The 144,179-nt window shown below is 40.3% G+C and overlaps 1 protein-coding gene across 1 annotated transcript; it reads right to left on the reverse strand.

The window, feature by feature from the left end:
- Positions 1-17,350: 17,350 nt before the first annotated feature.
- Positions 17,351-115,669, reverse strand: nkd1 (NKD inhibitor of WNT signaling pathway 1). The gene is made up of 10 exons (XM_072279162.1): positions 115,478-115,669; positions 115,341-115,373; positions 115,063-115,187; positions 69,175-69,232; positions 38,050-38,153; positions 31,118-31,213; positions 26,304-26,451; positions 24,535-24,619; positions 22,185-22,315; positions 17,351-20,391 (listed from the first exon to the last, which is right to left on the reverse strand). Exons 1-10 carry the CDS (start codon positions 115,500-115,502, stop codon positions 19,802-19,804), a joined length of 1,395 nt encoding a protein of 464 aa, XP_072135263.1. The 5' UTR covers positions 115,503-115,669; the 3' UTR covers positions 17,351-19,801.
- Between the last annotated feature and the right edge of the window lie 28,510 nt (positions 115,670-144,179).

Consider the following 144,179-nt stretch of genomic DNA (forward strand, 5'->3'; position numbering starts at 1 on the left):
GGGGGTAGGACAGGAATCACAGACCGCCAGGGCCAGGACTTGACTCAGAACTGGGAAGCCGCCAGGGCCAGGACTTGACATGGTACTTAACGCCGCCGGAGCCAGGACTTGACTTGGAGCCTCCGGGTAGTGGCGAGCTCTTGACTCGGCCCGGGAACAGTAGACAGCGGTTCTTGATTCCCTCCGGTGGGTTAACTGACGGACCCACCTCGGTAAGGAAACTTTTCAGGCTCGCTTTGGCGAGGTAACTTGACAAGGTTGCTCCGGTGAGGAAGGGCGAATTACCGGCACTCACTTCGGGCGGAGACTAGGCTTGCTCCGGCCAGATGACATTGGCACGCCGTGACTTTGCAGACGCTCCCGCACCGAACGGCTGAAAGCCAGAGACTATAAACTACCTGTTCAGCCGAGTGTTAATTGCCTCTAATCACCAAAGTCGAGGGACACGGGAAAACAGAGAATCAACAGTCCGGATCGTAACATAAACAAGCTAAATTTAAAGGGACCCCAATCCGGACCATGACAGACCAGACCTATCGTTTTCCATAATTACCTTGAAACTAATGGCATTATGATCACCAGATACAAAATGTTCTCCAATGCAAACTTCTGTCACCTGCCCTGTATCATTCCCTAATTGGAGATCCAATATCACATTCTCTTATTGGGATTTCTATGCACTGATTAAGGAAACTTTCCAAATCACATTTGACAATCTCTTTCCTATCCAGCCCTTTTCTCGTATAGGAGTTCCAGTCAATATGTGGAAAGTTAAAATCACCTACTATTACAACTTTATGTTTCTTGTAGAAGTCTGCACTCTCTCTACACATTTGCTCCTCTAAATCCTGTGGACTGGCGTTCTATAATATAATCCCATTAACAGGGCCATAGATTTCTTGTTTCTCAGTTCCACTCATAAAGCTTCACTAGACGAGTTCTCCAGTCTGTCCAACTGAACACTGCTGTGACATTTCACTGACTAGTAATGCCACCCCTCCCCCTTTAATCCCTCCTGCTCCATCACATCTAAAACAATGGAACCCTGGAAAATTGAGCTGCCTGTACTGCCCCTTTTGCAAACAGGTCTCATTAATGATCACAATGTCATAATTCCACGTGTTAATCCATGCCCTAAACTCATCTGTCTTTCCTGCAATACTCCTTGCATTGAAATATACACAGCTCAGAACATTAGTCCCAGCATGCTTGATCTTTTGATTCCTGACTTTGTATTTAGCCTTGTAGACTTATCAACATCTTTCTCCACAACCACTCCAATATCTGTTCCGGCACTTTGGTTCTCATTTCCCAACCCCCTGCAACTCTATTTTAAGCCCCCCCCCTCCCCCCATGCAGTACTAGTAAACTTTCCCGCTAGGGTGTTAGTCCCTCTCCAGTTCAGGTGCAAACTATTTCTTCTGTACAGGCCCCACCTTCCTTGGAAGACAGCCCAATGATCCAAAGATCCGAAGCCCTCCCTCATGGACCATCTCCTTAGCTACATGTTAAACTATATGATCTTCCTATTTCTGGCCTCATGTGCACGTGGCATGGATAGCAATCCTGAGATCAGAAACCTAGGTGCCTTGTCCTTTAACTTAGCACCTGACTCCCTGAACTTACTTTGCAGGACCTCATGACCATTCCTACCCATGTCATGGACCGTGACCTCTGGGTATTTTCCCTTCAACTTAAGAATGCTGTAGACTCAGTCCAAGGTGTCCCTGACCCTGGCACCCGAGAGGCAACGTACCATCTAAGAATCTTGTTTTCATCCACAGAACCTCCTTTCTGTTCACCTAACCAACGAATCCCCTATCATTACAGCTCTCCTCTTCTCACCCATTCTCTCCTGAGCCATAGAGCCAGACTTAGTGCCAAAGACACGACAACTGTGACTTTACTCTGCTGGGTTATTCCACACCACCCCCCACGACAGTATCTAAAGCGATATAACTACTGTTGTTGGGAACAGCCACAAGGCTACTCTGCATTGGCTGCCTATTCTGCACCTCTCTGTCTATCAATCCCTCAGCCTCCCAAATGATCTGGAATTCATCCAGTTCCTTAACACCATCAGTTAGAAGCTGCAGCTGGATGCATTTCTTGCAGGCTTAGTCATCAGGGACACTGGAGGTCTCCCGTCCTTCTCACATCCCACGAGGAGCATTCCACTATCTAGCCTGGCATCCCCACTGCTCTAAATGTCTAATAAAAAAAGAAAGAATAAATAACTTTAATTCAAGTGATGGCATAGATTTGACATTGCCCCCCGTGCTCTTCCCACATCCACATTAACCTTGTATGGATGCCTGGGTCCAAACATCCTGAGCCTCCATGTTGAGACCTCAGTTGGTGTATGGCTGAGAATACTTTGACTGCCTTTGACAGCAGGTGAGGTAGAGAGCACATTCTCAACTCCTGTAAGTGACTATCAAGCTTTGTGACAGTTTTGCAAGGAATTTAATACCTGTTCAAGCTGTTTTAAACAATGTTTTAAAAAAAAACTTTTAATGAAACTTGGAGTGCATGTTAGAGAATTAATAAACAACTAAAACATTAAAAGAAAGGATGCCACGTGACAGTGAGTACAGGAATAGAATGAGGTGGAGGATAAATGCGTGGCTGAGGGATTGGAGCAGGGGGCAGGGATTTCTGGATCATTGGGACCTCTTCTGGGGCAGGTGTGACCTATACAAAAAGGACGGGTTGCATTTGAATCCAAGGGGGACCAATATCCTGGCGGGGAGGTTTGCCAAGGCTATTGGGGAGAGTTTAAACAAGAATTGCTGGGGGTTGGGAACTGAACTGAAGTGATGGAGGAAGGGGAGATTGGTTCACAAATAGAGAAAGCTTGGAGACAGTGTGAAAGGGAGGATAGGCAGGTGATAGAGAAGGGATGCAGTCAGTCCAATAGTTTGAGATGCGTCTATTTTAATGCGAGGAGTATTGTGAACAAAGCGGATGAGCTTTGCGTGTGGATCAGCACTTGGAGCTATGATGTTGTGGCCATTACAGAGACTTGGATGGTGCAGGGGCAGGAATGGCTACTTCAAGTGTCAGGCTTTAGATGTTTCGGAAAGGACAGGGAGGGAGGCAAAAGAAGTGGGGGCATGGTGATGCTGATCAGAGATAGTGTCATGGCTGCAGAAAAGGAGGAAGTCATGGAGGGGTTGTCAACGGAGTCCCTGTAGGTAGAAGTTAGGAATAGGAATGGGTCAATAACTATACTGGGTGTTTTTTATAGACCACTCAATAGTAACAGGGACATCACGGAGCAGATAGGGAGACAGAATCTGGAAAGGAGTAATAACAACAGGGTTGTTGTGGTGGGAGATTTTAATTTCCCAAATATTGATTGCCATCTCCCTGGAGTGAGCGGTTTAGATGGGGTGAAGTTTGTTCGATGTGTTCAGGAAGGTTTCTTGACACAATATGTAGATAAGCTGACAAGAAGAGAGGCTGTACTCCATCTGGTATTGGGAAATGAACCTGGTCAGTGTCAGGTCTCTCAGTGGGAGAGCATTTTGGAGATAGTGATCACAATTCTATCTCTTTTACCATAGCATTGGAGAGGGACAGGAACAGACAAGTTGGGAAAATGTTTAATTGGAGTAAGGGGAAATATAAGGCTATCAGCCAGGAACTTGGAAGCATAAACTGGAAACAGATGTTCTCAGGGGAACGTATGGAAGAAATGTGGCAAATGTTTAGGGGGTTTTTGTGTGGGGTTCTGAGTAGGTATGTTCCAATGAGACAGGGAAAGGATGGTATGGTACAGGAACTGTGGTGTACAAAGGCCGTTCTAAATCTAGTCAAGAAAAAAAGAAGGGCTTATGAAAGGTTCAAAAAACTAGGTAATGATGGGAATGTAGAAGATTATAAGGTTAGCAGGAAGGAGCTTAAGAATGAAATTAGGAGAGTCAGAAGTGACATGAGAAGGCCTTAGTGGACAGGATTAAGGAAGACCCCAAGGCATTCTACAAATATGAGAAGAGCAAGAGGATAAGATGTGAGAGAATAGGACTAATCAAGTGTGACAGCGGAAAAGTGTGTATGGAACCAGTGGAAATAGCAGAGGTACTTAATGGATATTTTGCTTCAGTATTCACTACAGAAAAGGATCTTGGCGATTATAGGGATGACTTGCTGTGGACTGAAAACCTTGAGCATGTAGATATTAAGGTAGAGGATGTGCTGGAGCTTTTGGAAAGCATCAAGTTGGATAAGTCACTGGGACCACATGGGATGTAACCCAGGCTACTGTGGGAGGCGAGGGAGAAGATTACTGAGCCTCTGGCAATGATCCTTACATCATCAATGAGGACCGGAGAGATTCCAGAGGATTGGAGGGTTGCGAATGTTGTTCTCTTATTCAAGAAAGGGAGTAGGGATAGCCCAGGAAATTATAAACCAGTGAGTCTTACTTCGGTGGTTGGTAAGTTGTTGGAGAAGATCTTGAGAGGCAGGACTTATGAACATTTGGAGAGGCATAATATGATTAGGACTAGTCAGCATGGCTTTGTCAAAGGCAGGTTGTGCCTTACGAACCTGATTGATTTTTTTGAGGATGTGACTAAAGGTAGAGCCGTAGATGTAATGTATATGGATTTTAGCAAGGCATTTGATAAGGTACCCCCTGCAAGGCTTATTGAGAAAGTAAGGAGGCATGGGATCCAAGGGGACATTGCTTTGTGGATCCAGAACTAGCTTGTCCACAGAAGACAAAGAGTGGTTGTAGACGGGTCATATTCTGCATGGAGGTCGGTGACCAGTGGTGTGCCTCAGGGATCTGTTCTGGGACCACTACTCTTCATGATTTTTATAAATGACCTGGATGAGGAAGTGGAGGGATGGGTTAGTAAGTTTGCTGATGACACAAAGGTTGGGGGTGTTATGGATAGTGTGGAGGGCTGTCAGAGGTAACAGCAGGACATTGATAGGATGCAAAACTGGGCTGAGAAGTGGCAGATAGAGCTCAACCCAGATAAGTATGAGGTGGTTCATTCTGGTAGGTGAAATATGATGGCAGAATATAGCACTAATGGCAAGACTCTTGGCAATGTGGAGGATCAGAGAGACCTTGGGCTCCAAGTCCAGAGGACACTCAAAGCAGCTGTACAGGTTGATTCTGTGGTTAAGAAGGCATACGGTACATTGGCCTTCATCAATCGTGGGATTGAGTTTAAGAGCCGAGAGTTAATGTTGCAACTATATAGAACCCTGGTCAGACCCCACTTGGAGTACTGTGCTCAATTCTGGTCACCTCACTACAGGAAGGACGTGGAAACCATTGAATGTGTACAGACGAGATTTACAAGGATGTTGCCTGGTTTGGAGAGCGTGCCTTATGAGAATAGGTTGAGTGAACTCGGCCTTTTCTCCTTGGAGTGACGGAGGATGAGTGGTGACCTGATAGAGGTGTACAAGATATTGAGAGGAATTGATCGTGCGGATAGTCGGAGGCTTTTTCCCAGGGCTGAAATGGTTAGCACGAGAGAACATAGTTTTAAGGTGCTTGGAAGTAGGTACAGAGGAGATGTCAAGGGTAAGTTTTTTATGCAAAGAGTGGTGACTGCATGGAATGGGCTGCCGGAGGCTGTAGTGGAGGTAGAAGCTATAGGGTCTTTTAAAAGACTCCTGGATAGCTACATGGAGCTTAGAAAAATAGAGGGCTATGGGTAAAGCCTAGGTAGTTCTAAGTTAGGGACATGTTCGGCACAGGTTTGTGGGCTGAAGGGCCTGTATTGTGCTGTTGGTTTTCTATGTTTCTATTAAAGTTAAATAAGTTCACTTTCTCTCATAATCTCAATTTGAATAATGAGATCTTTGGTATGAGAGGTGGCAAAACCTATCGCAGTCTAAACTTGGTGACACTCCTCTTTGCTTTGAAACTGGCTTTGCAAACATCCATCACCAAATGGAAAAGATGCGGAATCCTCCAGAGAAAGCTGTTGGATCTTTGTTTCTTTTCCTGATTTTTAGGGTTCTTCTGGGAGTCAAAAATGGCGAGCGGTCTTAATTCCAAGATTTTGCTTTATTTTAGAGTACAAACAAGCATACAAATATTAAGTAAACGAAATCAAGAGCTGAGAAACGATCCTGTGGGGAATTAATGCTAAAGGGTGCAAGACAACAGAATCAAAGATGGCACTTCAGAAAAACCTATTACTTTCTATGAAAGATAAAGTAATTTCTTAGATAGTGATAAATTAGTTAATAGGCTACATAACTAAAACAATTACATCACAATTAATGTGCTAATATTAGCGAATGAAAAATGATAAGGTTGATAAACCACAAACAATAAAAAACCTGCAGATGCCGAAAATCTGAACAACACACACAAGATGCTGGAGGAACTCAGCAGTACCCAAGGTTTTAGCCCAAAACGTTGACTGTACTTTTTTCCCATAGATGCTGCCTAGCCTGCTGAGTTCCTCCAGCATTTTGTGTGTTGTTTGAAGGTGGTAAACCTTTATTTTAGCTGCTATTTTACTTTCTGCCAGTGAGTGTGAAAAATACACAAGCTTGTTAAAAAGTACAAATCCTATAAAAAGTATTATTATAAAAAAACAGTGGTTTCCAACAAAGCCCATTGATCTGAACCAGATGAACTCACTATGGAAACTCCAAATATGCATTTTTGATTACAGTGCAAAGAGTCAATACTAGCATGTGTTCGTTGTTTCTCATTCTATTTCTGTACACTAACTTTTTTAGCTTGCCCCATCCACATTTCGCCTGCTGCTGCAACAGTCCTATAGTGGACACGCTGTCACTGGCTCTCCACTCTGTTTTGGAGCCCTTAGAAACTGCAAGACGTACATCAGACTAATGTTTATTGATTATTGTTTGATGCGCAGCATCATCATTCCCTCAGGACTAATAACCAAGCTTCAAAACTTAGGCTTCTCTACCTCCCTCTGCAATTGGATCCTTGACATTTTAAATGTTCTACAATCTCAGGTCTGAAAGCACGTAAGTAAAAAGGTTGTGTACACTGAAATCACACATTGATAATGTTCAAACCATTTTATCATTAATTCAATGCTCATCATACATGATTAAAGAATGCAGCTCACAACCACCCCTATCCTCATTTAATATTTCCATTTGATGCTGAAAAATTTCATATTAAAAGCATCTTGCTCTTTGAGGAGAAACTTAGCATTGTCATGAAACAACAATTCAGTTCAACAAAAGATACAATGAAGACAGCAACATAATTTCATCTTTGTTCCTCCGTATCTTATTTTGTTTGCTGTGTATAATTTTAGAAGATGGATAATGTTAGCAGTTGGCAACATATTATGGGGAGTTCTGAGTAACACTAAACTCAAAATTTTCTTGAGTTTCAAAATAGCTGATGAAAGTCACTTATGGATGAAAAATTTGGCCTCTCCCCTAATTTCAAAATAAAATTCAACCCTAGACTAGCTAAAAAGTTAATTCAATAACTCCCCTTGTGGAAGTCAGCTATAAGTAGCTCCACATCAACTTTAAACCTTGGGGAATGAAATTAATTTCAAATCACCCTAACACAAACTGAAAGTATCCTCACAAAGGGATTTGTTTTGATGGTCTCTTGGTTTTAAGTCAAAATAATGTAATTCTGGTGTGAAACCTTTACTGCAAATTTTTTCAATAGTTTTCTGAATTCAGTTAACCACAACCACCAATTGAAATCTGATGACAAAATTGCCTTTTGGCCTTTGGAGAAGAACAAGACACAATGATGTTCTACAGGTGCTGGAAGAGGTTGTGTTCCATTGAGCTGACCCCAACCACAATTCACAGTGAGACGACTGGAGTAAAGTGATAGACGATGGTCACCGATCGGATTAAGCAATAACAGTGACTCCAAATAGCTGGAAGACTGGTTGGAAATGTGCAAAAAATTTGATAGCGCAAAGACGTGGAGTACAATTCTGAGAAACTGATTCAGAAGAGTGGATGCAGAATATGATCCAATGAAAAGCATATGTGAGGCATAAGTAAAAATGCTAGGTTTGCCCCCACAGTTCTTTTGCCAATATGTGTTACCCTCAGATCGGACAGTGTGGATCAGACCATAACATTTCCTCCTCGCTGACAATCAACACTGGCACACCTCAAGGAAGCATATTTAGCCTACTACTTGACTCTTTCTACACCCACGATAGTGTGGCTAGGCACAGCTCAAGTGCCAACTATAAATTTGCAGATGACACAGCTGTTGTTGGCAGAAACTGCATAACACCAATGCCTCAAACACCTATGTCAGCATGCTGTTCATCGACTACAGCTCAGCATTTAACACCATCATTCCCACAATCCTGATTGAGAAGTTACAGAACCTGGGCCTCTGTACCTCCCTCTGCAATTGGATCCTCTATTTCCTAATCGAAAGACAACAATCTGTGCGGATTGGTGATAACATCTCTTCCTCGCTAATGATCAATACTGACGATCCTCAGGGGTATTTGTTTAGCCCTCTGCTCTACTCTCTATATACACATGACTGTGTGGCTAGGCATAGCTCAAATGCCATCTATAAATTTGCTGATGATACAACCATTGTTGGTAGAATCTCAGGGGATGACGAGAGAGCATACAGGAGTGAGATATGCCAAGATATACCAACCAGTGGAGTGGTGTTGCAGCAACAACCTGGCACTCAACGTCAGTAAGACGAAAGAGCTGCTTGTGGACTTCAGGAAGGGTAAGATGAAGGAACACGTACCAATCCTCATTGAGGGATTAGAAGTGGAGAGAGTGAGCAGTTTCTAGTTCCTGGGTGTCAAGATCTCTGAGGATCTAACCTGGTCCCAACATATCAATATAGTTATAAAGAAGGCAAGACAGCTGCTATACTTTATTAGGAGTTTGAAGAGATTTGGCATGTCAACAAATATACTCAAGATCTTCTATAGTTGTACCGTAGAGAGCATTCTGACAGGCTGCATCACTGTCTGGTATGGAGGGGCTACTGCACAGGACCGAAAGAAGCTGCAGAAGGTTGTAAAACTAGTCAGCTTCATCTTGGGTACCAGCTTAAAAAGTACCCAGGACATCTTTAGGTAGCAGAGTCTCAGAAAGGCAGTGTCTATTATTAAGGATCTCCAGCACCCAGAGCATGCCCTTTTCTCACCGTTACCATCAGGTAGGAGGTACAGAAGCCTGAAGGCACCCACTCTGTGATTCAGGTGCAGCTCCTTCCTCTCTGCTATCTGATTCCTAAATGGACATTGAACCCATGGACACTACCTCATTTTTTTAAATATACAGTATTTCTGATTTTTGCATGTTTTTAATTCGTTCAATATATCTATGCTGAAACTGATTTACCTATTTATTATTTTTTTTCTATTCTATATTACGTATTGCATTGAACTGCTCCTGCTAAGTTAGCAAATGTCACATGACCTGCCAGTGATAATAAACTTGATTCTGATTCTGATTTGTGGCCTTTATCTTGAAGCCAGCAAGGACAAGATTTGTCAGGCTTTGCTTGATTAGCGTAGCAAGATTACTCTATATGTTACATAATCTAACACCATTGTTTTGCATAAGACCACTGTGACATTAATGTTGCATCAAAGAATTACAATATACACCCTGAAGGATATGCTCAACAACTTCTGAATATGCAAGCATGGCCACGCTTCACTTGGGAATTCTGCTTTGCTACCATTATAAATAAAATGCCCTGTGGCCTATGAAAATTGGCAAGCAAGAAAACAGCAAGTATTCTATCACACAAGTGTGTTGTATGTTAATACAGCTTCTGAAAGTGTTTTGGAAACCCTTTCCTCACAATTCTTTTGCCAATATGTTAGCTTTGGATACTGATGCGGAGCTATGACCTAGCAGAGTCAGGTCACTGGCATTGAGTCTGGCTGCTCAGCTCAGAAGGGAAGAGGGGAGGAGGGGAGAGCTGTAGCCAGGGGAACAGAGAGGAGATTCTATGGATGGTATGTTGCCTTGCAGATGCCAGGCTCAGGGGCAACTTGGACCGAACCCACAACACTCTTACGTTGGGGTGGGGAATAAGCAGCCAGGGCCATGGTCTATGTCGGTACAAATGTCAAAATGGCATGGGTAGGAAGGGTGATGAGATCATGCAAAGTGAATTCAGGGACTAAGTTAAAGGAGACGACCTCCAAGGTTTCGCTCTCAGGATTGCTACTGGTGCCATGTGCTAGTGAGGTCAGAAATAGGAAGATCGTACAGTTTAAAATGTGCTTAAGGAGATGGTACAGAATGGTTGGCTTCAGATTTTTGCATCATTGGGCTCTCTTCCAGGGAAGGTGAGACCGATACAGAAGGAACGGTTTGCACCTGAACTGGAGGGAGACGAATATCCTTTTAGAAAGGTTTGTGAGTTCTGCATGGGGGTGGGGTTAAACTAGAATTGTAGGGGGGTGGGAAGCAGAGTGACAGAGCAGATAGTGGACTGGAAGTGGAGAAAGATATTGCTAAGCCTACATACAAAGTCGACAATCAAAAAGTTGAGCATGGTGCAACTAATATTCTGACTTGTGTATCCTTCAATGCAAGGAGTATTGTAAGAAAGGTGGATGAGCTAAGGGCATGGGTCAGTATGTGGATTAGTGAGTCTTGGTTTGAGGATGGGCAGGACTGGCAGTTCAATGTTCCAGGGTTCTGTTGTTTTAGAAGTGTCAGAGCGGGAGGAATTAAACAAAGAGGGGTGGCATTACTAGCTAAGCAAAATGTCATGGTAATGCGGAGACAGGACAGACTGCAGAACTTGTCTATTGAGGCTATATGGTAGGAGCTAAGGAATAAGAAAGGTATGACTACATTAATGGGGTTATATTATAGACCACCCAACAGTCTGCAGGATTTAGAGGAGCAAATTTGTAAAGAGATCGCAGACTGCTGCAAAAAGCATAAGGTTGGGATGTAGGTGATTTTAACTTTCCACAAATTAACTGGGACTCTCATACTCTAAGAAGGCTGGCTAGGATAGAGTTCAGTCAAGTTTCCTTAATCAGTACGTAGAAGTCCCAATTAGAGAGTGCAATACTAGATCTCCAAACAGGAATGACAGTGGGTAGGTGACAAAAGTTTGTGTAAGGGAACACATTGCATCTAGTGATCATAGTGCCATGATAGAGAAATAATTATAGACGAATGGAAGAGCTTTGATAATGGTATAAAAAAATTCCAGGTTTCTGAGCAAGTCACACTAATATCTCTTTTCCCATCTTAGCAACTATTGACTTTCCATGTGGTTAATAATTCAATAACAAACTTGCTCATCAATTAAATCACAAAGATGTCACCTGGCAGAACATCCACAAAATACAGATATGCATTGCATTTTAGTGTTGGAGATATAGGGAATGAATGCCATTTGAAGAAAAAAAATGGAGTTTGAGTCAAGTTAGGAAACTTACCTCCACCTTGATGGCAATGGTAACAACAGCAACAGTTTGAGACAGTCACTTCTGTTTATCTAATCTGCTAGTTACATCTTCAAAAAACTTTTATTAGATTTGTCAAATAGTTTTCCTCATATAGCACAATGTTGACCTTGGCTGATCACATTCTAATTTCAAAATCTTTAAAGAACTCATTATGTTGCTCTGAATTTCCAGCATCTGCAGAATATCTTGTGTTTCTAATTTTCAGTCTGCTTGGTTTCAAAACTCTAAGAAGAATTGAAGGTAAAGAAGAGAAGCAGAAATAAGGCAAAGTTAATTGACCCTCCCTGTCATTCAAAATGATCCTAGATGACTTGTATCTCAAATACACATTGCCACCCAAATTATTATCCTTTGATTCTGTGTGACTAAAAAAAATTGTTGGAATTCAGGATTTTGTCAATGTCAGACTAACATGTCTATAGTTTCCTTTCTTTGCTCTCCTCCTTTTCTAAAATAGAAGGGAAACCATATCTTCTTTCAAGTCGGTTGGAACTGTGCCATTTTGGAGGACATTTTGGAGGATCGTTATTAATATGTCTATTTTCTTGACAACAACTCTTGTTTTAGTCCCCTTAAATCTTCAAATATTTTCTTTTTGGTAACATTCATTACTATGATGAAATTATTTACTATTCAATGACATTCGTTACCACAGCGAAGTTACTTATTTTAAGTGCAGTCCCTTTCTTTCACTGTTACATTCATTGTATCCTCGGTAGTGGAAAAGGTATTTGTTGAATAACTCAGCCATTCCTTATTTCCCAATAATATCTCCTGTCATTGATTCTTCAACTCTCACATTTAAATTTGCTACTCATTTTTACACCATTATCAAAGCTCTTCCATTCATCTTATATACTTCTTGTTAATTTGCTTTCATATTCTGTCAATTCCTTTTTTTTCAACCTTTTAATTAATTTCTTACCACTTCCTAAATTTTTTCTAGTCACAAGACTGCTCCTCTTCTTTGGGAACGTTATATTTTTCTGTTATTAATTTGATACTTTTCTTAACTTCCTTCATTAGCTGTGCATGCATTTATATATTTTTTTCTCTCTCTGTTGATTGGGAATAAATATACATTGCATGGAGAATTATTGTTTTTAATCTATGAACAAACCTTTCCCAATCAGCATATAATTTACTCCTCATGATTAGCTATTTTTAGGTTCAAGACTTGTTTCCAATATAGCTTAGTCCTTTTCAAACTTAACGCATAGAGAATTCACATCGCCCTAGATTTATTAAGTGATCGCTAAATAATTCTGTCTGACTTCACGAAAGCTGGGAAGTGATTCCTTCATTTATAATCAGCAGACAAGGTCTTTGGCAAATGGCTTATTAGTGATAAAAGAAAGCAGATTTCCTTCTACTTATTGGAATCATCACAGAACTGAAGTGAAGGGATGGAGAGTCATTTGGGACCAATCTGTGATCTATCAAGGAGAAGCAATTCATTAAGTCCATGCTGACCATTAACAACCCATTAAGAGTTGGTGAGCCTCAGCCATTGCCAGAAAGTCCAGCAGTGAATATTCTTCCAGAACGCAAGTTCCTGTTTGCTCTTGAATCAGAATGAGGTTTACGATCACTGGTATATGATATGAAATTTATTGTTTTGCAGCAGCAGTTCAGTGAAAAGACAATCTATAAATTGCAGAAATAAATAAACTGTGCAACAAATAATAATGAGATAGTATTCATGGATTCATGGACCATACCAAAACATTCACTGAAGAGTCATACTGAGGAAAGATTTAGCCCTCAGCGTTCTCTGCCCTTCTCAGGTCCCCATCAAGAGCTTTAGAACATAAGGCTTATCAAATCTTTTAAAAAAATGCATTTAGCAGGAAAGTGCTCATTTCAACACTTCATAAATAGATTTACTGCATAAAATGGGAATTTTTGCAGGAGGAATAAGTGATGAAATTTGATTACCTTTTCTTATCTATGGAAGATAAGCAGTAGATCCAAATGCTACAAATCTTTAAATCACTGTTAATATAGATCTTCCATTTTATGGTGTTTAGGTTAAAGGCCACATCATTTTCAGACAAGCTGTAACTCTCAAAGGATTCTAGTGCTATGTACAGTAGGTAGACAAAACAAAATCTTCCACCTTCTCAGATTTTGTACTGTTTGTAAAGTCTCACTTCAAATGACTGTTAAGAGGAATTAACATGATTATTGTCTTAGTACAGGATGGCATTGAATCAAGCTATGCAGTGCAAATAGACCAGCTGGGTTTTGGTTCATCTTGTTGACAGACTATTCCCAAGCACAACAAATGTGAGTGTAGTTTGCTCAGATCTTTTAATATTTTCCAGTATATACCCAGACAATGATGAATCTTTGTAATTCTTTGTCAAAGGCTACTAAGGCTCAGCTTTTGTGCTTACTGAAGAGGAAAGACTGATATTTTGTAATGTTAAGAAAGTAACAGGATATGAGATCAATAAGATTACCTCTCATTCTTTTGAATTCTAAAGGCACAGTGTGATTAATTTTTCCTCTCATAACAACCCTGCCATTCACGAGATAAATCCATGAAAATGTCATTGTACACTCTCGATCACAAGCATATTCTTTCTTACTTAAAAGGACCATCCCTTCCACAATATGCCAAGCAGTTTGACTCAAGTCCTTGATAACACCCAAGTCCCTCTGAACATCAGCACTTTTTTCAAAAACATTGTTTTTCTATTTTTATTACCAGACCACCGAGCACAACTACAAGGAGCATCTGCCACAAGAAAGCAGCATCCAACACCAAAGACCTCTACCATCCAGACTATGCTCTATTCTTGCTGTTCCCTTTAGGAAGAGGCAGATTCACCCTTCAATCATCAGGCTCCTGAACTTGCAAGGATAGCTTCACTCCGCTCAACTCTGAACAGATTCCGTATCTTATGGACTCACTTTCAAAGACTCTACCATTCATGTTCTCACTACTATTTATTTACTTTTTTTTTGTGTATTTGTGCAGTTTGCCTTTTTTTGCATATTGGTTGTTAGTCTTCCTTGGTATGTACTTTGTCATTGATTCTATTGTACTTCTTTGTTCTACTGTGAATGCCTGCAAGAAAATCAATACTCAGGTACTATATGGGGGTATTCGCATCATTTGAAAACACATTTACTTAGAACTTTGAGAATAGGTTGAATCACAAATTTTCCACTCTATTTCATCTACCATGTCCTCACTCACTTAGTCAGCTGTTCTCACCTCCCCGAGCCTGTCTGCACCCTCCTCGACTCCACTCAGCCTCCAATCATACACAAAAGTGGATATAATGCATTTGAACCCCCAAGCAAATCCTTAACGTGGATTATGAACAATGGGTGTCCCAAAAATGTTTCCTGCAGCACCTCTACTAATTACAACCTTCAAACAAAAAAAGACCCATTTATTTCTGATACCTTTTGCCCATTTTATTATAATGTCCTCAAAGTCATAATCTCCAAAATGGTTAACAGTTTGTGTGGCATGTAATTAAATGCCTTCTAAAAGTCTAAAGCACATGTCCAAAGGTTTTCAAATCACAAACAAGAGAAAACCTGCAGGTGCTGGAAATCTGAGCAACACACACAAAATGCTGGAGGAACACAGCAGGCCAGGCAGCATCTATGGCTGAAGTTTTGGCCCGAAATGTCGACTATACTTTTTTCCATAGATGCTGCCTGGCCTCCTGAGCTCCTCCAGCATTTTTTGTGTGTTGTCCAAAGGTAATTTTCCTCATCTATTCTACTTGCTACTTAAAGCTCTGATGGATTTCTCAAACATGATTTTCCTTTCATTAATCCTTGTTGGCCTTTACCAAATTCCGTTATTATTTTATAGCTCACTGCAACCATTTGCTAAATAATGAAATTGCACTTTTTTCTCCTCAGTCACTAATGTTAGGCCATCTCATCTTCTCTTCCCATTTCTCCCTACTTTTTTTTAAATGGTGTGGATAAATGTGTTACTTTCCAAACTGTTTTAAAACTGTGGAATTTCGGTACAGGACAATCAACCATCATCTCCAAAGCCACCATATTTAAACTTGAGATAAGTCATCAGGTTCTGGGGATGTATTAGGTTTCAGCCCCCCTTTTTTAAAAAAAAGCTAAAGGGTAACAAGGTGAAGCTATAAATGACAAAAGGGGTTTTTTAACAAATGGCCCAGCCACCTATATTTATAATAGTTAAGTAAGTTGGATCCTACTTCATTTATTTACAAAACATAGCTCCATTTACACGTTTATCCAGTTATGTTATATGGCTCAGAAGGTTGGACAATATCTAGTAACATGAGGAAATGAATTGTAGCAGCAGAAATGTGGAGGATGCAAAGAATATCATGGACGAAATGAATATCTAACGAGGATGTCATGAACAGAGCAAACACAAAAAGAGAAATAATGTATAAGATCATGAAAAGGCAACGTAACTTCATTGGGCATGTGATTAGGAAAGAGGAGTTAGAGTACACAGTAATTATGGGAAAGATTGAAGGGAAGAAAACAAGAGGAAGGCAAAGACAAATGATGATGGAGACAGCAACCAGAGAACTGGAAATAAATACCAATGAATTGATCCACTTGACCCGAAACAGGAGTGTGTGGGCCATGGCAGTCAAAGCTCAAACTGGGCATGGCACCTGATGATGATGATAGTTCCATTATTATCCAGTAATTTGTTGGTGAGTGAAATGCAATACAAATTACTCGGATGTCCAAAATGTACTAGTAAATTTTTAGCTGGTTATGCTACCAATAATAGGGAAATGCATTGAGATGTATTTTCAGTTCTTTTCAATACATAAAGAATTGACAAAAAAAGTCTTTCTTTTCCTCTTGTACTACATAATAGTAATTTACCTTTTGTTTTGCTTTCAGTCTCAGTAAACCCAGCAGCCATTCTTTCTGAAGGTTATTAACATTTGATAAAATAGTCAAAAAAAAAAACATCCCAGACACAGGAACAGGGGTTAGAAATATTTGTTAACAAGAGTATTTAAGTTTTATATTTTAATGTGTGCTCTTGATATTTAAGTATTGAATTCTTAATCTTGTGATTGTAGTAGCCTCATAAGCATGGCTAGTACAGGCCCTTCTGCCCAATTGTTCATGCCAATGTGATGCCTATCAATGTCAATCCCACTTACCTGCACTTGGCCTACAGTAGACCCCTCTACTCCTGTCCTATCAAAGTACCTGTCCAAATGTGTTTTAAATGTTCTATTTCTATCACCTCCTCTGTTCCATATAACCACCAGTCTCCGTGTGAAAAACTTGTCCCTCATATAATTAATTTCTGACCCCCCACATTAAAGCTCATGGTGTATTAAAATGAGCGGATAGCCCAACTTTATTAAGCATTAAAGCACTCAGATGTAAAGGAAAATTTATTACCACTTATTTTTACATATTACATTCCTGTAAACAAAATCCGAACATAACTTTAGGTATTCTATTGAAACAAATGACTGTACTTTGGAATCAAAAGAACTTTAGTATTTCATCCCATAATATTTACACGTTGTTCTGTTTATTTCTTACGTGAAGAGATAGTTAAAATATTTTAAATTTGCCATCTAGCATTAGAATGTAATAACTATCCACCAAATTGTAACAATCATGGAATATAAGTAAGGATACTCAGTTCTTATTTTTAATTGAATTAACATCCCCTCCCTCCAGGTTTTCTAGTTTTTTTATTACTTTGATGAATAACTCAACTTTCTAAACCTGACTGTGCATGCAATGATACATGAAGTTCATAGAATATATCAGTGAGTGAGAATTTGCATATTTGTCAAAAACACAGGGAAACAAATCAGAAACTATTAGTTCCTACAGTGAGGTACTGTGAACTTCGTAAAATAATTAGTCTCAAGGACACAGATTTTTTTAATATAATTAACTAGTTTATCTTTAATGAAAAGGGGTTTCTGTTGGCACAGTTTTACTATTAAATAAATAAAGCATTTAGTCAAAACCATCCATATATACTATACAAAATACTGGAAGATATATTCAATTAAGGATACTGCAAAAACGTGCTTTCAGAATGGAACATTATGAACTGTGTCACACAAGTAGATTTACAACTGAGTGGTACAATATGTACTCAATACAGATTTAAATTTAAATACTGTTCTTATACATGGCTGTCAGAAAATATTATACATTGGGAATGTACACAAATGTGTAAGATATATTAATGATGGAGTCATGATTGCATTAAACTTTGATAACACAGGGTTACTAATTAAAACACTAGGACACAAAAAGCCAATATGCTTAGCAGACGTGTGATTTTTCAGTCCAATATATATTCCATAAATACAAAGTATATTTAGAAGGGAAGGACTGCTAAACAAGCAGCACTCTTAACATACCTAACAAGATTCAACTCTGTCTAAGTCCAAATAAATGAAACAAGTTTTGTGGCTTCTAATTTCTTCATAAATCTGAAAAGAATCTGAAAAAGCATTCATAACGTTTTCTTCGAGATTGATGTTGTAAATAAAACAATACAATCTTAAACATGTTCTTCTATGGTCCATGAGCAATGATAAAATTGTTCAAGGCATTTGTCTTTCATGCCTATATGTTTCACAGGTGTGAAATAAAGTCCAATTCACACAGCAATGTACCTCTTGATAACTTTGAAACTTTGGGTAAGACATATATTTCAATATGTGTTAATCAGTATACAATTGTTGTCTGAACTGTCGGCAACAAAGCCAGCCCTCCATGTTAAATAATCAATAGAAATATATCACCAACTTCCAGTAGTGAAAGTTTATTACACGATTTAAAAGCAAAGAACTTTGATTATATTAATTAATGCAATAGATTTTACAATTTGCTTCTCATTATAGTTAGATACATGACAATTTTAAATTTAAAATGCAAAACCATGAGTAAGATCAACTAAACTTTCACTGAAATAAAAGACCAAATCTGATTTTTCTCTTACATTTCTTGTCTGGTAACAACCAAAGCTTATTACTATCCTATTCCTAGACTTAAAATTATCATTTGAAATGATACATTTATTGCTGAGTGAATAGGGCTGGATACTTAATCGTTAGCAGCAGCATGTAGTGATTTAGAATTTCTTTGTAGTAGAGCTCAAAGCGCCAACCATAGAATAACCAGGATATCTCATTCACTCCAGACCTCCTTCCATTTGTGCAACAGACTCATCACATCTGACTCATGACAGAATTCAGCAAGTCACCACTGTGGGTAGGATATCTTCCCCTGATCAAGTCCAATGCTATTTCAATAACTTTCAGAGACACAACTTCAAAAAATCGTAATGGATACACTATGTCCCGATTTTCACAAAGAAGTCTACCATCACCAACAGGCAAACGTTTCCAAAAAATATATATTCAAACCACAGTTTTAAGAGAAAATGCACCTGAGATAGAGTATATACTTGCCAACTTCTCTGAAATGTATAAAGGGTGTCCGACCTTCTGTGTTACTCAGTCACATCATACAGGGTTTACCACTATAGTTAACTAAAGCTTTTCTATTTGATGGCAACAGACTGACAGAGTTTGTGAACAATATTGGGATTTACTTGCATATGTATGCAACTCTCACGCTTTGCACTTTAAGCAAAGTCAAACACATAAATTACACCACCCAAAATTTGATGGTAAACCTCTGATCTGCACTAAAGTAAACATACTGGCAGAGGAAGTTTGGAAATTACATCCACAGTACTGGCTATTCAATTCACTCAATGCAAATATACAGATAAAATAAGGTTAATCTGGGCGATACACCATTGTTTTGGGTATTCCAAAAGCACAGCTGAAAAACATTCAATCAATAATATTTCAGAAATCACTGAATGTAAGCAACCAGATAAACTGAGAAAAGTTGCATCAATAATGGAATCAATTTCTCAGAACACCGAACAGTGCTTCATCTCCCCGTCTTCAGGCTTCCTCTCAAAAGGTTGCAACAAAAATTTCAGCCAAGAAAGAAGAATTTACAGTACAGACCTATATTAACTGAAGAGTTGGCAAGTGTGGTTAATGTGAATCTTAATACAGAAAATATATCACAGAAAGTCTGGACAACATGAAAAAGTTACATGTATTCAGAACAGTAAAACCCCCCGTGACTCAATTAATAGGTTAAAGAAAATAAAATCTGAATTAAAACTAGAGGTAGCCAGCTGTTCAGAAGTCTTTTAGTTTCACTTCATGTCATTAGCTTTCACTGCTCATTTTATAATTAACATTAACAATACTGTATAGATCAGTGGTCACAAAATCCAGTCATAAAACTCCTCTTCAAATTGGATGCTGTGGTTTTAAGTTCCTGTTGAATACCCTGTCGTGCTCTGCTCATGTCTGGTAGAAATGATGGTAGTGGTGATGATGTTCGTGATGGTGATGGTGTTCATGTCTCTGAACAAATCGACCAACATGCCCTTCATACAGCAGGAACGATGGCAAATCCCTCACATGCTCCTGTTCTATCACTCTAGAAGAAGACTGGAAGGCTTTGTACACTTGGTGACTATCTTTAGCCCTCTGCTTGTGTTTTTTATGGTTCTGTTGATGCTGCTGACTGAGTTGCATGGGTAGACATGGAATATTCGTGCCTGTGGCTACAGGGGTAGAGGTCATTGGCATATAAGGGCTCTGCGAGATCTTGTTCTTTCCAACCTTCCCAGCTGCTCCAGCCACCAGTGTATCTTTGCCCAGAGTTTTGGGAGATTTAACTAAGTGCTTGCCGATGTCCTGATTGCGTAGTCTTTGCTGCAATTCCATCATCCTGTTGTATGAAGAATGGCTAAGATGACTGTATCCTGGATCGATGGTTTGAGACCTCCTGTGGTGACCGTACATGACTTCAGGTTCATGGGAGCGAGATCTGGTTTGATGAGAAATCTTCACAGGATTTTCTTTTCTAGAAGCCACAGGAGGTAACCCTGCAAGATAAACATTTGCATTAGTCTGTATCTCAAGTAAAGTTGTTATATCACTGGTATTGAACTTGAATCAACTTTGAAATGTTTTTTTTCCCCTGTTTTGTGTGTGTGTTCTGTTTTCAGTTTTTTATTCATCTGGTTTACTCCAAACCCTCTGATGAGCATTTCTCTGAAATCCTTTTCATGGAGGTGTTCTTTGTAATTCCCAGTGCTGACAATACGGAGCATGCAATTTACAGAATATATTCTTTTGTCTGATACATCCTGGCAGAATATCCAAACTGCAACAGAGATTTGCTTCCATATCCCATCTCTAAATATTCAATGTCACTAACCAACTTCTTATATAAATGTTACTAATCACATTCACTTTAAAAAAAAGGGTCACATAAATTAGGAAGGTTCCAGGTTTAACACTGAGACTTTGGTGGTGAAAGAGAGAGAAAATGCAGAGAGCGAACGAGTAAAATGGAGACATGGCTGAAGATGGGGAGATAACATGGGCTGCAGATTTTCCAGGACTCTCTCTGCATTCACAGCTGTCCTCAGCAGTTTATTTCAAGCCGCTCTGTCCCCCTTGCACTAAAAAAGCAGCAGAGTTGGAAATGGATGCTCATTTAGTGACAGAAACCAGCCACAGAATGATTAATGACTTTGATTGAAATGGAATAGACATTTCCCTAATCAACAACAGCTGATGAATTCTATTGGCTGACATTAAAAACTATTCTTTCAAAGAATGCATGTAGCTTTGCCACCAGGCAGCAAACTTAATGAAGTCTTCACCTCCAATGGTCTACCCTGAGGAAAATACCAAATATTCACTCTCTATTTAATTATCATATATTAACCCTAATTTTTCTTGTGGAACTAACTTCTATCATCAAGGCTGCAGAGTTTAGATGATATACAAATACAGTTAATTCCAGTTAATTAGGTCATTGGATAATCAGGGCAGCTGATTATTTGGCACAACTTTTAAAGAACAAAAACTAATTGAGAAAATAGCCAGATTCCCTTAGGTTCTTTGGGATACCATGCCACTTTATTGGGGTGAGACTATTGCTGTACAGTTTCTAACTAGTGTCAGTCCCGGGCACTTGTGTCACTGTTAGAATTTACACTGAACTCAGAACGAGTAGTTTTTATATAGTGTTAGTTGCATGTGTTTGTGTTCAAAATGTGGTGATTTTTGTCACTGATAGTTGGCAAGAAATAACCAGTAACACAATTCAAAACAGTTTTTCTCACTGTGGTTTCAAGCATCGAGGCTTAGAGATGCCAAAGACAGCTGGGAATGAAAATTGAGATGATTTTACGACTTCAATAAGTTAGAAACTATGAAGAATTTGGAAGTATCAACAATCACTTTGAATGTTGCAATGAAAATGAAGATTTGGAGAATGCAATCATCAAAAGCGCCGTATGAAGATAGTCCAGTATCTACAGTAGGTCTACATTGATTTTGTTTATTTACAGTCAATCAAAAAGAATATAACAGCATACACTGGAGGAATTCCTCCAACGATAACTATAAGGATCTATAATATGTTCTGTATTTTACTTAAATCCATAATTTGTTACTCAGTTAAACAGCAGTTTGTCTTTTTTTATACCTTTTTAACTGTTTCCATAAAATTTCTACTAATTGGGGCAGTTGCTTATTTGGGCCAAAATGTACTGGTCCCAATTAACCAGAATCCACTGGATATAAGAATTTTAGGAGAGCAAATAAAGAGTGACAACACTAGTACATGCAAAAGTAATTCAAGGACTAGACTGTCCCAACATACCTGGTCCAAATTTTGAGGTGTAGTTTTCTATCCCTGCCAAGTCAAGATAGTGGTTTCTCCTTTCTGTGTTCTCATCAACACAGTGTTGATGGCAGCTATCCTGCTGAGGATGCTGGTCACTATTGTGACGTCTGAGAAGAAGAGGAAATTACTTATGATTAATACAATCCTTTGCATTCAATCAAAATGCAGTATTAGGTAAGTTCTACTTCAAACTCCAACATACCCAGTTAATCTTAGGCTCCTGCTTAATTGTGAAGAAGTAATGCTCTTTAAAACTATATAATGCTCCAGAATAATCTTCCTAGAAACCTCAGTGACAATATAGTCATTGCAGGCCACACCAGGCGTCTCTCTAGTTGTTGTATCTTCCAGGCCCACAGTGAACGAGAGCTGCATTCCCCATGACTGGAGAGGTGTCACCTAAGACCCAAAAAAGCGGGATCTTCCAGTGGCCACCCATTTTAATTCCACTTCCCATTCCAATATGTCCATGCATGTCCTCCTCCACTGTCGTGATGAGGCCACACTTAGGTTGGAGGAACAACAACTTATATTCCATTTGGGTAGCCTCCAATCTGATAGCATGAACATCAATTTGTCAAACTTCCAGTGGCTCCCCCAACCCCGCTTCACCATTTCCCATCCCCTTTTCCCTCTCTCACCTTATCTCCTTGCCCACCCATCGGCTCCCTCTGGTGCTCCTCCCACATTTTCCCTTTTCTTTCTTTCACGGCCTTTTGTCCCTTTTGCCAATCAACTTCCCAGCTCTTTACTTCATCACCCCGCCCCCTCCAGGTTTCGCCCATCACCTTGTGCTTCTCTCTCCCCTCCCCCCACCTTTTAAATCTACTTCTCAGCTTTTTTCTCCAGTCCTGCCGAAGGGTTTTGGCCCGAAATGTAGATTGCACTCTTTTCCATAGATGCTGCCTGGCCTGCTGAGTTCCTCCAGCATTTTGTTGGGTCTTACCCAAGACTGAGGCTGTCAGCAGTGAGAGAGAGATGGCAATGATAGATACCTGGGGGTGATGGGTCAAGACTTAGTTGCATTCGGATAGAATAAACAAAGTAGTAGGCCAGGGATACTGGTCAAAGGCCAGGATTGGAGTCTGGAGTGTGGATCACTGACCTGAACTGGGTCCCCAGCAAGATGAACAGTGGGTGAGTGGATAATGAACAGGTAAGATTTTGGGCAGATAGATAGGAGTGCAGTGAGAGTGGAGACTGGAGAGAGAGTAAAAATTATTAGCTTAATGGAGGGGTGGGGGTGGGGTGGGAAGAACCTTTTCAGCATGAAAGGAAAGGACTGGATAAGGAAAGGCCAGTCATGTAGGGAGTGGTGGGACATTGGTAAAGGGAATGATGGATATAATGAAGCTGGGTGTAAAGTTTAGAAGATAAAAGTTTGGAATTTGCCAGGGTGGAGTCCCATGCCTGCACTGTGCTTACGTGCACCTAATGATGCTGGCTCTGCCCAATGACAGTTCTTCCAAGAACAACATACTCAATCTTCTCCAGCATTGTTCCAAAAGGAGCACCGTGTATGGAACAACATTTAATGTATTTTAAAAACTGGAAATCAAGATATGTATATTGATTCCAGGAATGAAAGGGTTAACATATGAGGAAAGCTTGATGGCTTTGGGTCTGTACTCGCTGGAATTCAGAAAGATGGGGGGGGGGGGCGGGGGATCTCATTGAAACCTTTCGAATGTTGAAAGGCCTAAACCGAGTAGATGTGGAAAAGATGTTTCCCATGGTGGGAGAGTCTAGGAGAAAAGGGCACAGCCTCAGGATAGAGGGGCACCTTTCAAAACAGAGATGTAGATAAACTTTTTTAACCAAAGGGTGGTGAACTTGTGGAATTTATTGCCATGTGCAGCTGTGGAGGCCAGGTTGTTGGGTGTATTTAAGACAGAAATTGTTAGATTCTTAATTGGACATGGCATCAAAGGTTACGGGGAGAAGGCCGGGAATTAGGGTTGAGGAGGAGAAAAAAAAAGGATCAGCCATGATTAAATGGCGGAGCAGACACGAGGGCCAGATGGCCTAATTCTGCTCCTATGTCTTATGGTAAACAATCTCCCTACTGGGAAGTAGCCGGTTACACTTCTAAAGTAATGCAGAGTGTCCTGGGTCACTCCACAATGGGAGTCTTTGCAATTACGTACCTTTACATGATCTCATTTGTAAGGCTTAGATGACTTACAGCAAGATGTGGAAAAAGGATCACTGATCCCTTTAATAGTTTTAAGGACAGGAAATTTTTAAAAAATCGGTACTAAACACACAGGAAGAATCTAATTGGCACTTGTTTGTTTTTTTTTAAAGGTTCAGAACATTGGTTTACCTGAGAGGAGTGCGAGTTTTCTTCTCTGTATTCTTTGATTCCTCCACACATTTATTATCAGCTTTTTGCCATGGGCTGCTAACATCTGAGGAGGAGGAGAAAAGGGAGTACATTAAATTTTTGGGTGGGGAGGTGGAGTTCTGAGTTGTACAGATTCTCACAAGCAACACAATTCAAAATTAAAATTGTAAATACTGATGTTAAAATGGAATGAAGGCTTAGAGGCATGTCATAAATTTGTCCCAGTTATTTATCTACTCTGAATATTGTAATATGCCATGTAAGATCAATAAATATCATGTATAAAAATATTCTAAACTAACTCAGTTATGCCTTCAAAGGAATTTGATTTGCACAAAATGACCTCCTGTTCAAAGTCATTGCTGTTATTCATTAAGTGCATTTAAATGGCTTTCCTTATGATAGACTCCAATGCGTTTCCGACCAGGTTGATAGGCCTATAAATCTAGAGGTCAGGTTTCTTGCTTTTATTCCAAGAAATAGAATGTAAGTGATTTCCAATCTTAATGAGCTTCAAAAAGAAAAATCAGCCACAATTCCCTGAACTTCTCCTCTCGTTTCCTTGTGCTGTTGGATGCATTCCATCTGTGCCTGTGCACTACCAAATAATCAAGGGTTCACTATGTCCACAATCTTTAAGTTTCTCTGCAAATGAAATACATTAGCCCTACTTCCAATTACTGGAAAGGGAATACCGTTAATGCCTGAAAAGAAGAACACAAATCTCCTTCTCAGCACTTTTCCCTTATTTTGAGCATGATGCTGTTCTTCATTAGTACAGTATGGTATTATGCTTGCTGCAGACAGACATAGTAAGAAACCTCCCTTCTATTCCATCAGTATCCCTTGAAATTTTGTAACCAGTTTATTTAATTGTATATGTTCCAATCTCCCGCTTTGATTGATCAAATAGTCTCTTTAAACATCAAGGCGGGAAATTCAAAGCAACAAACATTTCGGTGCATTCCACCCACCCAATCCACAGTCCCCCCCCCCCGACACGCGCGCGCGCGCACACACACGCGCACCAGAGTTAAATCAGAGCCCTGTATATTGGACTTCAAACCTCAGTGCAGAAACCTCAATCTTCACAATGTTCTGACTACCAGTTAAAGTAATTTTATTTTGATTTACCAAAAAGATAGATCTTTTTATCTATTAACAGTTATAATTAATGAATATCAAAATATATCAGGTGTTGGAAATTTGAAATAGAACAGAAAACATTGGAAACACCCAGTAAGGATCTACAACCTGAAATTTTAATCCTGAGTCACGGAGAGGTAAGAATAGTACAGCACAGAAACAGGCCCTTTGGCCCAACTTGTCCATACTAACCAAGATGCTCATCTAAACTCACCTCATTTGCCAACATTTGGCCTATACCCTTTTAAACCTTTCCAATCTATGCACCTGTCCAAATGACATTTAAATATTCTTATTTTATCTGCCCCAACCACTTCCTCTGGCAGCTCCTTTCATCTAAATACCAGCCACTGTGTAAAGAAGTTGCTCCAAAGTTCCCTCTTAATTCCTTTCCCCTTCATCTTAAGCCCATAATCTCTTGTTGGTGATGCCCTTTTTGCTTGAAAAAAGTGTGCATATTTGTCATCTCCATCTCCCTCATGATTTTGTACAATACTCATCACTCTTTTCACAGATGCTGCCTGATGTTTTGACTGCTTTCAACATTTCCGTGTTTGCATCACTTACAAATATTTTGCCTGGTATAAAGGTCTTTCACTTACCGGCCTGGCATGCTTGATTGCCTTTCTTCTTCTGGTTTGCATCAGGCGTCACAGTCAGCTTTACCCGCAGTGTTTTACTGCTACTTGCAGAGTGGTTCACAGATGCATCTACTACTTCGTAGATAGTATGCAGAAGACTAGTGATATCCTGCAAAAGTATTAAGCAAAAACACTTTAGTATTCTTAGCAATAAGGTTGCCCAAATTACAGTATGGTAAATAATAAATTTTCAAATATTTTCTTATGCACAGTAGCTTGTGTGACTAAAATATATTTAAGTATTTGTTGAAATTGGTACAAGGAGGAAAAAAATGGATGATTTCATTTGTTATAGCTTAATATTTGGGACACTATGAATGCAAATATTGTCAAACCTGACAATGTAGTATGACTGGATGAAATCAATCTCCTTATTTTACGTAGCAGTATTTCAACTCATTTTCAAATTGGCCACTTGGAAGGAGATTGTCAATCAGAGAAGAATCTTTTATGAGCAAGATCACACCATGCTCATATCCTGTGCAACTCATTTCAAGGTCACAAACTACTTCATTAAAAGCACATGCAAGCAGATATTATTACCAATAACATTTCACTAAAGTTGCAGTGCAAAGTAGAATCCATTGCTGGAAAGCTGCTGTGTTTGGGCTATTAATATATCAGCAATGTAAATGCTATCCCACTGTAATGGATGATGGACGATAGCAGACAATCAAATTGTGCACAAAGTTGTCTGGTTGACAAATATTGCAAAATCAGAAACCAGTTCGAAGAAAAATCAAGAAAGTCATTCAAAACAATTTTAACATTACTATATAGGAACTACCAAATAAATTCCTCTAGGATCAGAATTCGCTGTCATGTACTGGCAGTGACTAACCCCATTCACAATGCAACAGTAATTTGTGTGCAATATGTGGGGCTGCTTTCAACTGTGGAACTATAAACAATGAGGAAAGATGGTGAAGGATGGGGAAAACACAAAAGGAAGGCTGGATAAAAACAAGAAGATAGGGAGTACAAGACTTTAGAAATTCTGAGGCAAAGATTTGATTTGATGTAATAAATAGATTTTGGAAAAATCACTGAAACATTCCCTTATGGTATGTTTTAAGATTTGAGATTGCAGGTCTCTCAGTTCTGGACCCAAAATTTTCTTCAAAATTAAAACCAAAATTTCCATTTAGCAATCCATGATATGTGCCTCAATCCTCAAGCAGAAATTAAGATCTGTGGCTAAATATTTATTACATTGATTGATCGTGAGAAGGTTGGCAGCACCAGATCTGTCACAGAATGCTTGCGGCGAGCAGGGAATACGGCCTCTTGAACAATTCTATCACGAGTGCTATTCATTCCCATATCTGTTTTCAAATACGGTGGATTCCAGTTAATTGGGATACATCAGGACCAGAACATTTTGACCCAATGAAGCGTCTGCACCAATTAGCCAGTTTCATAGAAATAGTTTTAAAAGTATGAAGTAGGCAAACTACCATTTAACTGTGACAAATTATGTATTTCAATGAACTACAGACCAAATTAGAACACTACCAATACTATAAATCTATAAAACTGTACTACTTCCTAATAAATATCGATAGAGAAGTTGATCCTGTGTATGCTCCCAGGTTCTTTTGATTGACTGCATATGAACAAAATCAGCACAGACAGCTAGTGCAAATAATGGACAGCCTTCATACAATGTTTTTGATAATTGCATTCTTCAAATCTTCATTTTCATTATAATATTCAAGATGATTGTCGATACCTTAAAATTCCTTGCATTTCCTAACGTGTTAGTTAGCATACTGAAATTGTTTCAATTTCTGGCACGTCAGCAGTTCTGGAATACTTTACAGCTTATTTCTTGACAAAATCACTGCGCTTTGAGCACAAACACACATCTGACACTATTTAAGAACTGTTCACTCTAGGTACGGTGTTAGTGTCTAACAGCTATGCAAGTGCACGCAAATGAAGCTAGTTGGAAACTGTTTGGCAACAGTCTCCTGCCCCCAATTAAGTAGCAGAGTGACCAAAATAAATGAAGAGAATCCCAACTGTTTTCTTGATTAGTTTTAGTTTTCTAAAATTTATCCCAAATAAGCAGCCGTCCTGATCAACCAATGACCCAATTAACCGGAATCCACTGTACCTGCAATTAGATTTAAGTACTGCAAATATTTCACAGGCCCTGAATAGTAAACATAAAATTGGAATTGGAGTATATTTTTTAAATGCAAGTAGCACCATAACCAAACTAGTGGAATAATTATTTGATCCCTCTACGATAATCTATATAATCCAAAAACACAAGAAAGAAAATTTTTAGTACTGCTTATCCATAAGAACATTCTACAAATGAGATAGGGCCAAGGCTTTCCTAGCTGGAACAATTTAATTCATAGTCAGTGCAATATCAACTCTTGATTTATTAATGTAATAGAAATACAAACAAGACTTCCTCTGTGTTTAAGTACATTCTTCGTTTACAAGCTTTTTATTTATACTACAAATTACACTGCCGTCACATACAAATCACCAGACAATTCCAGCAACAAAAAGTTTTAAATCGCTTTAAGCAGTCTGCAAAATATTTTTCATGAAATTTATATAGTTTGTAATTTTAATTTCCATTTATTTTAACTGAGATCCCTGTGAAAATAATTAATAGCTCTCAGTTGACCAAAAAACAATCAGCTGGGCCTTTGAGTGAAGCACAATAATAGTGAGATTACTCTGCAATTTTTAATCCATAATGTTTGCTAATTTATTTTCTAATAAACACAAATAATGATAAAAATAGGTTTTATTGGGAGCTGACAAAGGTTAGCATTACCAATAATTTACAAGTAATCTGCATTGATACTAATTCCTAATTACTCTTCCAGTACATAAATTTTGACAGCTTCATTCTTCTAACATCTGTTTCGTAATTAAATACAGTGCACCCTAGTGTTATGGCCAGGTAATGGAAATTCATTCCTATGGAATTCACAAATCACTACCAAAAGATTCACTTTTACTGAACGTATGTTGTAAGAAAACTAAATGAACAGAAATGCAAAATATTTTGTCAATATTTGTCAAAGATTCACATTATAGAAAATTGCAATACACTCATTCATTATAAAGTCACAAATCTCCAATTATGTGGGGGCGTAATGTATTAGTTAAAAGAAAAGCTGTAATTTAAATAAATCTTTTGGATCAAATGCAACTGTAAATGAATGCTCAACCATAAATGGGAATGTGATGACAAATCTTAATTCTTTATACACTGTGATTTCTAGATGGACGCCTTACTGAAATTAATTTCTATCAGTACAAAAGCAGAGCAAAAAAAGTTATATAGGACTGTTTTCATGACACCTTTTAAATAAAATTTACTTTTACATGTTATGGCAAATTTGAATCACAAACAGTAAATCTGCATGTAGCTCACAAATAGTTTTAAACAAGTTTAAGAACCTCTTCAACAAATTTGTTCAGAAATAATAAAACATTATCAATAAGGTTTTAGTGGCTCAATAGAAAATATTGGACATTAATAAGATCTTACTTATAAGATGATAAAAGAAAGGAGCAGAATTAAGCCAATCAAGTCTGCTCTGCTATTCAGTCATTTCTGATTAATTACATGGAACAAATTATTCTTTCATCCTACTTGTTTAAATATTAATGAATTAATTTTGCCATCTCCTATGTAGAGCTCTTGGTTCCAATCTGAGTTAGGCATGCTAAGAGCTACAGCTTCACTATAGTGTCTACTGAAACCTACTAAGAGCTCCCTCTGCTTCCAGCAGGTGGTCTCACATATTTAAGAGAAGCTGAGCTGAAAGAACCAGCTAAAAAACATCTGCATATCCAGAGTCTTCCTCTGTTGCCAGAGATAAGTTGCTACATACAATGTAGACTGATAGTGACTAACTGTCCTGTCACATTCAATTTGGCCCAGGTCAATATAACAGATTGGACCCAATAACTACAGTGAAATATGAAATCTTTTATTATTTTACATAGTTAATTTATTTCCAAGCATTATAAATCTATGATCATCTGGGATATTTTCACTGGGTTTTTATGACCTGTAAAAGATAAGCTTGATGGTATTTCTGCTCCATTTCACCAGAAATATTGTTATGGTGATAATTATTTCTAACCTAAATATCAACACATGCAGTTCCACCAGAACTTTTCAAATGAAATAAATATGTGCAAACATAGGCAAACAGAGGCTTTCCTCCCTCATGAAGCAACATGATTTAGCTGCAATAGCACAAAAGGAGGAAAATGTGGAGTTTTAAAATTAATTCCCCAAATAATGTACAGAAATTTAAAACTCAGTATCTATTAGGAACTGAATATCAGTATACACTCAGCAGTCATACATACCCCTAGATTATCAAGAAATGACCAAGTTGTAGATGAACAAATCATTCTCCAATGCTCATAAATGTTAAACAAAGGAAGATATCTACTAAGTACTGTCTGAACCAAAGCCTCCTGTGAACATCAGCAGACTCTGTGTATTGAATTCACAATGATCCGTTACAGCTATAAACCAATAACAATCTATCCTGAATGAAACAAGTCTCTGTGTGAGTACTCAGTAATTCAAACAACCATTCATTGCAATGATCTGCTCATGATGCATTTTATAGTTGTCAAAAGTTTCAATCACATTGAAGTATGCTACTTTACAATTCGTATTCAATTGAAACAGAAATGTTTTAAGACAAACAATTATTTAAATATATCTTTTTGAAATGCAACAAAATATAAAGCCGATTATTATTTGGTTATATTACCTCACGGGTGACTTTTCCATTGTTATCGAAGTCATACAGAGTGAATGTCCACTCCTGCCTGTTGTCATCTTCTACGGATACATCACATTCCAACTCCTGTAAAATGCAATGCAAGGGCTACTTGAGACTTTCAGCACAAAGTCTTGACAATTCTGCACTACAATAGTCACCAAATTGGAAACTTTGAGAGAAGGCATTATCCTAACAATTCACTTGAATCAATGCCAAATAGATACCTTTAGAGTTGATATAATCTCATACAAATAAATTGCAATATCAAAAATAATTATTCACATTCACCAATGTATGCATTGATTCCTGATTAACAATAACTGACTTACAATAAATTTACTGCTTATCTATGAAATGAAAGGTATATGGTTAATTCCATTTAAAAATCTGTATCACATACTCAGCAATTTTATATAAGTAATGCAAATATCAAAATGAAACACGTGTTATTTCATACAGTGTGCTGAAGTGCCAGAAATTCACATGTAATATAGTGGTGTCTTCACATTCAAATAGTGGTATTCTCCATTTCCAAAAGTGACTCAGGTGGAATGAAATTTGACATATGCTATATTACATGATTAAGCTATGTAACTGTTGACAAACTCCTACTCTCAATTCACTGCATTTTTGCTGGAATTATATAATGTACAAATTAACAGAACTATTTCAGATTAGACCAGACTCATCTCCCACTGCTAAACACGGAAGTTTATGACATGATAGAGTGGCCACTATAAAAGAGCTCTGTTCTCCATTATCTAGGTTTTTGAGAAATTTCCAAAAATGATGTTAATTGCTGATGGATGTAGTTGAGAAATTATTTCTGCTGGTTAGAGAATGAATGATGTCTAGCCTTACCAGACATTTCTCTATCACATATGTCACTTTTCCCTGCAACATTCCTGAAATGTCATCACCTCTCACTTTATCTGAAATTTTTTGTTTGAATACCTCCAATTCTGATCTCATTTTATCACTGAGAAGGCTCTGAAAGGAAATATAAATGATATCTTGCTTTATAACAAAACCGATCTATCTCTGCACATCTTCCTCAAACTACCTGTGGTCATTGACAAAATTGACCACAGCACATTATGTTATTGCCTCCCCACTACTGTCAGGCTGGATTTGACAACTTGTCGCTTGTTCCATTCCTAGGTTCCCAATTTAAAATGGAGAACCAGCTGTGATAGTTTTAATCCGCTTCTAAAATTATTACTTCTGACTTACTCCACAATCTATAATTGACCTTTCCTACTTCTCATCTTTCAGCTTTATCTTAAAATGCAACATCTATTTCTACACGTATGCCAATGACACCTTTCCATAAACTCTCATGACTCTTTACTGTATCCGAAATTCCTGGCAGCTTGCCTCACACTCAGTATTGTTGGGACAGATATTTTCCCAACAAACAATTAGAATGTCCAAAGCTTTCACTTTAAGCTCCCATAGCAAAATTTATCCCATGGCCATCAACATCAACTTTATGCCTGATAACTAGCTGAAACAGGTCATTCATTACTACAACCAACCTTTCCCTTTATGCTCTATATTCACATGGGGTAATCTAAAATGCATGTTTGGATTCACACCACTTCACTTACCCATTGCCTATACCTATTAACCTATAATTGCAATGTCCATTTTTAAAAAAAAATTTCCACCATGGCAGCATTCCCACCAAACCTGTACCATTTCCTCCAACACTATTACATTCCAAGACTGGACCATTTTCAAATTCTAAACCTTGAACTTAATCTGTTCACCACACACAGTAAAACTTTCAGCTGCTGAGATCTTGACTCATGCAATTTCCTCTCCTGAACCTTTTGGCTTTTTTTCTTTCATGATGACCTTAAAACTTTTGTTTATCTGCCCAGAAATGTGACTCAGGTACTCTGTTTAATAATACTACTATGAAGCACTTAGTTCAAGGAGCATAGTAATGGAAATCATTGTTTTTCTTATCTACATACCTACAGTTGAATGGTTCAGAGATTATCAGGAAAAGCAGCAACTGATGTTGAATCAATTATTCATTTTAATATGACTTTAATGGATTGATTAAGGGAAATGAGTCAAAGGCACATTCACATCACTGACAGCAAATCACTGAATGTGGAATAGACCAGAGGGGATAAGTGACCAAAGCCTATTCCAATGTGGATCTGAGCCTGCAACAGTCAAGGTCCAAGCATTCCAAAGAACTGAGCTGGGAGGCAATCACCCCAGTTATTCCATTCCGTGGCCTCAATAACCCCAGTTATTCCAGTCTGTGGCCTCAGTGATGATCATTCTCAGAAGCTCCACAATGAAATTGTGTTTGAAGTGCCTCAGGTTTATCATCACTATCTTCCAGTCCCTTCTGATTCTGTGCTTGTACACACGCACATGTATACACACACACACACACACACACACACACACGTATGCATACACGCACGCGCAGACACATGCGCACACACAATCCAGCAGCGACAACTAAACAATGATCATGGCTGATTTTTCACTATCTAGCTTGTAAATACTAAAGATTATGCATGTGGCTTTCTTAGTCTATATGTCAAAATTCCACATTGGAAGTTCAGGTACTAGCCTTTAGAAGAGCTTCTATTACAACTATGATATTGAGTGGCAATTGCTTTCAAGTTAAAAGTATGTGTCTTTGCCTTTGTGGTCTACATCATTAAGAATGTACTTCATCAGAAAGGCATGGAAAAACCATGTTAAACAGATCTACTTCCAGAGAAGGTCCTTTATATGTCAGTCCACATTAGTGGAATTCAGATCCAACCTGTAGGTTAGATCTACTATAACATAACAGCCATAGAGGCCAGTAATGATCAGCACGGGCGCTGCTTCGAATTCCTGAATTTTAACAGGTCAAAGGTTTAATAGCAGCTGAGACTCGAGTTCTGGCCAGTGCTAATGTCAGAGTGCCAAGATCAATATCCTAGAGCAGGAATATTGCCAATCCTCAATGCCAGCCAGCTGGAAATTGACCTGTGAAAATGTATCATCCAAGGGTTCTTTTCCCACTGAAGATCTAATCCTGTATTTAAAGACTTATCCAAATAGGAACAGCTTTTCCCTGAAGAAGTACTGAACTTCTAATTGGTTATTAAAGGACAGTCCTATTAAAAGAAAAAAAAATTAGCTTTATTTGTCACATGAACATCAAACAGAGTAAAACGCATCATTTCATTTGGGGACTTCACCCATATTTGTTTGAAGAAATCCCTGCCCAATTATCTTCAGCGTATAACCTGGAGCATCAGAGGCCCCGACACACTAGACCAGTGTTACACTAAGATAAAGAATGCCATGCCCAGACCGCATTTCAAGAAATCTGGCCACTTGACTGTCCTTCTCCGACCTGTATACAGGTAGAGGCTATAAAGCAAACCTTCAGAGATTAGAACAACAAGGAGGTGGTCGCAGGAGTCAGAGGAGTAGCTACGGGATTGCTTCAAATCGGTGGACTGGGCCAGGTTCAAGAACTCATCTGTGGATTTGAATGAATACACCATGGTTGTCATGGACTTCATAAAAACCGTCATAGATGAGTATATCCCCAGAAAATCATTCAGAGTTTTCCCCAATTAGAAGCCCTGTATTACCATGAGATCTGCACTCTGCTGAGGGCCAAACTGGAGACATTCAAGTCTGATGACCAAGAAAGTTACAAGAGGTCCAGGTATGGTCTCTGGAAAGCCATCTCATGGGTGAAGCGGCAACTCTGGTCTAAACTTGAATCAACGAAGGATGCTCAACAGTTGTGGCAGGACAGGATCACTATCGCCTTTTATAAAGTAAAATCAAGCAACATAGGCAACAACAGGGCTTCACTTCCAGATGAGTTCAATGGCTCATATGCTCATTAAAACATACAGGAACTTTCACAAACTCCCCAAATCCCCAACGATCCTGCGATTTCAGCCTGAGGCCGATGTGCAAACAGCCTTCAGGAGAGTGCATCTACAAAAAGCATCCTGTCCAGACAGGGTATCCAGCCAAGTATTAAAGACCTGTTTTGATCAACTGGCTGGAGTGTTCACCAAGATCTTTAACCTCTCAGTTTAGTGGTCTGAGGTACCCACCTGCTTCACGCAGGCTTCCCCTCATACCATTGCCCAAGAAGGACATGGTAACCTGCCTCAGCCACTGTTGTCCAGTTGCACTTACATCCACAGTGAAGAAGTGTTTTGAGAGGATGATGATAATAAAACACATCAACTCCTGCCTGAGAAGCAACATGGATCTACTCCAATTTGCCTATTACTGCAACAGGTCCACAGCAGATGCCATTTCATTGGCGCTTCACTCAACCCTGGAACACCTGGAGAGCAAAAATGCTTATATCAGAATGTTCTTTATTGACTATGATTTACACTAAGGTGTAACTTCTAAAGAGGAAAAGACAGTGTATTTGGCAAGCCGGTGTCCTAAGCAACAAGGATGTTACTCATGCATTTAAGACTCCAGTCATCACTTAATATACACCATCATGATATATGATTCTCACTCATTCAATGCTTTAACGCCTTCTTCATTATTGCAACTTGGTCTATGGTGCGACTCCGATGGTAATTCTCAGTTTTATTTATGGTTAGCAAGAGTTGGCCACACCCAAAATTTTGGCTGTATTCTCAAGAGATGGTAAATGTGTGCATACTAATACCCAAACTACAGCAGTGGTGAAAATTGTTGATACAGAAGCCTTCAGTCCAAACATTAGTGAAGTTTGAAAGCGAGTTCACCAAATTATACCTCCCATAGCCTATAACTGGGCTACTTGTTTGATGAATATCCTTAACATATATCTATTAATTTTGTAAATTGCTGATGCTTGACATAGTCAAGAAAAAATGAGCCAAAGACATAAATAACGGATTCATTATATTTTCCTATTTTTATAAGCTTCCTTATACTGTAACTTCTGAAAGATAATGTTTTTTTTCCCTTTCCCTCTCCAGTTTCCTTTTGCAGTGTTTCATTTTGTAATAGAAGTAACTCTTATTGTCCATGAGGTGTATATAAAGTGTTTCAAAATAAAATCAGTAAGAGTAAAATTTCATGTCACTTGGAGCAGAGATGGATGAACGGAAGGAATCCACCCTTAATATGGCCAGGTTTGCCTGGGAACCACAAGTGATCTTTTGGGAAATATTATTAAGTTCACATGCCTTTATGTCTTTCAGTCAGAAAATTCAGAGGATTCTGAGATTTCCCTTGGAATTCTAGCTCTTCTAACTTTAATTCATCCATCATTCAGCTGACTAAGGCCCAAGCTCTGAAACTCCAATATATAAATCTGTCTGAGTTTTCCACCAAAGAAGCACAGCACAAGGTGAAGAAGTGGCACCTCATCCTCTGACTGGACACTTTACAGCCTTCTGGACCTAGCAATGAGTTCAACAATCTGAAATAATCAGCACTTTCATTTCAAATTTCCAGCATCTATGCTTTATTTCTCAGGGGGCTTCTGTCCTGCTTCTCCCATTTACACTTGTTCTGCTTGTCCCATTTACTCTTACACCAAATTGACCTTTTATCCACTTAAATAAAGGCAGAAGATACTACAAATATCTGGGCAGGCAACATCTGTGGAAAGAAGAGTAATATTAGTCTTACAGGTTGAGAATATTTCACTTGCCTTGATAAAAGAACATCAACTTGAAATGTTAAACATGTTTCTCTCTCCGCCAATGCTGGCTGCCCTACTGAATATTTGCAGCTTGTGACATTTTCTCTTCTCGGGCTTCCAGCCGGGAACAGCTATCAACTTTAACTGTTGCTTCAATGAGAAACACTGCCATCTTAATCATGGATGATCCCAGGGAATTTCTAGTCCGGTGGTATTTATACCCCAGCCGTCTGTTTGTCCTGATTGATTAGTCCTCAACCAATCAGGTTTACGCTTTCCCACCTTCTTTACAATTGAATTCTATTTCTTACTTAGAAAGACAGTATTGTCTTTATTAAAATTCCTTTCCTTTAGTTTTATTTCAATGGCTTCCTTTGCCATGTGGTTCCAAAAGCCATCGGCATGGCACAGTAAGTTTCGTGCCATCAAAGTCAGTCCTATGGCCATTGCAAGAATTTTAATAAAGACAAAAGGTCACGCTCTAGATAAAGAACTGGAATCTCTCTGGGGTATATAAAGGACCCAATGACACCACTTCAAAGAAGAAGCAAAGGCAGGTGGTGTGGGGTAGAGGAAGATGTGTGGTAGTTTCCCCAACATATTATCTCACCATCTTGAATTGTACTTCATCTTAAATCTATTTGTAGAAACAGCAGTATAGAAATTGATGCCTCTATTTCTCATGCTACACAAGAGCATTGGCTATAAAGGGGTTTGTGATATTATGAAAGGGATATGGAATGAGTCACATTAATACAGGTCTCCCATGTATTCTTTTAAATTATTCAGAATTACTTTGAATAAAGAATAGTATCTTTGTCCTTTAAGATTCTGCCTTGACAGAATTAAAGGGGACACATTTTACATCTCAAATGATAGTATGGAAGAGGCAATATTGCTACAGCTGTCTAACTCTCCCTAGATTTATTTACATTGAAGTTTCACATTATTGGGCAAAATCTAAATTAGCCACAGCACATCAACTGTCCTGATGCAATATTATGATGTCATAGTTCAGTATGTAATTGAAGTTAGAATATCTATCTTTAGCATATAGAATTTACCTGAAAAATGAAACAGATAACAAATTTGCTTTTTCCCTTTGCAGATTATAAATTGGATAATGTGTGAGTGAATGCAGTTATAAAATATTCATAATCATAAAATGTCTTCAATCACACACATTTCCCTTCAGTTTCCAGCACAGTAAAACCACCAAGATCTTTGACTCATACAGGTTACACATTGTTGAGCAGACATAACTCACTTCAAATTTCAATTGTTTCTTCATGCCAGTCTGTCCAGCTCCCTTTTCCATCTTCTTCTCATTTGTACTGAAGAAGCCATCCGTGGTCTCTGGAGGCAGGGCAACTTCAAATGACAAAATCAAAGATTGCGTTCGTAGTCAGGTTCATTCCGAGAGATAATTTCAATAGATACATTCAAAAGTGGTAATAATGTACATTTATTCATTTTACATACATTTGATAAAAAATATAAATACTAATTATAAATGTTAATATCTAAAATATAAAACAACTGCAAAACATAGTAAAATACGTTAAGAATCACATGTCAAGGGTTTATCATAGAAAACACAAAAGAAATAAATGTTCCACTTGTGTCTCACAATGCAACAAATATATAACCCTAACCAATCCCCCAATTCCTCACAAATTTTTGGTCTTTCATTAAAAGTACCCTTTCCTCATCTGCACAATGCAGACAGTATAAAGAATGTTGCAACAACTTTCATAAGTTCCATAATTACTTCAATTAGATTTAGATCAAGTGTCAAGTCCTGAGCTCAGCGCTCCAACATAATGATTTGACAGTATACATAGAAACACAAAATCACTACAGGAGAACAATGGCTTCACCAAGACCAACAAACCTTCTAGATGATTTTTCTAAACTTTGTTCTGCAGAATCTTACAAGACCTTAGCACAGTAATATAATTCCTGCTGTTCTAAAAGATTAGATTTTCTCAACTTAAATCATTTGCAATATTTTGCATTTTAAAATAAATTTACATTTATTTTTCCCATTATTTATTGATTGATTACATTTCAGCGCGTTGCTTAAAAATGCAGCTGGCTCAAATATTCAAGTGTATTCTATGGCACGGTTTAACTATACAGCCCCGAACATCATTGACAGAATCTAGCAGGCAGCCCCTGGATACCCGTAAACTTCAATGGTACTGTTGTGACAATGTTCACCAGGTCCTGAAACGTGTCTTCTAAGCAGTAGATTTTATATTTCATCTGTGATCTAAAGTTAAGAAATCAAAGCTTAAAGGTCTTTAATTCTCCAGCAAAAAGATCTAGATACTTACTGTTCATCAATAATTCACCCCTGAACCCATAAGTGACTGCTTTACTTCTTAAACTTAGTTAATCCATTCCTTCAAACAGTAACTCTCTATTTTCCTTATAGAAAAAAAATTCAGGCATATTTTCTTATAAGTCAGAAGATTGATTGAAGTCTTTATTATTGCAGTCTGGGGGACCATTAGGATTAACAGCATTAAAGGGAGAGTCCAAGTGGCACTAATGCATCAAGTAAGCAACTTTAATGTCATTTAAACAATTCTGTAAACAATCTTAAAAGTTGTCAACAAATACAAGTTGGCCACTGTAAACTGATACGTTTTTCCACACCATTCTCACACTGCGAAGACAGCACTCATTCCAGGATACAATTTGACATATACCAAAATCTTCCATTACCTCACCCAAAGGGCAAGACCTCACATGCTATTGGATAGTACAGCAGAAACCCTGGCTGACTTCTGTCTTCCCTAGTCCAAGGACATGGATTAGGGAGATTTGTATATAAATAGATCCTCGTTCTTGCTCATATAATAGCACACAAAGAGCCAAAGAACTTTTTCCAAATCCTTTTATTGGATTTTAGTACCCGTATTCTCTTGAAGAATGTAGTCTTGCCATCATAATTACTTATATTAAAATATTTAAACAATCCAGTTTAGTATTCTTTTTGTTGAGTTGATACTATAAGCACTATTTTGCTTTATCTGTCCGAATTACAACAAAAATGATTAGGAGGGGTTACTGAGCATCCAACTTCAGCTGAGTTCCATCTATTTCCCCAACGAATATTCATCACTAAAGCAAGTTTCAATACTCTTTCTCAGGGAAAGAGAATCGAAAACTAGAGAGGATAGGGTGGGAGGGAAAGGATTTTAAAAGTGACCTGAGAAGCAATTTCCTCACACAGAGGGTGGTCAGTAGATACAACAATATCATTTAAACTTTGACAGGCACATGAAAATGTTTGGAGGGATAAGGCCTAAATAGGATTGGCCTAGATGGGGAAATTGGCCAGCATGGACAATTTGAGCCAAATGCTCTGTTTCTATGCTGTAGTGTTCTATCACACTGTGACACTAGTGATGAATTACATTCAAAATTGAGCTGTTCACAGGTTATCAAGATCTTTGACAATCACCATTAGGCCCAGAAGTTCCCACTTCACATCATCTGCTCCGGTTTGACCACAGTGAGGCAGTGCAAAGGAGTCAGTTCTATAACGCATTTATCTTGACTTGCCCAAGCAGCTGCACATAGTGAGGTAGTATGGAAGTTAACATCCTACACATGGTAATTGTGTGTGTGAGTTACACAGTTAATTGCTTGGTGATTAATCTCCTCTACAACAATACGTTGCTCAGGAAAACAAATAAAACTGCAGTTGCTGGAATTCATTTAAGAATCTCAGGGTGGTATACGGTGACAAATAGCCTCTGACAATCAAGTCCAACTCCTAGCCTTCTCGTGTGGCTTAGCCTCTAAGCCCAGTGGAACTGTTTCTACTGACAGGAGAAGGGGCGAAGGCGGGTCCTGGTGCCTTAAAACCAGTGCTTCGGGTAGATGGAACTCGTCAGCCTGGGAAGGCAGTCCATCTAAGAGAGGGAAAACTCTGATTTCAAACCTCTGCTGCCTTGCGGCCATACCCGCTCATGGGAAAGGCTTCGGGAGTAAATCCTGAGGACAACTCCGGAGCTGGAGTCCCTAAGGCAGTCCAACATTGCCTTCAACTTCTTTCTGGCAACTCCTGCAATGACACTAGTGCCAAGCTGTATCGGTCTAAGTGCCCTTCCCTTGGACAACATCAGCGTCGTGGAGAGGGGAGACTTGCCGCATGGGCAGCTGCCGGTCTTCCATACAACCTTGCCCAGGCCTGTGCCCTGGAGAGGACACTCCAGACTTTCCAGGCGCAGATCCATGGTCTCACCAGACTAACGGATGCCACCAATATGGTGACATATATGCCATTGTCATCGTTATATGCTGTATGGAATGATGTAGATGATTATGGTCTCATGACCATGATCATTCTTGGCAAATTCGTCTACAGAAGTGGTATGCCATTGCCTCTTTAGGGCACTGTCTTTACAAGACAGGTGACCCCAGCCATTATCAATACTCTTCAGAAATTATCTGCAACCAGAGCTTATATTATGCACCAGCAGCTTATACAACCATCCACCATCTGTTCCCATGGCCTCAAGTGACCCTGATTGTTGGGGGGGGGGGGGCGCTAAGAAGGTGCTACACTTTGCCCAAGGGTGACCTGCAGGCCAGCAGACGGAAAGAGGGACTTACGCTTCCATATATGTGTTTCGATGACAAATTAACTTAAAACTTTGGAATTGGAAACAGGATAATGAATCTCAAGCAGGGGTCCAACCCAAAACATCAATAGTTCCTTTCCTCCCACAGATGCTGCCTGACCAGCCAAGTTCCTCAAGCAGTTTATTCTTTACTCCAGATCCAGAAGGCAAAGTGAATAGGAATAAGGAACCTTGGTTCTCAAGGGATATTGCAACTTGATAAAGAAGAAGAGGGAGTTGTATGACATGTATAGGAAGCAGGGAGTAAATAAGGTGCTTGAGGAGTATAAGAAGTGCAAGAAAATACTTAAGAAAGAAATCAGGAGGGCTAAAAGAAGACATGAGGTTGCCTTGGCAGTCAAAGTGAAGGATAATCCAAAGAGCTTTTACAGGTATATTAAGAGCAAGAGGATTGTAAGGGATAAAATTGGTCCTCTTGAAGATCAGAGTGGTTGGCTATGTGCGGAACCAAAAGAAATGGGGGCGATCTTAAATAGGTTTTTTGCGTCTGTATTTACTAAGGAAACTGGCATGAAGTCTATGGAATTAAGGGAAACAAGTAGTGAGATCATGGAAACTGTACAGATCAAAAAGGAGGAGGTCCTTGCTGTCTTGAGGAAAATTAAAGTGGATAAATCCCCGGGACCTGACAGGGTGTTCCCTCGGACCTTGAAGGAGACTAGTGTTGAAATTGCAGGGGCCCTGGCAGAAATATTTAAAATGTCGCTGTCTACAGGTGAGGTGCCGGAGGATTGGAGAGTGGCTCATGTTGTTCCGTTGTTTAAAAAAGGATCGAAATTATAGGCCAGTAAGTTTAACAGGGACTTATTAGGGGGAGTCAACATGGCTTTGTGCGTGGTAGGTCACGTTTGACCAATCTATTGGAGTTTTTCGAGGAGGTTACGAGGAAAGTGGATGAAGGGAAGACAGTGGATATTGTCTACATGGACTTCAGTAAGGCCTTTGACAAGGTCCCGCATGGGGGGTTAGTTAGGAAAATTCAGTCACTAGGTATGCATGGAGAGGTGGTAAATTGGATTAGACATTGGCTCAATGGAAGAAGCCAAAGAGTGGTAGTAGAGAATTGCTTCTCCGAGTGGAGGCCTGTGACTAGTGGTGTGCCACAGGGATCAGTGGCTGGGTCCATTGTTATTTGTCATCTATATCAATGATCTGGATGATAATGTGGTAAATTGGATCAGCAAATTTGCTGATGAAACTAAGATTGGAGGTGGAGTAGACAGTGAGGAAGATTTTCAGAGCCTGCAGAGGGACTTGGACCAGCTGGAAAAATGGGCTGAAAAATGGCAGATGGAGTTTAATACAGACAAGTGTGAGGTATTGCATGTTGGAAGGACAACCCAAGGTAGAACATACAGAGTTAATGGTAAGGCACTGAGGAGTGCAGTGGAACAGAGGGATCTGGGAATACAGATACAAAATTCCCTAAAAGTGGCGTCACAGGTAGATAGGGTCGTAAAGAGAGCTTTTGGTACATTGGCCTTTATTAATCAAAGTATTGAGTATAAGAGCTGGAATGTTATGATGAGGTTGTATAAGGCATTGGTGAGGCCGAATCTGGAGTACTGTGTTCAGTTTTGGTCACCAAATTACAGGAAGGATATAAATAAGGTTGAAAGAGTGCAGAGAAGGTTTACAAGGATGTTGCCAGGACTTCAGAAACTCAGTTACAGAGAAAGGTTGAATAGGTTAGGACTTTATTCCCTGGAGCGTAGAAGAACGAAGGGGAGATTTGACAGAGGTATATAAAATTATGATGGGTATAGATAGAGTGAATGCAAGCAGGCTTTTTCCACTGAGGCAAGGGGAGAAAAAAACCAAAGGACATGGGTTAAGGGTGAGGGGGGAAAAGTTTAAAGGGAACATTAGCAGGTGCTTCTTCACACAGAGAGTGGTGGGAGTATGGAATGAGCTGCCAGACGAGGTGGTAAATGCGGGTTCTTTTTTAACATTTAAGAAAAAATTGGACAGATACATGGATGGGAGGTGTATGGAGGGATATGGTCCGTGTGCAGGTCAGTGGGACTAGGCAGAAAATGGTTCGGCACAGCCAAGAAGGGTCAAAAAGGCCTGTTTCTGGGCTGTAGTTTCTATGGTTCTATGATCCTAGAATCTGTAGTTTCTTGCGTCTCCAATGAATCTACCCTCTCATTGTCTCCCTTTATCATGTGTATGATCCTTTCTCATCCAGTTTCTTTAAAATGCTTCCCAAAGAGTCAGCAGTCTTGGGCCTTGTCGCTCGATCAATTGTAGCAAAACTCCATATAGTACTTAATATAGTCTCACACCTCACCCTTCTCCCTGCTTTGTTTTGAAAACTGACCACTATCCACCCTTCCATCACTTCTGAAGAAGGGTCCCCAACCTGAAATGTTGACTGGATTCTCTTTCCACAGATGCTGCTTGACTGAATGAGTTCTTCCAACATTTCTGTTTTTGTTTCAGAATGATGCTGAGTTCTGGTGTCTAATACAGACCGGAAAGTGAGCAAAATGTCGGCTGTGGCATATTAGAGCTCCGCCTCTCTTCCTTCATTTACTCTGAGCACACAGATGCTGTGTAGTTAAAGTGCAGGAAGTACTGTGCTTCCTTAGCAGCTTTGATCTGAATTAATTGTAACCACAAGGCCATAGGACATAGGAGTAGAATTAGGCCGTTCTCTGTATTGGTTGGCTCATGGGTAACCACGGGTAACCATTTGATTCAGCTTCTCACCACGCAGGGCTTGCTGAAGTTCTATTCGAGAAGTTTTTGTTGTGTCATGCCAAAGTCCCATCCTTTTGGTAAGCAATGTCTCGGAACTCTCTCATGCTCTTCACTAATCTTCAGTGATGTTGGTAACATTTAAAGTGAACAGCACTCTCCATTATTTTCTGTGAATGGACAGGACTCCCCATTCATCAAGCACACCTCGAGCTTTTCTGCTCTCACAGAAGTTTGCAGAGAAAATTCAAATTGTTAGCAAGGCCACAGGAACTCTAGCAATTAGACATAACATAGCGGAACTTGCAGTGTGCTCGACCCAAAAACCTGTTATGCACAGAATCAGGTGTTGAGATGAGAGAAAGCACACATTAGTCAGAATATTCATTTCCCCAACTGTCCATGTTAATTTGAGGCGAGTAACTGAGCACCAGACACCTGTCTGATATGTTCAACTGATTCAGCCCAAGGATCAGCTCAATCATCAAGAACATTTTTCACTGAAATTGCTGCTAGAACTGCACAATTGATATCATATTTAGCAGGTTGCTAGACAAGTTTAAAGGTTTCAGAGGTGGCTCGCTGATTATACAGAGTACAATACAATTTGAAGGTAAGCCAGTCAGTTGCTTTATTGTTTCAGCATGAGACAGAGAAACGTTGTGGGATCAGGACTGCCAAATGGCCACTTCACGTAACTCTCCTGATCGCAGCAGGTATTATAATTAGATTAGATTCAACTTTATTGTCATTGTGCCGAGTACAGTTACAAAGCCAATGAAATGCAGTTAGCATCTGACCAGAAATGCAAAGAAAAGTGTTATTTACAAAATAACTGCCAATAAAAAGTGCTACAGCACACAAATGTAGAAGTACTAAGACAGTACAATATGGGTGCAATACTGCTTAGCGCTGTGATGTGAGGTTCAGCAGGGTCACAGCCTCAGGGAAGAAGCTCTTCCTGTGCCTGCTAGTGCAGGAGCGGAGGCTCCTGTAGCACCTACCGGATGGGAGGAGAGTAAAAAGTCCATGGTTATGCTGAGATACATCCTTGATAATGCTTTTCACCCTGCCCAGGCAGCATTTATGGTACATGTTCTCAATGGTGGGCAATTGAGTGCCAATAATCGGCTAGGCAGTTTTCACCACACACTGGACTGCTTTGCGGTCCAATACAGGACAATTGCCATACCACACTGACATGCAGTTGGTTGATAGACAGAGAGATATCGAATTGCTTTGCGGTCCAATACGGGACAATTGCCATACCACACTGACATGCAGTTGGTGAGTATGCTCTCAATGGTACAGTGGTAAAAGTCCATCAGTATCCTTATAATGAGAAGATCAAGAATGTTGATGAGTTACAGCTTGTAATGTAACAAATATACAGGACTGCACCATCTTGAAATCCCCAGATATGTTAGGAAGCTCTTTTTTTCCTCTAATATTTTACATTGAGGTATCCCAGGATTAGCATGTTGCTTCCAAACTACAGGGTCTTCCTGAAGAAGTTAAAAGCAAAATCCATGATGAGCTGCAGACAACCGAGCAAACCTTGCTGATTGGAATGAATCCAGGTTAACGTAAGCACAGCTTAGCTTTAATCATCTCAATCTGGTTCTGATTTGCTACAGGTTCAATGATGCAGGGTGGTCTGGAAAGGCAATATCTGGCTGGGACTAGTGAACAACTGTATTCTAATGAACAGCCTTTAATAATTTAATTATTATACAGTAGAAATATTTGAATTTACATAATAGTCATTACTTACTTTCTATGAATAATTTATCAGAAATAATGTCTATTATGCAAAGCACAAGAAAAAGAGATTTAATTTTGGTAACCGGCCAACAGATAGAACAATTTTGTCAGCTGAAAGCTGAGGCAGATGAATTAGACACACCCATAATTTAATAGATCTCCAACTGCAATCAATGGCAAGTAAGACTGATAAGCTCTATGGCAGCTTACTACAGTGAAGTTTTAGTTCATTTCATTGTGTATGACCCTAAAGTAAAATCCTAATTATTGTGCCGCAGTATTAATCATCTTTCTTATTCAACATGTGTATCTACCCAAAACTTCAATATATTTCATTAAATTTATTCTGCATCTATTTCATGCTTGAGATATGGAAACATAACCAATTATGAATGTAGTCCCTTGATTGGGTGGAAGCTTGCTGCAACCACATTAATAATCTTTGCCGCTCAAAACCTGGTTTTATTCATCACAAATTTATGTTCTTCTAAAACCTCCTGTGTTGAACTTCTCGATGTTTGACCCCCCACAAAATTTTCAGAAAAACTTTTTTAAAAGAAGAACTGATATGTTCCAAATCAATGACAGGTTGCCCTACAATTTCTACAGTGGCATTATATGAAAATGTACACCTGGAAAAAATAACAGATTTGTTTGGAAATGCTATTAAATGAATGTCTAGTTAATGATTATTTGATAGATACTTTAATAACTTAATAACACATAAATTGGATCAAATGATAAGGTAACAGAAAATTTCTAAATTTCGTAACAGACATCTGGTTTTTAAATCTTCACTTTCTGGAATGATACATTAAGCCTCTTCCTCCAGCTCAGTGGTCCCCAACCACCGGGCCGCAGACCGGTACCGGGCTGCGAGGAAACAATATGATTTGGCGATATGAGTCAGCTGCACCTTTCCTCACTCCCTGTCATGTGCACTGTTGAGCTTGAACACACGCGAGGTCATTACCCGCATGTCATCCATGTCAACGCGGGAAGGAGATCAACTCCTTGTGTTTGCAAATGACGGCGGACTGAAAATTATGTTTGCCATAACATCTCTGCTGGCATTCTGGATCAAAGTCAAGGGCGAATATCCTGAGATAGCCACGGAAGCACTGAAAACATTGCTTCCATTTCCAACATATCTCTGCGATGAATGTAACAAAAACTAAATTGCAGAATAGACTGGACATAAGGAACCCCCTTCAAGTATCGCTGTCTCCCATCACCCCTCGATAGGACCGTCTTGTTGCAGGAAAACAAGCCCAGGGCTCCCACTGATTCAGCGATATTGGTGTGTTGCAATGATTTTATATGTTCATATGGGGAAAATATGCGCTGTGTGTTTAATATCCAAACGTTACTTAAAATGTTATGATGCTCTTGACTTACTTATATAACCATATAACAATTACAGCACGAAAACAGGCCATCTCTGCCCTTCTAGTCCGTGCTGAACGCTACTCTCACCAAGTCCCACCGACCTGCACTCACCCCATAACCCCCCATTCCCTTCCTGGCTATATACCTATCCAATCTAAGTTTAAATGATAATATCGAGCCTGCCTCTACCACTTCTACTGGGAGTTCGTTCAACACTTATTTCAAGCCCCCCTGTCCTCCCCTGATAATTGACTTATCACTATATTCGTGCGAGGAAAATATGCACTGTGTGTTTAATATTAAATTCATTAGATAAACCCTTTTAGAAATGAAATTAAGTGTATTAGCCACTTATCACCGATATTCCGGTCGTGATTAACAGCGCCCCCCTCCCGAACAGAATCGCCAAAAATGATTTATAGCAAAAAACGGCACGTGCACGCATACGCAAGTCACGCATGCACACTGGTGCCCGCGCAAGGCTTCATGGTCATTGTAGTCTTTTAGGTAAACACAACGTATTTGACTGCTACTGTACTCTTGTCCATTGGCAACCATCCCCCCGCCACCCCCCCCGGTCGGCCGGTCCGCAAGAATATTGTCAATATGAAACCGGTCCGCAGTGCAAAAAGAGTTGGGGACCCCTGCTCAAGCTAGAATTTTTAAACTTGCTTTGTAATCCAGTTAGACACAAAAATATGAAAAATAAACCATATCCCCTTTTACAATAGTCTCCTTTAATCCTCACTGAATCGTTATCAAAGGAAGACAGCTAGAAGAAAAAATAACCCGCACAACAGGAGTTGAGAAAAATATAGGAAGCATACAAGTAATGAATCATATGGAAACCTGATGCTTAAAGTAATTTTAATGTTTTCAGTGGATTGCTCTTGCAAAACGTGACTCAGGGTACAGCAACTCTGTCAATGGTTCTTTGTGTCATTGTGACGTGGAAAGGAGTTGGATGTGACCAAATCATGTTATCCCAGAAGTCTATTGAATATTGAAAGGCCTAGATAGAATGGAGAGAATTCTGGTTAATTGGGACACATCGATTATAGAGGGGGGGTCTAGGACCAGAGGGTATTGCCTCAGAATACAAGGATACCCCTTTAGAGTAGAGATGAGGATGAATTTCTTGATCCAGAAGGTTGTGAACTGTGGAATTCATTGCCACAGGAGGCTGTGGAGGCAAAATCATTTGGTATATTTAAAGCAGAGCCTGATAGATTCTTAAGGGCTTCAAAGATTGCCGGGAGATAGCAGGAGAATAAGGCTGAGAGGGATAATAAATCAGTCATGATGGAATGGCAGAGCAGATTTAATAGGCTGAATGGCTCCATTCTGCTCCTGTGTCTTAAGAATTTGGCACTGCATGGTACATGACTCCTGGGGTTATTTTGAACATTTTACAAACTTGCATTCGAGCCATTCCACTGGGTTATAAAGGCACATTTTCCCCTCGCTCTTTAAGGGACCACCAAAAACTGTGTTCTGAAAATGGATGTAACTAAACCTGTACCCAATTGTCTGGTCTCTGATAATCAGATAGGCACCAGCAGGAAAAAACCAGGTATTGCTTGGCTGCAAGTAATTTTTTGATTGCAACATAAATGTGGGATAACTCTCAGTCCACAAAATAAAATCAAACTCGAATTCATATCATCATTATATACAATATTAATACTGGGCAAAGGAATTTAAGAATGTTATTTGCACTGAGAATAGTGTTTTACTCCCCTTCGCAATCTCTGCCAGCTCAAACAAGATTCGATAACTAATTAGATATTCCCCTCCTTTCCCTTTTCGGCATTTAGAAGCACATTGCACAGACAAAGAAAAGTAATAAGCTTCTAACTGCCACATCAAGTCACTGAGTCTCACCCTGTTAGAGGTATTCCCTTTGTTCCACCCAAATCTCCCCCACCTTCTCTGTCACTGAAAACTAGCCTGTTTACTCTCCTTCCCAATTCCAACACAGGGTCTTGACCCAAAACATTAAACTGTTTCCTTTTCCACTGATACTGTTTGACCTGCTGAATGTTTTCAATATTTTCCAGTTTATTTCATTTTTAATGGCCTTGATGATATAATGTATGTTTACTTCTTGACATAACATCAATTTCATTATATCAAAACTGCACATCTTAGAATTTCATAAAAATGCCATTCCTTTAGATTTGTAAAAACTAGCTACAGTTCTAAATATCCAGTTAAATACATTAAAAAACATTTTTTCAGTTATAATGACAAAATTGTGTGAAAAAAGTTCACTTTTTAAATTAGTTTAAAAGTCTAGTTATGTTACATGTATTGCAGATCACGGTCTGGATCACTAAGGTTGAACTGCCAATTATGTATTATCCTCTGTTTATCCTATTAGGAAGCAACTGTAAATGTAAATGCTTTATTTGACCATATTCACTTGAAACTCTTTGATTCTCAATTCTCATGCTAAGAAAATGCATTTTGGCTGTAGATCAGACAGAATTAAATAGAATAACTAATTCATTAAGTTAAAATTTAAACACTGTTTCTATGCTAGCCAGAAGAGTGAACTTTTTTTTTTGAAGATCAAAGAAGATATCCCCCCCCCCCACCCATCTCCAAAGCTAAAATTAAATCACTCCCAACATGCTTCTTTCGGGTTACTTACAGCTATGTGAACCAACCAGTATTAATTTGTATTTAAGGAGTAATGAAACTAAAAACTGCCACCTTCAGGGCCTAAAACTTTTAAATACATTAAGAACTCACACACAGACAGCCCAGAGTCTTTTATCTTTATAATTTAATCTGCAGTAATGATCTTTTCAAATCCATTTTTCCAGTTTTTGGATGAATATTTCAAACACAGTTTACATCAATAAATGTACCACCTAGACTTGAAAGTGATTGTTGTAAAACAAGATGGGTGGAATTAGGCATAGTGACATAATTTCCATAGTCACATAAACTTTCAATCTAAATGTGTGATAGATGCTGCAAAATTTGCTTAAAATACTTGGGAAAAGGTGAATATTTTTCAGTAAAAGAGGTTTACAAGGCTCTGATGTAATTTTACATTCTATTATCAAATGTGAAGTCATGATAAAAATTCGAATTCTTAATATTGACCTAAACAAAAAAAATTAAGCTACTATATTTCCCACCATTTATAGTACAACTAATATGAAAATTGAGAACTCATGCAAAATGCAGTATATAAGAACTGTATCATTACGGTTACAGTAACCCAGCTGGAGAACACACAGCTGTCAAGGGAAACTATTTCAAGTTTATTCTTTCAGAGAGGAGTTTAACAACCATTCATTACCACTAGTAATTTCCAACTTTACATCACGAAAATTACTGTATCAACTCTGCTGTTCTAATAAATGGGGAGTGATACCAGTCCACCTATAGCTTAAAAAGAACAATTCAAATCAAAGCAAAAACTGGAACGACTCCTCTCGGTTGAAACAGTCCTACAGTTGGTTGATTGTAACACACCACTAAACTCAGTCAGAGCAGATGTGATTGACATGGACATTAGTAAAAGTAGAAGAGTTACTTTTTTAAAAAAAAGCTGCAGCACAATTTCTTGATTCTCTCTCTTCTCTCCTCCATTCTAAAATCAAATCTATGTGTTAGATATACCAGACAACCGGAGATGAACTGTTTCTTTCCACTCTCTATATATTAAATACAGCACTAGGTGTAAGTCTTAACACTTAAACTGGAGTTTCACTGAGTCAACATCTGTTCTTACAGCTCAATATTTTGAAGCAACACGCACAAAATGCTGGTGAACGCAGCAGGCCAGGCAGCATCTATAGGAAGAGGTAAAGTCGACGTTCTGGGCTGAGACCCTTCGTCGACTGTACCTCCTCCTATAGATGCTGCCTGGCCTGCTGCATTCACCAGCATTTCTTGTGTGTTGCTTGAATTCCCAGCATCTGCAGATTTCCTCGTGTTTCAATATTTTGAAGTTTCTTTTGCCCGCATTCTACAGTTCAAAAGGGCCACTATTGTACCAGTCTCTCACCAAATAAACTCTCAATTCAAGAACCTGCAACCTTGCCTTCCTGGCAACAAAGACAGAGTATCATATCACACTTTTTCACAACTGATTAAAGTTCCATTCCAAATCTATCATTAGGTTCTGGTGAAGTCGGAGTTATCGAGGGTTGCTGGGCAGCTCATATTGAAGGGCTGGAAGGGGCTATTCTACACTGTATCACCAAAATAATAAATAAGTCTTTTGGTTTGTATAATGCACTTTCACAGAAAGTAAATGAAAAAAAATTGTATACAGCTTGCCAAAATCTCAGAAACTTCACATTGACCATTTCAAGATGAAATTGCAAACATAGAGGAACTGAACCAAGCACTTCCATGCGGTGTTGACGTTTGTACCTGGCATTTTCAAAAAACACACATAATGGTATAACTATTCCTGTCACCATCATTTTTCAAATTCAGATTTATCATGTACATCAAAACATATACAAACGTTTGTAGTATAATGCATCGTTTGCATTAACAACCAACATACCCAAAGATGTGATTTTCGGTTCGTACTGGCACAAATTGGAATTCTACAAGTACCACCTATCCTATTTAATGAACAGCTCCAAAATCGGGGTCACATTGAACTGTCTCAATGATATAGAATAGAATCATAGAGAGATATACCACAGAACAGGCCTTTCGGCCCAATGAGTCCATGCTAATCCATTTTTACACTAATATTTTCATAGTCCATTCTATTTGCCCCATAGTCCCATCAACTAGCTCCAGATTCTACATCTCATCTACACACTAGGGCAATTTACAGTGGTCAATAACCCAGACATTTTTGGAATGTGGGAGGAAACTGCAGCACCCAGGGGAAACCGGGCAGCCACAGGGAGAACATGCAAACTGGACATAAACTGCTCCAGAAGTCAGGATTGAACCCAGTTTGGTGGCACTCTGAGGCAGCAGCTATGCAGTCCCTATCACTGTATTTATCTAAGCACTGCCTCACTTTTTGCGATCATTTTCCTTACTCACTCATTCTCTGCACTTCAGTGTGTTACGCTGCAGTCTTCGCCTTACTGGTCATTCCCACCTGTGGTGGGAGCTGGAGGCACTGGAAGCATTTAAAGTGTTATTTTAAAACTTGAGAGTACATTCTGGTTGTTGTTAGACACAGCTGTAAGCAAAATGTACATCTGTCACCTTGAAGCCAAGTACTAAACCTGAGCCAGATTGTCTGGAATTAAACAACATATTCTATATCACTGTGAGGTCCAAAGACCTTCACAATGTTATGAAGTATACAGTATGCAGGGTGATTGTCCTATATCATGTTTAAAAAAGGCCAGGCTGTTATTTCAAACAACACTGCCATTAGATTCCAGCACATTCCCAACAATCCAGAGGTAAATACTGAAAAGGGAAGATGATTTCTCCTGCTAATGCATACCAATGTGAGATACCAAAGCGATAAGGAATCTGGGACATCCACAATCCAAAATTTAATGAAATATAACCTTGACATTACAGCAAGCATTTTTAAAACAGCAAACCCAATGAATGATTTAAGATTGTGCATTTCATACCCAAGAGCAGGTACCTCTTGATCAACTCAGGCAGCTTCACCCGCCGTGAAAATAATTACTACAGATCAACCTCCTTATAACTACATTCATAATAGCTCATTAGTAAATTTACAGAGCAATCGCCAGGTTACAACCAAAACTTAAATCTTCCTAAGATAAAATATCATATTCAATCACATTCCAGTCTTGCTCTCAGTCCGTGTAGAGCTAATTTACCTTGAAAGTCTCAAAATATGGGAAATGATATGGACTTCTAAGTAGATTCATGGCTGATGATATATCATATTGCATCATGCCTCATTTCCGATGACGGCCAGTAGAAAGTAGAAGTCAGGCATAATGTAAATCAACTGCCTAAATCCTGCCCACCCATTTTGCACTAAAGAAAATAATTGATTTTACTTCAATAGATTTTGCATTTCTTCAAGTTTGCACTCAGATTTAGAATTAGCTCCCTTAAAAGAGATAAGGGATCTGGGATATTCACCGACAACAGAAGTCCAGCTGGGAAAAGAACATTTCTATAGGCAGTTAATATATGGAAGGCGTAGACACATTGGGCCAAAGGTCAAAGTCCCCTTCACCATCAGGTCTGATCATGTGAAGGTGTTGGGGATCCGGTTCAGAGGGGCCGAGGCGTGCAACAAGAACTGTCAGGAGCGGACTGTCAAGGTGAAACAGAAACTGGGACTGTGGGGAGGGCATTCCCTATCGATAACGGGGAAGAACCTGGTCATCAGGTGTCAGGTGCTCTCAGGGCTGCTGTACTTGGCGCAGGTGTGGCCTGTCCCCCGCTCCTACAGCTCGGAAATTACCCGAGCTGTCTTAAGATTCATCTGGGGATCCAAGATGGAGCGGGTCAGACGGACCGTCATGCACAAGTCCCTGGACAATAGGGGCAAGAACGTCCCCAATGTCACCCTCACCCTGATGGCCAGCTTCATGTGTGGCTGCATCAGGTTGTGTGTAGACCCCAGGTATGTGGGCACCAAGTACCACTATGTGCCCAAGATCTACCTGTCACCCTGGCTACAAAGGATGGGTCTGGCCCCACTCCCGCGCAACGCCCCAGTCAGCTGGTCGTTGCCGCCATACCTGTCCTTTGTAGATAAGTTCTTCCAGGAAAACGCCTTTGACCACAGGGCCATCAGGCAGTGGTCGGCACGTAATGTCCTGCAGGTACTGCGGCAGAAGGACGTGATGGACATAGTGGGGTAGTTCCCTGAGCAGACCGTCCAGTTCATCTGGCAAAATGCCTCATCGCCAGACCTCACCAACAGCCACCAGGACCTCACCTGGTTGGCGATAAGAGGGGCCCTCCCAGTCAGATCCCTCCTGTATGCCCGGAACATCGTCTCCACACCCCACTGCCCACAGGAGGACTGCAGTGAGGAGGAGTCTGTCACCCACCTCTTTGCACACTGTCAGTTCGCAGAGAGGATGTGGAGGAGGATGGACGGGCTAGTGTCACATTTCATCCCCAGTAGCTACATTACAGAGGACCCTCTGATCTACGGGCTGTTCCCAGGACGCACACGGAGACCATCACCCGGAGCTGCTGGCAGATCATCGACTCGGTGAAAGACGCTCTTTGGTCGGCCTGAAACTTGATGATCTTCCAGCATATGGAGATATTCAGGAGGGATAGACATGAAAGAAAAGGAGGTGGGGTGGCATTGCTGGTTAGAGAGGAGATTAACGCAATAGAAAGGAAGGACATTAGCCGGGAGGACGTGGAATCGATATGAGTAGAGCTGCATAACACTAAGGGACAGAAAACACTGGTGGGAGTTGTATACAAGCCACCTAACAGTAGTAGTGAGGTTGGGGATGGCATTAAACAGGAAATTAGAAATGCGTGCAATAAAGGAACAGCAGTTATAATGGGTGACTTCAATCTACATATACGTTTGTAGATTGGGTGAACCAAATTGGAGGGTGCTGAGGAAGAGGATTTCTTGGATGCATGCAAGTCAGTTTTCAGAACCAACATGTCGAGGAACCAACTAGAGAGCGGGCCATTCTAGACTGGGTATTGAGCAATGAGGAAGGGTTAGTTAGCAATCCTGTCGTGCGAGGCCCCTTGGGTAAGAGTGACCATAACATGGTGGAATTCTTCATTAAGATGGACAGTGATATAGTTAATTCAGTAACAAAGGTTCTGAACTTAAAGAAGGGTAACTTTGAAGGTATGAGACGTGAATTCGCTAAGATAGACTGGCAAATGATACTGAAAGGGTTGACGGTGGGTATGCAATGGCAAGCATTTAAAGATCGCATGGATGAACTACAACAATTGTTCATCCCAGTTTGGCAAAAGAATAAACCAGGGAAGATACTGCACCCGTGGCTGACAAGGGAAATTAGGGATAGTATCAATTCCAAAGAAGCAGCATACAAATTAGCCAGAAAAAGCGGCACACCTGAGGACTGGGAGAAATTCAGAGTCCAGCAGAGGAGGACAAAGGGCTTAATTAGGAAAGGAAAAAAAGATTATGAGAGAAAGCTGGCAGGGAACATAAAAACTGACTGTAAAAGCTTTTATAGATATGTGAAAAGAAAAAGATTGGTTAAGACAAATGTAGGTCCCTTACAGTCAGAAACAGGTGAATTGATCATGGGGAACAAGGACATGGCAGATCAATTGAATAACTACTTTGGTTCTGTCTTCACTAAGGAGGACATAAATAATCTTCCAGAAATATTGGGGGACCAAGGGTCTAGTGAGATGGAGGAACTGAGGGAAATACATGTTAGTAGGGAAGTTGTGTTAGGTAAATTGAAGGGATTGAAGGCAGAGAAGTCCCCAGGGCCAGATGGTCTGCATCCCAGAGTGCTTAAGGAAGTAGCCCAAGAAATAGTGGATGCATTAGTGATAATTTTTCAAAACTCTTTAGATTCTGGATTAGTTCGTGAGGATTGGAGGGTGGCTAATGTAACCCCGCTTTTTAAAAAAGGAGGGAGAGGGAAACTGGGGAACTATAGACCAGTAAGCCTGACATTGGTGGTGGGGAAAATGCTGGAGTCAGTTATCAAAGATGTGATAATAGCACATTTGGAAAGCGGTGAAATCATCGGACAAAGTCAGCATGGATTTGTGAAAGGAAAATCACGTCTGACGAATCTCACAGAATTTTTTGAGGATGTAACTAGTAGAGTGGATAAGGGAGAACCAGTGGATGTGGTATGTTTGGATTAGTGTACAAACTTCAAGCACACGATATTGGGAGTATGGTATTGATGTGGATAGAGAATTGGTTGGCAGACAGGAAGCAAAGAGTGGGAATAAACGGGACCTTTTCAGAATGGCAGGCAGTGACTAGTGGGGTACTGCAAGACTCAGTGCTGGGACCCCAGTTGTTTACGATATATATTAATGACTTAGACGAGGGAATTAAATGCAGCATCTTCAAGTTTGCGGATGACACAAAGCTGGGCGGCAGTGTTAGCTGTGAGGAGGATGCTAAGAGGATGCAGGGTGTCTTGGATAGGTTAGGTGAGTGGGCAAATTCATGACAGATGTAATTTAATGTGGATAAATGTGAGGTTATCCACTTTGGTGGCAAGAACAGGAAAACAGATTATTATCTGAATGGTGGTCGAGTAGGAAAAGGGGAGGTGCAACAAGACCTGGGTGTCATTGTACACCAGTCATTGAAAGTGGGCATGCAGGTACAGCAGGCAGTGAAAAAGGCGAATGGTATGCTGGCATTCATAGCAAGAGGATTCGAGTACAGGAGCAGGGAGGTACTACTGCAGTTGTACAAGGCCTTGGTGAGACCACACTGGAGTACTGTGTGCAGTTTTGGTCCCCTAATCTGAGGAAAGACATTCTTGCCATAGAGGGAATACAAAGAAGGTTCACCAGATTGATTCCTGGGATGGCAGGACTTTCATATGATGAAAGACTGCATCGACTAGGCTTATACTCTCTGGAATTTAGAAGATTGAGGGGGGATCTGTTTGAAACGTATAAAATTCTAAAGGGATTGGACAGGCTAGATGCAGGAAGATTGTTCCCAATGTTGGGGAAGTCCAGAATAAGGGGTCACAGTTTGAGGATAAAGGGGAAGCCTTTTAGAACCGAGATGAGGAAAAACTTCTTCACACAGAGAATGGTGAATCTGTGGAATTCTCTGCCACAGGAAACAGTTGAGGCCAGTTCATTGGCTATATTTGAGACAGAGTTAGATATGGCCTTTGTGGCTAAAGGGATCAGGGGTTATGGAGAGAAGGCAGGTACAGGGTTCTGAGTTGGATGATCAGCCATGATCGTACTGAATGGCGGTGCAGGTTCGAAGGGCCGAATGGCCTACTCCTGCATCTATTTTCTATGTTTCTATGTCCGTGGGAGAATGCTGCCGACTGGCACATTCTTGGCTGCAGGAGTACGTGCTGAGGGACGCACTGAAACTTGGTGCAGCCACTGCAAGGGCCCGGTGGGGAAGGACCACTGTTTAGGGTTCTTCTCCCACAGGAGTGGGAGGGGTCTGGTGGCGGGGAGTATACCGCTCCACAATGGTGTCGAAAGATGAAACAACACAGCGCCACATGGGTGGCTAAAAGTGTGGAAATGTAAAGCCCATAATGGAAACATCTGTAAAGGATTGAGAGTCATTGAATGGTTTATTGTACATAATTTTATTTTTGAATAAAGTATATTTTGAAATTTAAAAAAACATTGCACCAAAGGCAGTATGGCTATACTGTATATGGGATGTTTGGTCATTACATAAATTCCAATTTCAGGACTATTAATCGCACTTTAGATTCCCCATCATGCTTTTAGGGTATCCCTACAACAAAAGACAGCTTCATTCTTATATTTTATTTATTCATTTTATGTAGCGGTATCCCTCAAAGCCCAGCAAGCCCACGCCACCCAATTACACCCATGTGACCAAGTAACCTATCAAGCAATGCATCTTTGATATGTGGGAGGAAACCAGAACACTCGGAGGAAACCCATGCAGTCATGAGAACATACAAGCTCCTTACAGACAGCAGTGAGAATTGAACTTGGATTGCTGATGTTATCATACCGTTATGTTACCATGCCACCACTTTGGAGTTCTTGCATTAGGTTGAGAGGAAGTTCAGAAAACAGATTAAAGGTAATTAGTGTGACTCGAGTTGCAGTTCTCTACAACTCCAAGAGATAAAGGTGTTTCTTATTTGCTATAGCATCAGTCAGTGACAGAAGTTCAAAAAAAAATGCACAAGTTTTAAAATAGCAACTTGTGCTCTACACACTGTCTCTATATTGCATAATTGTTGCCTCTTTTGTTTCCTAATACATGGATGGATTACTCTAGTAACATGACTGATGTTGTTGTTGTTGTCGTTCGTCCTTCGTAGTCGAAGATGACCATGGCTTCAAAGTCAAATGGGAGATTGGTGGCTGTGGGTCCGGAGGTGACTGATGAGGCCGATCCGGGCCCTGAAGGCTCGCCCACATGTGGGACACAAGTGGGTGGGTGCTGTCGTGGCTGTGGATGCTGCTCGGGCCTTGCACACAGCACGCTTTCATTGCGCCTCGATGATGCGCCTGACTTCAGCTGCACGGGCTCCTGTGGAGTTCTTGCTGCGCCAAGCTGGATGGTCGAGGGCAAGCATCTCCCACGTGTTGATGTCGACACCCAGGCCTTTGAGGGACGCTTTAAGGCAGTCTTTGTAACGTTTCTTCGGCCCCCCGGCTGAGCACTTGCCCTGATGCAGTTCTCCGTACAGCAGCTGCTTAGGCAATTGGCTGTCTGGCATTCTGACCACATGTCCAGCCCACCTGGCTTGGGCTTTCAGCAGGAGGGTGTAGACGCTGCAGAGCCTGGCTCGTTCCAGGATTTCCGTGTCGGGGACTTTGTCCTGCTACCTGATGTGGAGGAGTCTGCGGAGACAGCTCAGGTGAAAGTGGTTGAGCTGTTTGGCGTGTCTGCTGTAGACAGTCCAGGTCTCGCTGGCGTAAAGGAGGATGGTAAGGACCATGCACAGTAGACCTTCAGCTTGGTGGTAAGGCTGAGTCCTCTCCGCTCCCAGACGTTCTCACGGAGTCTCCCAAAGACGGCGCTGGCTTTGGCAATCCTGTTGTTGACCTCAGCGTCTATGTTCACTGCGCGAGAGAATATGCTGCCCAGGTAGGTGAAGTTGTCGACTGCCTGGAGGTTCTGGCCCTTCACCGTGATGCGCGGCTCCTGGTATGGCTTTCTTAGGGCAGGCTGGTACATAACTTCGGTCTTTTTGGTGCTGATAGTGAGTCCGAAGTTGTCGCAGGCTTGTGAGAAGCAGTCCATTTCACGCTGCATCTCCTGCTCTGTGCTGACGTTGAGTGCGCAGTCATCAGCAAACAAGAAGGCTCTGATGACAGTCTCTCGCACCTTTGTAACTGCCTGCAGGCGCCTAAGGTTGAACAACCTGCCATCAGTCCTGTACCTGACGTGGATTCCTTCTTCGTAGTTACGGAAGGCATCTGTCAGCATGGCAGAGAATACCATACTGAACAGAGTCGGGGCAAGAACGCAGCCTTGTTTGACGCCATTTGTCACTGGGAAGGCCTCCGACTCGTCGCCGTCATCCAGAACTTTCACCATCATACCGTCGTGGAACTGCCGGACGATTGTGATGAACTTTCTGGGGCAGCCAAACTTCTCCATGATCTTCCACAAGCCTTCTCTGCTGACCGTATCGAAAGCCTTGGTTAGATCGACAAAGGTCACGAAGAGGTCGCTGTGTTGCTCCTGGCATTTTTCCTGGAGCTGGCGCGCAGCAAAAATCATGTCCGCGGTCCCACGTTCTGCATGGAAGCCGCACTGGCTTTCTGGGAGCAGACCTTGCTCAAGATGTTGGAGAAGGCGGTTGAGCAGGACGCGGGCCAGAATCTTCCCCGCAATGGACAAGAGGGAGATGCCTCGGTGGTTGTCGCAAGACTGGCGGTTGCCTTTCCTCTTGTAGATGTGGACTATGCTGGCATCTTTCAGCTGTTGCGGGACCTGTCCCGTTTTCCACATGGACTGGAAGAGAACAGTCAGCTTTTGCATCATGACAGGGCCTCCTGCTTTGTATACCTCAGCAGGGATTGCATCAGGTCCTGGCACTTTGCCACAGGAGAGTTGCTTCACTGCCTTCCTGACTTCATCTACTGTGGGGAGGGTGTCGAGGTTCTTGTTGATCTCTACCTGGGGCAGGCGGGCAATGGCCTCGTCGTTGATGTCGGCAGGGCGGTTAAGGACGTTGTTAAAGTGCTCAGCCCACCGATCCAGAATCTGCTTCTTCTCTGTCAGCAGCTGCGTCTCATCTGCGTTGAGGAGGGGTGAGGAGCTGGAGGACTGGGGTCCGTATACAGCCTTAAGCGCATCGCAGAAGCGCTTTATGTCGTGGCTGTCTGCATAGCCCTGGATTTCATCGGCCTTCTTGCTGAACCAGCTGTCCTGCATCTCATGAAGTTTTTTCTGCACCTTTCTTCTTGCATTGGTAAAGGCATCTTTCTTGGCTAGCGACGTGGGGTCATTCTGATGCGCTCTGTAATGTTGATGTTTCTCCGTTAGTAGTGCCTGTATTTCTTCGTCATTCTCATCGAACCAGTCTTGGTTTCTTCGGGTTGCTGGTCCGAGATGTTCGAGGGCTGTAGTGTAGACAGCGTCTCTGAAGGCCGTCCACTGTTCCTCAACGCTGGTCCCGTCTTCCTGTAGTGTGTCTGGCAGTCTGCCTTCAAGGTCATCGACGAATTCTTCTGCAACCCTGCTGCTTTTCAGCTTGGAGACATTCAACCTCTTTGCAGTCTTCTGCCCTTGGGGTCTTCTCATGGGCAGAATGCGAAGCCTGAACTTGGACACAATGAGGCGGTGGTCGGTCCAGCAGTCAGCACCACACGTGGCTCTCGTCACTCTGACATCCATCCTGTCCCTCTTCCTGGTGATGATGTAGTCAATCAGATGCCAGTGCTTCGAGCGTGGGTGCATCCATGACGTCTTCTTACGGGTGGGTAGGCGGAACAGGGTGTTGGTGATGACAAGGTCGTGCGTGGCACATGTCTTGAGGAGCAGAGGGCCATTGCTGTTACACTTGCCAGTGCCGTGTCTTCCAATAATCCCTTCCCAGGTTTGGTAATCTGTCCCTACTCTGGCATTGAAGTCCCCGAGAACGATGAGCTTCTCTGACTGTGGGATTGCTGAGATGAGGGCATCGAGTTCTTCATAGAACTTGTCTTTAATGTCATCTGGGTCGGTCATGGTGGGAGCGTAGGCACTAATCAGCGTAGCACTCTTCTTGTTTGCAAGTGGGAGCCGAAGTGTCATCAGGCGGTCGTTGATGCTCTCTGGGTGCTTGGTGAGTTTACGGGCGAGGTTAGAATTGATGGCAAATCCCACGCCTGCTTCTCGTCGTTCAGCGCTGCTGCGACCGCTCCAGAAGAACGTGTATCCACCACTACTGACTGATAATAATTCAATGTTTCACATTGCATCATGCCTCTTGTATTTTCTACAATGGCCGATAGGGTATAAAACAGAAAGCTGGAAGCACTCAGGGTGTCATGCAGTGCTTCGGGAGATGAACAGCATATGTCAACATTTCAGGTCAAGGTATGTATGCGGAGTTATGATATCTTGATTCTATTCCAAAATCAGCAATAACTTCTCTTTGTTTCATGGGCATGTGTACTTTTGTACACAGTGGATTCTGCTAATTGGGACACATTGAGACCAGTACATTTTGGCCCAATTAAACTGCTGCTCCAATTGGCCAAAGTGTCGTGGAAATAGTTTAAAACGTATAAAAAAGACAAACTATTGTTTAACTGATTAACAATTTATATATTTAAATGAAATACAGAACAAATTAGAACACTGTCAATCCTACTATGGTACTATAAAACTGTGTTAGTTCCTTACAGTAATCAGAGGAATTCCTCCAGTGGACACTGCCATGTTCTTTTGATTGGCATTAATGAACAAAGCCAGTGTGAACACCTAGTGCAGATATTGAAATGCCTTCATACGATGCTTTCGATGATTGCATCCTCCAAATCTTGATTTTCATTGTAACATTCAAGATGATTCCTGTACCTTTAAATTCTCATAGTTCCTCACTTGTTGACATAGTGAAATTGTTTCATTTTCATTCCTGGCCACTTCTGGCATCTCTAAACCTCAATGCTTGAAATTGCAGTGAGCAAAACCATTCTGAATTGTCTTACTGTTTATTTCTCGCAACTATCAGTGACAAAAATCACTACTTTTTGAACATAAACACATGCAACTAACACTATTTAAAATCTATCCGTTCTAAACATGGTATACTGTCTAATGGCGACACAAGTGCTCGCAACTGACACTAGTTAGAAACTGTTCAGTAATGGTCTTTTGCCCCAATAAAGCAGCATAGTATCCCAAATAAGTGAAGGGAATCCTGGCTATTTTCTCAGCCACTGCCCTGATTAACCAATAGCCCAATTAACTGCAATCCACTGTATTTATATATTGCCTAAACACTGCAGCCTCGATGGTGCTTGATTCCACATGCAAAGTTAGGGTTAATTTAAGAAAACTAAATACTGTGAATATTTGGTATTTTCTTCAGGGTAGGCCATTGGAGGTGAAGACTTCATTAAGTTTGCTGCCTGGTGGCAAAGCGACGTGCATTCTTTGAAAAAGTAAAGTTGTACATAGGGCTCATATGTCTAAGGATAAATTAGCTTGTTATTACTCTCATATAAACCCTGTATGTGATAGATGTCATTCTGAGATAGCCTCACTAACTCATATGTTTTGGTCTTGCCCTTTATTGAAGAAATATTGGGACGATATTTCTGATATTATTTCCACTGTCTTGAACATTGATTTACAACCTCATCCTATTTCTGCCATCTTTGGTTTAGCAATGATAAAAAAAACATCATTTGACCTCTTCAAACAACAGGAATTCTGCAGATGCTGGAGTTTCAAGTAACACACATCAAAGTTGCTGGTGAATGCAGCAGGCCAGGCAGCATCTCTAGGAAGAGGTGCAGTCGACGTTTCAGGCCGAGACCCTTCATCAGGACTCTTCCTTCAGTTAGTCCTGACGAAGAGTCTCGGCCTGAAACGTCCACTGCACCTCTTCCTAGAGATGCTGCCTGGCCTGCTGCGTTCACCAGCAACTTTGATGTGTGTTATTTGACCTCTTCAGCTTGTCGGATAATTGCTTTTGTTACTCTAATGGCTAGAAGATCTATACTATTGAATTGGAAAGGGATTAGTCCTTCAACTACATTTCATTGGTTCTCTCAAACAATATCTTGTTTAAATCTAGAAAAAAATTATAAGTGTCATTTTTGACCCATCTATTAAATTTGATGAGATTTAGAGACCATTTATTCAATATTTCCACATGATGTAATTTGACCCTTGCCAAATCTATTTTGTGATTTCAATATATGGGGAGAGGAGTGGAGGTGGCGACACTATTGGTTCTATCTGAGGTATCAATATAGCCTTTTCTTTTCTTTTTTTTCCCTTAGTTTTCTTTTAGTTTGGATAGATTAGTCTCTTTAGGGGATTTTTTTTCTTTTTCTTTTTTTTATGATATTTTTGTATTTTATGTATACTCTTTATATATTTTATTGTTAATCTGTGTGATTTTGGGATGTTTACTAACTATGTGTTACCTGACTGTAAACTTTTATAATTACTATTAATTAATACAATCCCAAATGCTCTGTACTTACTTTTGTAATGTGTACGATGTTGAAACTAATAAAATTGAAAAAGAAAAAGTAGGTTTTATGTCAGCCAATGGAATTCATCAGCTGTTGTTGATTAGGGAAATATCTATTCCATTTCAATCAAAGCCATTAATCTTTCTGTGGCTGGTTTCTGTCACCAAATGAGCATCCATTTCCAACTCTGCTGCTTTTTTGGTGCAAGGGGGACAGAGCGGCTTGAAATAAACTGTTTAGGACAGCTGTGAATGCAGAGAGAGTCCTGGAAAATTTGCAGCCCATGTTACCAGAGTGAACCAGATGAAAAAAAAACTGAAAGCAGAATACACAAAAATGAAACAAAAAATAATATAACAACTTTACTTGAGATACAGCCTAATGTAAATACTCATCTCCTGTGGCTTCTTGAAAAGGAAATCCTGTGAAGAGTTCTCATCAAACCAGATCTCGCTCCCATGAACCTGAAGTCATGTATGGTCACCACAGGAGGTCTCAAACCATCGATCCAGGATACAGTCATCTTAGCCATTCTTCATACAACAGGATGATGGAATTACAGCAAAGACTACGCAATCAGGACATCGGCAAGCACTTAGTTAAATCTCCCAAAACTCTGGGCAAAGATACGCTGGTGGCAGGAGCAGCTGGGAAGGTTGGAAAGAACAAGATCTCACAGTGCCCTTATATGCCAATGACCTCTACCCCTGTGGCCACAGGCACGAATATTCCATGTCTACCCATGCAACTCAGTCAGCAGCATCAACAGAACCATAAAAAACACAAGCAGAGGACTAAAGATAGTCGCCAAGTGTATAAAGCCTTCCAGTCTTCTTCTAGGGTGATAGAACAGGAACATGTGAGGGATTTGCCATCGTTCCTGCTGTATGAAGGGCACGTAGGTCGATTTGTTCAGAGACATGAACATCACGAACATCATCACCACTACCAACATTTCTATCGGACATGAGCAGAACACGACAGGGTATTCAACAGGAACTTAAATCCAATTTGAATAGGAGTTTTATGACTGGATTTTGAGACCATTGAGTTTATGTTAATTATAAAATGAGCAGTGAAAGCTAATAATATGAAGTGAAATTAAAAGACTTCTGAACAGCTAGCAACCTCTAGTTTTAATTCATATTCTATTTTCTTTAACCTATTAAATGAGTCATGGGGGAAGGGGGGGGGAGTCTATTGTTCTGAATGCTTGCAACCTTTTGAGGTTGTCCAGACTTTCTGTGATATATTTTCTGTGATCAGCTTCATATTAACCTCACTTGCGAACTCTTCAGTTAATATACGACTATACGATTAATTCTTCCTTCTGTTCACATTTTTAACAGCAGCGAATCAGAGATCGGGAGCAAGAAAAGGAGCGACTCATGCAGGTCAGTAAGTGTGCATTAAAAAGCAGCACTTTAAGGGAGATTCAGCGTTTGAAAACAGCAGCCAGAATTTGCCATTCATTAGCAAGTGCAAATTAATACAAGGCAGGGGCATGTGTTGATGTTATTTGGTGTAGTAGACAACGTTAAATCAAGACTTGAGGGGGGGAGGCTTCAATGAGAGAAGGTGAGAAGCTGTAAGCAGATTTTTTTCAGTTTACTTATCATTTCCTTCTTTGTGGAGGGAGCTAGGAAAGATGCTGCCTGAGGTTTTTGTAGACCAAGGCAACTTCAGAGAATTCAAATCATGCAAGTGCCTGTCAGAATAAAGTATTACAGATTACAGAGGAGGAGATGCTTGTTATCTTGAGGTAAATTAAGGTAGAGAAATCCCCAGGGTCTGACAAGGTGTTCCCTCGGGCCCTGTGAGAGGCAAGTGCAGAAATTGGCGGGGCCCGAGCAGAGATATTTAAATCACCCTTAGCAACAGGTGAGGTACTGGAGGATTGGAGGATAGCTAATGTTGTTCTGTTATTTAAGAAAGGCTCCAAGAATAAACAAGGAAATTATAGGCCAGTGAGCCTGACTTCAATAGTGGGAAAGTTATTGGAAGGTATTCTAAGAGATCGGACATATAGCTATTTGGATAGACGGCGATTGGTTAGGGATAGCCAACATGACTTTGTGCATGATAGGTCATGTCTAACCAATCTTGTACATTTTTTTTTGAGGATGTTACCAGGAAAGTTGATGAATGTTAGGCAGTGAATACTGTCTACAATGGACTTCAGCAAGGTATTTGACAAGGTCCTGCATGGGAGGTTGGTCAAGGAGGCATTCAAGATAAGATAGTAAATTGGATTAGACATTGGCTTTGCAGGAGAATCCCGAAAATGGTAGTAGATGCTTGCCACTTTGACTTGGGGCCTGTGTCTAGTGGTGTGCCACAGAAATCAGTGTTGGGCCCATTGTTTTTTGTCATCTATATAAATGATCTGGATGATAATGTGGTTAACTGGATCAGCAAATTTGCAGATGATACCAAGATTAGGGGTGCAGTGAAGAGCAAGGAAGACTATCAAAGTTTGCAGCAGGATCTGGACCAGCTGGAAAAACGGACTGAAAAATGGCAGATGGAATTTACTGCAGACAAGTGTGTGGTGTTGCACTTTGGAAGAACCAATCAGTGAAGGGTAGGACACTGAGGAGTGCGGTAGAACAAAGGGATCTGGGAATACAGGGCCATAATTCATTGAAAGTGGCGTCACAGGTAAATCAGTCTATTAAGAAAGCTTTTGGCACATTGGCCTTCATAGATCTAAGTATTGAGTACAGGAGGTGGAATGTTATGTTCAAGTTGTATAAGACACCGATGAGGCCTAATTTGGAGTATTGTGTGCAGTTTTGGTCATCTACCCACAGGAAAGATGCAAATAATATTGAAGGAGAACGGAGAAAGTATACTAGGATACTGCTGGGTCTGGAGGACCTGAATTAGAAGGAAAGACTGAATAGGTTAGAACTTTATTACTAGAATGTAGAAGGTTGAGGGGAGATTTGATTCAGGTATACAAAATAATGAGGAAAAGGGTAAATGAAAGAAGGTCTTCTCCCCACTGAGGTTGGGCGTGACTACAACTAGAGGTCATGGGTTAAGGGTGAAAGGTGAACTGTTTAAGGGGAACATGAGGGGAAATGTTTAGGGGGACCCAGAGGGTGGTGAGAATGTGCAACAAGCTACCAGCACAAGTGGTGGATGTAATTACAATTTCAACTTTTAAGGAAAGTTTGGATAGGTACATGGATGGGAGGTTTATGGAAGGCTATGGCCCGGGTGCAGGTTGATGGGACTAGGAAACTTAAGTGGTTCAGCACAGACTGAGTGCACCAAAGAGCCTGGTTCTAACCATAGTTTCCCGTGACTCAGATTTTTGCTGCAACCTTTTGAGAGGAAGCACTGTTCGGTGTTCTAAGATATTGCTTCCATTATTGATGCAACTTTTCTTAGTTTATCTGGTTGCTTACATTGTGATTTCTGAAATATTATTGATTGAATATTTTTCAGTTGAACAGAATAAAAATCAAAATTTTGAATTGCAATTGTCAGCAAGTCTGTCAGCATCTTTGGAGAGTGAGCCAGTTTTGATCAATGGCCAAGGTAATTTTTACCCAAAGTTCACAGCAAATTTATTACCAGAGTACTTATGTGTCACCATATACTACCCAGAGATTCATTTTCTTACAGGCATTCACAGTGGATACAAAGAAACACAATGGAATCAATAAAAAAAACTACACACAAAAACAAACAACCAATGTGCAAAGGACCACAAATACTGCAAACACAAAAAAGAAAACAAAATAATAATAAATTAATAATTTATAAATAATATTGAGAACATGAGTTTAGAGTCCTGGAAAGGGAGTACTGAGGTTTTAGAATTGTTGGGGTGAGTGAAGTTATCCATTCTGGTTCAGGAGCCTGATGGTTGAAAGGTAATAACTGTTCCTGAATCTCCCTCCTAATGGCAGCAGCAATGTTGTGGCTGCTTCCAAAGGAGTAGCTTATTTCAACCATCACTAGTGAAATTAGGAACTGGAGGCTCTGTATAAAGTATTTATTTTCCCACTTGTTTTTTTTAAAACCAGAAAAAGGCCAAATACCACTAAACGTGCATCCATCCATCCTGTTACAATTTGATGACTTGGTCAGCATGTTCAGTTTGCTGCCATTTCTAACAGTGAGTTCCTGTTCACAGTGACAACATTCCGTCATTACAACTGGGACACCAGTGTCCTGTTGCGTTAAGATAGGGAAGAAATTGAAAAGTGAGGTGGGGGGGGATGGGGGGTTGAAACTGGATTGAATTGAATTGGGTGGGGGGGGTGAAGAGGAGAAACCATTGAAAGCAAAGGGTGAAAGGGAAAATAAAATTGATGTTGATGAAGGGTGTGGAGGCAATGGTAAATAGAAGCCCATGAAGATGCCCAGAGCAGAACTTGGAGTGTTATCAAGTTGAGGGAGAATGAGGGAGGAAGTGGAATTAATGGGCACATGTGAGGAGAGAGTAATGCCATAAACAAGCAAAGTCCCAAGGTGAAGAGAAAAAAAAACGTGGGATGAAAACAGGAATTTTATTTGTTAATCATAAAAAAGCGCCTATCAATCAAATGGAGAAGGGGATCAGGGAACAAAGAAAGCTTAAATACCTGCTTTAATAAGTAAGCAGCCACTATCCTTGAGTAGTTAATTTTTTTGTGTACCGTTATCAGCTATTCTGAAGCCATTAGATTTCTCTAGTATTCATGCCTCGGTATATTTACAAATGCAGTTCCTCTGCTCACAATTAAACTGTTTGCAGGGATATGCTTAATCCTACAATAAAGCTACTGTTCAAAGCAGTAAAGATCTGAGTGCTGAACATACCAGGGATAAAAGAACATTAAACTTATAACTTCCAAATTACACACTGCTGTTAAAATATTGACTCAACTATATTTAGCTAAAGCAGCCATAGCAATGCATCCATCAAAATAAATTCATAGTTCCGGCAATAATCAAATCCAGGGCTCAAAATATATGATACAACTTCATCAATTCAAGTCCAATATTAAAACATGCCCATTTAAAAAACTGAATTGTGTTCAACAATGATTGTATTTTTACAGTGATAAAAGAGCTTGATAAAACTTTCCAGTCACATAATATTATCTGATTATTAAAAAAAACATAATGTAGAATGTAACTTAATCCCCAAAATCTATTGATTTATTCTAGATCAGTACTGATAATCTTTCCTATGGCTATTTAGTAAGAAAAGGTATCTTCAGTGAAGGATCAATTTATAAAGATGATGACTGAATTGATAACAGAGCCAAAATTGATGCAGACCCAACCCCTTTTTACTCTGGAAGGATCTGCACAGAAATACCCTTGTGTCGTCGTTGCTCCTTGAACCAGAATACATTTTAATGCATGTTTTGGATTTAGCACTGCTAATTCTTCCACAGATTTTAATTGTTCTCTAAAAAATGCAAATAAATACACAAAAATTATTAATTCCTTACATCTCCTTGCAATGTACAAGTGAACTGTCATCTCAGAACACTTGAAGAAAGCAGTAACTATGTTACAAACAGGATTTGCAATAAAATAAAAACAGAAAAAAAACTAAAGCTATTTCTTCTTACATAAGTGTTGATCATTACCTTCTAAAGGATAAAGTTCTTCACTGTATCCTTCTCTGCTAAGTTCACCGGTCGACCCCTGCAATACAAATGCCAGTTACTTTAATTTCAAAGCATAGCAATGAAATAATTTTGTGTAATTTTAAATGATATTTTCTGTACATAAATAAGGAATTCACTTTTCTTCTAACAGATCAATAATTGTAAAAACAATCAAATCCACAAAACACATCATATTGCAAGTACTGAATGCTCTAAATGGCAATCACTTGACAAGCATTTGGTTATACTATGTATCCAACGTATAGATGTCCAGTTTCACAGTGGAAAAAGCAACCTCTGTGATGCAAATATGAAGGAGACTGATCCTGCAACGGTCAATTGCTTATTGTTAAGTTTTTATCACAGCAATTCTGGACTAAAACGCAAAGAGCATCAAATTTCCATTGGGACAGAATGTGTTCTTCCTCAAGCTTCACCCACATGAAAAGTGTCAAAAACTATGAGTGAGGGAGGCGACTTCAGTCACTTTCATTTTGATTCTGATCATTGCAGAAGATCACGACAACGTTGCATGTACAAGTAGGAGAGTGGAATACAATAGGGAGAAGAATTGGGAAAGGCTAAATTTACATTGAAGACAGCAGTAATCCTGATACAAATAATAAAAGTTTTTTTTAAAAAAAACATATCCGGGGTTCCTCGGAGGAAAAATTGCTTCATTTTGGTTACCTCTAAGATGTTTCTTTCCTCTGCCTATCCTTCCACTGTGATGGATATTCACTTTGTGGGCCAGAGGGCCTCATTTTCCCAAACTTAGCTTTCTAAACACAGCAACTATCACTTGTAAGATCAAGCTTTCAACTATATCCTTTGTTTAACTTCTGATCGTAAATGGGATCTAGCCTTCCAGTTCTCGAAATGTAAATGGCAAGCAGTAATCAGCTTGGAGTTTGAAAACATTGCAAACAACCTCAATCTATGGAGCAGACTGCTAGACTACTGCACCTTGTTTATTGCTGCTCAAGAGGTGCAATATTGGACAATGGGTTATTTCATTTGGCTTGTCTCAAACAGGAACACTTACTAAGTTGCTTTGTTCAAGGAGGCTTGCAGACCAGATGGAGAATTAATCTATTAATAAGTGGAGTTTTATGTACTCAGAGAAGCTAGCTTTACAGCATTAATTGTGAGCAGCTGGGATCCATGTCTCCAAAAACTTTTAGACCATTTGTGTAAAAAGGGTATCTGAGGAAATCACCCAAGTACTTCCTTAGGGAGTCTATGGAGATTCGTCATGCCATCCAAAACTTGGACAAGATTCTACAGATGTCTAGTGAGGAGTCTATTGGCTGGCTACATCACAGACTGGTATGGAAAATCCTACAAAAAGTAGTGGATACAGCCCAGTGCATCATGGGTAAAGCCCTCCCAATGATTGAGCACATCTGCATGAAATTCTGTGGCAGGAAAGCGGCATCCATCATCAGGGACCGCCCACCACCCAAGAAAAGCTCCCTTCTCATTGTTGTCATCAAGAAGAAGGTACAGAAGCCTCAGGACTCACACCACCAGGTTCAGGAACAGTTATTACCCCTCAACCACGAGGGTCTTGAACCAAAGGGGATAACCACTCAACTTCATTTAAATGTTCCCACAACCAATGGACTCACTTTCAAGGACTCTTCATCTCACGTTCTCATTTATTTTTTATTATTTCTTTCTTTTTGTATTTGCATAGCTTTTTTCTCTTCTACACTCTGGTTGAAAGCCCAAGTTGGGCAGTGCTTCATTGATACTGTTACGGTTATTATTCTATAGATTTATTGAGTATGCCCACAAGAAAATGAATCCCAAATTTGTTCATGGTGACACATATGCACTTTGATAAATTTACTTTGAACTTGTAAGAAACTATAAATGTAAAGAGGTGTTTGGGCTTATTATTAGGAATGGGGTAAGGAACATCAAAAGGCATGAAAGAAAAATGGCGTGAACTAGAGTCCACTCGTCTGCATCGTTGGTATGTCTTGTTAGTTTATAGGAATTGTACCTGTGTTTTGGAAATGGTTTGTAATTTGGAAATGTTTAAGACAGAAATACTCTGTGTGTGTCTTAAATATGTTTTATGGATGTTGTTTGGATTTAAATGTGTATTTATGTAAATAAATGAACTGTATTTTAAACTACTTCATTAGCTGGAAGTATCTTCTCCTTGTTGGGGAAGGGGGACACACTGCTTGAATATTGCATATTGGTAGCTAATCTCACTGTGGAGAATAAACAGGGAAGTGAACTAGTTTTTGAAGATTGCGTAGGTACAGTATAATCTCCCCATAGTACAAATGTACTTGGGGCTATTTATATCCGATAGGGTTTAAGGTTTCCGTTTGAATTTAGAACTTTGTGGTCAGTAAACCCAATACCATCACACCTCCTCCTTTCAATCCCCTAATTTCTTCCAAGTCTACTCTTGGAGTCAGCTCCCCTTTCTATGCCTGTCCCTAACCAGCAATATCAGCACATTAAGCTTCTTTGTATATTGTATTATAATTATGAGGCTCTGGAATGTGCCCAGAAGAATCGATTAACTGAATAGAATAAAGGAAAAAACTGAACCTATATGACGATAAGAATAGCCATTTCTGATATAAACTGAAGGAGACAGACAGCCACCGAAAGTTGGAGATTTTGACCTTAGTTCTGGAAGACAGCAATGTGCCCAGAAGAAAGAAGAGCTGTTATTCCTTGAGTTTGCTTTGGGCTTTGATGTAATCGTGCAGAAGTCAGAGTCGGAGTTAGACGGTACATTAAAATGGCAAGCACCATTAGCTTGGGGCTACTCCGGTGAATTTCAGTTTGGGGTTATCCCTGAGAGTGGAGGCAATGTTGGAAGCAGATGTTGCAATGGCTCCAAGGCTTTTCAAAATTCTTGGAAACAATCAACACCACTCACAAGTGGGCTTGGGCCACTGGACCCATTGAGCCTGCTACACTATCCATCAAGACCATTGTCAACCTTCTGCATTGTTTATGACTAAAACTTATGTTTAAAACCTTAAACTGAAATGGTCATCTACATTTTAGGAAAACTCTAGCTATCACCAGTACCATCAGAAGAAGAGCAAGATAGAGGAAGAGAACTGCTAGATAGATTAATATATGCTCATCACACCAAAATCTTGAGAGGAGGCGAAGTATAACATTTCTCCCTTCTCTGCAGATGATCTGTTCAAAATCTGAAGTAAATAAACTGACCACTGTTAAAATTCCATAAAACAAGAAAACATGTTCTCATATCCCATGGGAAATTCCACTAACTGGATCATCGAAGGCTGTGAATATGTTCAACTATCCGGGAAAGGAACAGACTAAGTGTTTCCACCAAACTACTGACAAAATAATACTTCCTCTTCAAGCTGGCAGACAATAAACCCACATGGGCATTCTGTTGCTATGTAAGAATTTATTAGTACCGTATCTCCCATAAACACCTCTACAGACAAATTGCCAATTGTGAAATGTAGAAGCAACACTCACCAGGACAGTAAGTATGAAAGTACAAAGAGTGCCATGTTACTCACAATTATTAAAGTGCATTTGTCTCAAACAAGTCAAAGTAATCATTTAGGAAGTGACACATAAAATGTAGCTGTTCCTGTAAGATCCGTTTAACACTAATGATACACTAAAGCTCCTACTCTCGCTGTCTCCAATCCCTTTGTCCTACAAGGAGAAAAGTCATTTTGAAAAATTGAAATTAAAATCAATTGAATGGTTAATAAGCATTTGCATATTGTGAAATTAATCTCAAACTGTCAGTGACTGGGATATGAATTGTACATTTCCACCGTGATGTTGCCAGTGGCTGTTAAAGGACTCCTAACTCCTGACTTGTGGATACTAGACTATTACTTGCATATTGTTTTCCTTCACAATGCTTGATACCATTAATTCTAACATCTACTATGTGCTGGTGACCAAAGATGAATTTCTGTCCCAGAGTACTTATCCCAATCCAATTAATTGAAACATGAATGTGAACTAGGAATCTCTTTGTTCATGACTGACTTATTGCACTATATTTTAGAGATTCCTGATGATGCCATTTAGTACTCTGAATCTGGACTAGTCATGGTATTTTCAACCAGTTACCTCATGTGGGAATAAAGAACAGAGCTTAAGAAGGGGAACCTCTCTTGGTCTCCTTATGTTCTTGGAAACTATCACCTCAACACCAATGAAATCACAGAAAAGAAAAGAAACTGCAGTTGTATCCAGGTGGGTGAATTTATCCTATGAGTGGCTGAGCTATAGAGATCCAGGTTTACTTTAGTTTGCTCTTCTACTTCAACAATGCCACCAAAAATTAACACTCCTTTGCATCTGGGCAAATATGAGACATAATGGGTTTAATAGCAACTGCATCCTCTGACAATGCTTCTGAGAGCCTGTCTATAAAATCAAGACCAAAATAATCTACATGGGTTGGATTTGTGTCAAGTTGGCATTGAAAAGATCCAAGACCCTGGCCTCAAGTTGGACTGGACCAGACTCATTTTTCTGAGAGGAAAAAAGAGATGAAATAGGAAAGGACTATAAATAAGACATTGTTATCCTGTTTAGTTTAACAAAAGAAAAGCAAATACGTTATTCAGTTGCAATAAACCTTTCTGTGCAAGTCATTTTTTGTTTGCATTGTAATTTATAATTGTAAATACAGGAAGATAATATTAGGCATCAGTCTAACTGAGAGCCGAATGCATTTTGCACAAGAGTAAGTCCAGCCATTTGGCACATTACGTCAGATGACATTTAGCAGCAAGTGCACTTCCTCCTGCTCGCCCTGCTCCGATCACAGTACAACCAGGATATCAGTAATTTACATCAACATGCACCATCCATGACAAAGGATCAAAAACAAGTCTGTATTCAGTGTGTAAAGCAAGCCCAGAGATAGAGTGAGATCCACAGAAACATCAGCACTGATGTGACTACTAGGATTTTTTTTGTACAGTTGCTTTCGGTTGGGCCCACGGGCTCCTCTCACTGGGTGGTCAGCACTCAAATGTGCAAGTTGGTGATCTGACCTGGATTCTTTAATGTTTGAACTGTACACGGCTGTCATTTAAATCAATAGTCAGTGTTTATTAATAGGATCATGGAAAAACTAGTGACACTGTGTATACATTTCAGTTCTGAGACGATTCAAGAAGCACGCAGTGCGGATACTGTGACTTAAAGCCTCTATTTGTGAAGGATGAAATTACAACAGTTAAATCCATCTCGGCTACATGCAAGCACCGAACAGCAGAGCACACTTTGTATCTTTTCACATTCCAGTAAGATTTCTTAACAAGACTTATGTACAGAATTCCCACTTTAAGCAAAAATGAAACACAAGGACGTTAATGTCGCCTCGTGTAACAGCTACTGCTTTTTGTGATCCTGTAGATACAAACAGAAAATAAGACAGTTAGTTTACGTATTTACCTGAGCAGTGACCAAAATTAAAGTCTTAGGTCTAAAACATGGATAAAGGCCACGTGCAAAAAAAACAGTCAGTGTGTAGGGGCCAACGGTGATTTGAGGGCCTGATGCTGGGCACTTTGTCATCACTGAGCCAGGTCTTGAGAACCTGTTCGGAAAGCCAGCTGAGCCCAGGGTGTGGTTACACATTGGGGAGGGTGGCTTTGTGGACAGGAATTGGTAGATGGAAAGATGGGGTCACTTTTCAGGACCATTACAAACCTCGCAACCTGATCTGCCAATTTACAGAATTGTGTGTGTAAGACAAGATCTCTTTCACAAAATGTGTTGGAGACCTGTAAGCAATAGGTTTTAATGCAGGGTGCTAACTCACAATCAGGCAGTGGGATTTCTTCAGTCCTTCAAGCTCGACCACATGTTAATGGTTTAATATACCTTCTCAGGTGCCGGACAATTTCCAAACTGAGTTGTCTAATTTTCCTTTGGTAGGATCATATTAGCTATCAAAAATCTTTGAAATAATGAAACTTGGCACAAGAGATTCTGCAGATGCTGGAAATTTTGAGCAACGCACACAAAATGTCGGAGGAACTCAGCAAACCTGAAGTCCTGATGAAGGGTCTTCGCCCAAGACACAGATTGTTTATTCATCTCCATGGATGCTGCCTGTCTTGCTGAGTTCATCTTCTTGATATGTTTTGTTTGATAAAATATGTCCTAAATGCCAATGGATTCCCTTCTGCAAACTTACATAAGTCACATTGCCTTGTGATCTGATTGTTTACTGCAGTTTAGCTCAGTAACGTCAACTTTGTATGAGAGAAAGATCCTGAATAAAGGATCCAGCATTCCTGTGGACAAGTCTACAAAAGAGAACGTTACAACAAAGGTAAGGGTTTACCACCTTTTTTTGATCTTTTAAAACTCGAAGTATAATTTTAGTCTGTAACTGATTTCACTATTTTGGTTCTCAATCCCTAAAAGTTAACAGATGTGGCACAGCAAGGTTAAAACAGAGGTTCCTGATAGCCATGCAAAGCTCTAAGACTTTAAAGCCCCTATTAAAATTTGACCATGCACCACATAATGAAACTTCAAACACAGAGACTTAAGTGGATTATATGGTTAAAACGATGAAAGAGTCTATGCATTTCAACTCTCAATGGCTTTTATTCATTACATTGTTTCCTTAAATCCTCCAAGTATGTTAGGAACCTTTATACTCTGCTAATGAGCAACGAGTCACAACTTTTTGACCTGGATTTTGAATCTATGTGGGTAAAGTTAGGGTAGAACTTCTTCCAAAAAATGAGGCTCTGGCCGCATTTTTGTCCCTGGGTCTGATGATATTTATCTCACTGGCCACGTTCCCAACTATTCATAAGAACAAGCTGATGGGAAGCAGTTGAAGATTCCATAGTTCAGAATCTGCTACTGGGATCAAATAACTTGCTACATTTACTGCCAGTGCCATCTTTGGGAAAGTGCTTGGTATAGAAATTTAGAATTCAGAACCATATGTTCCCAGCAGCTTTCTACTACTATTTTAGTTTCTATCTTCTTAGGTTTGTGCAGGTATCACAGTTATACTTCCTGAAGACTCTCTTGAACATATGACCAAGAAGAAGAAGAAAGCCCCTAACTCCAAATGGAGTCATCAGGACGCCATCATGACGGCGTTTTTTAAAAGCAGGCTCTCTTATTTTTACGAGGACAAGTTGCTAGCTCGACGCTCAACCCAGCACAGATGGAAAGCGTGCAAGGGAGCCGGCTGGATTCGAACTCGGGAGCCTTTGCTCCAAAGTCTGGCGCTGATGCCACTACACCACCAGCCGGCCAATATGACCAGGTGGATATAATGAAACTTGTCTTCTGGTTAAGAAAAATTGAGTCAAACATGAAGAAAAACAGACTAAAAAGATGAGTCTTTGTATATAATGATGCTGCATTAGCAGAATCCGAACCTTCCAACAAGAGCAATTCAAGATGCTCATTTACTAACAGGGAAGGCAAAGGCAATATATATTTAGGATCCTTAGCACAGCAGCCACAAGTATTTATCAAAAATATAGATATCTGCTTTGGATTATTGTGATCAGACGGGCAGATGTGTTCATTTTTCAAAGTTATTTTAAATTCATCACAAAATTCAAGGCAAGGCAGGTTTACACAATGCGTGACTGCAAGTCTTTCACACTGCGCAGCATCTCAGTAAATAATTTTTACAGTTCCCCAACTCCCATGTCCTTTCCACCATCTAGTTATGACAAATCAATGTAAAGGTAAATGAAAGGCGTGAAGCATATGGTTAACTTTCTGGACAGCTTTTTGATTTGCACTGAGTTTTGCTTATTCCAAATAAAGTTATTATATGAAACTGACATCTCATGGGTTAATTAAGTAAAACATTCCTGATAAAAAAGATGCAAAAGTAAATTGATTAAAAAATAAGCACTATTCCAATAATTTCTGTTCATTGTTTGCAGGAACAAGTAATGAGATGGATGTGGATATCCGAGTACACATTTTCTGCAATAGGGAGCAATGATGATATTTCTTGGTTTGACCATGACCTCCAGAATTTCAGCCAGCAACTTCAAAGTTCAAAGTTAAATCTACTTTGTATTATAATGATACATACATGTCACCACATACAACTCAGAGCTTCTTCTTCTGCGGGCATACTTAGCAAATCCATAGAACAGTAACTGTAAACAGACTCAACGAACAAGGAACTGTACAAATGCAGATGTAAGTAAATAGCAATACATAACAAGCATGAGATAACAATATAACAGAGTGCTTAAATGAGTGTAGTTATCCTCTTTTATTCAAGAGCCTGATGGTTGAGGGGTAGATATTGTTCCTGAACCTGGTGGTGTGAGTCCTGAGGCACTTGTACCTTCTACCTGATGGCAGCAATGAAAAAAGTGCAAGGCCTAGGTGATGAGGATCTTTGATGATGGATGCTGCTTTTCTATGGCAATGTTTCATGTAGATGTGCTCAATGATTGGGAGGGGTTTACCCATGATGCACTGGGCCGAGTCCGCTACCTTTTGTAGGATTTTCCACTCAAAGACATTGGTGTTCCCATACCAGGCCATCATGCAGCATATTTGCATATGTGAGATCATCTCTCGCTGTGCCATGATGTTGCCCAGTAAATTAGGTCACATTTGCTTAAGAATACTGACACTGTTTGCTCCTGCGTGACTCTGCAGCTACTTAAGTGGATTTTGTGGATCAGGTCCATATCCTGAGATGGGAAATCAATCCAAGTAAATATTTCACTTAAACTCATCTGCTACCTCAAGCCACTAACCATCCAACTAACACCAATGTCTGATTGCAAACTGAATATATTACCACTTAAAGTCAAAGTCACTTCACTCCGGAAAACTAACAGGAATTCCATTTTAACTAGTTATAACTTGTATCCAATGACTGAATTCACCATATCTCTTTTCCCTGACAAGCAAGCACCAGAAGGTCCCAAGTTACACAAGTTTCCAAGACCTTGAAGATAATCCTAATTACCCAACTTCCTGACTCCAATGGGAAGAACAAACTAAAGATAACATTGGGCATCACAATCCAATTACAAACATTGTTGTTTGCAAGAAATTTTGTCGTCAATCACTTTTGCCAACTCTCTGTTTTCGTGCTTGGATATCATGCAAATAAAACCATTAATGTTGTGGCAATTATCCTTGAATCATCAAGTGCTTCTTAACAAAAACTTGTGGCTTCACACAATAGCTCCCACTGAACTGAAAACCATGAGATATGTCCTTTTCAAAAGTAACATGATGATCAAATACATAACAACTCCAATGACCTGTTCAAAGGAATGAGCCAATCTGGAACACTCGCTGATTAAGCATCGCATGCCAAAGAAAAAAAACAGCTAGTCAGTAATTGCATTTTCCCATTATCTGTAAACCTCTTCCAAAATCTCATAACCAAGCAATACAATTCACACCAATAAGGGATTGATTTATATGCAATTTACAAAGTGCTTAACAGAGGGAACTCCTTAACCTCCAAAGAACGCCAAATTTGCACAGAATAGTGAGAGACAAGTCCTTTAATATTTATGAATCACACCGCTTTGAAACTCAAAAGTACACCTCCACCAGAAATGTACTTGTTTCTATTTACAGTCACTATACACATTGCCTTTCTAACTCTCAACCAGAGTCTCAAATTCAAACAGCACAAAAATAAACTCATGAAGTACAGCCAAGGTATCTCTGGACATTGTTGAAAATGTGCCCATTTCTGAGGTGCTGATAGACTGATGTGCTTTGATGTATATATTGGCATATCAATTAAAATTATGTTATCACATACAGTACAAGCACTTTAATAGTTGCAGGCTATCATTTGAAATAAACATTAGTGTGTTTCTGAAAAGACATAGACAGTAAACAGTTCTCATTAGCCTCATTTCTACCCTGTGAATGATTTCACTTCACACTCAACAATGCACGGTGAAGTCAAGAACTTGGACAGTCATGGCTTACGCTGAAATAAACACGATTAAACGCAACAAGCTGGTCACAGGGCAGACTGAAGACCATCAAGTGAAAACGATTAATTCTTCATTTCTGTTTACCAAAAGCCACCCCTTTTCTTTTCCTTGCCCATTTCTTCCTACCACAAGATTGGACAGGTCAGAAAATCTTTACGCGCTTAAATTCTAGTACTTAAGCCAGGTCTTTAATAGAAGATTATGGAGAAGAGAAACTCAAGACGAGCACAATCACTCTGCATAGTAAATGGCAGCTATCCACGTAATTCCTGTGAAGTGAAGGAGAGTCAGTAAGTCTGGTGTAGTGCAAGATGAATTCCCAAGGTGTCTTTTCACACATCACAGGAGTGATTGGCACATCTGATTGGACTGTACTTTTTGTAATGGGCTCGGCTCTGATAGACAATACAGATTGAAGGGCATCTCTGATATTGGAATGCTGTCAGAAGTGGACTTACTCAAACTCTATTCTCAAGTCTCCTCCACACATGGAAAATCTGCAACCTCCATACACACAGAGGGCAGGATCGAGGCAGTTCTACCAGCCGCACCTCTGTGCTACCCCTGCTGAAGTGAATACTTTAACACATTTCATCTGCCATCATTGTGCCCATTCTGTTACCCTGTCTATATCCCCCTTGCAACTTACTTTCCCATCCATCACTGAATCATTAGCAAAGTTAGATACATCATATATTGTCCTTCTGTTGTTAATACAGATTTCAAACAGTTGAAGCCTAATACTGACCCAGGACTCACTTTCTGTTGGAGTTAAAAATGTTTGTTCCTGCTTTCTCTTAATTGATTCTCTAAACATGATAGATTCACCTCAATGCTATGAACTACTTTTGCGGTAATCTGTGATATGGCACTTTATCAAATACAGGTATCCCCTGCCATCCGAAGGTAGAGCATTCTTATGAAATGGTTTGTAAGCCGGAATGTCGTAAAGTGAAGAAGCAATTACCATTTATATGGGAAAAATTTGTGAGCGTTCGCAGACCCAAAAAATAACCTACCAAATCATGCCAAATAGCACACAAAACCTAAAATAACAGTAACATATAGTAAAAGCAGGAATGATATGATAAATACACAGCCTATATAAAGTAGAAATACTTTTCTACAATCATTGCTGCACTGTTCTCCGTAGTGAAAATCTCACACAAGCGCTCTCAGCAGAAACATGGCGCAAGCGCTCTCGGTAGAAACACTCTCTCCAGTAACCTTTAAGCTATGAAGCTGCCAAATCATACCAAATAACACATAAAAATACACAGCCTATATAAAGTAGAAATAATGTATGCACAGTGTAGTATCACTTACGGGAATCGGGAAGACAGCGCTGAGCACACTGATGATGATTTGTTAGGCTGAGTCGTCGGAGATTGGGGTGGCGCAGTGGTTCCCAACCTCCAGGCCGCCGACCAATACCGATCCACGAAGCATGCAGCGGTCCAGCGGTGGCCGGGACACACCCAGCACATCTTTAAGAAAAAAAGCAGAAATAAACAAGCTAATTAATTCTGTGCTGCCTGGCACGTAATTAATTAGCTTGTTTATTTTGGCTTTTTTCTAAAAGATGTGTTGGGTGCGTCCCGGCTACCGCTGCATTCTCCGTGGCAATGTATCGGTCCGCGGCCTGGGGGTTGGGGTGGTGGGACACTGGGGTGTCATCTCATCGTCGTCTGTTTCCATCAGGTCAGGCAGGTCATCTTCTTCTATCTCGAAACGCTTAATTATATCTAGTTTTACACTAAGTGTAACACCCTTACGAGCTCTTTTAGGCTTTTCCAATACCGTAGAACTCATCTTGCTATTGGCTGCTCACAGGCACGTGTTTAAGCAATGCCAGCGAGAACGCAGTTCCAGGGGAGGAGCTCGGCTGCTCCGGGCGCACACGGCCTTTTATCGCGCGCTGCCCTTTTTAACAGTGAAAACACCTTCTGTTAGCAAAAACAGGTAACTAATGTAGGTCTTTCATAAAGCCAATGTTCGAAAAGCAGGGGACACCTGTACCATTTGAAAATAAATTATATCCGTTAGCTCCCCTTTTGTTGCTAACATCCACAAAAGAGCTTTAGTAAATTTGTTATGGCAACATTGCACTTGTTAACTCTGCCTAACTTTTCTTGATGTTGTTCTCACATCTAACAATAATAGATTCCAGCACTTTTCTAAACAAATGGTTTGCAGTTCCCCATGTTTTCCTTCCCATCTGTTATTTTTCAATTTGCTTTCACCTTTCGGAATCGGGAGAATTTTTCAAAACCACACCCACTGCACCTTACTTAAACAAATAATTGCAACATATATTCATACTCCTTATTGCTATTATTTTCATCCTCCATCAATACTTCCATCCTCCTTTGATTTTTTAAAATATATCCAATCGTTAGCTCCAATAATATTCTGCACAATTTAACAATCCTTTTCATTCAAGTTAATACCATCTTTAACTTACTAGAATGCTCTTTGGGTAGGTTCCTTATTTTTCAATCGAGTACATGTTCTGGGCGTGAACCAGTTTGAAACACATACAAAGTAAAAGGAGAATAATAAAAGAAGAGCAACGTAGAGACGCAACAAAAGACTTCTGAATGCACAGTTTCACAGTTTACTTTTGGTGCCAGTTTGATTGAGGCTGGGCTACTAGACTTGAGGTTGAAGGGATCTCCATCCCAAGGAAAGGCTCATTGGTGAGTGGTCAAGACATTAACAGGTAGTAATCTAGGCAATCTAATAAAATATAAAAGTGGAGGAAAGATAGTAATACTGCAATCTGGCACTATATTAAAATCCTGAACAGCATAGCAGCAAGGCAATCCATAGTGGCATAAACTACAACTTTAATGAAGCTACATAAAATACTGACTGTGGTCTTGACAACTGCAAAACATAAATGAAATATTAATGTTACACCAAGAGAGGAGTTCACCATCAATGCACATTAACGTCTGTTTTTAAAGAATCATGAAGTATTTCATTAGTTTGTAAAATTGTTAGGATTAATGCCCCACAGTATGCCATGCATGTTCTTCAGCATATCATTCAGTGGCTCAGTAGTACTGACAGCTTGGGTGCTGTCCATGTGGAGTATGCACGTTCTCCCTGTGACTATGTTGGTTTCCTCTGCACACTCTAGCTTCCTCCCACATTAAGGATGTGTAGGTTGGTAGGTTAAGTGAGTGGCTGAATCTGGAGGGAGTTGAGGAAAATGTGGGAAGAATGGAAAAAGAAGAATCCGTATAGAATTTCTGTGAAAGGACGGCTGATGATCAGGCAACACACATAAAAATTGCCGGTGAGCGCAGCAGACCAGGCAGCATCTATAGGAAGAGGTACAGTTGACATTTCGGGCCGAGACCCTTCGTCAGGACTAACTGAAAGAAGAGATAGTAAGAGACTTGAAAGTGGGAGGGGGAGGGGGAGATCCAAAATGATAGGAGAAGACAGAAGGGGGAGGGATGGAGCTAAGAGCTGGTCTGCCAGAGAAAGCAGGATTTCCCAGTGGCCACACCATTTTAATTTCACGTCCCATTCCCATTCTGATATGTCTATTCACGGCCTCCTCTACTGTAAAGATGAAGCCACACTCAGGTTGGAGGAACAACACCTTATATCCCTTCTGGGTAGCCTCCAACCTGATGGCATGAACATTGACTTCTCTAACTTCCGTTAATGCCCCACCTCCCCCTCATATCCCATCTGTTATTTATTTATATACACACATTCTTTTTCTCTCTCTCCTTTTTCTCCCTCTGTCCCTCTCACTATACTCCTTTCCCATCCTCTGGGCTTCCCCCCTCCCGCTTTCTTTCTTCCAAGGCCTCCCGTCCCATGGTCCTCTCATATCCCTTTTGCCAATCAACTGTCCAGTTCTTGGCTCCATCCCTCCCCCTCCTGTCTTCTCCTATCGTTTCGGATCTCCCCCTCCCCCTCCTACTTTCAAATCTCTTACTACCTCTTCTTTCAGTTAGTCCTGACAAAGGGTCTCAGCCCGAAATGTTGACTGTACCTCTTCCTATAGATGCTGCCTGGCCTGCTACGTTCACCAGCAATTTTTATGTGTGTTGCTTGAAATTCCAGCATCTGCAGATTTCCTCGTGTTTGTGGCTGATAATCAGGTCTGCTCTCAGAGGGCGAAAGGACTTGCTTCTCTGCGTTATCTCTCTCTCTATCTGATTCAAAGAGCTCATCAGAACACTCATGAGGTTCATTGTGTATCACTTGCACTAAATCAACAATATACGAGTGGTTGCATATTGTCCTACCAGCCCTGAAGTAACTGGAGTGCAGCAGATTGAGCAGCATGGGGGGGGGGGGGCGGTGGGAAACAGAACTTTCAAAGTTTCAGGTGATGCAAGCTTTAACGAGAAGATGCAATGGTGGAAAAATATCAAACAAAATGATCACACATGATGGCCCAAATTTTATTAGGAAACACAGGCTGTTCGCTCTGAGTTCCTAATTGTTTTTATCCTAAGCACTGCATCAAAACACATGCCTCGATTTCATAGGCAAAGTGCAATTGGGCTTTTCCTGGTTGCATTCTGCCATTTGACTCCTCATGGGTTCCACAGCAAAGCTATCCATGTGCTGCTCCATGATCAGCACTTAGTCTCCCATCACCTACCCATGAAACGATAAGAGACTCCCTTAGTGTTTCCATTACCATGCCTATGTGCCCTTCTCACCCAACTTCTCTAAAATGCCTCACAAATGATCAGCACACACCTTCCTTTCACTTGATCCACCTTAACCTCTCCATAGCGGCTGCCTGACCCACTTTGTTCCTCCAGCATTTTGTGCACGCACTGCTCAAGATATTGAGCATCTGCTCACTTACTGCCCATTACACCACCAGCGTTTAGTGCAGCAATGAGGGTCCTCCATCTCTGGTTGTGTTCAGGGCTTCCTTCATCATGTCAGTTTCAGCAGCCTCCTCCCAGTTTTTACTACTGTCAGTCACGCAAATCCCAGGTGAAGAGTCAGAAAAAACGTCGCACTCAGATTCGGAAGGATTCTTCATTGCTTTACCAGTCAGGGCTACTAGCCCTGAACTGAGCCCCCGAACATGGAGGACTGGTAGACTAACCACTCTTAGCCTGGCCTCTACTCCCGGACTTGTTTGCCATAGGTGACTCTATCAAGAGCCAAAGTATAAAGCCCCAACTCTGGCCAACATAGCTCTCCACGTCATTCAGGCACACAAACCCCAAACCAACCCTCTTGGAGGATCGAGCATCTGCAGAATCTCTTAAATCTGTCTTTGTCCATCTCCATATAGTCTTCAGTCTTCAACCTCACTCCTCCTTCATCCCCTAGCCTTCCTTAAAAGCTAATAACCCTTCACTCTTCCCCAGTTTTAGAGTTCCTGACCCAAAACATTAACTAATTTTTCTCCTCATATGCTGCTTGATTTGGTTTCTTTTTCTGTTTGTCTAGATTACATACAATATAGAAATACATATTATTTTTGCAGTTACTGTTAAGGTGATCCTTAACAGTTACATTGTCAAAACTGCATCTGGATGTACTTTATGCTTTCAAGTTTTCACTTGGCATATATTGGGATGAATTTTTCAGTCCATGACTAGGTGATAGTGCCTGTGGCTTACTTCCATGAAAAAATGCCACAACAATTCAACAGATTCAGTGGCATAGATGCCCCACTTCCCAACTTGGCTCTGGGCGTCACCTACTGAGCATCTGTGCACACTGGTTAACAAGTAAGCAGTTAATTATACTGAAGAATTCCCACAGGAAATCAATCAGAAATTTTAATCCAAATATGCTTTATTTAACTAAATTTTGAATAAATAAAATCAGGAATAGTCAATTATGTCACAACGCGAAATATCATAGACAAAGATTATACAATTCATTTTAAAGGGCATAGTATTTTAAAATAATCTTAGCAGATTGAATTACACACATATAATGCTAGATTTTCAAGGTTGAAGGGAAAGTAGAGTCACTATCAAGGTTTAAGAATATCATTAAAAGCTTGTTTACAGTTTAGTTTACAAATTGCAACTATTTCATTGTTAAAACAAAAACAGTGTAAAATTCTTATCAAATTACTGATTCTTTTTGATTGCCTCGGCAAACACTGCAGCATTACCCAAATTGTTGCACCGTAGTGAATCAGTGAACTTTGTGCGCCCTTGTTTATATGATGTGCATACTCTAAATTGTTTTTAAATTTTCCCCATTTTAACAGTGAAAGCTGATAACCTCACTGTTACTCTCAGTACAAATTCCACCTCTGTGCAGTAAGTATTCAGTTTTGGCATGGAATTTAAAACTGTTTATTGTAATTCTAGATATACAAAAACCAACTTCACATTGTGTTTGTTTCAGTAAAAACAAATAATCCTACTTCTTACTATTTGCAGTTAATTATTAGTCACATCAGATGCTTCATTAAAAATTATCAACTGTAAAACAGAATTAATCACTTTTAATATCCTCTGGGGTCTCTAATTTTTTAACTGCAGGATACTATTTATGAACATTATTTGTTTCCAAACTGAACACAGAATAAGTAAATTAGCTAGTGTTTTTAAGAATGAACAAACATTAGAGGGTGGCTGTTGTTTCCTCAGCTCCCATTCCAACCGTGTGCCAATTGTCATGTCTAATTTTCCTGCTTGATATGTGCCCTACCCCCAACCAGCACTTTTCTTCTGCAGCCATCTGTGTTTCTAATCAATGTGTCATCTCCAGCAAAGCCCAGATGATGAAAGGGAAACATCTTGACTCCAAAGCCCACTAGAAAGACCGCTTGACTGATCAAAGCCCAGAGTCACTGCTGTTTGCACTGTATTGGCTTAATGAATGCCATTAAGTGCTCAACAGATTTGATAAACATTTTGTCTCTGATTTCACACAATCTGCGGATGAAATTTAGATTTTGATCCAAGAGCAGGAGTTCTGCGCACATGCAAAATTGATGAAAGACATCTAATGCTTTACAAGCAATTTTACATTCATATTCGTTTATTGAACAGCTAAAAATCACTCAGCTAAAGGGGATGGGCAGTATCTCTTACTTTATGCTTTGTGGATATCTACTGACATTCTACTGATATTCAAGAAAATCTAAAAGTATCAGACACACACTACCTACTTTTCTTCCCTGCTATAGTCTGTTGCCCCCCCCCCCAGTCAATTACCAAATGTGAGTTCCAACTGGCAAAACTGTCAGTTGTTTATAATGTCATTAGTTAGGAATCCTCCAACAGGTCAGGAGACACTTAGGATCAATGACACCACCAACCTTTTATCTGCCTAGAAAGGAACAGAAACAATACTGAGAAAAGTGCATTTTAGAGGTAGACAGAGTACTCATTGCAAAAGGTTAGTACATCAAATGCTGCCAAACCAGGGTCAAGCCTATTCCAGTAAGATTTAGAAGGAACACCTATACATTTTCCTAACAAGATGTGATGAAATTTCTATACAGCTGCACATTCAGATTTATTATCACTGACATATAATGGTAAATTAGGTTTTAAATTGGCAACAGTACAACGCAAGGCATAAAAATCACTACATTTATGTAGAGGATATTATATATAATTTTATATTTTTTTATATATATTACACATTATTGTTTAGCATTTGATTGTAGCACAGTAATTTTGAGTAAAGTATTCTTATTGTTTCATTATGTTAATTATCAGCTAATCATTTAAAGTTATTTTCTAGTTTTTCTAATTTAGCTGCACGGTGTCTCTGGGGCACTTATCCATTGGCTGCAGACTTGGAAGCAATGAATGAATTAATTGTCACAAGTGGTAGCATCATAAAACCTTTTACAGTTGGGATTACGATAGTCTCAATACTTAGGTGCCATTTTAACTTTACACCTTGTCTATCAGGTGGGTAGCCCAGTAGGTTCCTTCTTTCGATGCACCTGCCACATCCAAAATGATTTTATGCGGCCAAACACCAATTTTGCTTGGCAGCCCAATGGCAATTCTGCTGTTTCTCTCTCATACAAGGAAACATTGAGATCTGGAGCCAGGTTATGGTCAAAACTGTCCTTATGTGGACTAAAAGAAGGGCATTCCTCTAGGCTGCAAAAGGGAAAGGTGTGATTGACCCTATGGACATCAATAATCTGATTCACAAGTGTAAAAGACTAACGTTTCATAAAAGCCCTAGTTGACAGTTAATAAGGTGATATATAGCAATTACAGAAAAAATCACTACTAATCCTTTTAGCTAAAATAAACTGGCCACCTTTGTGCAGCATATATATATATATACACATTACTCACATGTGCAGCACAACATATAGTTCATCTCCATTATAGCAGGTTGGGACTGTTGTAAACTGCACTGCATCCTCTCTCGACTTAAAAGTTGCAACTGCTTCCAAGCAAAGGACAGATCACAGGAGGGGTTTAGCAACAAAAGGATTGACTATAATGAGATCCGATTCTATTTTCCCCTTTGATCACAAGCCCACACCACAGAAATATCCTGGATCCCTTTTGAGATTTCCTGGACTGCATCAATGGATTGTTTTATGTCTACCTATTCTACACTTAGCCGATAGGGTTAATTGGTCGACAGCCTTGGAAAACATCAAAGAAAAGACTAAAGTATAATCACAGTAAACTCAGTGAACATCACAAGAACAACCGGCTCCTCCCTCTTCAATCTATACTATTCAGGAAGGAAGTTAGTGCTTGCATTTTACAATCATATACCTTCCTAATGCCTGCTCTTTAAATAAAGAAGCTTCTTTCTTCACCATTAACCCCTGACAAGAATCTTAAAAAAGAAGGCGGTTCCACTCTCTCACCAGTAGGTGTGAAATTTCAATTTAAGTGGCTGGATTTTCACATTGAGGTTCTACTGGTTTCCTGATTCTACCATTCTCAAATCTTTCTCCTGACATTTGCCCCTGTTGTGTTTATTTTTGATGCTAAATGTGACTTCCTGAAATACATTGTGACTGCAAATGTAAATGAAAATTAAACAGGCCAAACGGGTGTTTTCTGTCAGCATGTAAAGGACCGCTAAAGGAAATAAAAGTATAGATTTTTTAACTGGGTTAGGTCCATTTGATTTTATCCCTCTTTTGCTCTTAATTAACCTTATAAAGCAATCTCTTGTAAGCCACTTCAAAGCTGTCAGGAAAGACCCCTGAAGTGCAACAGATCTTTGGAATTCAACATGAACAGAAAACCCAAGCAAACATTCGTTTTGTTCAGTTCGGTTTTAATTTGGGATCTGTTTTTTTTTGTGTTGGGACGAATTGCAATATTAACTCTTGAGATTTCTAACAAAAAGAGTATCATTTGCCAATACATCTTGAAAAATACTACACTGAAGGGAACAAAGCAGGCATTCTCTGCTCGATCAGAAGTAACAGATCCCTGAAAATTTCCAAACATGTTCATATTTGAACCCCTGCTGACATTGTTCTTAATTCATGGCAAAGCAACAGACAAAAACAATTGATACAGAACAAGGTTTAAAAGGCAGTCAGGCCTTGCTGACATTCCACAGTTCAGTGTCACTTAGCGAAGATAAAATATAACTATATAACTGTCCCGTCAGGGAACAGAGCTTCAAATTATGTGGAAATTTAATGGACCAGTCAAACCGCTGAATGAATCCAACCATGAAACCATGCATAGCTATGTAAAAGAAAATTCATACTCGTTTGAAAACTCTGTAATAACAAGATGCCAAATGACTTCATTATTGACGTATCTGGAGCACATGCTTCACTCGATCTCTCAAGAATTTTCTACAGCACGTAAACTGCAAATCAGGTTTTGCACTCCATTTTTAGGATTTCCCTTCTAATTTAACAAGAAGTGATATTTTGCAATGAGTAACACATTGGTCAAACCTTACTTGGAGTACTGTGTGCGCTTCTGGTCACCTACCTAAAGGAAACATATCAACAATATTGAAATTGTATAGAGAATATTTACAAGGATGTGGCTGGGACCTGAGCACTTGAGTTATAGGGAAAAGTTGAATAGGTTAGGAATTTATGCCCTGGAGTGCAGGGAAAAAAGGTAGATGATAGAGGTGTCCAAATTCATAAGGGATGGGATACAGTAAATGTAAGCAGGTTTTTTTTTCCATTGAGGTTGGATAAGACTAGAACCTGAGGACATAAGGGTGAATGGAGAAATATGCAAGGGGAACCTGAGAGGGAACTCCTTCAATCAAAAGGTGGTGTGAGTGTGGAATGAGCTACCAACAGAAATGTCAGATGTAGTACAATTGCAACAGTTAGGGGAAGTTTGGATAGGTACATGGATGGGAGGGCTAAGGTCCAAGAATGGGGTCAATAGGACTCAGCAGAAGAACAGTTCAACATAGACTAGAAGGGCCAAAGGGTCTGCCTGTGCGCTGTAGTGCTCTATGATCCTATGTAGAAATCATTTGATTTATCATCATAAAATAATAATTATATTTAATGATTCTAAGTCATTTTTATTTGCATGATTCAAATCAGAGATCTAAAGTGCTACATTGCTTCAAATCATACACATCAAATTCACAATCGGCTCTCTTTCCTAAACTCCCCTGATGGCTCAGCAGATGAATGTTCTTCATAGTGTGTTACATGCCAATGAGATGTTCCTGATCTTATTCTAATTTGATGCCGATCCAGAAGTAGGACAGGGATACAGCAAATGACCCCAGAAACAGTGAAGCAAAACAGACAAGAATAGTGTTTCTGCTGATGCTTGCTGAGAAGGACAAATCCTGTCTTGGATCCTGTCTTGTTGTCCTATACAAGTACCTTGGCTCACACTTAATGACCATCCATTGGATAACATACTAGAAAGTTGCCAGCACCCTGAGCATAGTATTACTTTGAGAATGATGGTCAATTGGATATCAAAGATTTTGCTTCATAACAATTTTACCAAGAAATTTAAACTTGAAATTTGATGGAGTACATTATGTGATCAACATCATTGACCTTGTGCCCATTCTGCTTTCTTCTCCTTTTCTTCTAACTTTTCTCTTCCAAACGTTGGTGCTGTGGCACAATTTTGTAAGTCCCAGCTTCTCTCCAGCAGCTCATTCACATGACTATTCTTCATATCTTTGTATCATTGATTCTTGAGAAAGGAGGAAGGGAGAAACAGCGCAGAACTTTCTATCAGATTTACATTATATCTACATCTAGAGCAGTTAAAATATAAAGCACTTCCCATTCTCTTTCCATTATTCATGAAGATTTAAAAGATAATTTAATAACCCTACTGTTAAAATGCGCACATACATGCTGCTGATAAAATGCAGGACCTTCCAAGTCCAGATACTTTCATATGGGGCAGGTCAATTGCAAAGTAAGCTACTGGCCAACACCAATGTGCTTCTCAACCTTTCAACTCATTTAGAAGTACATTACTAAGAAATCAGAAATTATCCAGATCAGTTCTGCACAAAACAATGGTACAATCTTGAACACTTCAGGATAAATCATCCAAAATCTTTCTTTATTAAAGCACAAGCAATTTGCGGACCTCTAAGGGGACCAAATCCTTGGTTGATATTCCAAACAGGAAAATATGTCAAGTACACAGCATGATAAAGTAAATGGAATGGCAGCCACGATACACATTTTCATCCCTAGTTTGTAATTTTTTTACAACTTCAGTTCTTGAACTGGAAAACTTGCAGAGCACTATTTCAAACTGACAGCTTTTTTTTTGCAGAGACTCAGAATCACTTTCATGTCTACATTTTCCTCTTACAACATCCAGACGTTTATCTCAAAGTTTACACTGTATCTTTTGGCGTTTTTCAGATATTACAAACTATAGGGTCAGCCAAGAACACAGTTCTAGGAGTAACAATGCTTCAAATAACAGCTTCTACCACCAGTATGCACAGATTCACCTTAACCCTTTGAAGCTTCAATGTTATGTAATTAATAACTATCTCAAATAAAATATATTCCATAAAACATCCATAATAAAACTGGTAGCCCTCAGTACTCACAAAAACTTACTTCCCAATTAACAAATTAATAATAATTCAGTACAAATATGCAGCTATAACTGACTGCCCATTAACACATTTTCTCTACAGCACAGTGACTAAAGACAGTACAGTCAATAAAAATTTCATTTCAATTCTGTTTTTATGGTCAGCTAATTTCACTTATGTTTCCAATGGGCAACCACAGTAGTTTCTTTGTTATCTTTTTATTGGGTAAATATTGCAAAGAATTTACAGTTTAGAAACCAGCCATCCTGCCCAAACTGGCTATACTCGTGTCTATGTCCCATTTGTCCCTCCTTCATCTCAACACATCTACACATGCGTCTTCATCATGTACTCAACTAAAATCACCGAAAGAGCATCCAAGGCACGTCCCTCATTTACCTCATGGAGTGGCAAATGTCATACTCTCCAAAAAGGACGCACAAGAAAAAAAATACTCCACATTTATATGCACTTGACAAAGCAACAGAAAGTGCAATGAGAACAGGAATTCTCTGGCTCTGATGCGGTTTCTCCACTGCAGAATGACTGGCTGGCACACAGCCAAGCAAATGAGACAGGTGGCCCTTGTCAGTACCATATCTCAGCAAGAGAAACAGGGGAAATGGGGACAAAATTGGAAACAGCACAATAATCTACAAAGCTTGCCGTCTGATTGTCATAACAGAAGTCGAAAGTACCATATTGTAGATTTTACAATAGAGAGAAAAGACCATTTTTAATTGTCTGTTACAGGTGCAGAAGGAGCATCCAGAATACAGAAACACTGTAACCCAGGGGACCCCAACCTTTTTTGCACTGCGGACCGGTTTAAAATTGACAATATTCTTGTGAACCGGCCAATGGGGGGGGGGGGGGGGTTCAAGTTCAACAGTGCGAGACAGGGAATGGGGAAAGGTGCAGCTGACTCATATTGTTTCATATCGCCAAATCGTACCGTTTCCTCGCAGCCCGGTAGCACACTTTTGCGGCCCGGTGGCTGGGGACCACTACTGTAACCAATATCAAAGGCTAAGGTTCTACAAATTTGCAGCACACGTACAGCTTTGTGGCTCCAAAATTTATTGAATACACACGCATCTTGTTCACATTCAGTGAAATACTTGCACCTGATGACTTCACAACAAACTCATTTTGAGGTGATGGAGCTAACCTGGCCTAGTCATTCCACAGCTGGCGACATTTCCATTCATTGAAACAATTTTTTAGCATTTTAACTAAATTTCCCAATCTACAAAGTCACAGAAATCTCCTAAAATGTTTGACATCCCCAATCAATGGAGTCACATGCCTTGGGTTGAGCACCAATGGTAAAGCCAGTACTTTTTCTCCAATCCAAGTTAGGACCTTATACCTTATAAATTCAATGTAATTACAAACTACCTTACACTTGTGTTTTGAAAACATTTAAGATTGCATTGACACCATGCACAATAAGGCATAGGAGTCACAATATGCAATTAATTTGAGTCCAGTTTTTCTGACGTGAGTACTACATCATCTTCATTCTAGCTGTTCATTTGGACGGTTGCTATGTTCAGCCATTTGCTAAGGGCACTGTTCAATAGCTGCACATTTCAGCAGTTTACACTACACTGTGGCTGCAGCAAGTTATTAATGTGCTTTCTGGAGCGTATACTCAAGACTGAAGGTGGGTCTCACATATCAAGTTCGGGTTCCTTGGGTTACCAATGCTGTACTTGAGGAGTTGATTGAAGAGGGGTCTGATTTATCTTCACAAGTTCTTCCAAATAAACCCTCAAACAATGATGGAAGCACACAGACACATTTCAAATAGTGGGGGAGTCTAGGACCAGAGGGCACCACTTCAGAACAGAGATGAGGACTCATTTCATTACCTGAGTCTGTGAAATTCATTGCCGCAAGTGGCTGTGAAGGCCAAGTTAATAAGTATATTTAAAGCAGAATTTGAAGCTTCTTTTATTAATAAAGGTGTCAAATAGGGAAAAGGCAGGACAACAAGGTTGAGATGGTAAATGAATCAGCCATGATCAAATGGCAGAGCACCTATGCGCCAAATGGCCTAATTCTGATCGTAGGTCTTATGATCCTGCCTAACAATTCGTGCACACAGCTTTTTATTCACCATGACACATGGGACCTCAATCAATTAGAATCACTAGGAGTTAGGCACAGCTGCACAACTTTGCAAGTATAAAGGAGAAGATACCGCCCACCTCCTCCTTCCTCCCTTTGCTTGTCCCTGCCCTTCCCCTCACCCCACAAACATTTGGCCCTTAGATACTCACCACACGACATCTGGCAAGATAATGACCTTGTAATAGGAGATTGTGAGGCAAAAAGCAGAACGCATTCAAACTTATACCGCCTTTAGTGAGTACTGCAGGCTTCCTCCGTGTGACCCAGCCAATGCAGCCGTAATCCTGAATGTCAGTAGTGTACACCTATTGATTCCTCATACTGTCATCCAATGACTGCCATATTCACTCGCAGGTGCTCTTTGATTTGCCATAGTGGCTACTACTCTGAAAGTGATATTGAGTACCATTGTGTGGGTAAGCACAGCGCCAATGCTATATTTAAGTTTGCTGACAACACCGCTGTTGTTGGCTGAATTATAAGTGGTGACAGATTGGCAACTGAGAGGGAGACTGAAAATCTGTCTGAGTGTGCCACAACATCAAACTCTTCAACGTCAGCAAAACCAAAGAGCTGGATACCATCTACAAGAGGAAGAAGCCCGAACGTACACAAACCTCGATAATAAATTTTACTTTGAACTTTGAATATTGCAGACCTCCATGGAATTAGGCAGGACATCAGGCACTGATCTGTATCTGTACTGCCTGTGGTCATACCCAAGCAAAAAACCTTAAGTGGGGAATTTTTTTCTTTGCAGTGCACTTACAAACAATATGCCGGCAGACAATGGTGGCCTGAACTATAAGGGAGCACAGTATCCTTGCAAACCCATGTGCTAGTACCATCTGCTGCTTACTGACAAGAGAAAATGAAGTGCAGACAGAATTCTTTGAAAAGAGAATAGAACAGAGATTGCTGCAGCCACCCTGATCAACACAGAATAGCAAACTATGGAGGTGCACAAAGTAGTAGATTCTGGTTAATTGGGCCATTGTTTAATCGAAGCAGCCACTTATTTGGGACAACTCTTAAAGAACAAACACTAATCGAGAAAATAGCCAGAATTCCCTTTGTTTTTTTGGGACACTATGCTGCCTAATTGGGACGGGAGACTGTTGCTGAAGTTTCAAACTAGGGTCAGTTATGTGCACTGTGTAGTCGTTTAACAATATACCATGTTTAAAATGAACAATTTTTAAATTGCATCAGCTGCGGGTGTTTATTTTCAAAAAGGGTTTGTCACTGATAGTTGGGGGAAAAAAAGTAGTAAGACAATTCAAACAACAGGAATTCTGCAGATGCTGGAAATTCAAGCAACACACATAAAAGTTGCTGGTGAATGCAGCAGGCCAGACAGCATCTCTAGGAAGAGGTGCAGTCGACGTTTCAGGCCGAGACCCTTCGTCAGGACTCTGAGTCGACTGTACCTCTTCCTAGAGATGCTGCCTGGCCTGCTGCGTTCACCAGCAACCTTTATGTGCGTTAAGACAATTCAAAACTGTCTTGCACAAGCGTTCAGGCTTGGAGATGCAAGAAACGGCCAAGAGTTAAAATGAAACAATTTCACTACTTCAAAGCGAGTTAGGAACTATGAAGAATTTGAAGGTATCAGCAATCATCTTGAATGTTTCAATGAAAACAAAGATTTGGATGATACAATTGTGGAAAGCATTGCTTGAAGGCAGTCCATTATCTGCACTAGGTGTCAGTGCAGATTTTGTTCATTTACAGTCAATCAAAAGAATGTGGCAGCGTACACGAATCAATTCCTCAATCAATGATTAGGAACTACAGTTTTATCGTACTGTTGTTAGTATTCTAGTTTGTTCAGCATTTCATTTAAATACATTATTCATTACTCATTTAAATGGTAGTTTGTCTTTTTTATACGTTTTAGACTATTTCCATGAAACTTTAACTAATTGGGGCAACTGCTTAATTGAGCTAAAATGCACTGGTTTCGATGAGTCCCAATTAACTTCCAACTCCAGCCGCAACATGAATGAAACAAAGAAATTTCATTTAACAACCATAGGCACTGTGATCCTTGATTAAGATTGAATTTGTGGCTGGGACTGGTGACATATTTCAACAAAGGTACTATTTCTGATGCACGGGCAGTTTACCTGTAGTTTACTTGTTGAGGTTTGGACATGGGAATGCATTCACAACTCTGAACAGATTGTGGTTTCTGGCTGAGATCCCCTTGAGCAGCACCTATAACCCAGCTCGACCACCACACCTCATGGACAACCAACCTTATCCTCGGCTTCTTTTCTTCTTCCTCACACCTTTCTTAACAGTTAGCCCTGCTGTGCATGCCCGTTGTTCATTCTCTTACGCAGCGCCAGCTGAAAAATATCTATGAATATACCGATGAGCACACCACTGTACTCATGCCTCTTTTGCCCAGAAGTTTGTCAGCACATGTAAACTTCAGCAATTTGAATGACCTTTACAACGTCCTTCAAGCTCACTCAACTACAGCAGCAGCCTGACTGAATAAAACCACCCATACACCAAAAGCAGAGGATCCTTTCAAAACTGCATCAGCCAGGTCGAGTTCATCCTGCTGCTAATGGATGCTCCATTATGTAGAGCATCGAGCTCCGTGATGCCATTACTAGTGTCAGTCAGCACACTGGCTGACGTGACCATCTTCCCACTCGGCACGGTTTCCCTGAACAATATGGCACGTGCGAAATGCATGCACTAGATGCTATTCTGGAACTAACTGTGCACTTACATGGTCTAAGTTAGAGAAGCTTGAATAGTTATATCAGGAGAGCAAAACATACAGAGATTTTTAAATTTTTATGAACAGAAAAGAAGAAACTTGCTTCATCAAACACTTCTGCTTACTTGTTCTGAAACGATGACAAAAACAGTACGATTACAAAATTAGTGTACAAGTTCATCATATGCTTCAGTTAAAATACAAAATTATAAGAACTGTTCTACAAAAGTCAGCCATTGTTTAATATTCCTAAATTCCCCTGTTGCAAGAACTACTCAATTTATATTGCAGCATGAATTCCACAGTACATCTGGCAACTAACAATTATACTTGCTTAGTGGACACTGCTGCTACTGAAAGAATTACCCCTTTAATTAGTTCTCCATGTCTCCACAGGCAGCAACACCATCTCAGTTACAGTGCAGGCAGTCAGGACTACAAACAGGGAATACACTTCAGTATAATACTAGCCTATCAGTTACATGGGCAATATCATGTATTGGTTTCAGCAGTAAAACTAATGAGCAATCTTTAACTTCAATTTGCAAGTTGTAACCCTCCCCTAACCCCTAAATATTAAAATTAGATAGAGTCAAGGATGTACAGATGTTACTTCCTCTTCACACAGTTTGAGATTTTCCCTCTATATGTATTCTGTCTAAAGCCCTCAGATGCAAATTTCCCTCTCCTCCGTCCCTAACCTCCTTCATTTATAGCTTCCTGTCCATCACCAAAGAAAAACAAGAGTCTCCAACTAAAGTGGAAATGCTTTCCTGCTGAAAAAGAATCTCAACAGGAAAGGAAGAGATAGCAGTTTTAAAAAAACAAGAAAAATATGTATTTTAATGTCTTAAAGCATTCAAAATAAGTGACCTCTCAAATGCTATTTTTGATGCCCATTTTCACAAGATACACTTAACCACAGGGCCATTAATACTGGATATATATTTAAGCTGTCACTGAAGCAAACAAGCTGAATGCAAATTCTGTACCCAGTGGTCCACAAAGACACTTGCTTCCCTGTAAAATGCAGAACCCAGCAACACAAGAACTACATCCTTTCTTCTACGCAACTGAGGCAACACATTGAATTCTTATAGTCCAGCTATCTATGCAGTCAACAGCAATCTCAACAAAATAGGCCACTTGACTGAGAATTCATGGGTCTTTTAAAAGTTGTAAACACAGAAGAATGCTTTCATAAGAAAGTTTTTTTAAAATATCACCACTTTGGGATTTCTTTGAGTACCAGCAGCCCTGTACAGTACACAAGACAAAAACAGGGAATACTGAAACAGTAAGTTTTTCCTTAATCAAAGGAAAACAGGTAATTTAAAACATAGTTATATAAAGAGGTCATTGTTCGAAAAGTTACAACATAATAATTCTTTGAAATGTGCCTTCATGTAGTTATTAATAGGAAAAAGATGAAAGGCACAAATCAAAGCAAAAATCATTAATGATATTTTGATGAACTATTATATAGAACTATTGATGCTCAACTAAAATTGTGACCAGTTGAATATTAAGACTGGTAGATGTGCATTATAAATTACAGGAAGAATCTACATTTTCTGACAGCAGTACTTCAATACATTTAAAAGAGACAATTACATATTTTTTGTTATCTGGAGAAATCATTGACAACTAAAGTCAAATCAAAGACAAGTGTTATATTTAAATAATAAACACAAGTACCACACCTACCGCTACACCTCCTCCTTCACTACCATTCAGAGCCCCAAACAGTGAGGCAACACTTCACCTGTGAGTCTGCTGGGGCCATCTACTGTATCCAGTGCTCCGGGTGTAGCCTCCAGTATCTCAGTGAGACCCAACGTAGATTGGGAGACTGCTTCGCCAAGCACCTACAAGTCTGCCAGAAAAAGCGGGAACATCCAGTGGCCACCTATTTCAATTTTACTTCCCATTCCAACATGTCAGTCCATGCCCTCCTCTACTGCCGAGATGAGGCCACACTCAGGCTTATATTTCACCTGGGTAACTTCCAACCCGAAGGCATCAACATTGATTTCTTGAACTTGCAGTAATGCACAACACACCCCTTCACCATTCCCATTTCCCTCTTCCTCATCTGCTTACCTGCCCATCAACTACCTCCAGTGCTCCTCCCCCTTCCCTTTCTTCCATTGTCTTCTACCCTCTCCTATCAGATCCCCCTTCTCCAGCCCTTTATCCCTTTCACCAATCAACATTCCAGTTCTTTACTTCACCCCTTCCTCCTCTCCCAGTTTCACTGATCTCTTTGTACTTCTTCCTCCCCTCCTCCCCACCTTCTTACTCTGACCTCATTATTCTTCCCCAGTCCTGAAGAAGGGTCTCGGCCTGAATCGTTGACTGTTTACTCTTTTCCATAGATGCTGCCTGGCCTGCTGAGTTCCTCCAGTATTTTGTGTGTGTTGTATGAGCATCCTATTGTTCAAATAAATTATTGAAAGTGTTTTACCCATTGATTGCTTGTCATAGTCTTTGTGTGTAGCTTTTCATTAATTCTATTGTATTTGTTTGTTCCAATGTGAAGACCTGGAAGAAAATAAACCTCGGGGTAGTATATGGTATCATATACATACCTTGATAATAAATTTACTTTGAACTTTGAACTCCTCCAGCAATGTTCCCTGCCTCATTTCTTTCTAACACATCACCCAAGAGCCTAGTCAGGGAACGTCAACATGTGAATTTCTGCGGTGCATCAAGAAAGTTCACCTCTGTCCTAGGATACTGATGGACTTTTACCACTGTACCATTGAGAGCATACTCACCAACTGCATCTCAGTGTGGTATGTATGGCAATTGTCCCTTATCAAACCCCAAAGCAATCCAGCATGTGGTGAAAACTGCCCAATGGATTATCGGCACCCAATTGCCCACCATTGAGAATATCTACCATAAACACTGCCTGGGCAGGACAAAATGCATTATCAAGGATGAATCTGACCCTAAACATGGACTTTTTACTCTCCTCCCATCCTGTAGGCGCTACAGGAGCCTCCGCTCCCACACCAGCAGGCACAGGAAGAGCTTCTTCCCTGAGGCTGTGACCCTGCTGAACCTCACATCACAGCGCTAAGCAGTATTCATTCCGTATTGTACTGTCTCAGTACTTTTATATTTGTGTGCTGTAGCACTTACTTTTTATTGGCAGTTATTTTGTAAATAACTCTATTCTTTGCATTTCTGGTCAGATGCTAACTGCATTTCATTGGCTTTGTATCTGTACTCGGCACAATGACAATAAAGTTGAATCTAATCTAAATCTAATCTAATCTAATTTGCCTGAGAAAGGAGGGTGGCAGTAAGAATCCTCACTAGGTTTCTGATTTCACCTGACATCCTACTCATGTGCGCTTCTCAGTGTAAGAATTGGGAAAAAAAAGATTAGTTGATAGTTCCTTCCTTTGTTATAAACTAAAGAGGCTAATTGACACTCAGATTGAGATCAGCTTCGATCAGGAATGGAACTAGCTTATCCTCTGCAATTTATTATCCAACCAATTGATCTTAATGAATGTGGCAGGGAAGTTAATTAGTTAACAAATCAGTTGCATATTTTTTCTAAATTATGTTTATCCATTAAATATTACAGATATTATCCACAGAGCATTTTCAGTACTTTCAACATTTTCTATTTTGGCAGCCTACATCAAATTTAATCCAAATAAATAATTTGTGGTTAAGAGATCCAATTGCAACAGTGAGCATTAATTCTACAATATCACATTTTACACGGGAAGGCTTTCCTAAAGAACAAAGTAAACGTTATAGAAAGTTCCTTCTCTATTTTAAATTCACATAGAAAACACATACTGTAAATTTTTAATTTGGGGGATACATTTTTCATTTAAATTAAGATTTTAAAATAATAAAATTTTTTTAAAAAATCACTCCATTAACTGACAAGGTAAATTATTCTATTAGGCAAATGATAGATCAACTAGGTAGTCAAAGGTTTGTATTTGCCTTGCTGGTTTGGGCTGGAATTGAGAAGATGAGCTCCTTGTGATGACTCCAGCCACCCCAGTATAGCAGAGACCCTCAAGCTACCAAGAGTAATAGTCTCCAAGGGTCTTCTTAAACACCACAAAAGTTCCAATGTAACTTAAACCATAAAGTCAAAAACTCTGACCGTAGTTAAGAGCTTAACATAGACCGTGTGGACGATATTAACATAGGGTGGGGGTCCCAAATTGTATTGAGCAGGAAAAGTGAATGCATCAGGCATCAAACTGATTTTTGCTCTAAGAACAACTAAATAGTGCTTCCATACATAAAAGACAAACCTTACATCTCCGAGAACTGAGGTTGTCAGCTAGGTTAGTGCAGATATTACTCTGGTTCAGGCATACAGTCATGGTTACCCCACTATAGAAAGGATGTTGGGGCTTTGGAGAGGTGCAGAAGAGGTTTACCAGGATACTGCCTGGTTTAGAGGGCATGTGCTATCATGAGAAGCTAGACAAACTTGGGCTGTTTTCTTTGTAGCAGCAGAGGCTGAGGGGAGATCTGTTAGAGGCTTTTACAGATCATAAGAGGCATAGATAGAGTAGACATGGAGTATCTTTCTCCCAGGGTAGAAATGCATTGACAGTGAGAAGGGTTAGGTTCAAAGGGGACATGAGATTTAAGTTTTTATACTCAGGGTAGTGAATGCTAAGAATGTGCTGCCAGGTATGGTGGTAGGGAGAGACATTTAGATAGGTACATGAATGTGAGGAAGACGGAGGGATACGGACATTGTGTGGGTAAGAGGGATTAGCTTCTTTGGGGGGGCGGGGGGGATGGTTGTTTACTTTTTAGCCGGCTCAGCACAACATTGTGGGCCAAAGGACCTGTTCCTGTTTTAATATCTGAAGAATTTTTTTGTAAGAAATGTGAAATTTTGTTTAAGAACAGAGCATGCTCACATTGATACATCAACATTTCCAATACACAGCTGTTCAGAGCTCCATCGTGCTGACACTATTAGGACCAATTCAAGCTTGATCCAGCCCTCTGCCGAGTTCTCACTCCCTCTGCCTTTTCAGCAACCACATTATCTTCCTGTAGTCCCCTGTAGTCCTCTGGGACGATTGATGGGGAACCTTGGTTGCCATGGTCATTTCATTAGGTATATTATATATGTACTTGTTCAACGTATCTGCACTGTAGTTGAGCACATAACATTCTTTAGAAAAGATTTCAAGTGACAACATGACCTCAGGCAGCAGGTTTAAAAGCTGCTTTGACGGGAATACCCAGATTACCTACTGCTCTCAAATTAGATAAAGTAATTAAAAAATTAAAAATAATTAAATAATTCAAAAGGTAATACAAATAAAGTACTAGAAGTTACTAAACTGAAAGATAAAGTAAAGACAACAGACAATGTCTTTACCTGCATCTACCCTATCAAGGTCTATGATTCCCATTGGTCATGCAAAATACACCAACCATGGCTGTTATGAAAGGACTGAATACAGACTGCTATCAATCCTCCAGGACAGGACATGTGTGCTTGTCAATGCTGAGGCCATTGGTGGTGAAGGAAGCATCTGAATTCCATCTCATCTCTGACCTTCATATTCTAATGAAGTCAGGGATGAGCTGACCACTGGGAGGACATTGCTGGCGGTTCCACATAGAACCCCTCAATAAATGGTAACTACATTTAAACCCTTTACAATCTGTGTCTACCTACTGGGTGTGTCTTACAAACAAACTTTTCTCTTTCAAAGTTTTGTTCTTCTCACCACTGAATTTGTATTTGTGAAATTCCAAGCTTGAAATGTCTACACCAAGATTCTATTACATTTTCAGTTCCTCTACATCATCCCAAGAAATACGGACTTGGAATATAATCTGGGTGTTGAATGCATGATTCATATAAAACTACTATGCAGGAGGAAACAACTCCACAAAACTCCTCCACATTGTCATTGAGATCCTACTCCAACTGACTGAACTACATTTCTATTTGTGTTTCAGTAAAAATAATAAAATGCATATTGTTGGTCTACATCCCACTTAACAGGAACTGATAAGCTTTAGTGGTGTGAATAAGCCACTTGTCCTGTTGAAACTGCTTTGTCATTGAATTAGATCACAGCACATGTATATATAACTCCAAACCTGCATTCCTGACTACCAACAGCAGCAACCTTTCACTCTCTTGCTTATCAGACATCTACCTCTGCCTTAAAAGTATTCCAAGACTATGCTCCTACTATTGAGGAAGCAGGCCAAAGACTCATTGCTCTATGGCCATGATACACTTAGTGAAAAAAGTTCTTCTCATGCATGCCTTAAATGGGCAACCTCTTATTTCCAAAATATGGACACCCCCCCAACACAGTTCTTGATCCTCCCATATAAAAAAATCCCAAAAATGTATCCCAATTATGTATTGCATTGAACTGCTGCTGCTCAGTTAACACATTTCACAACACATGCTGGTGATAATAAATGTGATTCTGATTCTGAAAAATCCTCTCCACATCTGTCAGGTCAAGAACTCTCCTCACAAGTTTCTAAACTCTTAACAGGTGCAGGTTTAGCATTTCCAATCTCTTCTCACAAGATATTCCAGGTTTTCCTTTAGTAGACCTTCACTGAACTACTGCCAATGAATTAAACAACATTGGTCTGGAACTTATTGAGAAACATAATCTGAGTGTTAACATTATTGGGCATTTTGAGATGGAGAGATTGTTCTGCAGTTTGAGATGGTTCAGAATGACCAACTCAACTGAATTTTTCTTGGAGGTGACTAAGTATGCAGAGATAATGTTTGGTGAGGCCTCAGACATTGGATACTGGTCCAGAAGTTATGTGTCCATGAAATTGGCAAATTGGAGATGAAACTGGCATGGTGATAAGAAACAGAGTGATGATCGAGTTACAGTGATTAGAAGCCTTTAACTAGTGGCATGCCACAAGGATTGTGCTCAGAACCTTGCTATTTGTTGAAAACAATAAGGATCTGGATGGAAGTATAATTCATTAAGTTTGCAGATCACATGAAGGTTGTTGATGTTGTTGGTAGTGAGCCAGCCAATCTTCAGCAACAGATTTATATAGAGCAGAAGGTATGAAAGGCAAAGAGAAATGGCAAATGGAATTTAATCCTAAAAAAAATGTGAGGTGTTTCAATGTTAGGAAGATGGCACAGCAAATGGTAGGAGCCTAAGAAATACTGATGAATAGTGAGATTTTGGTGTAACTATTCAATGGGACCCAGAAGACAGCAGCACCAATGGATTCAGTGATAAAGAAGGCATGCAGAATACTTGCCTTCATTAGCCAGGGCATAGAATATAAAAGGGAGATTAAGTTACAGTTGTTAAAACATTACTTAGGCCAAGCTGAGTACTGTGTACAGTTCTGGCCAGCACACTTCAGGAAGGACATGATTGTATTGGAAAGTGTCCAAAGGAGATCCACCAGGATGTTTCCTGAGCTACAGTATGAGGAAGAAGTAGATAAGCAGGGTTTGTTATCCTTAGAGCGGAGGAGGCTAATGGGTGACCTAGTTTAGGTGTAAAAAAATTACGAGGGGCATAGATTGGATTGAAACCTATGCTCTCACCAGAGGGCACAGGTTTAATGTTCAGTGCAGGATATTGATAGGGGGATTTAGGAAGAGTTTTTTCTCATCCAGAGGATTGTTGAAATCTGTAACTCACTCCTTCAGTGGCAATGGAAGCAGACACTGGAGCCATTCAAATACTGGAAGAGCAGTTGAAATGAATTAGAATAGAAAGCTGTGGGCCAGTGGGATTAGCAGTTGATAGATAGTTACCAGCCAGTATGGGCATAGTGGACGGTTTCCATGCTGTACCACTCCGTTACTCTAATTCTCACCAAGTAGAAAGACCAGTACTGTGCATTCTACTTCAGAAGTGGTTTCACCATTTCCCTAACCATAAATCCTCCATTTTTGCAATCAATGACAGCATATTGTTGATATTCCAAACAATTTCCTGTATCCACAAACTAACCTTTCTCAAATCATACAACAGGACACTTGGATCCCTCTGCATTCCAGAGCTACCACCACAACAGGTCTACAGCAGGTGCAATCTCACTGGCTCTCCAGTGGGCTTTGGAGCACCTGAACAAGAGAAGTACCATACGACAGGCTGCTGTTTATTGTTCACAGCTTGGTGTTCAACACCGTCATCCCCACAGGGCTAATCAACAGGCTTCAAAACCTGGGCCACTGTATCTTGTTTTGCAACTGGATTCCTGACTTCCTCATTCGGGAGACCACAGTTAGTACAGATTGGTGATAACATCTCCTCCTCGCAGACATCAACACAGGTACCCTTCAAGGATGCATGCTTAGCCCACTGCAATACTCTCTCTACATTTATGAATGAGTAGTTAGGCAAAGCATGAACACCATCTATAAATTTGCCAATGATACCACTGCCACTGGCAGAATCTCAGAGAGCAACAAGGAAGCATACAAGAGCAAAGCAGGTAGGCTGGTTAAGTGGTGTCACAACAACAACCTTGCACTCAATGTCAGCATGACTGAAAAACTGATTGTGGACTTCAGGAAGGGGAAGTTAGGATAACGCACACAATTCCTCATTGAGAGATCAGCAGTGGAAAGTGTGAGCAACTTCAAGTTCCGGGTGTCAACATCTCTGAAGATCTAACCTGGGCCCACCAAATCGATGCAATCATGAAGGAGGCACGCTAGTAGCTATACTCCTATACTCCATTAGGAGTCTGAGGAGATTTGGTAAGTCACCAAACACAAATTTTTACAGATTTACCATGGAGAGTTTCCTGACTGGTTGCATTACTACCTCATATGGAGGCACCAATGAACATGATCGTAAAAGGCCTCAGAGGGTTGGCAGCTCAGCCAGCCCCATCATGAGCACAAGTCTCCCCACCAGTGAGGACATCTTCGATCGACAGTTCCTCAAAAAGGTAGCATCCATCACTGAGGACCCACACCACCCAAGACATGCTGTCTTCTCATTACGACCATTAGAGAGGAGGTACAGGAGTCTGAAGATTCACACGCAACATTTCAGCTTCTCTCCCTCTGCCATCAGATTTCTGATCGTTCCATGAACCCTACATTGCTTTTCCTCTTTTGCATTATTTATTGTTTTATTGTAACTTACAGTAAGTTTTATGTGTTGCACTGCAGCCAAAGCACAACAAATTTCAAAGCTGATGTCAGTGACAATAAACCTGAATCTCATTATTTGCAGCGTTTCACTAGCATAACACCCTTCTTAGTTTTATGTGCTTCTTTGTTTTTTTATGCCAAAATGTGCAGCTTCACATTTTCCTGCTTTATAAGCCAGATCTTTGCCCACCTGTTTAACATATCTATATTCTTTTGTAGTATTTTGTCCCTATTTCATAAAGCAGAATGTCATTTTTCTAAATGCAAGCACCTACAGAATTTAGGAACATCTGTATTCCTGACATCAAAGCCGTGCCTATTTCACAAATCTATATATATTCCTTATTCTCCAAAAAAAGGCAAAACTGAAGCTTCAAGAGCCAAAACAAATCTCAGTTTTTCTCTAAATAAAGTTGAGAACACCAAGGCACACACTCAGTAGCTGGGAGTATATTTGTAAAAGCAGTATATTTGCCATTCACTGGGAGCTGCAAAATATTGAACCATTCAATCAAGGCCACTAGTTTGAAAAATTAAAAATGGTTGCTGTCATAATAAGGTCTATTCTAAAAGGCACGTTTGAAAGTATTCTTCTTCCCCCATCTTTCATTCAAATAACTTTACAGGGTATATGGATTTCAGAAGACTAATGCATAAGAAGTCACTTTGACAGTGCTCTATTTGTTATGTTTACGGTCCACCTTAAAGCTTGCCATTTCTCAAATGTGTTCAATATTATAAGGGCTGATTATTCACAGCTACTAAGATATCCACCAGGTAATGGCGCTTTCATAAACATTCAGATGTTAAAAGTGACCTTCCTACACAAATGTGAAAACATAGACTGTAGCAGTTCAAACTGAGAGCGCACTGGTATCTTCAAGCCACAGGCACCTGCAGGCATGTGAAGATCAGCATTAAGTATCAGCCTTGCCAGTGACACCAGTATCTCAAGGATGAACTTTGAAAACAAACCTAGTAAGCATATTACCAGCATCTGCTGAGAAATTAGTATGGGGTTGTTCAAATATTTCAATATCACTGCCATACTGAAAATAGCTGAAATACAGCTTTGATGAATCAATCACTTATATGTGTGTATTCTTGCATGGTGCAGTTCTGTATGATGCAGATCTCACTGATTTAGAACAGTAAACTACTGACTACATGTTACTGGTGGAGGCTTTGAATTTCTTTTACTGAAGCAAGTACATTTTTGCTTGTGGCAGTATTTTTTTTCAAGACGTGTATGCATGCTTTTAAGCAGAAAATGCAAACGGAATCGAAAGTCACGTTCACTTTACTGCACATATAGCTGGGAGGTTGAAAGTCTACCTGAGAGAAACTACTCCTTCGATAACCATTTTCTTTTGCTTGTCAATGGTCGATAGCAGCTTTCAACACCATTCAAAACATTGTGGAACTGATCTCTATTTTCTCAAGCTGCCACATCCCATGCTTCATCCAAAACAGAGTTCACAAATTGACCACACAGGGCCAATCAGCCCATCATATCCATGCCAGCTTGTTGAATTGGACCCATTCTCCTGCTATTCCCCTACACATCTTCAAAGTGCCCTTGTATCTAAATTAAAAGATTTCTCTTCACCTCCACTCTGGTGCTTATACTAATTATCTTGAACTACTATCCCTTGGTTACTGAGCCATCCACTGGGAGGAAGAGTTTCTCCTTACTTAATTTATCAAATAGCTTTAAGTTAAATATCCTTTACAAAATGATGTTGTATATTTAATCCTAATGAAGCATGAATGAAAATCCACTGAATATGTCTTTTCTTTTACAGACATAAACTAAGTATGTTTCAAGTGGTGACAACATGAGGTGCTGGAAGCACTGGGGAACATAGAGGAAGCTTTTAGAAGAAAGAGATCAAAGGGTATGAGCAACTGGGCAAGCTACTGCATCACAACTCCTGCAACCTTTACTGCTGTCTCTGCCTGTGTGGAATCTGCACATTCTCCCTGTGACTGTGTGGGTTTCTGCTGTTTGCTTTGGCTCCCTACCATATCCCAAAGACGAGCAAGTTAATTAGCCGTTGTAAGTTGCCCCTATTTTAACTGGCGGAATCTGGGCAAAGTTAATGGGAACGTGGTGAGAACAGATCACAGGGAAAAAATATTGAGGTAATGGATGGTGAGCTAACATATTTTCAATGGTCTGAATGGCCTCCTTCAACATCATAAAGAAATACAGGAAAATAGGAATAGAAACATAGAAACATGGAAAATAGGTGCAGGAGTAGGCCATTCGGCCCTTCGAGCCTGCACCGCCATTTATTATGATCATGGCTGATCATCCAACTCAGAACCCCGCCCCAGCCTTCCCTCCATACCCCCTGACCGCCGTAGCCACAAGGGCCATATCTAACTCCCCCTTAAATATAGCCAATGAACTGGCCTCAACTGTTTCCTGTGGCAGAGAATTCCACAGATTCACCACTCTCTGTGTGAAGAAGTTTTTCCTAATCTCGGATAGGAAGCAAAGTGTACTTGTAAGTAGGAGGTGGCTCCTGAGCACCAGCAGAGAGCAGGTAGGCAAAATGGACTACTCAGCTGGTGTAAACTGTAAGTAATTCTGAAGACTCCCAAACCTGAAGGTAAATTGGAGGCTCACTATTACTGACACTTAGCAACACAGATACTTGCTGAAGAATAACAAAGTGAAAAGGCATGAATGCTAACAGAAACCAGATGAAATATTTCAATAAAACTTCTTGCCTTTTCATTGTTGCATGAATCAAAATCATGACATGAAAATATAGTACTTCAAATGTAAGACTTGCATGCTAGTTCCTCCCACATCAAACTACACCCAAGGCCAAATAAAGATACTGGATGGGAAGGACTACTTGGCCTGCATTTAGTTTGTTAACCAGTTTGAGATTAATTGTTAGGAGGATTAGACAGACGTTGAGAAACAAAAACTAATATTCATTGAGTTGCGAGTGTCAGGAGCTGGAAATCACCATTGAAAAGGCGAAGGCACTGTTAACGGTGGTGAGCACTTTCATAGCCATGCCCTACAAGACTAGGATCAAAAACTAGGATGCAGTGTTAACTGAAGGCTAGTTTGGACATGATAAACCAAATGAATCACCCCCCAGTTAATCACTGCAACATTAAACTACTGCTTAAATACAATGGCTTCAGGATTTTTGCTTCCACCACACAACTGATAAATTTAATGAAGTTCCCAGTATCCACTTTCTTTTATATCGGACATAGAGCAGTATAGGTCCTTCAGCCCAGGATGTTGTTCAGACTCCAAGATCACCCACTCCAAGATCAATCCAACACTTCCCTCACACATAGCATTCCATTTTACATTCATCCACCTAAGAGTCGTAAATGTCCCAATGTGCCTGCCTCTCCAGCGCCCCTGGCAGTATGTTCCATGCATTAGGTACGTTCCTACCTATAACATTACCTCTGTACTTTCCTCCAATCACCCTAAAATTATGCCCTTTCATATTAGCCAATTCCACCCGGGGGGGGGGGGGTAAAAAAGGGGCATAGTTTATCTTTGTTCATGTAAAACTGCTGCAAAAAGATTTTACTACCATGAGCAGGAACCAGCCACTTTCTGAAAACCCAAGTTCTTTAGGTGGGTGTTACACCATTGCCTCTGCTACCAGACTCTATAGCAAATATAAACTCAATCTGTTTAATCCTTTTGACCTTTCAGTGAGGTCGGTTAATGGATTTCTACAAAGATGGGATACGCAGTGAAAAACGTGTTTTGTAATAGATTGATCCGTGCAGATAACAACTATCTTAAGTAATAGAAGTGCCCAAGTAATATCAACTTACTCTCATCACTGGCACATTGAGCAATGCATCACATAAAATAATAAATATTAGAAAAATGTTAATTGTTTAGAGTGCAAAAAAATCTGCAGTTCCACAAGCAGAGAATAGGCAAAGTGGAGATAGAGACGGAATACATTGTAAAAAGAAAATCCAGTCTTTTTTCACTTCCTACTTAAAATATTTCAAATGGCCTTGTGCATACTCTCTTCAAAGTTAACCATACTCTGATACACTTGAAGTGTTTCACAGACGTTCAATTAAAATCAAGTGCCTTCCTGCAAATTATACAGTGACTTCGGACCCCTTCTCACCATACAGTGGTCCCAGTGATTACTTGATTTATAATGGTGTTTGAATGAGCCACTGCCAGGAAAATGGTTGGTTAATGAGATTCTTCTACCATGTTGACATCAACTTGGTTTTAACAGGAAGTACTGAGAACGCCATTAATGGTCCACATCTACTGCATGTTAAAATACTGTGATACTGGAAACATAAAACATTCACTGTTTCCCTCTCCACAGATGCTCTCCGACCTATTGATTTTTCCAAGAATTTTTTGAACTGTAGTTTTTTAAAACAAATACTGCAGTTTGACTGAAACATGAGAGGAAATTAAAGTTTGCCAGTTTTCTGAGTGGAAGGGAAAAACATTCACACAGTCAGTATGTGGGTGTTTTTCAATCATTTAACTCTACAGATAATGTCAGTGCTGCAGTGGCCCTGTCCTCACACATCATGAAGACCCTAGAGAGGCTGGTGCGGGCTCACTTCTGACCTCTGGTCAGATCAGCCCTCGATCCCCTGCAGTTAGTCTACCAGCAGCACACTGGAGTCGATGATGCTGTCATCTACCTGCTGAACAGAGCCTACCCCCATTTAGATAAACAGGGCAACACTGTAGGGATCATGTTGTTTGATTTCTCAAGTGCCTTCAATACCATACAGCCCTCACTGATGGGGGGAACGCTCTGTTCAATGCAGGTGGGCACTTCCATTGTATCCTGGATAATGGATTACCTGACTGGCAGACCGCAGTTTGTGTGGCTTCAGAGCTGTGTATCAGACATGGCTATAAGCAGCAATGGGGCCCCACAGGGGACTGTATTGGCTCCCTTCCTGTTTATCCTGTATACCTCAGACTTTAGATGCCACACTGAGTCCTGCACTTGCAGAAATTCTCTGATGAATCAGCAATAGTTGGGTACATAAAAGGAGGATGGGAGGATGAACACAGGGCCTTGGTGGAGGACTTTGTCAAATGGTGCAAGCTGAATCATCTGCAGCTCAACATCAGTAAGACAAAGGAGAAGATGATGGACTCTAGGAAGACCAAGCCTGCACTGCTCCGTTACTATTGATGGTGAGGACGTGGATGTGATGAGGACCTACAAGTACCTGGGGGTGAACCTGGATGACAGACTTGAGTGGAGCACCAACACAGAGGCTGTGTATTAGAAGGGCCAGAGTTGCCTCTACTTCCTGAGAAGACTCAGATCCTTTTGAGTATGCAGGCCTCCCCTTCACATGTTCTACCAGTCCGTTGTCATCAGTACAATCTTCTATACGGTGGTGTGCTGGGGCAATGAATTCAACACTGGTGATACCAACAGGCTCAATGAACTGATTAGAAAAGCTGGCTCTGGTGTAAGAGTAAATCTGGACACACTGGAGGTTCTGGTATAAGAAAGGACCCCATGGAAGAACCTGGCAATCCTGGACAATATTTCTCACCCTCTGCATGCCACCTTGGCTGAACAGAGGAGCACTTTTAGTAATAGGCTAAGACAACCGCGCTGCTCCAAAGAGCGCTATATGAGGTCATTCTTACCCTCGACCATTAGGCTCTATAATGAGTCAACCTATAGATGGGGAAGTGATGACCACCCCCCCCCCAGACTATTTGAAGAAACTTATTTTTTATTCTTTCTTACTTCTCTTCTAATATTTGCATATCTGTTCACTCGTAATGCTACTGTGACACTGTAATTTCTTTTGGGATCAATAACAGACTGTTGTTGCTAGTCCATCTTCCATGTGGTAGTCAACATGGGTGTTTTGTATCTACCTATCTATCTCTTGCCTTCACACAGCATTGATATGAAACATCAATGCCATGGTAAAAGCATCTGGAGGTTGAATGAAATTGTACTAAAATGAGAAACAGCACAGTGACGTAGCAGCTAGCATTGTGATTTACAGCGCCAACAATCAGCAACTGGGGTTCAATAACTGACACTGCCTAGAATTTGTTTCTACATTCTCCCCATGAACCCTCAGATTTCCTCCAGGTGCTCTGGTTTCCTCCTACATTCAAAAGACTTGTGAGTTAGGGTTAGTAAGTTATGGGCAGGCTGTGTTGGCGCCAGAAACATGGCAACACTTGCGGGCTGTCCCAGCACATATTTGGACTGTGTTAGTCATTGACACAAACGATCCATTACACACCATTCATGAGTCAATACACATCTGACAAATAAAGCTCATCTTTCTAAGACAACAATGTTATTTCATTCTCCAACAGCTTTAATCCAGAATTGAAAGGATCATAGAGTATATAAAGTCAAAAACATGCAGCAGAAATATGTATTTTATTGTATTATAATTACATTGTAGTTTGAACAATCTTTGAATTAGCTAAACACATGAATAACTTTTGGGTTGGGTGGAGGAAATACTTTGAAATAAGAAGATTTTGATACAGTACAAAGCATACTGGGAACTCAGCTGACAACTTTCCATCACAATTTTTGCAAACAAATTACTTGGGAGCTTAACCTTCCAAAAATTTCTTACCACAACCACAACACTGCGTTAACAATGTTTTGTTGTCCAAAGGCACATGTCCCCATAAACCTGTACAACTACAATAAGTACTCACTGCAAGAAACTAATAGAAGGCAGGGCTTCACAATATCTGACCCGAGCATGGATTCGGAAAATGAGTGTGGATTGGGAGAAGGAAAGCGAGTTCCTCCATTTGCTGTTTGTGTGTCACACAATTTTCACCACTCAATATATAACAAAACTTTTCACTTTATCCCTTATAATATGACCTTACAGTAGTCACTTCGCCAGCACTTTACATATTGCAAATTAACTCTATAACAAGTGTAAAACTAAAAAATATGCTTCTTGAAAACTTTGCACTCAGAACAATGCTATTTATCTTTCAGAACTAATGGGAACCTCTTTCAATATTAAAAATTTCATGAACTGTCGAAGCTGAAAGTGCACTCCTTCTATGCATATAACTATACACGGATCTGGTTCTCCTGCTCCACAGTGCACGTGGTCACAATAATTAAGGATCCCTAACAAACTAGATGATAAAAATGCTGCATTAGCAGTGGAAAGAAATAGCCTAGAAATCCATTGCTTTCTCCTAGAGACAATGGCAAGCCAGGCATGGTTCTGCATTCACTGGTATCTTTTCAGTTTATTGCCCAAGTGGTCATTTGACAAGTCTGAACTTAAGCAGCAAATACTGAGTGCTTGTGGAACATCAGCACACAATCAGACCAACTCTGATCCTTCTTTCATTCGCCCTTCCATATGCAGAGACTGCAGTAAGACCGATTGGAAAGGGATGAAAAGTTTCACAGATTTTGGAAACTCCCTACTCCTGAAGTACAGATTTATGGTGCTTCCATTTTCCCTTAGCCATGATCAGCTAATCCAAGACAGACAAGGAAGAAAAAAAACAGCGGAGGACTTTCAAGCTTCGCCTGCTCCAGCTCTATACCAGGTGGTGTAGATTTACTCAGTGAGCCCCCAGGGAGTCTTACAACAGCATTAAATAACAACAGAGCACTATAGTTTGACACCTTCCCCATGATTTTTATTTCCCCAAGTAAAAATGACAGCACTTCAGCCTGCGCAAAAGAGTTAAAGCAAAGTTGTACAAAAAATCTTTGTAGTATTCAGTTCTTGCTACAAGTTGATCTTTTCCCCCACGTTTTTAAAGTATGTTTTATTTTGAATTCCTGGTGTTACGTATTTGGAATGAAGAAAGCTGATGTCTGACTTCTATCATTGAAATGCATCACACATCTATGGATGGAAAAATTATGCATCATTGCATTCACCACTAATGGGCAAGGCGAACAAAGTGGGGAATGGAATTTGCAGATCCTCAGATTGCTTGTCAGAAGGCCGTTGTTACGTGGCTTCTGCTACTTTTCATCCAACACTCTGCAGGAACTCAAGATACAGTTTCATTCCATTCACAAGAACCCAGTTCAAGCAGATGACTTATTTTCTCTTTTTTCTTTCTTTTATTAGCACACTAGCAAGGGGGTGGGGGAGATGGGGTGGGTGGTTGGAGGAGGCACAAGGGCCCTTTAAAAAGAAAACCCTTCTCCCAGTGGTAAGAAATATGCAGCAGCCAAGAAACTCTTGGCTCCACGTGTGAATCCGTCTCCTGTAATCCATTCATTCACCAAGAAGCGGACCAGATGCAGGATTAGGGCAAATTCCAAGCAGCCTTATTACAGCCAGATTTAATAGCCATTCAAACCCGTTTGGAGACGCCAGGTTTATCAACCAATTATCATCATTCTGGGCAAATTCCATTTGATTGGAAATCTTTAGAATTTAAAACAAATATACAGGCATTTAAAGTAACTGTTTAGGCATTAGCCTTTTACATGTCATAAATCTCCATGGTGAGCAACCAATAAACATCACATTAAGCAGAAAACTGATTGAGACCAAATTTAAGTCTACCTAAATGTGAAAAATTGTCAATTAAACTAATAATTGTATCAGATGTAAAAGTATACTAATAAAGCGAGCTGTTATTAAATTTTAAGTAAGCTGCCTTTGATATTGCAGTTATCAACGCACTCAGACACCGCAAATGCATTTTCCAAGTTTTGGAAGGATTAATTGTAACAACTTCAAAGCTTTCACTAGACAATCAGACAATGACATCGGAATCACAGCTCAACACTCCTTTTTCTTACAGATAATGACCAAGCCTCCTCCTTGTTCTCCCCCCCCCCAAGGTTTCATTCACTTCAATGATGTGCATTTTTTTTACACAGTTTGGCCCGTGAAACTTGAATGCAAAATAAAATATGTACCAACATCCCAGAGAGAATTACAAAGACAAGACAGCATATTGAAAAGAAACAACACCATCACTACATGCCCCGGACACATAACCTATCCCAGAAAAAACACTAGGCATTAAAATCGTACTTAGTTACAACATGGAGCTCTGAAGAGATGTACATCTCAATCTACCAGGCATCCTGCCAGAATCCAGTCCCTTTGATGTAAGAAAAATATCCTCTAGTTTGAGTACATTTATAAAACCGCGAGGCAAGCTCTTTAAATAATATTTTCTTCAGCGATCACCTGGACTTTACCCAATCTACTGGCGCCTGTCGTAGCTTCTCAAGCAAACCCTCTTTGCTTCCTCCCCACCCCCAAGAAAACTATTGGAAGAAACTGACTCCAGAACCGGCTTCCCCTTAAAACCTAGGATGGAGACATCTGCGGGACACTTTCATTTTGTTGGGGGTGGGGGTGAAGTGGGTAGGGGGAATGAAAATAACATCTTTCAGATCACACATCGATTGAGCAGCCGGACTGTTAAAAGGAAACAGGCGTGTACAAATGGGAATTTGTAACACTTTCCATATGACATCTGAATCGCGACGGCTGCATTGTACCAACTGGTATCATTCAGCCCGTTCTTCCAATACACCCCAAACCCCGCCATTGACAGCGTGATTTCTCCGCAGCTTCTCGGGGAAGTAGGCAACAGCCACTTTTAATTCCACTTATTTCCTTACATATTGGCTCCGAAGCAGTTTATTACAGTGTTAAATATCCTTTGAGCGCAGACGCAGTGCGGATCCCAGGAGAGCGTTTTTAACAATGAAACGAACTGGGAATAGGGGTGAATATGTCTTCCCGGACCCCTCTCCTCCCTCGGTCTAGGAGACAGGTTGAAAGGGGTATCCGGGCCGGGCTGCGCTAGAGTGAGGAGGGGAAGGGGGTGCTGGATGTGGGGAGCCGCTTACCGTGGTGGAGAGCCTGCAGTCCGCTCGCTGGAAACCCTGCGGATGTCCAGGGACGCTCTTCTGTTTGACGATCCACTCTTCCAGCCCCTTCCGACTCAGGCAGGCATTCACCACAAAGCTGTCACCTAGATCAACAGAAAGAGCCGTGACTTCCCTGCCAGTCAACGCTAGCGATAGCCAAACATGGACAGAACTTTGTTTGCCCCCCCCCAAAAAAAAGTTTTGCAACATATAAACTTTTTTGTTGTTGTTGTTGTTAAAGAGGAAGAGGTGCCTACCTTCAGGGCTTTCTCTGGCTTTACACACGGCGGCTGTTTGGTGAAGGTGTAAAAGAGCGGAAAGGGAAAAAAGAAATGTGGGTTACTTCTATTTTACAGTAAAACGAGTATAACCGCTTTGATCACAGCTCCCTTACCATGCTTGGAGTGAAGTTTACCCATATCTAGCGCTTCTTCTGCATTTGCCCGTGTTTAGGGGACATTTGGAGCGCTGGATAGTCCCGCTTCAACTGGACTCTATGTGCTTCGGGCGGCTTAGATGGAGTCTCGCTCCATCCCGCGGCACAGCGACTGATCCCCGGGTCTGCGCCCAGCTCTTTCTCTCCGATCTACAACCCTCCCCCTTGCACACTCACACTCACACACAGAGGGAAGAGAGGCGGCAACAAAAAGAAACTTCACCCACCAGGGGACATGATTGACACCTCCCCGAGATTACAGCACTTCTGGCTCCGGCCCCACTTTTACTGTTGGTTGGCGGGCGGCAGATGAAAGGAAACTTGGTTCCTTTGCAGTCTCCAAAATAAAAGGGCTCCAGCAAGCACTTCCAGCCAGGCGGGAGCAGCAGCCAAGGATCGAGGAACATCAATCCAGGCAGAGACAGAGCACACTTTAACATATATAAAACAAACTCTGGAAAAAATGCTGGAGAGGCTCCGGACCAGTGGCACAGAAAGGAAATAACCTTCCAGGTGCAGTATTTGGTTACCACCCATCACACATGCACACACTTTCATTTCTAAATTTGCAAATCCCCTCCCCTAATGCATGCAGGAATTAAGCTCCCGAATACTGTTGTGATTTTTTTTAGTCCTAGGTGCACTAAAATATGTTCTTGCTAAATTTCCCTTATAGAGTCACAGAGCACTACAGCGTAGTCACGGGCATTTTGGCCCATCTGGACGGTACTGAGTTATTCTGCCTAGTCCCATCGACCCGTACCTGGACCAGAGCCCTCCACACCTCTCCCATCCACGTAACTATCCAAACATTCCTTAAATCAACCCCGCATCCACCACTTCCGCTGGCAGCTTGTTCCACACTCGCAACACCCTCTGAGTAAACTCCCCCTCAGATTCCCCTTAAATATTTCACCTTAAACCCATGACCTCTATTTCTAACCTCACCCAACCTCAGTGGAAAAGGCTTTTCGCATTAATCCGATCTATCGCCCTCATAATTTTGTAGGGAATTAACTCCTAACCTATTCAACCTTTCCCTATAACTCCTGTCCTCAAGTCCTGGTGACATCCTTGTAGATTTTCTCTGTACTCTTTCAATCTAATTGATATCTTTTCTGTTTGTAGGTGACCAGAAATGCACACAATACTGTATTCCAAATCTGACCTCACTAACATGTTATAAAACTTCAACATAACATCCCAGCTCCTATACTGAATACTCTGATTTACTCAGGCCAACGTGCCAAAAGCTCTCTTTGCGATCCTGTCTACCTGTGACACCACTTTCAAGCAACCATGGATCTGTTTCCCAAGCTCCCTTTCCTCCACAATTCCCCTCAGTGCTCTACCATTCACTATGTAAGTTCTAACCTGGTTTGTCAAAGTGCATCACTCACACTTGCCTGCATGAATTTATATCAGCCATTTCTCCAGCCAGTCCAGATCACACTGCAAGCTTTGATAACCTTCCTTGCTCCCAGTCTTGGTGTCACCCACAAATTTGCTGATCTAGTTTACCACATTATGTAAACAATCATTAACAGATGACGCGCAGCAGTGGATTCAGCACCGATCCCTGCAGCACTCCACGAGTCACAGGCCTTCAGTAAGAGAGGCAACCATCTACAACTACTCTCTGGCTTCTCCCACCCAACTTACTGCTTCATTCTGAACACCAAGTGACTGAAACTTTTGAATTAGCCTCCCACGCAGGACTTTGTCAAAGGCCTCGCTAAAGTCCATGTGGACAACATTCATTGCCTTTGCTTCATCAGCATTCCTTGTAACCTCCTCGAAAAATTCTATAAGATTGGTTCGACACAAGTTACATCCATAAAGTCATATTCACTATCCCTAATCAGGCCCTGTCTTTCCAAGTACTTCTATATCCCATCCCTTAGAATATCTTATAATAATGCCAAGCTCACTGGCCTTTAATTTCTCTGCTTATTCAAAGAGCCTTTCTTGAATAACAAAACAACATTGTCCTCTAGCCTTCTAGCACCTCACCTGTGGTTAAGAGCATTTTAAGTACTTCTAGCTGGGCCTCTGCAATTTCTACAGTTAGTGCTCTACTTATGAAATAAAATCTATATTAGTGTAAAAAAGGTGACTGAAGGAGGTTCTATGACCACTAAGAGGCATTCCTGGAAAATGTGGTGCCAGCTGAATGAAGATACAGACAGGACCACTTGGATGTTAGACTGTGGGAATGGCAAGCTATAGACAGAGCTACGTAAGTAATCTCACAACCAAGAGATCACTTCAAAGCTCAGCAGTGCTAACAGGTCCAATCGTGAATGATGGGGGACAATTAAATAGCTAACTTTGTGGAATGGGGATGAGTGAGGGGAGATTTCCACAAAGTGCTCAGTGTTAACAAACCACAGAGCATGAATGGGAAAAGCAATAGGAACAGAAAATGTTAGAAACACTCAGCAGATCAGGCAGCACCTGTGGAGAGAGAAACAATTAATGTTTTGGATTCAAAACCATTTGTCAGTGGCTAGAAATGCTGAGTGAATGATCTGTCTCAGCCTCATCCTTCAGTGTCCATTGTCATTAAACGGACACAATTAACTCTGTACTCAAAACACGGCCAAAAACAGAAGATACTGTATCATCACAGGACCTAAAAACATGCTAGTCATTGTCCGACATTTTTGCCCATTCATATAACCTAGTTTGGTAGAGAAAAAAATAAAAGGTTAAGTATTTTTTAAATAATAAGTGCTTAAAAAGTTTTGTTGTTTAGTTGGATCTGGGTTTACTTCTACACAAAACTTAATATGTAGGTAGAACCATTAATAATAAAGCAAACCATAGATTGGCCTTTATTGCAACTTGATTTGAGTACAAGAGAAAAGGTACTTTTTAAAACAGGGCTTGACAGGGAAGATCCTGAGATGACGTTTCACTTTCCTGGACTATTTAGAAGCAGTGCTCACACTCTCAAAGTAAAGAGGTTAGATATTTATGAGTGAGATGAGAAGAAATGCTGGCACCCTGAAGATGGTGAATCTTTGAAATTCTTTACCCAGAAGGCTGTCCTGGCTCAGTCACTGTGCATATTCAAGGCTGAGATTGTTGGATACAAAGAGAATCCAGGAGCTTGGAATTAGTGTGGGAAAAGTGCCACCAAAATAAATGACCAAGGAAGATCTAACTGAATATTGGAGCAGGCACAAGGGGATGAATGATGTGGTCCATTCACTATTTTCCATATTTATAATAACATGGGAGGTCATTTGGCCCATTGTGTTTATGACAGATTACAGAGAAATTTCATTCTCCCACTAATTTTCACTCTCACCTATTCTCTGTCCATTTCAATCAATTCTACTGTCCAGCTATTCTAAGGATAACTTACAGCAGCCATTACCCACCCCTATATCATCAGGATGTGGGCAAAAACCTGAGCACCTTGATGGGGGGGGGGGTTGGGGAGGGAGATGTGGAGCCCACATAGTGACAGAAAGAACATGTGAACTCAACATGGAGAGCACCCACAGTCGGGTCCGAATCCTAGTTGCCAAAGATGTGAGGCAGAGCTCTACCAGCTGCGCCTGTCTCTGTTTCTAACGTTATTCAGACCTGAGGACTAGTTGCTGCTGGGGGACCACTCCACATTGGGGCACAGCTACAACACTGAGGTCTGAAGGGTGTTTACCGCCAAATACCACGTCAATACCCAGATATAAATGAAACTGGTAAAATACAATCACGTAATTTAAAAGGGTAAGTTATTTAAACTTTTATAAAATAATAAATGCACTTAAAATGTTTAGTTAATTAAAAGCATTGATTAATTAAATAAACAAAGGAACAAATCAAGTTCAAGCCCAGGTTTGTTGTCATTTCAGCTGTAAATATGTATACCACGAAACAACGTTCCTCCAGACCACGGTGCACAGCACAGTACATATAACACACACACACAACACATAAAGTATTATTAATGCAAATAATAAGGTGCATTTACAACACAAGCTAAAAAGCAAACAATATAATACTACCCGTGCTTCATACGTGGTGAGACCTGGGTGGTGTCAGGGAGTTCAGTAGTTTCACAGTCTTGGGGAAGAAGCTGGTTCCCATCCTTACAGTCATTGTCCTAATGCTAAGATACCTCCTGCCTGATGGTAGAGGGTCAAACAGATTGATGGACAGCTGGGAAGGATCACTGACAATGCTAAGGACATGCGTACATAGTGATTACGATAAGTATCTTGATAGTTGGAAGAGACTCCTTGATGACCCTCTCAGATTCCTTGCAAACCTTTGTAGGGTCTTGAAGTCAGGTGCCCTGCAATTCCTGTAACAGTCAGTGATGCAGCTGGTCAGGACACTTATACTGGTGCTCCTGTGAAAAAATCGGTAGAATGGGTCTGGCTTCAATCTCCTCAAGAATTGGAGACGCTACTGTGTTTTGTTGACTAAAGAGGAAGTGTTAAGTGACCAGGCGAGATTGTCCGTTTCTGCTTTCCCAGAAATTTGGTGCTCCTAACTCTCTCCACAGAAGAGTATTTATGTACAGCGAGGAGTGTCTTTCTAAAGTCCAAAAGTCCACAATCTTGATGATCCAGATGAAATCCTGATGAAGGGTCTCAGCCTGCAAAACCAACTCTTTATTCCTTTCAATAGATGCTTCCCGACCTGCTGAGTTCCTCCAGCATTTTGAGTATGTAACTCCAAATTTCCAGCCTCTACAGAATCTCTTGTGTTTATCACTTACTCACACTTCCATCCAGAGTTGAATGGGGCTGCATTATACACAAGATTCATAGCTCGTTTGAAGCCGAAAAGCCAGATGCAGAGTGTCTACTGAATAGAAGGATGCAATGGGACAAATCTTCCTCCAATGTCCACGTGGCTCTGCCTCTGGAAATGCTGGGGTTGTGGCAGATACCCAGCCGAGTCTGTAGCTCAGCCTTGCATCCGTTGAACAAGAACGTGGCCGTGATCATTTGTGCAAGTTATTTTGTCTTTAAATCTTAACATTTTACTTTAATTTTTAAAAAAGTTTAATGCTATTTTTATATACTTTACATCCCCCGAGTGATTTTGAGTGCATATGAAAATCACTCACAAATACTCAATTGAAAAGGCTTCCTTGACAGTCAGTTAGCCAAGGGTGGGGCTTTGCCTCCTTCCAAAGCCCGCCAATTGCTTAGATTAAAAGAGTCTCTGAAATGTCCTGGTCTTCACCCAAGTGTTGAGAGCCTTCTCGTGGAAGGCTGCATTGGGGTCTAGATTCCAGAGTATAAACAATGAGTTATTTAAGGCTGCAGAGATTTGCCATAGAGCTGTATGATGTGAATCTCATTTCAGCCATGGAATTCAGCCAGAGCTAAAACTTATGAAGACATGTTTAATCATTCCAAAAATCTCTACTTTTGATGCTTTCATAATTTAGAATTAAAGACAAAATAGTGTAAAGTTGCATAAAATGTTGATAAGCAGACGCTCATGTGGCAGTTGGTTTCAGAAGAAAAGTTAATGCTTTGACAAAGTACAATTAATTAGCATATAGATCAAAGTCCTGTGTCTTGACTTACTTCCAGGCCAATTCAACTTGGCCTAGTTCTATAGACAAGTTGTCTCCAAGCTGTCATTCAAAATTAGGCAAATAAATTATCCCCTTTTTTAGATTTGGTTACTTCAGAAATGGTGGGATGGAAAGAAGGGGGAAGGGATGGAAGTGAAGGACTGAAGCAGGGAAGGAGAGAGAAGATTTGTTTTTAATGTGTCATTATTGCTGCAAATTGGGAAATTGGACTTTTGTACATAGTAACATAATAATGAATTAACTACCTGTTTTGTTAAAATATATTCAATATAAACAATGGCTGGGATATTGGGATAGTTTCCTTGTTCTTCGTAAATTACAACTTGAAATCATTTACATCCATCCAAGAGACCAGGCATGGTTTTCACTTACCACCTTATCTGAAGAATGACAACTCCAACAATGCAGTGTTTCCTAGGTACTGGATTGAAGAGTCAACCAACATTTTTATGCTCATGAATCTCGACAGGAACTTCAAACCTTAACTATATGACTTAGAGGTAAAAGTGCTACCAGCTAGGACACTGCCAGCATACAATTTAGACTTTCACCTTGATTTATTTTCAAAGAGCAGAAGTGACATATTGAATTGCTCAATTAAATTAGCTGGTTAAGTCAGTTAGAATATTCAGTACCAGAAATTACCCTCAATTCCTCATTCCACATTGGGGGAATAGTTGGTCACATTACTAAAGCTTGTGACCATTTGTTAAAAACTTGTTTGTTGCAGTTGATCCGCTTCCCATGTTGTTCATCCATCGTCATTGATGAAGACCTCGACACCATGAGTCACTCTGAGACTGGATGCGGTGTGTCCGAAGATGACTGGTCAGGCCAATTCGGGCACGGAATGTTCTGGCACATGTTGGGCAGACATGTGTAGGCACTGCAGTTGTTGCGCTGGTGGCTCTGGACTTGTGCAGCTTGCGCTTACGTTGTGCTTCAGCAATGCGCCTTGCTTCGTAAGCTTGACAGCCCTTGTGGATGAGGCCACGCCAGGTAGGGCGGTTTTGTGCCAGCATTTCCCAGGTGGTCGTGTCTATGTCAAATGACTTCAGGGAGGCCTTTAGTGTGTCTCTGTAATGTTTCTTCTGCCCTCCATGCGAGTGTCTTCCAGCAGAGAGTTCCCCAAAAAGGAGCTGCTTGGGTGTGCGCTCGTCCGGCATGCGGATGACATGACCCGCCCACCGGGTCTGTGCTCTCATCAGCAGTGTGTGGACTGATGGTAGACTTGCTCTGGAGAGAACTTCAGTGTCTGGCACTTTGTCTTGCCATCTGATGCCGAATATTCTGCGGAGACAAGTCATGTGGAAATGGTTGAGCTGTCTTGTATGCTTTCAATACACAGTTCACGTTTCACAGGCATACAGGAGGGTAGTGAGTACCACGGCTCTGTAGACCTTCAGTTTTGTTGCTGGACTGATTCCTCGACGTTCCCATACAGTGGAGCGCAGTCTACCGAAAGCAGAACTTGCCTTCGCTATTCTGCAGTTAACTTCTGTATCAATAGTCACTGCTCAGGAGAGGGTGCTGCCAAGGTCAGTAAACTGGTCCACTGCCTGTAGTTTCTGTCCCTTGATTGTAGTTTTGGGTTCTGTGTACGATGCATGAGGAGCAGGCTGGTGCATGACTTTGGTCTTATTGATGTTGATAGTGAGTCCAAAGTTGTCACAAGCTATGGAGAATTTGACCATATTGACTTGTATCTCTGGCTCCAAGCCAGCATACAGGGCTTCCCATGTAACATATATTAAAATATTAAACAGCTTCCTTATGGGTACTAGACTCCATAGTATCCAAGACATCTTCAAGAAGTGGTGCCTTAGGAAGGTGCCTTCCATCATTAAGGATTCCCACCAACCAAGGCATGCCCTTTTCTCATTGTTACCATCCGGAAGGAGGTACGGAAGCCTGAAGGCACACACTCAGTGATTCAGGAACAGCTTCTTCCCCTCTGCCATCCGATTTCTAAATAGACATTGAACCCATGAACCTCACTACTTTTTATTTTTTTTGCACCAATTATTTTAACTTAACTGTTCAATAGACATATACATACTTAATCTAATTCAGTTTTTTTTTCTTTATTTATTTATTATGCATTTCATTGCACTGCTGCTGTAAAGTTAACAAATTTCACAACATATGCCGCTGATATTAAACCCGATTCTGATTTTTAAAAAGGACCTCAGTTAGATCAACCAGTGTTGAACTTGCAATTCTTGACTATAATGCATCTCAAAAATTTAAATAATATTGGATTTATATGATTAGTTAACAATCATCACAACAGACAATTACATGAAATTTAGAAAATACTTTTTCTTTAAATCAGATGTGGATAATGACTCATGGAATCACATTTCTGTAATAAAACCACACAATTTCATTACAGAAATGTATATTTTCATAATTGTACCAAATTTATTCCACATTTTAAAATATTTACATCATACAATAAGCTCAGCCGTTACCACAGTTTTCATTGTGAATAAGTAAACAGTCCACGTCTTTTGACAGACATAAAACACGCTTTGGCTGGAAAGTCTAACCATACTATTAAAATAAATAGAAAAGTCAAAACAAAGTGGGGCATCTGCATCTCTACTAACAAACTGCTTGTTTAATGAGTTAATGAAATAAGAAAGAGCTGTACTTTGTTAAACAATGTTCCGAACTTAGTAAAATATAGAATATTTTGGGACAGGCAGCACTCAAATAAAGGCTAAAAAAGAGGAATAAAATCAATCCTACTGAACATCAAACAGACATCATCCAGTATATTATTTATGCATTCTCCAAAGATCAGCATGTCACAGGTACTGGCAGCTTTCTAGTAAGTTAACAAAGTGCAGATCTTCATGCATGATCATAGATAGAATGTTGATGTGCTATTTGGCTAGGAAGATATTGCAATCCTATCTTCACAAATTGTATCCATAAATTTTTAATGATGATCCATTGAATGGTGATGAGCAAGGGAAGCCTGACTGTTTTAATCCTGTCCAGTTGGGAAGACTGAAGAAAATGTGTTGTCCTTGGTAACTCAATAAAAATTTAAAAAAACACGTTTCGAACTCATTCATCAAACCCAAAGACCATCAAAGAAGAATTTTTAAAAATTAAATATTTAAATCGTATCAGAGTATTTTTTTCTACAATTCACTGGAAAATGGGAAGTTTTTTTTTAAGTGAACAATTTTACAAGGAAAATCTTCCAGAAGTACCTGCAGTTGTGTCATTTCATGTAATTTTAGACATTAAGGCAGCTCTTTCATCTCACGGATCAAGTCCTTTGTTTGCTTATTTGCCAAAATAGCAATTTCCTGGGTTACTAAAGAACCTCCCTCCTATATAAAAAAACTTTAATGGCACTCACTATTGAAATGTGTTGTGCTACAAATGGACAAAATGTAATCCCTTTTTTCAGATTACTGGGTGAGTGATAAAACACTTCAAAGAAGCACAAGTGCCCTCCACTGACACTGCCTCTCCGTCAACCTGAAAGCAGAAACAATAAAAAATAATTTAAAGGCTACTGGAGAAAACTTTCTCTTGCACACCACAGCCCTCTCCAATAGGACCAAGTGCTGGCACAATGCGCTGGTGCAAACCAATTAGTAAATGAACAATCTCTAAACATGGAGAGAAGGGCGTGCAGGTTTTTTGGCTTCTGCATCTGTTTCCAGGGTTCATTAAGTTAATCTCTCTTTTAGGTCCATATCTATATTTATACTGGACACTAGCTGTTTACTATTAAGAGCAAACAAAATGGACAATGTTCCATAGTAAAGAAAGGCTAATCTGTCAGTTGATACTGTACACAGATCCCACAGGCTCCAGGCCAATATTTAATGGGGGCTCCTGAGTGATATTTAGTGCTGTGAAAGTGACCTGAGTCAAAATCCTTAGAAATATTTGCTGAGCTATGCTCCGTTTCTCTATGTGGCAGGCTATTCCAGTCGTTCAGAAGCGGAAGGGGCAAAAATAGCAGTTCACTTCGACAGGGAATTAAGAAGCAAGAAATAGAATTTATACCACCTCTTGCACTCCCGTGGAACTGATCAGGAAAAGAGGCTGGTTTTACTACTTCAGGCAAGGAAAAGAATTATGAGGAGTTCCAAACAAAAGCAGATAGCAAGTGAATGTAAAATTCATCAAGGGAAAGCAGAAACAGCTTACAATTGCTAATATCTTAAACTATTTCAAAACTTCCAAGTATGTAAGGTGTAGATGATAAAGGGTTATTTTTGCCATGGTTTACAATAATTCTTAAATCCCTAAGCCAACACTTAAATAAAAGCACAACAGACCCAAAACTTGGAAGAAAACTGTAGGCTGTGGGCCGAGTAATCCCTTTCACTTGTCTTTTATAGCAGCAAGTGCTTTTGTGAGCATGAGAAAATAATACACAATGTGAAACCTTGGGGAATGGTATAAATAAAACAATATTTCTAAGGATTTTTCATTGGGCGAGGAATGTATTCTAGCCAACAGAACAAAGAGTGATATCTGAAACACTTTTTGGATGAAAGGAATTGTGCACAGGCAGTGCAATAAGAAGGATATCAATGTTTTCTTTTTTCCAGAGCAGGAAAGAGTAGCCTAAAGATTGATGGCTTGGTGCACAGGGCTTAAATGTAACATTTGATCTTTTGGGATTTGGTGAAAGAGGGCAGTGATTGTCAGTGGGACGGTGGGGGTGGGATTGAAGGGACGATGCTGTTGTGGGAAGCAGGATTTCAGCAGCAGTCTATGGGCTCAGAATTTTCTGTGGCATATTTATCAGAGCTGTTATAACACAGCACATGAATGGGCTTCATGATAAAGATGTATAAGACTCAATCCAAGCTCCATTTTTAAAGGAGCATTCCAAGCATGACACCTGATATGGCTGCAGAGATTACCAGAGTACATATGAGGCTGCCCCTTCCCTTTCAGGTCACAATTCTCAATGTTACAAAAAAGAAATGATTGTGTACTGAGGACTGTGAGAGCCCAGAGTAATCTGTGCTGATGGGATTGGAGAATCTGCTCCAGAAGGTCACTCCTCACCTCACATCACCTTGTATGTACCTGCCATTTACCTCTAGTAAAGCACTGCCTCTTTCTCATCTGAACAAGCATCGCTGACATATAACCGCAGTTTTAAGCAATATTTTTCCTGTCCCTTATATTTTCCCATCTCTCCACTCAACATATCTTATTCCTTTCACCCTCACTTCTTTCCCTCCCTGTAGAAGAGAAGGAGAACTGTAAGGTAAGATGATGAATTAAGACTGGTCCACAAACTATCTGACAACTCCCAGCTGCAGTGACAGGGCTCTAGCGGTAACTACACAGAGGAATGCTTGACCATTGGAGGAGATGAGAGCCTCATCATTGCCCAGTGATAGAATTCTGTCACATTACATACAATGTTCACTCACAAATAAAAACAACAGCAAGTGGAATATGATCATCTGAATAATGAAAAACATTCTCACCTTGAGAGTTCTAATTTATACCTTTAATCTTCCACTCATCTTGTAGATATGCAACAGAAAGATTATGATGTCTCCTCCCCAGAGGTTGCTATTTCTACCAACTACCATCCACACTAGAGTTAAAGTTCCCTGGTCCTCAACTTTCACTAGCTTCCGCATTCAACACACAGAGTCTTGCCATTGTTGCCAGCTGCAATGTGATTCCACTGAGGTACATCTTCTCACCTCTTTCCACCTACTGCGGGAACCAGTCCCTCTGTGACTGTCACTATGTACACCTGCGATGCCGGAACCCAAGTATGGAGGAAAGACAGACTCCAATGTATAGACAGCAAACAGCGTTTACTCATAAGAATTCCAACACAACCTTTGTGGCTGGGGGCTCTGTGAAATGTAGCTTTCTCAAAACTAGGACTCCACGATCAGCGCTAATTGGGCATCCACTTAAGTAACACAACGTAAACTTAACAAGTTTAAACAGAAAGCACTAATTGACTGCATTACAAAGAATGAGTCGCCTGAGAAAAGCACAAGAAAATCTAAATGAGTAATTACTCTATTTAAAGAACAAGAACAATGAACTAATTCAGGGGCTTTGCAATCTTGGAGCCCAGCACACAGGCAGAAGAGTTGATTACAGTGACTCCTTCATTCCTCCCTACCCACCTATCCATAAGGCTTGGTATTTTTTTTCCTGTTACACTTGTCCCTGTATGTCCTTCCTCCTCACCATCTAGAAACCTAAACAGGCAAGGCAAAGGTTCCCGTGTACCTCCTCCAACCTCATCTACAGCATCTGGTGCTCCCGATGAAACCTGCTTTACATCAGCACGACTAAGTGCAGACTGGGCAATCGTTTTCAGGGCACTGTGCTCTGTCCACAGTAGTCACCCTCTGAGCTCCCAGTTGCCTGCCATTTCTATTCTCCTTTGCACTCCCACTTCAACCTATCCACCGTCAGCCTTCTCTACTGTCAGTGTGAAGCCTAACACAGACTAGAGAGAACAACATTTCATATTCCACCTGGGTAGATACAAACCAATGGCAGGAATGCTGAATTTTCCAATTTTGGTAACCTTCCCCTCCGATGTGTTCTTTCTTTCCCTTCTCTCTTCTTCCAATACTCCTCTTGTCGCCCCAGTTTTGTTCTCTTTCCCACGCCCCACTCCCTGTCCTGCAGAGTCCTCCCTTCACCCACCTTTGTTCCTCTCCCCATTCTGATTCCATCTGCCCATTGCATACACAGTTCACCCAGCCTTTACCCCTCTTCCCCCGTCTGCTTCCGGTTCCATGCACCAGTCACCTCTCTCCTCATGGCTGTCATATCTCCTCCTTTGCTTGTCAAATGCCAGCACGGGTAGCCTTTGGGCTTCTACTCATCATCTTCCAGTGGCTGTCTCCACCTTCAATCTTCCCTCCCACACCTTGCAGCATCTGCCTTCCCTTTTGTTTCCCTGCCTTCAGACCTCATCCATGTGCCTCTATCTCCCCTCCCCCACCCGACTCCACCTGCCCGTCATACTTTACCCTTCTTCAGTCCACCAATCACCTTAAGCTCATGTTCCACCACTCCCCCCTCTTCTCATTATGTCAGGTATCTCTCTTCTCTGCCATCAGTCCTGATGCAGTGTTTTGACCTGAAATGTTGACAATTCCTTTGTCCTTCCCACTGATGCTGCTCAGTTCACCAAGTTGTTCCAGCATCTTGTTTTGTTTTGCTCTAGATTCCAGCATTTGCAGTCTCTTCCAGCTTCTGCTATTCCTACTAGTTCAGGTGCTTTCACTGTGGTGGTCGTGGTAGATGGTCTTTCAGCAGATCGTCCTACACACACATGGGACGTGAGTGAAACGCCCACACCCTGGAGTGCCTTACCTTCCTCAGTCTCCTCAGCTGGATACCGACACCAAGTTGAGGGCCATCAACAAACATGATACTCCGGGAGTAGCGGCAAAGAATGTGCAACATGCTGGGCAGAGTTCCAACTGCACCGCACATTTGCAGAGAGATTCCTGATGAGTAGCACTGATACCTCAAATCACAGTTAAGTGCGTCTCAATACTGCTGTTCAAAATTGGCACAAAATCTACTTCAGTGATTCATATTTCTTAAGTCCTAGTTTTGCTGAGTTTCCATCTTGGGGAAAAAATGAAGCTTTGGGAAACTTATTGGCTTTTCAGTTTATTTTAGAATTTTAGTAAAGATTAAAACCACAAGAGCTCAAACAGAATACATTGTTTAAATGGGCATAAATACCAGATTAAGCCAAACAAGCATGCAATCATCAATCTGTGTGAGACGAAGAGCAAGCACGTATGTGGCCAAATTAAACTTACATGAGATTTGAAATATTACAAACACAAGAAAGTCTGCAGATGCTGAAAATACAAAGCAACACACATAAAATTCTGGAGGAACTCAGCAGTCAGGCAGCGTCCATGGAAATTAATAAGCAGTCAACGTTTTGGGCCGAGACCCTTCATCAGGTCTGCAGAGTCCTGATGCTCTGTATTTGGGGAACTGCATCTTTCCTTGTTCTACAACAATATATACGTATCAAAGATAGACTTGTAAAAAGCCTGTTTAGTTCAGGACCACAGTAACACAACTGAACTAAGAAAGCAAGCATCATTGTCTGGTTAGGAACTTTATAGTATATCATTCAGGCCAGTCATCGTTATACTTAAACTGTGATACTATTTCTTTCTAGATCCTTTACCTCCTCATATTAAGTTGCAATATCCTTTCTCTTATGGAGTAAGCACTTGGCAACATCACTTTTGGTCTAATCACTGAAATGTGATATTCAACAGTATTAGCATCACCAAGTCTCCCACCGTGTTCTTCCTGGGAGCCACCATCAACCAGAGACTAACCCACCTGAAAGCTCTGGCTACAGGAGCAGGTGAGGAGCTGAGTATTCTGTAGTGAGTGACTCACCCCCTGACCCACCAAAGCTTCTCCTCTATGTTACGGGAATGATGCTCATCCCGGAGTTCAGTGCTTTGGTTCGTGTTTGTAAAAATGCTGTAATAAGCTTTGGAACCAAATAGTCCCGGTGAAGTCATGACCAAGCATTAGTGAGCAGCTTATTTTGCGAGTAAGTGCAGCTTGGTAACATGGTCAGTAACATCTTCCTTCACGTCTTTGATGAGTGACAGTAAAATGAATGGGCAATTATGAGCTGAATTCTATTTTTTGTATTTTTTTCTCTACAAAAAGTACTCAACAATGTCCACATTGTTGGATGAATATTAGTCTTGTAGTTATACAGGAACAGTTTGGCTGGCTCTGAAACATAGATCTACAGTATTACAGTTGAGATCTTGTTTGGTCTCATCATCTTTGCTGCATTATTTTAATGTCACATGGAGTGAATTATATTGGGTAAAGACCAGATTCTGTGAGAGTCAGGAAAAAAATAAGGTGCATCATCGACTCAGGACTGTAGCTGAGTGGCGCTCACAAGCTGGGCCTCACTGTGGCTGAGGATGGGGTTCTCACTAGCGAAAGTTTTCACTTTTCAATAGTGCCTATCACTATTCATGACCAGATGCAGGGCTCCATTGGTTGTGAGATCATTATCCCTGTCTTTTGCAAGTTCCTGTTGTCATTTAGCCCTCTGCTACCACTTCACTTGGTAGGTTTAGCTCATTTATCATCTGTCCAGCATGCCCATCAAGAGTCTTTCACGAACCAAGGGTGATCCACTAGGGGATGAAGGATTGACATGAAAAGTTTAGCCCACACTCACAAAGGAAATAGCTGCTTTTTGACACATGCAACACACTTCCAAGGGATTGAGTCATTACCTAATTATCACAAATCAAAAATTCAGACTAACATACTACAAATCATGAAAGTTAAGCACTTTACCTTGTTATGGTGAGAATTATATAAGTGAATTACCAGCTTTATGCTTAAACTGAAAAACATGATGAGAATATTGAGGTCTAAATTTGAAGTCCCCCATCCCCATGCGGGAATATACAAAAAATATACTACATCTACAAACTCAATTTCAGAACCATATAAACATGCATGTGAGATGCACGTAGCTAAGGACAAATTTCTACCATTCTGCCTTCCAGTAACAAAGCTCATTTCTGCTGTAAGTTATTCCTCATCTTTACTGCTGCACTAGGCTCAGACATAATATAACAAAAGAAGTCCAAGCATTTCCACATTTGGTTGAAAAACCAAGAAATGGTTTTTCACAGTAATTACTAGATTTACAATACGTTCAATATGTTGAAACTTCCAAAGAAATATGTAAAATACACTCCTTTGATTGAATGAGCATGGTTTTCTTCATGTGGTGAGCTGCAATCAGTGCAGTCATGTAAAGACTTCAGTAAGTAGGTGTCATCCCTAATGTCAGTTACCTTATGTCAGTGCCCCATGAGTGATAATTGAGGAACACCATATTGCTTATTGCAGGAAAAAGTATTTGATGCAGTTAATAGATAAAGTGTATTTCAATATTAAATGATGTAGCAACCACCATTGTTAATAGCTCAACCTTAATGCAATAATGTTACATCTGATTTCAGTTATCAAAATGACTGACCCAATCTAGAACTGGCCTTTATGTATCTTTTTATTTCACATTGAACTTAATTAACTTATTGTTTGACAAGTAATTCCTTTGTGTCTCTATTTTTACAATAACTCAAGCATGTCAGGTACCTCGATGCTTTCATTTCTTTAAGCCTACAGATTAGCTCAGATGTTGGCTTTGGGTCTATGCCCAAATTCCTGCAAGGAGCAGTATATCTTTCTCTACTTCTGTGAAGTAGAAGCACAGCACCTTCCAATTTCCACTTATTTAATTTGAGATTATATTTTCCTGTGTTCCTAGCTCTTTAATCAGGCAATCCCTGTATTGATACCGGTTAATTAATGGAGTTCAGTAATGGTTTTCAAGGCTGTAGGAACATACCTGGCCAGTTCTTCAGCTACTTTCTTTTGCCAATTACATTTTATGTCAAAAATATTAACTTGCAGCCAAAGTATATTAATATTTCAGAAAAAGAAGGACCCACTAGACTTGTGAATTACTTCCCCTCTAGACCACAGTGGTCTTGTAGGGTAGTATTTTGTTGCAACATTTGTTACTCTTTACTATTTGATTCCCTTACTTCAGAATTTTTTATTCGGGTTGAATGCCAGAGTTGAGGTTAAGATACTTATTTTACTTGGTCATAGCTTCCATTTTATGGGTTACTGGAAAACTTAAATTATGACCATCCTCCTGAAAAATGCAAGTAAAACATTCTCTTCTTTGGTTTCCTTGAACATGTTATAATAAACTGAGCTAAAGGTATTCATCAACACATACTTTACATCTGTACATTGTTAATAACCATACTCTACTTCCAGAACATGGCCCAGCTTCTTTACCTATCTCTTCTACTACTGCAACTGTCCCTGCATATTCAACACAGCAACATTTCATTACTGAGGTTTGTTGTTTGATGGCCTCACCATTTCCACCACTCCACTTACGCTGCACATTTTATGGTTTCAGTTCTTATTCTTGTAAACTAAAACACACCCATCTTTTACTATTATTGCTCAGTCCGCTGGCCCTCTATGTACCACAAACCATCAAGTTGATTTCAAATTTTTCAGATCCCTTCACTGCATTACTTTGTCCATTTCTTCAACCATTGTAGCCTCCCAATCTCACATTTCCTTTAAATTTTGGTGAATCATCATTTTCCACAGCTACTTAGCTGAATTCTTTTCCAAGTTTTCTCCTAAGGGTTAAATCTCATGCATGGAGTAAGCCTGAGGTATTACTTCCATATAAAAAGGATGATGTAAATGTCAGTGGTAATTAAGATTCAAGTATGGACCAACAAGCTCCCAAAATAATTAGGTAAATCTGAGTGCCGCACATTCAGGCATGCAATTTTGAAGCTGAATCATAACACAGTGTTACTTCTAATTTTAAAAATAATCAGTTTTCCTCAGAATTTACATCGAATCATTGAGCCATACAATCAAAGAAATTCATCAGATAGAAAAAATCCATTTTGCTCTGAGACTCTAAATTCTCCAGGCCTGAAAATGAGTATATTTTAAACCCGATGATGATTTCTGACCCCACCAACCATTTAGGTAATCAAAATCCCCACCAAATTTTACAAGGAAAAGAGTCTACTCCTATCTGATATTTCTATGTACAGTGCTCACTTCTCTATCAATGGAAATATGGTCTTCAACTCCACAATCAGTTTAGGGCAGGAGAAATTTGTGCTGAAACTGATCTTACATCACAGTTATCAGTAAGAGGTAAGTGAAATTGTAGTTCACAAGTTAGAAGGAAATAAAGCTCTTTTTTGTGATAGAGAAAAATTTTCAATGGCTAATCATGCAGATTATTACATATTTTCAGGTGTCATTATCTCCATACAGAGTGGAGATAAACATTTTGTTGTACTGAAGGAGGAATTTATCACTAATATGTTACATAATAAAGCATTTGCAAACCTTGTTCAGCATTTGGACTTGTAAGGAGAGTCAGGATAAACACCCTAGTTCTTGTTGCTACTGCTGATGAGGATGCCAGGTTATAGAGCTTCTGTGCCTCATGTAGATATACACATTCTGTGTATAAAACTTCAGCACAAAGGATTGCAGACTGTGCTCAGGGGAGCAACTCAGCTGACTCACCCAAAAGGAAGCGTGCAAGCTGAAAGGTGATGATAGCAAGACGTGTGAGGAAACAAAATATTGATTTAGAAGAGGTGTAAATGGGGACAAGATTGTCTAAAGAAAATAAAACTGACAATAGTGCTCACGGTCTAAAATAAGAACAGAACCAAAAACAGAAAATACCGGAAGTGCTTATTATCTGAATTTGTTGAACCCAAGCCAAAGGCAACAAAGTGCCGAGATAAGTTCGCGATCCTTGAATTGAAGGCAAACGAGTTAATCACAGTTTTCACCTAGAAAGAGTTTTGGGGACTTTGTTCAGTCAGATGAAATGAGTTTAAAGGGTTAATATTTTTCTCAGTGACTGTTATCATGATGGATTTTTTGTAAATGATGATGGCAAGGTTCCCTCAGTGAGTCCATGGATAAACATGCCATGTGGTATTGTACTGAGCCAATCAGTGGGCCAAGGATGAAGTGCAATTAGCTTGATTCCGAGGACTCTCTGACCATGATGTAATGTGGCATAACACTGGAAATGACTCATCCACCACTGCCTATCATTGTCCATGAGCTTCCAATGTAATTCTTAGAGGAGCACAGGTTACAGCCAAGGATCCTATGTGGAGCTCAAAGGATCCTGCATTCATTCAACCTCTTACATCCCTGTATGGTACTTCATAGTGGTTTTATAGTCAATTACTTGATAAGTAGTCATTGTTATTATGTCAGCAAATATGACAGCCTGATGTGCACAAGATCCTACAACTGACTTTAAGATAAGTGATAACAAGTACTTGCCATTTGCATTGATGGAACATATACAAGGATGACAGGAGATCTTTTAATCAGAGTACCTTTGCCATTCACTCAGTACATTGAGGTGGCCAGTATTAGTTATCCAACCAAGATCTTGTGTGTGGCTTGGACTCTTTCAAACTACTCAGCAAAATTCATGATATCACAATCATCAATAATAGATTTTTAGGTGAGAAATGATAATAACTGAAAGATTTCTCATGACATCAGTGTCACTGCCCATCTTCTTTCTTTCCCTGTGGGCACTACAAAGGGAACTGATGATGAGCACATGCATTTCATATTAGCAGCCAACACACTTGGAGGAGGGATAGCTGAATTTTATTCATCGTAAGGTTAGACATGTGGCTCAGCAAATAACATCAGCAGTTTTGCACAGGAAGGCATGGATATTCACTTGTTTACCTTTTGTTCTGCAGTTCATGTCCAAGTTTCCACTGGCATAGATTCAAAGACAGTTGTCAGAAGAGAACAGAGCCAAAGCTGTAGTTCTGTGTGGCCATGTCACTTGAATAGATTAAGAATGTCAGCTAGTGCTAGAAGCCAGAAAAATTATTTGGAAAGCTTTTGAGTTGTACTTGGAATAGCACTTGTGCGGGCACAGTTTGGAGTGAAGCCAATTTTACTTATGCAGTTCAAGGACTCCTATAGCAGTCATCTACATGTATGGTCTTTATTTTAAGAAACTTTGAATTTTCTGATCTATGACTCTGGCATTGGTTCCTTTAATAGGCCATCAAAACACCAAACAAATTCACTATTGGCTGATGTAATGGATGAAAATTCTCCATTTGCAAATCACAGCATTCTATAAATAAGCACTAAGCTCTAGGGTAGCTATGAGTCTTACTTTGTAGATACAGAGTAATCACAATGAATACTTAGCTGTAATTAACCTCTGTTCATTGTACAGTTTTAAACATTGCATAAGTTCTATTTATGTTGCCAACTTATTAAATATCTGGATCCTCTTTAGATCAAATTATTTTTAAATAGGTACACCCTTTCTTGTTCCTGCAACTGGGATTACTGAATGGCTCAAGTACCCACCCTCAATGATGTTCAGCAAATTAAATTGATCAAAAATTGGATGGAGTCTATCAGAGCTTCGTTTGTCACTTTACCAGCATTCCGGTGCAGGTACAGAACAATCCGACCTACAATCAAAATCTAAGAAGGATTTCTGCAACAGGATTTTTGAGGCTGTTTTGTATAATCTTAGAACTACTTTGAAGAGAATTTTTTTTTTGGCCAACCCATAATAATTATGGGGAAAACCAATCAAAAGCGTATTCTGAAGATGAACTAGGAGAAAAATACCTTCATGTGTCAATTTATTCACCGTTTTCGAGGGTTTCTCTTTGCTTCTTCAAGGACCTTTAATAGATGCAAATCAGTAATTAAAGATAGGGGTTTTGGAAAACTTTAAAAGCTTCAACCGTGTCTGTGAACTTAGTAGCTCTGCTTTCTATCACCGGTGCCAATGTTCTGCACTGCATGCTGCACCCAAGCTATAAACAAAAATTCTTTATCAGCAACTGCAACTGAAAATACCAAGGGAACTAAATTAGATACAAACCCCCCTCCCCACCCACCCTCAAGGTTGGACACAGGACGCAGTTGAGTGATGAATCTATGTCCATGCATTGCAATTCAGGCAACAGGTCAAACCTGAGGATGCTCCCTTGAGTTATTTCTATATTCTGACCACAAAATCATGCAGTCCAACTGTTGGATACATTACCTAATGGTCAATAGCGTGACTGGCTGAGCTCCAAATAAGATTAGCCTGCATTGCTTCAGATATGCCTGTAGCTCACAAATGGGAAGGTTGCTGAAGCAGGTATTAGCTGCCATGCAGAAAGCAAAGGCAAAAATTGCCATTCAAGGCTTTGAATGCTGTGCTGAAAGCCTTTGTAATTGAAGTAAAAATCAAGGAGACATCCTGTACCTTTCAGTCCTGGGAGGGCACCCAGAAGCACATAGAAGGTGTAATGGGTGCAGATCTCTGTGGAATACAAGGCCAGGAATCCAGCCCTAAGGATCTGGGAATAACGCCACAAAAGATGCAATGATCCTATACATCATTACGGCAAGTGCTGACCTTAACAATTGCACCATCAGCCTCAAAGATTGCTCAGTTCACTAGAAGCCCAATGCATATCCACCAGCAATTGCTATCAGTTTGAGATTCACAGCCAACATTGTTATGCTCCACCATTATCACCACTGCAGTGCTGACACACACATGCATTCATTGTCACTTTTACTGGCTAATTACCTTCGCTAGCACAAAAAGGTATCTCAGCAGAGGGACATAAACTAACTGGTTGCGGACACATGTCTTCTCTAGGAACTTGTCAGTTGATCAGCCCAAGACCAGCAATGAGTGATTCAACTAAAGCTGCCTTTGATCTTATACCCAGTCTTATTTTGACAAATTGCACACAGTACCTGATTTTCCAGGGGCAAAGATGTACTCGTTAGTTTCTCCTCTCCCCTCATGCTAACCAGTATCCTCGTCTCATTCTCCTTTAGTTATCTAGTCAGGCATTGGAAGAACGGTATGAGGAAAGTAAAGATGAATATGCACAATCTTTACACTGCAATAGCTTAGGTAAAGACGTGATAATAATTCAGATCTTGCACACCTAAACCAAGGACCATATGCTAGGTTTAGTAGCATGATTTGACCTTCTGTGAAGGATCATTCCTAAACAAGAAGTTTAGTTGCTCTATTGTGCATGAGGTCCATAGAGTTGGCCACTGTCACCATTTCAGGTGGGAGAACAGTTGAGGAGAGAGAGGAGAGCATGAGTAGGAAAATAAGAACAATGATTGGGATGACTAGGAAGGATGATTCAAGTGGAGAATCAAGCAGTTGTTGGCTGATGGGTCAGGAGACATCAGAAGTGAGTAATGAAAAGTAAACAAAAATCTCTTGGAGTTTGATGCATGTTTCAGGCTGTCAAACCTCCTAGGGGCCTTGCCTTCAGCACATAATTTTACACAAGCAAAGGGTGCACAGTGGTACATCAGGAAGTGTTGGCTCCAATGACACAGGTTTAATCCTGACTAGGATACTGTTTGCATGTTCTCCCTGTGACACCAGATGCTCTGGTTATCTCCAACACCCAAAAACATTCCTGTTGATAGGTTTCTTGGCTGCCGTAAATTACTTAGAGTGTAGGTGGGTGGCCAGAGAACTGGGAATAGATTGCAGGGAAATAAATCAGAGGAAGGGGCTTGATGGGACTGCTCTGGGAACTCATTGTGCTGAATGATATACAAATGTATGAAAGGAATAAGAGCCGAAGGGCATTTGATGAAACTCTGTAATCCCAAAGACTCTGTGCATGACTGTGTCATCTGGCCCACAGCTTTCTCCACTTCTTGAAAATATCTCACCAGAGGCAATAAGCAAGCTGCTAGAGGAACTCAGCAGGATGAGCAGCATCTATGAGTTGTGGCTTTTTTGGATTGAAACCCAAAAAGGGCCAGATGCGCAGTTTCGACCCAAAACATCAACAATCAGTTGAGCACAAACTTGCCCTCCTTCTGTACTTTGCACTTGCAACAAGGTACAAGCTGTAAAACAGCCTAGCTACAAGTCACACGCTCAGGGACTCACCATGCATAGAATCACCACATCCTATTCTAGATCAAGGTCTCCAACTTCAGTGCATGGAAGGTCAGCTTTGGAAGCGACTAGAATCCATATGACACATTCATGCTTGATGCTCCCATAACAATCATCTGCCTTGTATTTCTTAGCCATTGTCTTTATCCTTTCTGTCAGTCAGAATCAGAATCAGGTTTATAGTCCTTGGCATGTGTTGTGAAATTTGTTTTTGCAACAATATAGTGCAATACATAAAATATGCTACAAATTTATATATATACACAGTGGATTTCCAGTTAATTGGCACATTGATGGTTAATTGAGGCAGCCCACTTATTTGGGACATTATGTCACTTAGTTGAGGCAGGAGACTGTTGCTGAACAGTTTGTAACTAGTATCAGACGTGTGTACTTGTGTGGACATTAGCCACTACACTGCGCTTAGTGCGAACAATTTTTAAATAGTGTCAGTCATGTGTGTTTGTGTTCAGAAAGCAGTATCTTTTGTCACCGATAGTTGTCGAGAAACAATTCAGAACTGTTTTCCTCATTGAGGTTTAAAGCATTCAGGCTTAGTGGTGCCAGTACGGCAGGAAGTGAAAATGAAACAAGTTAGGAACTATGAAGAGGTTGAAGATATCAACAACTTTCTTGAACGTTACAATGAACATGAAGATTTGGAGGATGCAGTCATTGATAGCATTGTTTGAAATCATTATCTACACTGGGTGTCTGCACCTGATTTTGTTCATTTACCATCTAAGGAACAGATGAATTCCACGATCACTAACTATAAGGAACTAGTACATAATTTTATTGTGCTGTAGTAGTATTGATAGTGTTCTAATTTGTTCTGTATTTTGTTTAAATACATAATTTGTTACACAGTTAAATGATAGTCTTTTTTTGTGCCTTTTTAACTATTTCCAAGAAGCTTCGGCTAATTGGGGCAGCGACTTAATTGGGCCAAAATGTATTAGTCCTGATGTGTCTTAGTTAACCAGGATGCACTGTATATACACAATTTGCATGTGACAGCACTACTGCCTGGTACACTGCTTCAAAGGGCAGGCTAAACTAGGTGAGAGTAGTCTGTTTGGCTCAGATGCCAGTGAGATAGGAATATGCCTATCCTAGCAGGCAAAGTGAGTTTCAGTGGACTGGGCGGATGAGATCACCAATGAAATCCAACAACCAGGAAGGTGCTTCTGCAGTGCTCCGTGGAGAGTGAAGGGCACGCCAGGGCACAGAGGTCAGGGGCATCCACTGCAGCCAAGGGGTCTGCAGTTGTGTCGATGACTCATACCACACTAATGTGGTTTCTGGAGTCGAGAAAGTGGAACAGCCCGGTGCAAGGGCTTTTCAACTTCAAATGTTTTCCCAACAGGTTCCTCCTGTCATCGTCAAAATCGATGGACAACCAATATATACTATATGTAGCGCAAAAAGAGAGCAAAAATATTGAGGTGGTGCTCACGGGTTCATGGACCATCCATAAATCTGACAGAGGAGGGAAAGAAGCTGTTCTTGAAACATTGAGCGTGCATCTTAAGGTTCTTGTACCTCCTCCCATCAATTAGATGTTAATTCATTGTAATAATCATCTAGCATTACAGACTTGCCCCTCCACCAAGTTTGCAGCAGATGGTAGATACCAGTGACGACTCCCTGACAGAAGAATAAAAACCTCACAATAACCTAGAAATCAGACTTCACCCTATCTAGTGTCTAAACATCACAAAGCTGACAAAAAGTGCATTAAGCTCCGCGACAGCAATCTGCTGCAGGGTCTTAATGGTTCGAATAACATCAGTGGCAAGAAAGGATTTGTCGATGTTTCAAGTCGAAACCTTGCAACGGGACCCTCCTCCTACAACATCGAGCCTAAAAGCGCCTCCACCCTGCACTTCCGGCTTCTGTCTACTCACTTCCGACGTTCCTCCAATAATGCAGCACACTGGCAGACCACACCTGGAGGCAGGATTTATATAGGGAGCTGCATGAAGCTCACCACCACAACTATTAATCCACAGATCACTGAGAAAGGCACCAGACAGTTTTTATTTTATTTATTCATTTAGAGATACCCGACAGAACAGGCCCTTTTGGGCTTTCTAGCTGTGCTGCCCCAGCAATCCCTGACCAATTAACCTACCTGGTCTTCGGTCTGTGGGAGTAAACCAGAGCACCTGGGGAAAAACCCAAGCATTCCCACACTTTTCGTCAGCAGGCGTACAGAGATTCCTTACAGAGGACGCCGGAATCGAACTCTGAAACATCGAGCTATAACAATGTCATGCTAACTGCTGCACTACCTTGGTGTCCTTTATAGACATTGAAGGACATCTTGCCACCGCAGCCACAAAACAGCTGGATGAAACAGTGCCGCGGAGATGAGGAAAACAAACAGAAGAGAAAGACACAGTTGTATGCATGGTCACCACCCCCTCCTCCACGTGATCCTTCACTCTGATCGAGGCCTGTGCCTGGAGCGACCCCACATCACACTGTGGGATGCAGGGTGATCAATGGGGCAGGGCTCACAGTGTGCAGCCTTGATTTACTTGACATAAAAAAGCTGCCATGAGGGATGGAACAACCAGTGATAAGGTTTCATATATCATGAGCACTGAAAACTGAACATGATATATACCAGACATCGATGTCAGGGTGGGGAGGTTTTAATTGGCACCTTGTTGGTGATCTCAGTGCAGAGGCCTTAGTTCTTTAGTGAGGTCACAGGTCAAAACATTTCAATTTCTGTTGGTATAAGAGAGGAACTGAGCATAACGTATGACATCATTTACATCTGTGACTGATGCCAGGGAAATGCCAGACACTGAAAATAATTGCTTGAACTTAATTAAAAATATAAAATAATGCGAAATAACTCAAACAGTTACCCACAATTTACCTTTTTAATCAAGGCTGGTGGCCCGATTGAAATGAATGATATTGCACTAATTATCCCAGCTTCAAATGTGACTCCAGCTTGTCTGTTCCAGTTTACAGGCATGGTTTCCACACGACAGTTCACCAGCAGTTCTCTAAAGAATAGCCAGCTGAGGATCAATCTGATCCAGCTCAGTGTGTCCTGCTGAGGGAATCAACTCATAACTTTTCAAATAACAAAAATTATGTCTATTGATTTGATTAAAATAAATACAATACTTTGAAAGAATTGATCTTACAACTAAGAATCATGATGAAAGTCAAACCTGCCTGAACAGATGAATAGCAACCAGAATAATTGAAATGTAGACATTCTCATATATTTAGATCATGTTCCATGATCATTCAAGGCAAAAAGTAATAATAAAAATTCTAAAGTGATCGGGTAGGCAAATGGTGTGAAATGATGACTAAAAGTAAAATAAAGTAAGTTGTGACATTTAAAAGAATAACAGGGACACCATAAAACATTCATTGATACAAAGCTTGCAATAGAGAGTTCATTTATGGTTCTTAGTCACACGGCGATCCAGATATGGGAAATCAAGAAAGAAATCACTAATTACAATTGGGTTGTCAAGTGTAACCATAACAATAGGCCATAATTCAGGACACTTCCCCACATAAGTCTTTCCTTATTGTGTAAGAAAATCACTTCCTTATAACCAAAGGTGTAACTAATGTTATTCCTCTATACAATATCTTACACGTTTCTGTGTCCTATTCAATTTCCAGCCCATGTCTGGGGCTACCCATAATTCTTGAAGATAAGACCAAAATGATGTCAGCTACCTCCATTGTTATTCGCCAAAGGTAAAATATTGGAGATCAATTTAGATCATCCAGTCGAGAATGATGGGGCTGCAGTAGTAAACTGGTGACCCACTTCATGTTTTACTCTGAAGTGAATGGGTGCCAAGTCACTGTTATCTGATCTGCTCTACATGACCAAGGTGAGGGAGAAGAGCAATTTTATTTTGCATTATTCTTCTATCAGGAACCTTGGGGATTTTATATGCTGAGTGTTTCTAGCATTTTTAATTTTTATTTCAGATTCACAGAATCTACAGTTTTTATTTTCATTTATTTTAAAGTTGGTATCAATTTATCCTAATTTGCAGATTTCTGCATTTTTGATCCCCTTTCACTCCCTCTATTCCCTGTGAGTGTTACATCAGGGTTAGTATTTCTTTACTAAATTAGACTCTTAATGACCACCAATGCTAACAGAACAGTCGGACACCATTGCTTCCTCCTTGATGTGAGTACGTGTTCCAAGCCAAAAACAGAATGGACTCCAGGCCAGAAATGAGGAACTTACAGAGGGCATTTACTTTTTTTAAGTCAAGAGAGAATTACGAGAAGAGGTTTCGGGAGAACATTGCAAATAACAGGACAAACGTGAAATATTGAAGTAGAGGGTAGGGTTTCGGGAAATAAAAGTGCCAAATGAATAGCAAAGGAAGTCTCCAAATGTTGTAAGAGATTACAGAGACACACTAAAGGTAAGCAACATCAAATTCATGAAAAACTAAATTGATAATGCTTTTTATAAATTCTGGATGTACAACAAAAAAAATTAAACACATACCCCTGGCAGACAAAGGATCTCCACTTCCTTTCATGGATGCTACCTGAGCGATTGAGTCCCTCCAGCAAATTCGTTTGCTAATGCAGACTCCAGCATCTGCTCTCTCCTGTGTGTCCGTTCCAGTTCATGAAATAGTCTCACTATTGTGACCAGACCTTGGCCAATGCTCACTGTGCAAGGTTGTTTTCTTGTGTTTATTCCTTCGTTGCTGTTCTTTACCCAAGTTTCTAGTGAGGCCTCTCTCCAAAGCAATATTTAGATCCATATTATGTTCACCATCGGTGTGTCATATGAAAAGTGCTTTTTCCTTGTCCCACTCCACACTATGATCAATGCTCTGATATTATGGATCCAAATGCCTCTTTTAGCCTTTAACACATGCTTTGAACTCTGTGGGAATATCATGAGCATGCAGAAGTGTTATCAAAAATGGCAGAATCACACATTGTTGTTTTTCTTTGAAAGAGCAATTTCCCATTTGATTACTTCACATTGAAAGCATTGTACTCACTAACAGGGAATTATGTGGTGGTGTGTATAAATTCCCCTTTCACTTGCACTCATCAAAAACCTATTTTAAAATATCTTGTGAAGAATAAAAATCTGTCCTCTTCACAACAATGAAGTCAACCTCAGCAAGGACCTGGACCCACTGCAATTTGCCTATAAGACCATAAGACCATAAGATATAGGAGCAGAAGCAGGCCATTCAGCTCATCAAGTCTGTTCCACCATTCAATCATCAGTTGATCCAATTCTTCTAGTCATCCCCACTCCCCTGTCTTCTCCCCATACCCTTTGATGCCCTGGCTAATCAAGAAACTATCCATCTCTGCTTTAAATGCACCCAGTGACGTGACCTCCACAGCCACTTGTGGCAACAAATTCCACAGATTTACCACCTTCTGACTAAAGTAATTTCTCCACACCTCTATTCTAAATGGACGTCCTTCAATCCTGAAGTCGTACCCTCTTGTCATAGACTCCCCTACCATGGGAAATAACTTAGCCATATCTAATCTGTTCAGTCCTTTTAACATTTGGAATGTTTCTATCAGATCACCCCTCATTCTCCTGAACTCCAGGGAATACAGCCCAAGAGCTGCCAGACTTTCCTCATATGGTAACCCTTTCATTCCTGCAATCATTCTGGTGAATCTTCTCTGAACCCTCTCCAATATCAGTATATCCTTTCTAAAATAAGGAGCCCAAAACTGCACACAATAGTCCAAGTGTGGTCTCAGAAGTGCCTTATAGAGCCTTAACATCACATCCCTGCTCTTATATTCTATACCTCTAGAAATGAATGCCAACATTGCATTTGCCTTCTTCACCACCGATCCAACCTGGAGGTTAACCTTTAGGATATCCTGCACAAGGACTCCCAAGTCCCTTTGCATCTCTGCATTTTGTATTCTCTCCCCATCTAAATAATAGTCTGCCCATTTATTTCGACCACCAAAGTGCATGACCATACACTTTCCAACATTGTATTTCATTTGCCACTTCTTTGCCCATTCCCCTAAACTATCCAAGTCTCTCTACAGGCTCTCTGCTTCCTCAACACTACCCGCTTCTCTAGCTATCTTTGTATCATCGGCAAATTTAGCCACAAATCCATTATTCCCATAGTCCAAATCATTGATGTACATTGTAAAAAGCAGCAGTCCCAACACTGACCCCTGTGGAACTCCGCTGGTAACCGGTAGCCAGTCAGAATAGGATCCCTTTATTCCCACTCTCTGTTTTCTGCCAATCAGCCAATGCTCCACCCATGCTAGTAATGTCCCTGTAATTGCATGGGCTCTTATCTTGCTAAGCAGCCTCATGTGCAGCACCTTGTCAAAGACCTTCTGAAAATCCAAGTACACCACATCTACTACATCTCCTTTGTCTACACTGCTTGTAATTTCCTCAGAAAATTGCAGTAGGTTAGTCAGGCAGGATTTTCCTTTCA

This window comes from Mobula birostris, chromosome 15, assembly GCF_030028105.1.
Source record: "Mobula birostris isolate sMobBir1 chromosome 15, sMobBir1.hap1, whole genome shotgun sequence".
NCBI classification, from domain to species: domain Eukaryota; kingdom Metazoa; phylum Chordata; class Chondrichthyes; order Myliobatiformes; family Myliobatidae; genus Mobula; species Mobula birostris.

Coding starts and splice junctions, on each gene's coding strand:
- nkd1 (XM_072279162.1), bottom strand. CDS start 115,502: ATGGGTAAACTTCACTCCAAGCATG. Junction 31,214..38,049: donor AGAAACAATTGAAATTTGAA/GTGAGTTATGTC, acceptor TGCATTTTACAG/GAGTTGGAATGTGATGTATC. Junction 26,452..31,117: donor ATGGAAAAGTCACCCGTGAG/GTAATATAACCA, acceptor ATACTTTTGCAG/GATATCACTAGTCTTCTGCA.